This window comes from Castanea sativa, chromosome 11 (genome assembly GCF_040712315.1).
Source record: "Castanea sativa cultivar Marrone di Chiusa Pesio chromosome 11, ASM4071231v1".
In the NCBI taxonomy this organism is placed as follows: Eukaryota; Viridiplantae; Streptophyta; class Magnoliopsida; order Fagales; family Fagaceae; genus Castanea; species Castanea sativa.
In genome coordinates, this window is record NC_134023.1 from 41,480,500 (window position 1) to 41,623,324 (window position 142,825).

A 142,825-nucleotide genomic window follows, 5' to 3' on the forward strand; every position below is an offset into this window, starting at 1 on the left:
GTTTTGATAAGTCGAGATGCTTCACTCTCATTGCCTTCACCTCGCTGGCCACATAAGGAATCAATTTCCTCAATGAAAATAATGGAAGGAGCATTATCACGAGCCATTTGGAAAAGATTTGAGACTAGCTTGTCGCTTTCACCCATCCATTTTGAAATAAGGTCTGATGACGAAACACTGTGTATTGACAGCATCTAGCACTCATCATGTGTTGGCAACATTCCATTAATATAAAACCATAAAGTATTTGAAATGGTCAAGAATGGTCCTTAGTTCTAAAATCTGCTATTGTAGTCCAATAACTTGCCATCTATAGTTGTTTTATCTGTTATTGTAGTCTAGTTACTTGCTATATATTGGTCAAATTTTTACCTAAAGAAAGTTGAATCTGCTTCTGTTGCCACTGCCTTTGCTAAATAGGACTTCCCCGTTCCAGGTGGACCATATAATAGAAAAGCCCTCCACGGTTTTCTCTTCCCTGAAAAAGAGATCAAATGATTCTTTTATTATCAAGATGTACCATATATGACAAGATATTTATATTAGTGGCTCCAGAAGGAAACACTGCAGAAAATGGCCTGGAAGTATGTCGCCAGTTCATGAATCTTTTGGATTTAAGCATTATATGATAATGTCTCTTTGACTCTTCTTAATGTAAACAGTTCAAATCTCACCATTTATTAGGAATGGAAAATCAAGTTCTTGATGCAAATTATGTTTAGAAAGTCTTCAGCATCCATACATAGGCACATATGACAAATAGCAAATGTGCCAAATAGCATTTTGCTTTTTATTAATACCAAATAGAATGTTTATCTTCCATTGCCATAAATTCTACTGTCAAGCAGACAGATATAATCATTTTTTAATTCACAGCCAGGTGCAAGGGATGGTCTGAGTCTGAGCACATGGCTAAGTAGTGTGCCTCACATATTGAAGCAATGTAAACCCCGCAAACTTTAGAATGAAACTTGATATGCAAAACTCAATAAAATATTTGAAATCCCACTTCCCCCGTTATCAAGAATGTGTTGGGTATATATCAATAATTTATTTTTGTGATAAGCAAAAGGAACACAACACAGATCTAAGGAAAAACAATAATACAAATAAATGTACAAGGCAAAAGTAGCAAACAAACACTGAATATATATATAAAGAGAAATCTACAAACAATTATAAACTCACAGACCAGATGCGTGAATAATGAACAAATCAGATCAAGTCTTGTGTTTGACACAATCTCCTTAAAGCAAATTTCGCCCCTCACACAATCACTGTGGTGCTTTGAGACTCACGGACGTCTGCCTCCCTGTATAAAATGATCTATAGCACGAAAACGAAGCACTCAAAGTCGTGCTCTGTAAACTACTCAATGTCTCTTGCTCTCTCTTTGACATGGAATGAATGCACAAAAATTCTCACTAGAGAGTTTTTTCTGAAAAGTAGTTTTTTATGATTGAGGGACTATGCAAAAAAATATATATATACGTTACTGAACAAATACTCTGTTTCAATAATAACTGCTGTGCACAAACTAACTGACTCAACAAATTAAAATAACAAAAATTATTATTTGGACAAGTAGGCCCAGTCCACATATACCAAAAGCCCAACCCAATGTCCAACCCATGAGCCTATAAACTCATATATTATCTATTTCCTTTTCTATGAGAGCATCAGGATTTTTACCACTTTTAATAGCATCTTCAAGTGAACATAGAAATATCAATTTCTTATTTACTCCATGCCATTTTTCCAACAATCTTCCACATGAATAGAAATTGATAAACACAATGCAAATGATGATGCAGACACAGAGAGAGTAGAAGAAAAGTTACTGTGTCGGGAGAAGTAGCGTGTGGCTTTGAACTTTCCTTTGTAAAAGACTATCGGATATACTAGCTAGCTAGTGAACATAATGTCTTGAACTGTTCAGCCGTTTGTGTATACCAAGACAATAGAATTCACACAGTTCCTTTTCAGACATTTTTCGATTCTTATAGTTGTGTTCATTTCGGCCTGGAACGTATCTTGGTAAATTCATGAAGTGCTTTAGAGAATTCAGCCTCGAAACTCTTATGGAAGCAGCCCACTTCACACTCATATAGGTGATTCTTATTAAGAGTATCTTGCTATACCCCACTCGGAATTCCAAGATATAAGAATCATTAAAAGCAAAACTTACCATGAACATCGCTTATAGGCATCACTATTTCATTATAGGAATGGGAGGGAGATGTTATCTCCATAGTGATAAAACTAGTCTCCACGATTCGGTTGTCCCTTTGAACCTAGATCTTGGGATCTCCAGTTAGCTAGGTTGAGTTTCAATCACAAAGACTTTTAAGTAATAGGCTTTAACCTCATTTCCCTCGATGAGCAGTTTTAACTTGCTCTCTACTCAAACCTTTGGTTAATGGATCCGCTATATTCTCTTTCAACTTTATGAAGTCAATGGAAATAATTATATTAGAGAGCAACTGCCTCACGGTATTATGTCTTCGACGTATATGTCAAGACTTACCGTTATACATATGACTATGTGCCTTACCAATAGTTGATTTGCTATCACAATATATACAAATAGAGGGCACAGGTTTCATTCACATTGGCATATCTTCCAGGAAATGTTGAAGTCACTCTGCTTCTTCTCCTACTTTGTCTAATTCGATAAATTTTGATTCCATTGTGGATCTAGCAATGCATGTTTGTTTAGAAAACTTCCAAGATACCGTAGCACCACCAAGTGTAAAGACATATCCACTCGTGGATTTGGTATCTTTTGTGTCAGATATCCAATTAGCATCACTATACCCTTCTAGTACAGCTAGATACCGAGTGTAGTGCAACCCATAGTTTAGGGTGTATGTCAAATACCTCAAAACCCTAACTAATGCCTTCTAGTGGTCTTCCACTAGATTACTAGTGTATCTACTCAACTTGCTGACAGCATATGCTATGTCCGGTCTAGTGCACTTCATTATGTACATAAGACTGCCTATGATTCTCGAATACTTCAATTGTGATATGCCTTGCCCTTTATTCTTAGTTAGATGTAAATTTACATCTATAAGCGTTCTCACTGGACTGTCATCATATTTCTTGAATTTCTCAAGAACTTTCTCAGCATAATGAGATTGAGACAAGACAAGTCCATCAAATTTTCTAGAAATTTTCATTCCTAGTATCACATCTACAACACCTAAATCTTTCATGTCGAACTCTCTAGTCAACATTCTCTTGGTAGCTTTAATGATATCATTATTGCTACCTATAATGAGCATATCATCAACATAAAGACACACAATGACATAGTCATTTGCAGTATCTTTAATATACACACATTTGTCACACTCATTGATTCTAAACCCATTTGACATCATTGCATTGTCAAATTTCTCATGCCATTACTTTGGAGCTTGTTTTAATCCATAAAGAGATTTAACAAACTTGCACACTTTCTTTTCTTGACCAGGAACAATAAACTCCTCTGGTTGTTCCATATAAATTTCCTCATTTAATTCACCATTCAAGAATACTGTTTTTACATCCATTTGATGTATCTCTAGGTTATGCAATGCTGCAATAGCTATCAACATCTGAATGGATGTTAATCTTGTAACAGGTGAATATGTGTCAAAATAATCCACACCTTCCTTTTGTTTGTAACCGTTTATAACAAGTCTTGCCTTATACTTGTCAATAGATCCATTAGCCTTTAATTTCCTCTTGAATATCCATTTATATCTTAGAGGTTTACAACCTGGTGGAAGATCCACTAGTTCCCATGTATGATTTTGAAAGATGGATCCAATCTCACTATTCACAGCTTCTTTCCAGAAAGGCGCCTCAGGTGTTAAAATGGCTTCCTTGAAGCTTTGAGGTTCATCTTCTAACATAAAAGTTAGAAAATCGGGACCAAACGATTTTGACGTTTTAGCCCTATTACTACGTCTAGGCTCAACCTCATTCCTCTCTTGCATCAACTCTTGATCATAAGAGGTACTAGACGTAGACTTGAAGTTTCTCTCAAGAGAACTTGACACATATGTGGATTTGTAAGGAAATATTTCTTCAAAAAATACTGCATTCCTTGATTCAATAATGGTATTCACATTCATGTCAGGAATGTCAGATTTATGAATTAGAAACCAATATGCACTGCTATTATGAGTATAACCAATGAAAACACAATCCACTGATTTTGATCCTATCTTTATCCTTTTAGGGATAGGGACAACCACATTTACCAAACACCCCCACACTTTTAAGAATTGATAGGATAGCTTTTTACCTTTCCATAACTCATATGGCGTTTCTTTGGTTTTCTTTCTAGAAAATTTATTAAGAATATAATTGGCGGAAAGAATAGCTTCCCCCCACAAGTTCTGTGGTAAATCGGAACTTTTCAACATTGCATTCATCATATCTTTTAAGGTTCTATTTTTCCTTTCAACAACTCCATTTTGCTGAGGTGAATAAGGTGCGGTGGTTTAATGAACAATACCATGTTGTAAACAGAACTCACCAAAAGGTGATTCATATTCCCTACCTCTATCACTCCTTAGAACCTTAATCTTTTTGTTGAGTTGATTCTCAACCTCATTTTTATATTGCACGAATACCTCAATTGCCTCATCCTTACTCCTTAGCAAGTACACATAACAGTATCTAGTGCAATCATCTATGAAAGTGATGAAATATTTCTTACCACCTCTAGTTTGTATAGATTTCTTGTCACATAAATCACTATGTATCAAATCTAGAGGTTCAGTGCTTCTTTCAATTGATTTAAAAGATGCTTTAACCATCTTAGTTTTCACACAAGTTTCACATTTATGATCAAAATCAATTTCAAATTTAGGTAATAAATTTAAATTGATTAGTTTATGTAAAGTATGATAATTAACATAACCCACTCTACCATGTCATACATTAGAAGACTCAAGCATGTAAACAGAAGATTCACCTTTATTATTATCAATAACAGTCATAACAGTCATTACATTCATCTTAAACAGGCCATTGCTCAAATATCATTTTCCCACATACAATCCACTCTTAAAGAGTGAAAATTTCTCAAACTCAAAAACCAACTTAAAACTATTTTTGCTCAACAATGAGCCAGATACAAGGTTCTTTTGAATTTCTGGGACATGCAGTACATCTTTCAAAGTAAGAAACTTGCCCGTAGTCATTTTGAGCACAACCTTTCCAATTCCTTCAATCTTGGAGATTGAGGAATTTCCCATGAAAATTTTTCTTCTATCACCCATTGGATTATATGTAGAAAACATTTCTTTTCTGAACATACATAGCGCGTAGCCCCAGTGTCCACCCACCATTCCTTAGTATTTCCTCTTACCAAGTTCACTTCAAAAATTACAGCAAAAAAGTTCATGTTGGTTTGAGTCACAACTCAATTCACAACAATTTTATTTGACATCTATATTCAACAAAATTCAAACAAATTGAATCTTCGAGACCAGCTAAATTTAAGAAATAAATAAAACTGTATACTTCTAAAAGTTACTGTGCAAAAAGATAGTCAAACCAATAATATAATTATTATTATAACTACACCGAATTGCAGGAAAAGCAGCACAGTAAACGCAAACTAACAACAGAAACTCAAAGCCCAGCCCAGCATTAAATCCAAAGAGACAAAATAACTCCAATATAATATAATATGTTATAAGCCAACAAAGTCTCAAAAACAAACACTGCAGACACATAAAAAATATGAATCAAAGCAGTCAACCAAAGATTCAAGAGGCAAAATATCCTAATAAAATAATATAAAAAGGAAGAAAGGAAGATCAACTAATAACGCAACAATTTAGTCAAAGACGTAACCGACTTTATCAAGATATCCAAGAACACGAAAAACACAAACCAGTTTTTCTAATTTTCACGCAGTTACCGATTCATAGTTTTACTGCAACACAAATTCCTTTCAACATTAAATCACAAAAATAAATTAAAAATATATTTTAAATCTACTTTAAGACTGTTGAGTATATATCAATACTTAACACGTTAAATCACAAAAATAAATTAAAAATATATTTTAAATCTACTTTAAGACCGTTGGGTATATATCAATACCTAACACGTTAAATCACAAAAATAAATTAAAAATGTATTTTAAATCTAAGAAACACAACACAGATCTAAGGAAAAACAATAGTAAAAGTAGATATACAAGACAAAAGTAACAAGCAAACACTGAATATATATATATAAAAAGAGAAATTTACAAATAATAAAAAACTCACAGACCAGATGCGTGAATGATAAATAAATCAGATTAAGTCTTGTGTTCGACACAATCTCTTTAAAGCAGATTTTGCCCCTTACACAATCACTGTGGTGCTTTGAGACTCACGAACGTCTACCTCCCAGGATAAAATGATCTACAACACGAAAACGAAGTACTCAAGGTCGTGCTCTGCGAACTATTCAATGTCTCTTGCTCTCTCTTTGACACAGAATGAATGCACAAAAATTCTCACTAGAGAGTTTTTTTTTTTTTTTTTTTTTTTGAAAAGTAGTTTTTTATAATTGAGGGACTATGCAAAAAATAAATATACGTTACTGAACAGATACTCTGTTTTAGTAATAACTGCTGTGCACAGACTAACCGACTCAACAAATTAAAATAATAAAATATTATTATTTGGACATGTAGGCCTAGTCTACATATACCAAAAGCCCAACCCAATGTCCAACCCATGAGCCTATAAACTCATATATTATCTATTTCCTTTTCTACGTGAACATCAGGATTTTTACCACATTTAATAGCATCTTCAAGTGAACAAAAAAATATCAATTTCTTATTTACTCCATGCTATTTTTCCAACTCCTTATCTCCTCAGCCCTCTTTAAATATTCCATACCTTTCTGAGTAATCGCGTCCTTAATCTTCGGATTCTTATACTTCAAATGGGTCCTAAAGTACTCTAATGCATTCATATACAACGGAAATGCTTTGCTATAATTTCCGGCATCATCCTCCTGAACTGCCTGCTTCACATACTCTATCGCGTGCTCCTTAAAATTGCAATACATCTTTTACTTACAATAAATGCATAGAAATCAAAGCCACAAAAAAGAATACTCAAACTAATTTCATACCACCACTCCTCCTTCCCCCTAGAACCCAAAATCCAATACAGAGTTCGACACTTCAATGATTTCTTTTTGGTAATGATATTATACAGTCAAACTACTCTCTTATCACAATTACAAAACTTGAATTCTCAGATAAGCAACTTATCCACACCCTTAGAACTTGCAACCAAAAACCCAATACTTAGCAACACCTTAGATTTTCTATTAATATTTCTGATACTTCAAGATATAACCAAACCTGAAAGTAAAATAAAATAAACAATTCAACTTCAAATCAATCAAAAATAAAATAAAATAAAATAGCCCAGTACTCAAATATCATTGCTTCATATATTTATGATAAGCCATTTACAATTCCAGATTTTTTTTTTCCAAAGCAAATTTGCAATCAAACCCTGAAATCAGGTTCAATAAGTACAAAAATGAAAAACCCAATTCTCAGAATTTGTTTCTATGATGGTGGTGATGTTTTTCAAAAAGCCATAACAGGTAAGCTTTACAGGTCGGAACAGAAGACTCCGATAAACAGAAAATTACGGTTACAGACCTGAGATTCAAGCTTTACTTTCTCTCTGGTGCTTTGCGTTTTGATAATGAAAATGAAATTTCTGAAACAGAGAGAACCAACCAATAGGTGCAATGCAAGTCAGGACTTCTTTCACGTTGAGACAAGGAGCGTTTAATCGTGGAAATTACACAACTTAGATCATAATTACGCTGTAGAAATGGAATAGCCGCCTCGGCTCTCAAGTCTTTTCACATTTTAATTACAAATGATTGGAAAACTTTTAAGTATTCTGGACTTTAAAAAAAAGTTTTAACTAATTTTAGTTACTAGATTCTTATAAATAAAACCAAAAACCATTTTAGTTACTTATGCCAAAGAAGAAAAATACAAGTTCCTCAAAAACAAAAACAAACAAACAAAAAAATGAAGAAAAAACCAATTTTAGTTAAGTAGTAGTTTGATTTTTTTTTTTAAATCTTTATTTTTTAGTTTAGAGCAGTATTTTTTATATATATAAAATACTTCTATATCTTAAAGTAAAATATATTAATCATTTTAATATTTACTCAACCAAAAAAATTGTAATATTTATATTTATTATAAATATTTAGGTGAGAATAAATAAATTACTGATTATTATATAATTTCACACTTATCATGTAGTGTACTATAGTTCTTTTAATTGCACATCAAATGTGTGTGTGTGTGTGGATTTTAAGCTTTTAGCCACAATTCATGCAATTTTTGTTTACTTTTAGTTAGTTGTGGAACCTAAGGGCTGTGAATAAAAATGATTAGAAAAGTTCATGGCATTAATTAAACTTTTTAAAAATTGAAGATTTATTTTTTAAAATTTAAAACAATAAAATGTATTTATAAAGAATCAAAGTCTACAATGGAGAGGATAAAAGAAGGAATTTACCTCAAGCCAAATTGTCTCCCTAGCATATGTAACTAAACCAAGGTGTGTCAATGTTCAACTCAACCCACGAACACGATACAAACCCGACACTAGTTTTTGCAAGTTAGGATTGGGCCTTAGCAGGTTTTGGTCATAAACGGGTCAACTCGAAAGCAACATAATAAGAATTAAGAAATGTGTCATAAGCGAGTCAATCTGCGTAACCCGCAATAGACACGTTTAACATACCAATTTATTTGTGTTAACCCAAAATGACTCATTTAACACAACCTATTTAACTAGTGTAACAAATAAATATTCATTTTATTTTAGAATTGTCAAATACTTTTTATATCCAACCTATATTTTAAATTTAAAAAGAAAATTGAGTAATTACAAAAACTTACAAGGGATATAATTGAAAATTGAAATTTTACAAATCCTAAGGATATTATATTTTTGTTGAACTATGTTATTTTATTTTTGTTGAACTATGTTATTTTGAATTTGGATTGAAGTGTATGCATTTCTTTTAGGGTGTAAAGAACTTATTTCTAGATAGATATTATATTTTTGTTGAACTATATTATTTTGAATGTGGGTTGAAGACTTGAAGTGTATGCATTACTTTTGGAATGTAAAATATTTATATATATATATATATATATATATATATATTTCTAGATGGATGTTATATTTAATATTATACAGGTTGAAATAGGTCGTGTTATATTCGTGTCAACTCAACACAACCTATTTATTAAGCTTGTCAAGTGGGTTGGACCGGGTCAACCTGCCTTATTAACAGGTCGAGTTAAGGTTGAAAGATCATGATACGATTATTAAATGGGTCGGGTTTGGGTTGAACCATTTTGTTGAATATCCCTACTTTGACACGACACGAACCCAACACGCTAACCCGAATAGACACCCCTAACTAAAGCTAAAGCTATCTTAGAATAATTTATAAAAAAAAAAAATGGTAGAATGAAAAATGCGTTTGTTCAAAGGATCAACATTACGAGTAAAGAAAATTATATAATTTATTAAAGTCTTTAATAAAGGATAGCTAATTGGAGCAAGGGAAGAATAGAAGAAATTATTAGGTCTACCAAGAGGACTGTTGATGTAGTCCTCCCAACCAATAAGATAATGTCATTTATGCAAATGTGTGAGTGCACTTCTTAATCAACACAAGGAATAAAAAATAAAAATTACTAGGTGATGTCTCATTTACATAAATAAGAGTATTTTATTGCTTGAGAGGTCAAGGTGGACCACGACAACGGTCCTCCTGGTGGACCTAATTATTTCTTGGAGAATAGCCACTTGACACCATCATGATCTATTTCAATTTTTAGTTTACTTCCTAATCGCCTTCAATCATATTTCATAATAATGTAATAACTTATATTACCGCGCTCAAAATCTTTGCCTGGTATGTTTCTTACTCACATGATTAACTGTATAATCCTACTATATATGCTATTTAGCATAAACGACATGCCGTTCTATGCATTACTAAACTATGTACTACTAAACTACAAGTAGCTTAAGCAAAGAATAAAGCTTGAACTTCTTCCTTCTTTCTCTTCTTCTAAAACATATATCAAAACACATGTTGCTAAGGCCGCAAAACGAAGGTGCGGTTTGTCCCAGAAAATCTATAGCCGACAAATGTCATACATTTGGTCCCGTTGTCCAGTCTTGTTAAGTTTCAGGTACATATACAAAAGTTTAATGATATTTTGACATAGAAACAAAACCTGACTATGTCCTTTTTGTCCCTAAATAATAGTTTAAAACTTTAGGTTCTTTCTTCAGTTTTCACCCCTAAAATATATTTTTTATTTAGAGACATTGACGAAAGTGGAATTTCAAGTATGAGAATAGAAATATATATGTATATATAAATTTGTAGATAAAATTATTTTATTCCTAAAATATTTTATTTTTATGCTTGTTTATGTGATTTTTATTCCTGAAATATTTTAGTGCTCAAGTTAGTCTCTCTTTTTTTTTTTTTTGTCCTTTTCCCTTATATTACTTGCTTAGATCCTGCAAAATCATCTCTTTCTCTTAACCTAAGACTAAGAGAGAGAAAGAGTGATTGTTTTTGGAGATCAAAATTTCCTCTAATTATTTGTTTTCTCAACCAATTATTAATTGCCTTTTTAATTTTAATTTTTTACGTTTATGTTTTATTGCAAATATATAGAAGATTATTGTGGCTTATGGTTTTCATCGTGTTCATGTTTATTTTTTCCCTGTTTTATTGTCTTTTTTAAAGAGTCTTTCTTGTGGGATCCAAGTGTAACACATGAAAATTGTTTGGCCGCATTTGGCCCAACCGTTTATGGTCAAAACCAAGTAAAAAAGAGGTTATATCACCACTCTGTTAGCCATATGATAATGGGAAGGGAACCAAAAGATAAATTAGGTATGTCATTTTCTTTTTGTCAATAAAAAAGGCATGTCTCTTATATATATATTTTAAGAGGATTATAAGAAAAATAAAAATAAGTTTCTTGGATTAAAATAGAATCTGAACCAAAATTTAAGCAACACATGCATATTTTTGCACATAAAAAAAGAAAAAGAAAAAGGCATATAGGCCCTCCATTTGTCATATAAGCAATCCATATAAAGGAATAGGTGAGTAAAATGGTATATATTTTAAATTATTTTTGAGGTCTAAAATAGACTATGAATCTATCATGAGATTTTGGATTTGAAATCTCTTTACAGTATATTGGGACTAAGAGAATAGTTAAATACTCAAAAAAATCTGGACACCCTCGTTTGGAATCAAAATTGTAAGAACTCAAAAGTTGATGGCTCAAGCCCACTAAGAATAGTGAGGCCCATACCTTCAAATTAAGCCCAAAAAGATAGAGTTTGTAGAGAAAAAGGGGAAAATGATTCTAGTGTTGGTTTAATTAAGTTTAGGTCTAAGACCGAAGATTCAAGTAAGAAGGGAAGAGATTGATTTGAAAAGTAATTGATATTAATGCATTCCTCGGGTCAGTCCGAGGATGAGTTCTTATATAAAGATCTACACAAGTCTTAAGTTATATCCCCCACACTTTAGCCCTTTTAGACATCTGACCCCTATCCCCCAAGTTAGGATTTGAAGCCACGGACATGACCCTTGAGGAGGAGCCAACGTCGCCCTTGGGCGTGGTAAAAATGACATTAATTGTACCCATGGCTGGACGAGGAGCTCCATCTCTTTGATACCCAACCCCGGATTGTTCGGGCTATCTTGTAGGTTGGTGCAAGAACTACTTCAACTTCTCTGCCTTCACCAATTGACCTAGATGATCACGCAAAGTTCTACAATCCTCTATTGTATGTCCTCTCTCTTGATGGTAGTGGCAATAAAGGCTTTGGTTTCTTTTGGACGGATTTCCACATATCTTATTGGGCCATTTAAAGTACGGCTCACTCTTTATCTTTTCTAAGATTTGATAAACTGGCTCCTTAAACATCGAGTTGACCATCTGAGCGTCTGTTCCTGATGTCTGATTAGAAAAATCCCTCCTAGGTCGATTATTATAATATCCTCCTACCCGAGGATCCCTCCTTTTAGGGAAGGCTTTGGCTTTGGCTTTTCCTTGGGTTTGACCATCTTTTACCGTTTATGCTCACCAATGCGATCCATAAGTTGATGCATATTACGCGCAAGCTTCATCGTCAATGACTTTCTCAAATCATGCTCCATTGGAAGCCCGACCTTAAAAGTCCTTATAACTACATCTTTGAAATCCCCTTCTATCTCATTTAATGTTTCCTAATACCTATCTGAGTAGGTCTTAAGAGTTTCTCCCTCCCTCATCGCCATAGGCAGTAAAGAATCTAGGGGTTTAGGAACTCTACACGTTACAAATCTAGCCCCAAACACTCGTGTTAACTCCTCAAAGGACCTTATTGACTCTTCCTCCAACTCGTCGAACCATCGTATAGCCATGCGCCCGAGGCTGGAAGGGAACACTTTGCACATAAGAGCCTCATTCCTAGAATGAACAGCCATCCTCTGGTTGAAATGGCTCGCAGGCTCTACAGGACCAGTCCGTCAATTGTAAATGGTGAATGTAGGCTGCGTAAAGCGGTGGGGAAGCTTAGCTCTATTAATTCTCCCTACAAAAGGAGACTTTGAAATTTGGCGAAGTGCCTTACTCATTGCATCATTCCCAATGCTATGATGAGATGAGCCTTCTCCACGCTTGTTCCTATGCCTCTCTAGTTTATCCAAGTGAGAGGAGGCAGAAAAAGATTCACTAAGAGGAGTCCTGGATTTATGGCTATAAGATTGATCCCTACTCTACCCGGATCCTTCACTTGATGGAGGTGGGGAGTTTCTTTTGTCACGTTCCTTCCGATGCAACTTTTTACACGGATGTGGGTGTTTTCGTGTTTCCTGCTTGTGCAAAACATGACTCTCAGTCCTTGAATGACTCCTTTCAGTGCGCTCTATATGTTGTGTCTCTACCATAACACTGGGTGTGTTATTATACTCTCTATCTCTCCTTTGCTCCAAATTAACAAAGTGATTCTCCCTCTAAGAACCAATAGATTCCTCCTTGTTCTGCTCTAGGCTAGACATGACTTAATAAAACTACAAGCAAAATCTTCCCACAGATGGCACCAATTGTAAGAACTCAAAAGTTGATGGCCCAAGCCCATTGAGAATAGTGAGTCCCGTACCTTCAAATTACGCCCAAAAAGATAGAGTTTGTATAGAGAAAAGGGAAAATGATTCTAGTGTTGGTTTAATTAAGTTTAGGTCTTCGGCCAAAGATTCAAGTAAGAAGGGAAGAGATTGATTTGAAAAGTAATTGATATTAATGCATTTCTTGGGTCATTTTGAGGATGAGTTCTTATACAAAGATCTACACAAGTCTTAAGTTATATCCCCCACCACTATTCCTGTTCTTATCTTTTTATCTTGATCTCTTAGAAAAATTACCATATATCCCTTTAGCTTGAGAGTTCTCTTCCCTTATATTCTCATTTTCCTTTGCATCCTAGCCCTCTACTTGTATACTTAAAATTTTTCTAAGGACACTTGTCCCCTCAAAGTTCTCCTAAAGCTGGTAGAAGGGGCTGCTTAACTGTGAATCTATTGTTTAGGTGTCATTTCCTCATTAATGTAGCTGATAAGGTTGTTGCTATTCATTCAATGCGGAGGTAGTAGGTAAGCCTTTACAGAAAACTTCTTCTAGCTGCCTTTCACCCAGAGGGCTACTTCGCCCAATTGTAAGAACTCAAAAGTTGATGGCCCAAGCCCACTGAGAATAGTGAGGCTCGTACCTTCAAATTAAGCCAAAAAAGATAGAGTTTCTATAGAGAAAGGGGAAAATGATTCTAGTGTTGGTTTAATTAAGTTTAGGTCTAAGGTTGAAGATTCAAGTAAGAAGGGAAGAGATTGATTTGAAAAGTAATTAATATTAATGCATTCCTTAGGTCAGTCCGAGGATGATTTCTTGTACAAAGATCTACACAAGTCTTAATTTATATCCCCCACCACTATTCTTGTTCTTATCTTTTTATCTTGATGTCTCGGAAAAATTACCATCCCTTTAGCTGGGGAGTTCCCCTCCCTTATATACTCCTTATCATTTGCATCCTAACCCTCCACTTGCATGCTTCAAGGTTTTTCTAAGGACACTTTCCCCTCAAAGTCTTGCTGAAGGTGGTAGAAGTGGCTGCTTAGCTGTGAATCTACTATTCGGGTGTCGTTTCCTCATTAATGCAGTTGATAAGGTTGTTGCTATTCATTCAATGTGGAGGTAGTAGGTAAGCCTTTACAGGAAACTTCTTCCAGCTGCCTTGGCCTTCACCCAAAGGGCTACTTCGCCCATTCGAGCGCTTACATGGCATTGTGCACCTTCCTTATCCTCTACTCAGGTAAACCAACTTCTCGGGTCAAAATTGCTCTTCCAATGAATTGATGAAAGACACATCGCTCCTTATCCTCCTTAGTTCTCGGACCCTCACAAAAATCTTCTATTTCACTTTTCTTGTACCACTTTATGTTCCACAAACTTGCCACTTGTTTTTTTTATTTAATTGAATTATCTCATTATGCCTTTTCTTAATTAATTACTGAAAATAAATTAAGAACCCAAACACACCACCACCACCACCAACCTTGGCCAGCGTCGGCCATCTCTACCCTGAAAGTCACCTGCCATGGTAGCCACAATCGCCCGATCTACACCACCATTGGAGATCCAAGCCAATCCCACCAACCACCATCACTCCACCACCAAAAAAACCAACATATCTGACTTTATTTCTCATCTTTCATCATTATTTATTAAGAAACAAAATCAACAATAAAAGATGGAGAGTAAAATATAAACAAATCAAACGTAAATGCTATTCAATCTAAATCAAAAGAATCCATGTATTACATCGTGAACCTAACAATCAAAACCAAAAGGATCTCTAGAAGAAAAATCTAGTGGTTTGAGTTGAGGTATTCATGTGATGGGCATCAAATCCTTGGCTGAGCTGACGGTTGGATGGCTGTAAATGGCTACTTTGATGGTGTTGACTTTGAAGAAGGTTGGTGGAGGTGGTGGTGGGAATATGTTGGGATTTTCTTTGTTCCATTCGTCCAAATATTGTGTTAGATCCATTGCTCTCCCCTTCTTGATCTGCTCAAAACCTTGGTGGTGGTAGATGGTCGTGGAAGGTGGCGTTGTTGTCGTCGCTAACCTCTGCTACTATTGCTGGTGGTGGGGGTAGTGGGATGTGCTGGCTATATATTTATTTTAGGTAATTAATATAAGAAAAAGCATAGATTTTCGATTTGCTTAAATAAGTGGACACAGGTCAGGTTTTTATTTGTGGAACACAAAGTTCTATAGAAAGTGTGGGATAGAAGATGTTGATTCCCTCGTTTGTCAAAAAAAAAAAAAATTTTACTTTCTTCAATTTTTATACACAAAATAAATTGTTGAATGTCGCCATAACTTTGAATTCAGACATGAATTAATATAGTATAGAATAATTTGTCCTTTATATTCTCAATTAGTTTTTTTTTATTATCTAGTGATAGATACTGATACTTTTGTATCTTAATTTTACTACCTTTGCTTCAAACGGTAAAGATCTACATTTGAATTATCATGGATGAGACTTAACGGATTTGGAATTATACTATCCTTGCTCAAAATAAATAACTAAATTAGAAATTGAATTGATAATATAAAGAATGAAAATATATAATGGAGTTATGATTTATTTGATTTAAGATAAAAAAGGTCTAAAATGAAAAAAATATAAATAAAAACACACAATATCCATCACAAGAGGAAAGTTCATTAGTTCTCTTTCGAAACAAAGTAAAAATAATAATTTCTAACATCACCCTACACCACAAATAACTTACGACCCATACGTCGCTTTCTTGTCTAAGATCCTTGATGCATATGTTGAAATGACCATGTCAATAAGAAGGTGAAATTGCATCCATGCGAATAGGGTAACTGGAACAATAGCAAGACAAATGATAGGAATGACCACCCGTGATTTTCCTGGTAGAATAATGAAAAGAGAAGCACAAAAAGTTATCATCATGGTTGCTATGGAGAGGATAAGGGTGGAAAGGCCTACTATCATCTTTTTGGGTAAGGATTTAAGGAAATCTTCCTCTGCATAACGTGATGTGAGGATGCCAAGAAACATCAACAATGAAGTTGAGGCAGAAAGCAGAGACAGAGCATCAGATATTATAAAGACCATAAAAACCTTCTCATTTAAGAAGGTTGGCAAGCCTGAATCTTGTATGTTGCCACCTGGAACAGTAATTGCTGCTGCAAACATAATGGTAACAATCAGAGCAGCTACCACTGTACAAGAAGATGCTGTCTCCTTCATCCATTTTTCTCCTTCTTTCATCAACTCTTTATGGCTTTCTGTAAATAATTCTCGAGGTCTTTGACCATTTTTGTTTGTATATTCTAACATGAAAGGATGGACAATGCTCTCCACCTCCTGCGTTTATTAAGAAATAAAAAAATATTATATACCTTGTAACTTTGCGTCTTTTTCCTTTTTTTTAGGAATGATTCTATCTATTATAAATGAAAAGTTTATAGGATTAAAAAGTGAGAAAGATTGAATGCTTGAAAGTTAGCATGTTAAGTTTTGTGTATAGTATAAGGGTTACTTTTATATGGCTTTTGATTTTCACACATGCGCTATTTTACATCAATTATGGATATATCCATAAAATAGTGGATGTGAATGAGTGTGAAAGAATACTTTTCTCTTTTATACAAAAATACCTAGATATGCAAGTATATACAAGTAGAACATTGTAATGTAAGGATAATAAAGTGTAGTGATACTTCGAATCATGACAGTTACGACTTGGCCTTGGGCTCCTAGGCCTATTTGGCCTAGTGTCTAGGAATTTTTATTTCTTATTTTAACTATTTGGAGAGAGAGGCCTAGTAAATAGGATAAACTATAATATTATGGTACTCTATAGGTTTTATCTACTGTAATTCATAGGTGAAATTACATAAAAAGGACTAGAGTTTACACACTTTTTTAGATCAGGTCCCAAGTTTTTAATTTTGTTAATTAAAGTCATAAACTTGTGAAATTATTTAAATTTGAAGCCTGTATTCATATACTTTATTCATATATGTTATTTTGGACACTAATAGAGTATAGAAAAAATGGAAGCCATTTATAAAATTTGTATTTTACTAAGGAATCAATTTTGATGTTTTGACTCATTTTCTCTCTCTCTCTCTCTCTCTCTCTCTCTCTCTCTCTCCATGGTTTTCTCTCCAAGCTTTCTATTGATCAATAATTGCAAAATTGACTTATGAACAAATCTTAAGTGAAATGTAAAGTTTAATCACTTGTTTTATGTGTTAATTTGTTATGTTGCTATCCAAGATAATAGAGACGGACAAAAACCTTAAATTGAAACAATTTTATAAATTTAAGACCTAATAATATGAAATATGGTATAAATTGTACACCTTTTCATATAACTGCATTTAATTTATATTAGTTGATTCTATTAAATAGATTGTATATTTTAAACTTAATGGAGTGGAACTCTTGTTAATTACTTGTTACGCACTTTAATAAATTTTTTAAAATAATTTTTATGATAAATTCACAATTGAATTAATGAAAACACATAATATCTCCTTGCTTGCAAAATATCAAATTGATAAAAAATTAATAACTATCTTATATATAAAATGTTCAAAAATTTTAAAATTATATAGAAAACAAGAGTTAATATATCAAATCAATGAAAACATTGCTATAGATAGTTTAAATATTATAAAAGATAACCACTTATTATATTCTGTACATTAAATTATACTGTTATTTTAATTTAACAATTTAATGACTTTTTTTTTTTTTTTATAGGAATTAGAATATGAAACCACCCAACCTTTTACTCTATTTCATTTCACTTCCATTTCGTATTTGTCAATTTATGATTTTCCCCCTTTTTTAATTATCTTATTTCCGTTCATTTTCTTTATCTTATTGGTGGGATATTGAAGTCGTAGTTATCCTCGCACATTCTGACTTTTACGTGGATCCTTAGTCTCCTATTCACTCACGCATTCTCACATTGTAGTTCAGAATAGAGTTTCCAAAGAGTGTCAGATAATTAATCACAAGAGAACTGAAAACAACTCATCATTGAAATTATATTAAAAATATATAAATAAATAAAGTGAGGGATATATGTATTATACCTTATACCATTGTACTTCTCTTTGCATAAGAAAAGCTGCTCCTGGAACCGTATTACGTCTAGCAGAAGGTTCGAACATCGCTGATATATGTAATATGGTATTTCTATCGCTATCAACCAAAGCAAATAATGCGTTCTTTGCAGGAGATTTGCATAGGAAGCGAAATACTTCATGCTGACGATGAAGAACGGCCAACTTAAATAAGTTTCGATCAATAAGGTCAGGACATGTTTTCAGTATTTCGGTAACAAACTCAACTCTCCCTTGCTTGACAGCTTTCATCATGGCTTCAATAACCTTACCTTTTCTTAGTTGGTGAATATTCAAACCTGGTAATACTTCGCACATGCGAAGTAAAAGTTTTTTGGATTGGTGGTGAAGAAGCTTCAAATCATATATTTGATCGATTTCTAAGTCAATAATCAAAACAATGTTTAGTCAACTAAATGAGAGAAAAAAAAAAATTGAAGAAAAAGATATGAAATTAATTGACTAAATGTATCATACCCAGGAATTTAAGGAGATTCCAAACAGACCCTTGAGCTGCAAAGTGGAAATAGAAAAAACAAAATCAAATACGCATACTTAAAAAGAATAGAGAACAGTTAGTTAGGGTTGCAGTTAGTAGGTTACGCATTGCTACCAAGATTTGTTTTGCTAATGTAGATTTGTAATGTTTTTATTCGAGTAGTTAGAAGTTTGTTAGATCCTAGAGGAAGCTATCGACGTGCTTTACAGTATACATAGAACTGTAAAATCCATGCAGAGTAGAGAATCAAATCTCCATTGCCTTGAAAGAACCAGAAATTGTTTCCATTTCTTCAACTGATCACCAGCCGACCCTAGACCTCGGCAACTTAGGCGAATATGTTGCCCCCAAATGCCGGGGTGAATAAGTACTTTTTTATTTTTAAAAAAAATGTGAGTTTTTCAATTTTGTTGGGTTAAAAATATATTAACCCCAGTTAATTAATTCAATTATCTAAATTAATTAATTATCTAAATTACATGCAATATCGTGAAGGCACGAACAAATCACCAATATAAACTAGAGTGTAGTGGAAAATAAATTGACATAATGATTTGTTGATAAATGGGAAACTTTTGCAGGCAAAAACTCCACTGGGTGAATTTCAGGTCATCATTCTTGAAAAATCCACTAATTAAGAATAACTAGTTACAAGTATAAGGAATCTTACCATTACCCAATGGTTCCAACCTATCCCAAAATACCAATTTACAGTTGAACTTTTATTCTAGTCTCCAATTATACTTAATCTTGTAGAAACTTCTCCTTTGCACGAATCTCAATCAATAACTAACTACACAACAACTTGATTGTTGTTGTTTGATGCAAAGTTCTTCAATTCATGCTTGTAGATCTAAAAGAAGCTTGGTACATAACCCAAAGACGTACAAGAGCAGCTTCACAAATGCGTGTATCTCAATAGTGGTCTTTGTGTCTATGATGATAGCTATAAAAAAAAAAATTGCTTTTATATCCTCTAGAGACCTAGAACATGAAACCCTAGAAAAGCCTTGTCATCATGGGCCAAAAAATAGATTTGCAAATTCAGAATTTGCATACATCGATAGATTGAGAGGTATCGAGGTATGTATTACAATTCATTAAAGCTTGATAGAGTGGAGGTGTCAAGCTAGGTATTAAGACAACCTATTTCAGCTTTTCTTGTATTGTTTCTTGAGTAATCTTCATATTTTCAATAATACCACTTGTTATACTTCTTTAAAATACTTCATATTGTTCTTAAAACCACTTAAAACTACATAATTACAAGTAAAGTGCATTTTGTCATATAATATGCCAATTCATAAAATATGACTCGAACAATTTTTGTATTTTTTTTTCTCTTAAGAATGCCAAAAAAAAATTGATTAATGTTGAAAATACAAATGGGTCTTAAAAATTATTGTACTACCAATTATAAGAACTAATTTATATGTTCATTGGGACTTAGTCGCAACTTTCTTTGGGGTTCGTTAGAAAGCAAGAAGAGGCTTCATTTGGTGAGTTGGAAGAAAATTGCAAAGCCTAAGAAAGATGGAGGTTTGGGTATCCAAGCTGCCAAAGCTAAGAATATTGCCAATCTAGCCAAGTTAAATTGGCGACTTCATATTGAGCCTTCCTCTCTTTGGGCTAGAGTGCTTTCCCACAAGTATTGCACCCCGAGGAGGTCATCCAATTCTCGTTCATTCAAGTCTTGTTCAGCTACTTGGTCTGCTATTCGAAAGGGTGAATCGGTCTTTAAAAAGGAGCGAAATGGGTTGTTGGCAAGGACAGCAAGTTATCTCTCTGGTTCGATAAATGGTTGGACAGAGGACTACTTCGGAGTTTAATTTTAAGACCCCTTAACAAGGGGGGAAGAACATATTGCCTTAAAAGATGTGACTGGGCTCTTGGGCTGGACTTGGCGTGGATGCTCTTTCTCCTTCCCTGACAGATTGATCTCAGAAATTAAGGCTACCCCCATTTCCTTCTATGCACGAAATACGGATCGCATCACTTGGTCTTCTTCCCCGAGTGGCAATTTTGAATTGAAAGAAGCTTATAAACTTGCAAGTATGGAAGAGGAAGGGCACTACACAGGCTGCTTGGATGGGGACTGGATTTGGAAGGCCTTCACTATCCCAAAAATCAAGTGTTTTGTGTGGCAGTGCTTACACAAGGGTATTCTGGTCAATACTGTTCTTGCAGCAAGGGGAATGGAAGTTTCACCTATGTGTAAGCTGTATAGGGTAGGTTCGGAGTCCATTTTGCATGTTCTTAGAGATTGCCATATTGCTCGTAACCTTTGAAACTCGTTATCTCCTCCAATGCCTACTTCTATTTTCTTTGGTTTAAACACTTATGAATGGCTTAGTCAGAATTGTTGCAACTCTAAAACCGCTCCTAATTTGGAAATCAGATGGGGTATCATCTTTTCTTTTGGCATATGGACTTTATGGCTGAATAGGAATGGTGTGGTGTTTCGACATGAGAATCGGCAGCGAAATCTAATGTCAAAAGTCCTCGAAAAAGCAACGAAATTTGCTTACATTGGTATCAATGCAAAACAAACCTCCAACCAAAGATTGCAGTTAGTTAGCTCTTTCCTCCTCTTACCTGGTTCAAACTTAACTCGGATGGCTCTTCACTTGGCAATCCGGGGAAAGCGGGTGGTGGAGGACTAATCCGAAATGATAAGGGAGAATGGCTTAAAGGTTATGCTAGAATGTGGGTTTTTTCGACTAGCGTGGCTGCAAAACTATGGGCATTACGTGATAGACTCAGATCATGCATAGCTCTTAAGCTTCCTGTTGTGATCATTGAATTGGACTCCAATCTTATTGTTGATCTTCTGCAAAAACCAGATGACCATCAGAATTGTATTGATGCTTTAATGAGTGATTGTGAGACCGAATTAGGCAATATTCCTAGAGTCCAAATTAAACATTGTTATCGTGAGGCAAACAAGTGCACTGATGCACTTGCTTGAAGGGGAGCTTTGCTCTCCCAAGACTTTGTAATTTTCTTAGACCCCCTGACGGAAGTTTCCTTGCTTTTAAGTCTTGATTCTGCTGGGGTGGCCTATGACCGTGTTGTTCCTGTGTTTTATGAAATTACCCCCTTTCTATCAGGAAAAAAAATTATATTTTCATTTATTATTTTGTTGAAGTGCTACCAATTACATTCTTTTCCACGTCATTTTGTAATATTTTTGTAATAAAGGTTGTAGTAGTTTTAGCATTTTCTCACCAAAAAAAAAAGAAAAGAAAAGAAAAAAGATTAATAGAAATCCAACGAATCACCATTAAGTAAATGAAAAATGCTAAAACTGCTACAAATTTTACTAAAAAATACTTACAAAATGATGTGGCTAAAATAGACTGGTAGTTTGGAACCACTTAAACAACTTAATAAATGACTGGTTGAAACAATTTTTTTATTTATTGGTGACGCTTTAGTCTGTAATGCCTATGTGACAAAATTTGTTATATCCCTAACAGTGTTTAAGTGAATTAGTTATATGAAATAGTAAGAATAATGCATTTAAATGAAAAAAAAATATTTATAATGCATAACATTAATTAAATTAAGGGTTAATAAATTTTATTGAACTGATATTTAAATACACAATCGCCTCAAATTGTATATTTAAATATCACTTCAATAAAATTTATTAACCATTGATTTAGTTAATGTTATGCATTATAACATTAACTCAATTAACTAAAGCTTTCGTCTAAGGTCTCAAATTGTATTCAATCGGCCTTGCTAATCAGCTACAAATAACTTCAATACCACAAGTTCTCAACCACAATTACAAACACCAAATTTATTTCTATCCCACATTTCAAATCTTATTTATATCAAGCTTGATAGCTCTAACTCTGTGCTTTGGAAGTATCAAATAATACTTTCCATTCTTTTGATCATACTCCTTGCTCAATTTTATTGATGGTACATAGCTAAATCCTGAAAAGTATTTCTTAGATAAGAGTGGAACAACTCTAAAAGGTGAGAATCCACTCTATCAACAAAGGAAGACAAGAGATCAAGCACTTCAAACTCTAATCAATGTTACTCTTTCACCCTTAGCATTGTCTATGGTAGTGGAACCCTAGTTTTGAAACTCGGACCGTTTAATGAACCGAAAAATAGAGAAGTTCAAGGTTTTTAAGGTCGGGCCGAGGTTCAACTGAGGTCAAATCAAAATGTATCATTTAATTTTTTAATATATTTGATACTTAAATTGGTTTATATTTATTAATTTTTCATTCCTAACCAACAAGATGTGCATGACCCAATAGTTTGCATGCCGGACATGTTATTTCACTTGCTAAGAGTAGGTTCAAGTCCTGCCACCAGCATATTTTCATCAATTTTTACCAAAATAATGACATGGATGAACCGAGTTCTTATAAAACCAGTCCAAGGACCAGTTCCTAGTTAACTCAATTGGATCAGCCAGTCAGGTCCGGGTTTAAAAACAATGAGTGGAACAGGACATTACGCAAAGAGTTGGAAGGTTCTTGAATGATGATAGTGTTTATACCATAAAAATAATTTTAAGACGAAGATATGGTTTTTAATTTAATCTATAATTATTTGTTGGCATAAAGCCACATATATTAGTAGAGAGAATGACATATGTGACTTGGTAGGCATAACATGTGGAAGTTTTGTAACCATGGCATATGTCTTGGGAACAAATGTAATGTGTAAGACACTTGTCAAGAAAATAATAAACAAGAAGACATTTGTCACATTGTATGGAAGATGGAGAAGTTAAATCCTACACATAACCACCTCCTCCCTTACTTTGTGGGATAGTTACAAGCTGAAAATAATTTTGATATACATATCGTTTAAGTAGAACTAAAACAAAGTACATGAAATATAACTTTAGTAAAAGTAGAAACAAAACGAAGGGACGGTAAGAAGTAACAAAAAAAAAAACATGTCAATTAATAAAGTAATGGAGAGCATGATTTTAGATAGAATAGACTGGAAGAATAGAATTAATGTGGCTGACCCAATTTAATCTGTTGATGATCTATAGTTGACACCAAATTTTAAGATAAATGCTTCGTTGTTGTTGTATCTATATTTTTAATATAAAATAAGGCTATTACTATTTATTAGGTGAGAAAAATTAATTATTTCCAAAAAATTATTTTTATTGTGAGAGACCAAAATTCCTATTGAACAAAAGAAGAAGAAGAAGAATATTGACAACAATTTACCTAATCCAATATTTCTTACTTGACCGCATTTTTCCATCTCTGATTTTTGGATGCTTATAGGAATTTGGTTGGTGTCATGAGCCAGTGGAATGCATATACCTTGCAGCAGAAGTGACCAATTAATCTCATGTAAAAAGAAAAATAAAAAACAATGATGAAGAAAAATAAAATTGGAATACTTTATTTTTTTAATTTTCTAATATCTATACTACTATTTAATAGACTTCCTCTATTTAGGATCTTCACTTTTTTTGTTCAAAAATGCCCATATACCTCTATGTTTAAGTAAAGACAAAATTAAAAAACAATCCAGTAAAAATACAACTCTAACTCCCACTAAAACATTGCCTAAAAAATAGGCCCCTCTCCTATTGATTTTCAAATTGCTTTATCCACTTATAAATTAGATTCTCAAAAAAAAAAAAAAAAAAATATATATATATATATATATATATATATATATATATCTATACTACTATTTAAGGGGCTTCCCCTGTTTGGATTCCACATTTTGAATGCCTAAAGTACTCTCATCATATCCACTTACAAGTTTTCAACTAACGAGGATAAATATGTAAATTAAAACTCCTACACTTTAAAACCCACAAACTCACGTACGTTTTGCAGTTTCTATCTCACTTTCTATCTCTCATTCTTCTTCAAATTAAAGACATTTATTGTCAGAGGCTTCAACAAATTTCCAGGTTCTATCTTTTGCAAGTTCCTATTTGTTTTCTTTTCTTTGGTTTATGATTGACTTTCTTTGAGCTCTACTTTTTTTTTATATGTATCACGTTAACTCTCTTTTTTTTTTCTTTTTTTTTTTAAATGCAATTTTGAAATGAATGGTTCCTTCGTATAATCTACCACTATACTTCTTAATGAATTGTCATTTCATGTTGTAGGTATTGTGATCCAAAGACAGGGTTGCCTTATGCTACAAAAGAAGCATTCAACCAACAAATTTTCAGGTTCTATCTTTTGCAAGTTCCTCTTTGTTTTCTTTTCTTTAGTTTATGAATAACTTTCTTTGAGTTCTACTTTTTTATTTTTTTTAATGTATCACGTTAACTCTTTTTTTTTTTTTAAATGTAATTTTGAAAATTTGATTAATGATCAAAATATAAATGATCAATTACTATTTCCTTCTATTTCCTCTTTTTTTTTTTTTCCTTCTTCGTATTTTTTTTTCTTTTTAAGAAATTTTTTTACCATCATTGTATATGTTTTTGGCGATAAATTTTTTTTAATTTAGTTATTTATTTAAATAGTTGATGATGTGGTGATTAGATTTTAAAGAGTCCATGATAAAGTTAAATTCTAAAAAAATCTTTATCTTCTATTTCCTCTTTTTTTTTTTTTTTTCCTTCTTCGTACTTTTTTTTCTACCATCATTGTATATGTTTTTGGCGTTAAATTTTATTTTTTTATTTAGTTATTTATTTAAATAGATGATGATGTGGTGATTAGATTTTAAAGAGTCCATGATAGAATTGAATTCTAAAAATCTTTATCTTCTATTTCCTCACTTTTTTTTTTTCCTTCTGCGTATTTTTTTTTCTTTTTAAGAAATTTTTTTTACCATCATTGTATATGTTTTTGGCGTTAAAGTTTTTTAGTTTTTTTTTTTTACCATCATTGTATATGTTTTAGGCATTAAATTTTATTTTTTTATTTAGTTATTTATTTAAATAGTTGATGATGTGGTGATTAGATTTTAAAGAGTCCATGATAGAGTTAAATTCTAACTTTGGTTTGTTGATTAAATTTTTTTTTTAAATACTTGGTTTAACGCTAATTCTTTTATCTCTCCCAGGTTCACGTACGCACAAATTTTTTGGATTGCATTGAGGAGTCATTGGAATGGAATATTAGGTAAGTTCAGGTGAGAGACTTTACAAGAATTATTATCAACTAACAGGATAAATATGTAAAAACAAAAAAAAAAAAGAAAAACAGCCAGTTGAATTCCACTTTCCATGTTTTACTCCTAAAAAAGTGCTTTTAGTTTTAATATGCCAATAACATTTCCCACTTTTTCAATTACCAAATTCTTTTTTTTTTTCCTTCACAACCGATTATATTTAAATTTCACTTCCCATGTTTTACTCCTAAAAAAATGCTTTTAATTCGTTCAGTTTTTTCATGTGAGCCTTTTACCTCAACAAAAATAAATAAAACTATTAAACTTTTAGAAAAAAAAACTATTTATAATTATCCTCATCCACGATTTCACCCATGTACAAACCCAGTACAAATTTAAAGATTAAACTCCCCATTATCATCAACCAGTTAGCACTTAGCAATCTTGCAGTTACAATTTTATCTTAAGGTAGGCCATCCTTATCCTCACGTCCAATCTTTAATGCTAATTCAAAACAAAAAAAAACAAAAAAAAACCAACCTTGCTATGTTAAGAGCTAGAGAGGACTATCATCAAAGCAAAAAATTAGAAAAAAGGCAGAGACGAAGTGCAAAAAAAAAACAAATGACACCGCTCAAAATAGAATTTAAAAGGTAGGTACTCTAATCTCTCTCTATATTTTGTTATTGACATTTGAGTTTTTGTAGGTGGGAATTTGGTGCTGTGTAGGTGGGAATTTATTGACAAAGATCTGATACAGTATTTTAACTATATGTTAAGCATTCCTATCTCTTTTTCATGTTCTTTTTAAGTTTTTTGCTTTTTGTTTACTGGCTTCTGTTTGCCAAAATATTCGAAGACCATGATAGCATTTCTTCTACATGCCTAGAACTTTATTACGCCCAAATCTTTTAATTTTATTTTTTCTTTTTCTTTTTAGATTTTAGAATTTCTTATATAATTCTATCAGCAAATTATAGCATATTAATTTTGTCGGTTGGTTTTCTTTATACTCAATTAAGTGAGGAGAATGGATGTTCATGACCATGTCTAACTTATTCTTTGAAATTCGTTTTTTTTTCCTTTACTTTTTAGATTTTAGAATTTCTTATACAATTTCTTTAGCAAATTATGGCTCCAAAAAACCGTGAATGGGAATATGTCTAATATCTTACAAATCAAAGTGGATTTCAAATTCATGTATAGTACGAGTGGTATTTTAAAAGTTATGCTCTGATCTCCCACTCACAAAAAAAAAAAAAAAAAAAACACTTATTGATGTTGAAATCATTAATGAAAAATTTTACAAAAATAAAAAAGTCTCTACATGCATGCATTCAAAACTTTTAAAAATATCATAGCTTTGCAAGATATACAAATCATTTACCTTCCAAGGCCTTTTCCTCCATTTTTTTCTCATTTGAATTTGGATTCTATAAAAATTGCAAAGTTCTACGTAATGATTTTTATTCACTCCTCCAAGAATGTAAAAAAAAAATTAAAATAAAATTTTAAGAATATTTTAGTTTAAGTTTTTTTTTGTTGGATAAATATTTTAGTTGAAGTTGAGTCTTAATTTTGTATCATATTAATCATGACACTAATACGAAGTATTGTTACTTGAATAGCAAATGCTTTGTTGACTTTAAAGTGGTCAAAAAATTATGAATATTTTAATAGTCAATTCTAGATGTTTACATAATTCTTTTAAGATGTTGGAATTAATTATACACTAATTTTTGGTAATTTTTTCTTTATAAATCAAGTAAAGGTAGGAAGAGATGAATCCATTGACAAAAGTTTGTTCTTTTTGTATCTTATCATTATAATTACAATTTGTATATTAATGGAAAAAAATTAAGATAAAGAAAGTATTGACGTTTAAAATATAGAAAAGTTTCTAAACATGCATAAAAGGCTATTATGTACATTGTAGCACATTTATGTTATTGGCCAATAAGCATTAGTTTGAGGAGCATTCAAATTGGGTAATGTTTCTAAAACTAATTTTCTAATGATATAAACAATTTGACAATCACATTAGAAGAAACTAGCATTTTTGCACGTTCTTGAAGACTCTTCTTTTTATTTTTACTTTTCTCTAAGGGACTACTTTTCATCTATACTAGTCTCTGAGCACGCACGCGCGTGCTCAGAGGCTCTTCTATTTTTTCGGTAAGGGTTAATTTAGAGTATTTATTATAATTTGGGATTACTACATTTTCCAATTACAAAAAAAAAAAAAAAAAACCTTAAGGGTGTGATGAATATTATGCGTTAGCAGGTGAAATAATTTTTCATTACACCCCTAGGTTTTTTTTTTTTATTGGAAAATGTAGTAATCCCAAATTATAATAAATACTCTAAATTAACCCTTACCCAAAAAATAGAAGAACCTCTGTGGGCGCGTGCTCAGAGGCTAGTATATATATAAAATACAAACACAAGTTTTTTTTTTTTTTTTTGCTACAAAATAAACATGTAATATTTGTTCATTTTTTGAAGTTAGCCTTGTGACACTCCTGGTTGTATTCGTAGTTCTAAATGCGTAAGTAAACCTCAAATTGAAATTAATGAAAAAAAAAAAAAAAGGCCTCATCGAACACGCGAAGTGCTTGTGATGAGGCTAGTTATTAAATAAGTTTTTAGAAGCTCACGTTCATTTATGTTAAAAATATAATATTTGTTTTTATTAGGTTTTAAATTTTAAACAAGTGCTAAATTGTTATATGTTAGTTGAAAACAACCAAAACTCATTGTTTCACTAGATTTAGACAAATGAATATTAAATAAATTTTGAATAAATTATGCTAATCAAACTTTAAACAAACTAATTAACTTTCATATGATTTTTTTTATACACATATTCTTTGAAATTTCATTAGTTAATACTTATTATTTACACACATTTTCTTTGAAATCACTTATTATGTTTCTTATTTTTTTCATGCAATGCACAAGTTAACAACTAGTTTTTATTATTTATAATAGGGAAATACTGACGAATGCCCTTAGGGAAATGATTAATAATCCATTTAAGGAAAGCTTTTATGGGAAATGGAAAAAAAAAAAAAAACAATTAATGTTTTGATAGCTTTTTCCATTTCCCATAAAAGTTGTGTCACAACTTTCCTAAAATAAATTGTTAACCATTGTCCTAAGGGCACCTATTAGCATGACCCTTTATAAAAATATGATAAAACTTTTTTCTTTTTGAGGAAAAAAAGAAGAAGTTCAATAGATGATTAAGTTTTCCACTCTAAATATTCATAAATAAAAATTTAATTAACTTAATCTCCCTTAGTGCCGGGGCCGGGTGATCTCTCTAGGGGAAGGGTCCGAGCGTTGGGTCTCTTTTAAATACAAACGCTTGCCTAATTTCTGCTATTGGTATGAGTGCTTAAACCACAATGATAAAGACTATGATCTTTGGATAGAGAGTAATGGAACTCTTTCCTTGGGGAACTAGGAGTATGGGCCATAAATCTGAGCACCTTCAAACCCCCTGTCCAGGAAAAATGTGGTAATAGTACTTGGTTACTATGAAGCTAGGAAGAAGGAGAAAAAAGATAAGTCGAGTGCAAGGTCTCAAGGTGGCACAAGTTGCCCACCTCCTCCCAATGGCGGCACTTCCAGTGCTCACGCTGGTGCGTTAAGCTTTGACTTTTTCCAGGTTACAAATATGGTAATAGCGGTGGAAAAGGGCGATATCCTGCATATTCCCATACAGAGAATATTTTCCAACCTAAAGATATTTCAAATATCCCTAAGTCTATGACTTCCCCCCCCCCCCCCCTTGGTGAAGGACACTTTTGAAATTCAAATAGAGGAGATTGATTCGGGCTTATAGAAATTTGAATCCCCACTACTTTCCTTACTTGGTGAGTTATTTTCGGGATCTATTCCCCATTTGGCTGATTCTTTTGATGGAGAAAATTCTAGTAGCATTAATGAGGTTAACCTAGAGAATCCTAATCGTAGTATTCCTTCTGAGTCCTACACACATACTCTCTTGGATGGGAATTTAGTTCCACGCAAATGGAAAAAAATGGCTCAAAAAAATAACTCAGATGATTTTACTATGCATGCTACTGTGTTAGGGAAACGTGTGAGAGACAAAATGGATGAAGATCATCCTAAGTTGCCTAGTAAAAAAAATACAGGTTTCTAAGGAGGATGGCAGGACCTTTTTTGAATTGGCGGAAGCCAACAATCAAAAGAATTGCCTAGTTTGGAACTGTCGTAAGCTTGGGAACCTACGAATAGAGAAAAAAGCTTGGTGAATTAGACTAGAAAAAAGATCCTTCCGTTGTGTTCATTGCCGAGACATGGATGGATGAAGCAAGGCTAAAAAAATAAAGAAAATTTTGGATTTTGAAAATATGTTTTTTTTTTCCAAGAAATAACAGGGGTGGTGGGCTGTAGTGAATAAAGGGAGCAATGATGCATGGAGATTTATTGGTTTTTATGGGGAACGATGATAGGTGAATCTTGGAATTTATTACATGATTTAAATAATCGTATGTCTCACCTTTGGTTGTGCTCTGGTGATTTCATTGGGTTGGTCGGTCATTCAGAGAAATTTGGTGGGGCAAACAAAAACTAAAACCAAATGCAGCTCTCATGGGATACAATTGATGAATGTGGTTTCTTACATCTTGGTTGTTGCGTCGAAATTCACTTGGTAGGAACTCTTTGTTGATGGACACTCAATTTGGGAACGACTAGACCAAGGGCTTGCTAATAATGATTGGCTTATGAATTTCGGTGGGACTAGGGTACATCACTTGCACTCTAACACTTCGAATCATAGCCCTCTCAGGATAGTGCTGTCTAGTATGGAACCTCCCAGATTCCAAAAATTATTTCGTTTCAAGGAGATGTGGCTTTCTAACATGGGGTGTATAGACACTATGGAAGCAGTTTGGTCTTCACAGGTATCTTCAGGCCCATTTATTCTAACAATGCATAAGGTAGACAAGTGGGGGAAAAAATTGAAGTGATGGAGTTAAAAAGAATTTTTGCAATGTCGAGGATGAATTGAGAGTGAAGAGAGATTTACTCAAAGAAGCCTAGAGGGAGGCTATGATTACTGGTTTGAACTTTTGAGTTTTATCAATAAAAGATGAAATTAAAGACCTTATGGATAAAGAGACGCGTGTGGTTTCAAAGATCAAAAGCTCAATGGGCAACACATGGGGATAAAAGTTCTAAATATTTCCACAGTAGAGCCACTCAATAAAGTTGAAAGAATTTCATTACCTTGATATGAAACTGTGATGGCGTTTGGTTCTTGTCTCAGGAAGAGGTGGCGGCTTCAATAGTTGATTATTACCATGCTCTCTTTTCATCATCAAACCGTGTTCAAACAGGGAGCACTATTGATTCCATTCCAAGCATAATAAGTGATGACATGAACGCTCAAATATTTGCTGATTACATGACTTGGGAGGTAGGGGCGGTGATCAAACAAATGGCTCCCCTAAAGGCTCCAGGTCTCGATGGTATGCCTCCTCTTTTCTACCAAAATTATTGGCAGCTAGTTGGTAATGATATAATTCAATACATTCTCAATTTTTTTAAATACTGCAACACTTCCATCTCATCTGAATCATACATATGTGACCCTTACCCCAAAAGTAAAAGAAGCCCCGAACTTATCTCTAAATATAGACTTTTAGTCTTTGCAATATTTTGTATAAAATCTTTTCTAAGGTTTTAGCTAATAGGCTAAAAAATATTCTACCAAATATTATAATGGAACATCAGAGTGTTTTTAATAAAAGCAAACTTATTTATGATAATATTTTGGTTGCTTTTGGGACTTACATAGCATGCAGAAACATAAAGAGAATGATGATTATTTGGCTATTAAATTGCATATTAATAAGGCCTATGATAAGGTGGAGTGGAGTGGTCTTATCTTGAAGTTGTGATGAAAAAATGGGTTTTGGGGAGCAGTGGATTAAGTTAATGATGGTTTTTTGTTAAGACTGTAACCTATTCCATCCTGGTTAATGGGAAGCCAAAAGGCTTGATCAATTCAACTCGAGGCATCCGTTAGGGAGATCCCTTCTCTCCCTTTCTTTTTTTAATATGCACAGAAGGGCTTCATGGTTTGATATCCCAGGAGGCTACGTTGGGTAACCTGAAGGGTTTTTCTCTTTTTAGAATAGACCCAGATGAACTCATCTTTTATTTGTAGACGATAGTCTTCTTTTTTGCAAAGCTAATTAACAGGAGTGTCAAAAAGCTCTTGAAGTTCTGGATACCTATGGTAATTGTTCTAGGCAACAGATAAACAAAAGTAAGACGACTATCTTCTTTAGTAAATCTACTTTAGATAGTATTAGACAACTTATCAAGACAGCATTGGGAGTTCTAGAGATTAGACAGTTTGAGAAGTATCAGGCTTGCCATCGTTGATAGGGAGAAAGAAAAAAGCTAGTTTTGAATTCATAAAAGAGCGAGTCTAGCGCAAACTTCAAGGCTAGGAAGAAAAGCTCTTATATCAAGTAGGAAGAAAAGCACTTGTGTCAAAGGAAGATAGTTTTAATTAAAGTTGCGGTCCAAGCTATTCGAACTTACACTATAAGCTGCTTTAAATTACCACTAGGTCTCTGTAATGAAATTGAATGTTTGATCAGAAAGTTTTGGTGGGGACAGTGAGGAGATCATTGCAAGATTCATTGGGTGAAATGGGATACTCTTTGAAAACTGAAATTAGATGGAGGTATAGGATTTAAAGACCTCAGCCTATTTAATAATGCCCTCCTAGCTAAACAAGTTTGGCGACTCCTCCACAATAAACGGTCTCTTTGTTATCACATCTTCAAAACTCGATTTTTTTCCCAAATTGTTCTATTATGGAAGTGGCTAAGTCAAATTTTGGATCCTATGCATGGAATAGCATTTTAAAGGACAGGGATGTTCTATTGAGGGGTGCACGGTGGAGGATAGGGAATGGGGCCAAGGTTAGTATATGGAAGGATGCATGGCTCCCATCTTTGGAGAATCCTAAAATCCAATCTCATGTAGTGGATTTATTTTCTGAAGCTTTAGTAAACTCTCTATCTTCACCTACTCATAATACTTGGAATGTGGACCTATTGCATCAATTGTTTTCAAATCAAGAGGTTGAATTGATAAAGAAAATCCCACTCGGGCAAGGACTTTCAGAGGACAAGCTTGTCTGACCCTACGTTTCTTCGGGTGTTTATACAGTAAAGTCAGGATACAACTTTCTTTCAAAACATAGAGCATTTGAGTCACAAACTTCTTCCAATCCGAGCCAGTATCAAGAGGTTTGGAAACATGTCTGGAGTTGCAAAGTTCTGAATAAAATTAAGAGTTCTGTCTAGAGGGCCTGTAAAAATCCTCTTCCTGTCAAAATCAACCTGGTTCGTCAGAATGTTCTAGCTGAAGACACATGTGAGCAGCGTAAACAATTACCTGAGGACATGATTCATGCAATTTGGCTTTGTTTTGAAATTTTTGGTGTGTAGGAGCCTGACCTGACTTGGAATTTTCACCGACCAAAACACTTTCCTAAGTTTTTGGATCTAGTCCAGTAAATTATTAATGAGAATAAAGATTTAGATCAATTTGCTATGTTTATCAGGACACTGTGGTTTCGCAGATATGGACTTCGGGTTGAAGATAAACCCTTCCCTCTCACAGATATTATCCTAATGGCCAGACAGATCCAGACAGATTTCCTGCGAGTCAACCTAGGGACATCTCTTACTTCCTCAGTTGTTCAAAAAGATTGTGTTTGTTGGTCCCCTCCAATTTCTACTATGGTTAAAGTCAATTTCGATGGTGCTGTTTTTAAAGATTTAGGGGAGGTAGGTATTGGGTTTGTGGTTCATGACTCTCAAGGGCTGGTTTTAGCGTCAATGTCAGAAAAGGTTCTACTTCCACAGTCCGTTACTGATGTAGAAGCCAAGGTTGCTGTGAGAGCTATCAATTTTGCTTAGGAACTCAGCCTTCCTTTGGTTAATATAGAAGGTGATTCAGAGATTATCATCAAAGCTCTTTGTAGCGAAGATGAATCATTCTCTTCCTATGGTCACCTTATCGTTGAGGCAAACCTTTCTATGGTTTCCTTTTATTCCTTTTGTGTTTCTCATATTCACGGAGAAGGTAATTCAGTTGCTCATAGCCTCGCTAAACATGATAGACATGTTAGTTGTCTAATGGTGTGGATGGAAGATGTTCCACCACACATCAATTTTGTTCTCCTAGCCAACTTTGGCTAGTCTTGCTTCTGTTTTTCAATAATGTGTGCTAACTTCTTTTAAAAAAACTCTAGTATTAATAAATTAAAATTTTTAATTAATCCAATTATTGCAATTTTTCCCAAATTAGATTTCAAATTCACCTGAATTTTGTAGTATTAAGTGTCCATACAATTTAACACTAGTGTTAGGGTTTTAGACCCCAGTTATCACCAAATTAATCCACTTTGATTAAAATAATTAAAACATCAAACAAACATAGACCACATAACCTAGGAAGCTTATGAAATTGGGGTTTCATAGATGGGGAAGATTTAACCTAAATAATCCTCAAGGCAATATTTTACTAATAGAATTGAAGTTTGTATAATAAACTTAACCCTAAATCTACTGCTACGTACTTACCGGTTATGACCACAAGTAACTCTGAATCCACAGACTCTTCTACTGTGAAATTGTTGCACACAAATTGGAGAGTTTGTGACTTTGAGATCTCCATTCAAAGATTTAGATCAAAAACTGTGGCTGATTGGATGCAACAACTTTGCTTTATGACTAGATTTGTTGTTTGCATAAGGTCTCTAGCTGTAGCTCTAAAAGAGTATGGAAAATCTCCAAATTTGTGTAGAGAAAATACCCCCTTGAATGTGCAAAAATTTGCTCTAGGGTTTGTATTTATATATAATTAAGATTCATCATAAATAGCTAAGTAGAAAACCAGATCCGCAATTTGCACGAATCTCAATCAATCGAGATAAGTGGGTCTTGATTAGTCAAGCCTGCAATTGAAAAGCAGTCTTCAATAGTCCACTTTTCTGATTACTTGAGTCTTCATTTGTTCTAAACTACATTTGTCTTGTTCCAAAGATAATTTCAACATTAATCAACTAGACAAACTAAGTACTAAAATATTACATTTTTTCCTGGTTGCCAACCTAAAAATATAAAATTTACAACTAGTTCAAGTCCATTTTGAACTATCTCAAGCACACAATTTATTTCAGACCTTCAAGAACCTTATAACTCAACTGGTTGGCACTTCTTCGTATTTTCAATAAAGACATTTAGGATTTAAATCCTTTCACTCCAAACTATTGATTCTAATATATATATATATATATATATATATAATGTTTAGAAAAAAAAAAACTAATGGTTTTTTTTAATAAATATTTTTGTGATTGAGCAAAATTGTATAACAAACTAATATGAATTAAATTAAGAAGTAAAAGCAAACTACCTTATTATTTCTTACTATAATAGGGTAATCAAGAATTACCAACTAACATATTCCATAGTATAATATCCTTACATGATTTTCTAAGGACCAACAAAAATTTAAAAACAAATGTTGGTAGTATTAGATTTAGAGAGAGAGTTTCATATATATCTGATTGTGATTATTCTTAAATGCATTTATGTGTATGTAATTTTTACAAGCTTGATATTCAATTAAAGTAGAAGCTCAAAAAAAAAAATGCTAATCCACTCTTTTATGTTAGATACCCCAAATTATATTTACAATCTACTCTAACTTTTTGCAATTTCTATTATATTTAAAAATATTTTCATCCCATTCAAAACTACTTCCGACTAATTTGAATCCAGTTCAAGTCTATACAAAACTACTTCAAATTAATTTGAAACTAATATAATTACTTCAAATTAATTTGAAACTAATACAGATTCTCTTACCAAAACTTACTACTAACTCAAGTATAAACATCAATGAGAAGTTTACCATATTCTAAAGTACCATAACTATGATTTTCAACATATGTTCATACTAACTAAATTTTTATGTTTATTTATAAATATTGAATATTAAAAAAATTGATTATATCACCATTAAAAAAATTTCAAGAATTAAAAAGTAAGTATGTAAATAGGTAAACAAATCACCTTTGTATTTCTTTAAAAATGGAGCAATTTATGCATGAGATTACAAATCACATTTTTAGATTACAAATTAGTTACTAATAGCATATATATATATATATATATATATATATATATATATATATATATATATATATCTCAATTATATTTTGTAAGGCTGCAAACAACATATTTGTGATGTACTTTGTTTATGTTTATATATAAAATAATGAGCTCCTTAATAGTTTGTTTGAATGGAGGGAGAGGAGAGAAGAGTAGAGTGAATGAGAGGGATATAGTTTAACAAACCTTACTTGGATGTTTTTAAGAGGGGGACCGGGGAGAGGTTTATAGGGATTTGGAGAGGTATCTTACCCTCCTAACCCCACATTTTATTTTCCCCAAATTAGAGAGATTTGGCAAAAGAAGGGAGTACATAAGGGGTTAAAAAAAATTGAAATGCCAGTTTGCTTTTAAGTTCTCCTCCACTCTCCTCTTCCTATTTCATTTTTAAAACATTCACATAAAGGGGAGGGATTTAAAACAACCAAACAATGTGAAAGGGTAATCATTCCCTTCTACTTTCATTTACTCTCCTCTCCTTCCCCTTCTTACCCTCTACTCTCCTCTCCTCTCCCTCCAAACTTCCAAACATAGTATAAAGGTCAAATTGATTCATTAAAGTACTTTTGATAACTCTAATATGGCTTTTCGTTCTACGAATCATATAGACTCTTACACTTTGTTTGGAAGTTTGGAGGGAAAGGGGAGTAGAGAGTAAGGAGTGGGAGGAGTAAATGAGAGAAGAGGGGAATGATTACCTCTTCACCTTGTTTGGATGTTTTAAAAATTAAGTAGGGAGAGATAAGAGAGGAGAATTTCATATAAATTGACAATAATGACCTTATTTTATTAATTTTTAAAGAAATAAATATAAATTGACATCTTAAAGGAAATATTTTTTTAATCCCCTCCACTCCACTCTCCCTCCAAATCTCTCCATTTTGGGAGAATTAAAAAAGAGGGGTTAGGAGGGATAAATTACCCTTCCAAATCCCTTAAAACCCCTCCCCTTCCCCTCTTAAAAAACATTTAAGCAAGGTTCATTAAATCATACCCCTCCCATTTACTCTTCTCTCCTCCCCCTCCATCCAAGCAATCCATTAAGGATGCAAATCTATAAAAATGTAAATACTTGCAAGTTTGAATGTTAACAAGTGTGTTAGGGTCATATTTTTATGTAATTAACATATCCTATGACAAAATGCATTTTACTTGTAATTGGGTAGATCTAAGTGGTTTCAAGATCATCATGAAGTACTTTGAAGAAGTATAACAAGCGGTGGTATTGAAGACAAGAAGAATACTCAAGAAACTACTCAAGAAAATCTGAATCTACGAGTCCTAATGCCTAGCTTGACACCGTTGATCTATCAAGACTTAATGAAGTTCGATACCTATCTCGATACCTCTCAATCTATAGAGATACTAGATTTCAGAATATAGCTTGTAACATTTTATTCTAATTGGCTATTTGTTTATGGGTTTATGTAAATCTAATTGGAATAAGAGATCCCATTTAAAAGGCACATGAAGCTCCTATTTAAATAAGGTGGTAGAGAAAGAAAACCCTAACCCTAATGCTTCATAAGGGTTTTTTTATTTATTTAAACCCTAGCCTTCATCTCTGGAACATGTGAGTTTTAGAAAATGGAAGAAAGAGATCTTGTTGCGACTCTTGTGCGCCTTTGGGTTCTGTATCAAGCAAAGCCTTTGGCACCACTAATTGAAGATTTTATTGGTGTTTTTATGTGAAGCTTTTGCATATCAACTACAACAATAAAAAAAAGGTTGTTGTAGAGTTAGTCACGTAAAGGGATTCGTGAATAGAAGTCAGTCACATATTGGGATTCGTGCATAGGAGAAGACTTCTACAAGATCAAGTCCAATTGGGGATTGGAGTAACAGTTCAACTATAGGTTGGTATTTTGGGATAGGCTGGGTAGTGGTAAAATTCCTTATACTGGTAACCACTTGATCTTGATTAGTAGATTATTCGAGAGTGGTGACTTGAAATTCACCCAGTGGAGTTTTTGTCTTGTGAAGGTTTTCCTCATTCATAAACAAATCACAATGTTAAATTTAATTTTAGCTTAACTCTAGTTTAGATTGATGATTTGTTTGTGCTTCCACAATATTGTATGTAATTTAATCTAATTAATCAATTTGGGTAATTGAATTGATTAACCTTGGAGATGATGATGAAGCTTTTGCCACTTCTTTTAATTTATGTTCTCTTATTGTACCACATATGCTTTTCTTTTCTTATCTCTTGCACTTGGATTGCATTTATATAACTTGTCTTACATTTCACACATGATGCCTTAATGTATCTTGTTTAGTATTTCAGTTAATGACAGGTTACAAAGTCATATTCATACATTGATCTCTCTTTTTGCAAAGTTTTTCAAGAGTTCAGGTATTATAGTAGACTTATTTTCTGTGTGCTTATTAGTATAATGTATTCTAGAACATTCATTGTACTCTTGGGGGTTTTGTCACGGATTGCTAAAAGGGGAGATCGTTAGGGATATCTTTATTTAATTTGCATATCCTCTGAAAAATGCACTTTACTTGTAATTGTGTGGTTCTAAGTGGTTTCAAGATTATCACGAAGTACTTTGAAGAAGTATAACAAGTGCAAATATTGAAGATATGAAAAATACTTGAGAAACTGCTCAAGAAAAGCTTAATCTACAAGTCCCGATACCAAGCTCAACACCTTTGATCTATCAAGACTTAAGGAAGTTCGATACCTCTCAATCTATTGAGATACGGGATTTCAGAATTCAGCCTACAACATTTTATTCTAATTGGCTATTTTTTTATGGGTATGTGTAAACCTAATAGGAATAAGAGAGCCCATTTAAAAGACCTATTAAGCTCCTATTTAAATAAGGTGATAGAGAAAGAAAACCCTAACCCTACTGATTCATAAAGTTTTCTTCTTGAAACTCTAACCTCTACCTTTTGAACCTATGAGTTTAGAAAACAGAAGAAAGGGATCTTGTTGCCACACTTGTTCGCCTTTGGGTTCTGTGCCAAGCAAAGTCTCTGGCACTAACAATTGAAGATCTTATTGGTGTTTTTATGTGAAGTTACTGCAAATCGACTACAACAATCAAAAGGGTTGCTATGGAGTCAGTCACATATTGGGATTCATGCAAAGAAGTCAGTCATGTAGTGGAATTCATGCAAAGAAGTAAATCATGTAGTGGGATTTGTGCAAAGAAGTCAATCACGTATTGGGATTCATGCAAAAGAGAAGGCTTTTTCATATCAAATCCAATTGGAGATTAAAGTAAAGGTTCAATTGTATGTCAGTATATAGTTGCAAGATTCTGCTAGTATATAGTTTAAAGTATATACTTGCAACCACTTGTCCTTGATTAGTGAATTCTTCGGGAGTGATAACCTAAAATTCCCTCAGCGGGGTTTTTTCCTTGTGAAGGTTTTCTCCATTCGTAATCAAATCATCGTGTCAAATTTAATTTCCGCTGCACTCTATTTTAGATTGTTGATTTGTTTGTGCCTCTATAATATTGCATGTAATTTTATCTAATTAATCAACTTGAATAATTGAATTAATTATTATCAGGGGTCAATTGATTCGACTTTGGATGTGTATTTGAAGATCTTTCCAAACTCCAAACACTAAAGAAGTTGAAATTCCAACAGTCGGATAAAAAATTATGACCTTGAGAAGTGTACTAACGCGCTCCGCCCGGTTTTCAAGATATCTCAACCATTTTAACTTCGATTTTGACCCATGAATAGTAGTTGGAAAGAGAATTTTATAATATTTGCAATGATGCTGACCCCAATTCATTCTAATGGATGGATCAAAATTAGAGTTTTTGGTGCCTTTCGGAGTCAACCTCAAGTCAAACTTTGTCAAAGTTGACAAAAATCTCCAAGTAGCTCGGGTTTGATGTAGAAACATAAAAAATGTTGTTTTTGGGATAATTTTGACCAACTTTGACTTTTGGTTAACCCAAGGTTGACTCGGGGCATTTTGGTCAATTGGACCTAAAGCAGCATTTTGAGTGCTCCGATGCCTAAACGGGTTGCGTCACGTCAATCTAGGTGTTTTTGTGACCCCACGGAGAAAAGTTAATATTTGTAGAATTTTTGGAGTCCTGCACGCAAATTGAGGGTAGGCAAAATACGATATCTACACACGGTATGATCTATGCTGCCAGTAACTTGAATTGTAGGCCACCTACTGTGGGAATGTCCATTTGCAAGGAACATTTGGCTTTGTGTAAGGAAAAGATTCAAAAATGTTTCAATGCTATCCAAGATTTCTTCGCTTTATTTAGGTTGATGGTGGACAGACTTCCTCAATTTGATGTGGAATGTTGTTGGTGATGTCTTGGCAATTTAGAGTGCTCGGAATAAGTTTTATTTCAAGAAATTTCAAGCCCTCCCCAGATCCATTTTAGATGGAGCCCTTGGTTTCTTGGATGAGTATCAGTCATCTGAGGCTCACGGCTGCACACCGAAGCTCTTGATTTTGTTTGTGACTTTCGTCTTCTCAGGTTTTACTTGTACTATGTTTCCTCCATGTTTTTTTTTTTTTTTGGTAGTTTCTTCCTACTGCTATAGCCATTGTCTTTCCCCTATTTGGCTTTATGCAGAGTTTTTACTTTGTATACTTTCAGTTATCAATATAATTTATGTCTTTCACCTAAAACAAGATTTGGGTGAAAGTATAATTGTATATTTTTTTATTAAAAAAAAAAACGAGGTTTTGAAATAACTATATAAAACCAACATTCTTTAATTAACTCTCCAAGGTGTGAGCAAAATAACATATAATTTAATAGACTAATCAAGAAAAGAGAGTGATACTCACTGTTGTAGATCCACTGTTTCCAATATACGAGCCGATTTCCACTCTGATATGCAAAAGACATGCCAGCCAATACTTCCACAGGAGACCGCCCGTAGTAATCTGGAGCGATAGCCAACTCAGGGTAATGTTCGAGTAAATCCAAAGCCATATCTATTGAGTTGCAAACATAAGCAATTAATTGAAAGAGAATCATGCCTAGTGTTTCAAAGCATAGAAATGAATACGAAAATATGGTTGAATCTGAAGTTCTTACCAATAGCTTTGGAATTAATAGCCCGGGTAATAAACGAAGCACCGTTGATGCCATTTCTTGGTATTAGATCTTCTAGAGGAGTTTCAGGATAGAGATAGCGTGCCATTTCTATTTGGTTTTTTGTAACAGCTAGCACGACTGGAATGAGGTCATCGCTTTCATTTCCAATGCTAAGTAAGGTCCGGCTCTTCCCAATTATACATTTTGCCATCTGGATGTTTCCAACAATAGCACAATAACCTAGAACAGTATAATCATTTGTATCTTTTATTTTTAATTCTTCTTCCGACATTTTGTTTACCAACTTCTCCACAATATTCATATGTCCTTCAAAGATAGCAATGTGTAGAGCCGTACTTCCAGTAATTGAAATTTTGGCAGTCGCTACCTCCGGATTGGAGCTAATGACCTGATTAGCAGCATCCCAATCACCTTTGCGGATATGTTTTTCGAGGGATACATACTGACTGAAGCGACCGTTCTCATCGTTCTCCATCCCTGCCGAGTTTATAGTACTTTTACTATAGTATTCAAAATATTTGGAGTATCTAATAGCAATTCCAAGATGATTATTCTATTAATTTAGATTTCAACATTGACTAAACGAATAATATTATTTCCATAGGGGTTGTGTCTGAATTCGGCCAGAATATATACACGCACACAGTGCGATTAAAGAAGATATAGTACCAATTAGAACATAAAAAGTGAGACAAGAACTTATCACTTTCTATATTTATTATTTTTATTTTTATTATGATTGGTTGAGTATAAAGTAAAACACAAAGAATAGGATAAAGAATTTGTAGCACATATCCATGAATTTGCATTAATGTTTATAATACTTTCTTTCTCCGATTTAATTTATGGGTACAAATAATGGGTGCCCTTGGAACTTTTGTTAATGGACAATGTTAGGAAAATTTTAGTACCACTTTTATAAAAATATAAAAAAGTTTATAAAAAATCCAATAATTTTTTCTTTTTCCATAAAAAGTTATTAAAAGTATTTTCTTTTTTGACTTTAAAAGTATTTTCTAAACCGATGCCTTTAGAGCATCCATTATTTTTCCCTTAATTTATTTAAAAGTACAAGCACACCATTCTCCTCTATGATTGTGTGTATTCACTTACCTTCTCGTGATGCAATTGCATCTTCTTTTTTCTCTTTTCTTTTCTACTTTTTTTTCCTTTTTTTTGGTGATTAAAGGAGTGAGAAACTAAGAGTGCCAGGACCTCATATTTCACTTCTCTTTGTTCTCCACACCATTAAAATTTTCTTTTAAAAAATCATTTTTATATTAAAATCAATAAATTTTATTTTAATTAGTAAAAAATTACTAAAAAACCAAAAATATAAACAAACATGATCACTAGATTTCCCCAAAGAACCTAAAACAATTATATTTAATACAAAACCAACTAGTTCTTTCCAACTAGATTAGCTCGAAGCATTGGTATATATGAGGTCCATCAAGTTTCATTACTAAAATTTACAAATTCATGAGACCAACTTTAAAATCACATTTTTACTTTCCAATAACTACCTACCACATCAATAGTTTGTAAAAAAGGTAAAATAATTTGTGACTTTAGCATTTTACTTTATTTTTACACTCATACTTGACAATAAACCCTACCTTTCATTTTTTACTTTACCTCTCATCCATTATACCACAAGTGGCCAAACGGCCCAAACCCAGCCAACAATACACCCAGTGACAACCACCACTGACTATGGCCAAACCAAGCCACGAAAACCCAAAGCCAAACCTACCAATAACAGCAGCAACCACCCTGTACAGCCACGATGTCCACCACAACCAAATCCAAAACTCTCAGATCAACCACCACGCATGCCACAGATGACCGCCGTCTCATCTACGGAGACAACCCACTGAGTTGGTGATTGGAGAGAGAGTGTGAAGGAAGTCTAAGTTTTTTAAAGGAGAGAGAGAGAAAGAGAGAGAGAGAGAGAGAGAGAGAGAGAGAGAGAGAGGTGAATAAAATAATTGAATGCCACTACATTGGGAATTTGTTTTTAGATCTTAGAGCATCTCCAATAGGCTCTCTAAAGCTATCTTTGGAGAGCAAATACAAAATAAAAAATTAAAAAAAAAACCCTCCAATAGCCTCTCTAAACTCTAAATTTTTTTAGAGTTGCTATAGTAGATCTATTGAAGAAGAAAGCACTATAGCAATTACTATATTAACTCCAAAAAATTTTCTTCCTTAAAATAATCCCCCGGTTGAATAAACTCTCTCTCTCTCTCTCTCTCTCTCTCTCTCTCTCTCTCTCTCTCTCTCTCTCTCTCTCTCTCTCTCTCTCTCTCTCTCTCTCTCTCTCTCTCTCAGAGAAAGCAAAGGGGAATTAGCTCTTTGTCAGAAGATTGGCATAGCTCTCTCTCACAAAACGATTCACTCACATCTGAAGAGGCAAATAGCCAAAATTTGAATAGGGATAGAGCTTCAGATGTGAGGTCGTGTTTTATTGTTTTAGTGAACAGTAGGTGCCAAAATAGATAAAAATGATGACAAAAATACTATTTTAGTTCCTACATTTTGGGGTCACCGTCAATTTGGTCCCCACATTTTTGTAGCAGTTAATTCAACCCCCGCTATTTTCAAGTTTCAGTCAATTTAATCCTTACCAATAACTCCTTAACGGAAAATACTTACGTGGTAAATGAATGACAAGTTGGCACTCTTGAAGCTTACATGGTGAGTAAAATAATACTAAATTTTTTTAATTAATATTAAAATAATTGCCACAAATTATCAGTAAGAACAAAGATTATTTCACCAGTAACACCCAATCTCCATTGGAGCAAGATAATATGCAAACCAGAAAATTTCACCCACTCTTCAAATTCTCAGTATGACCTAGAGAAAATTAAAACACAAACTCATGTACCCACATATTTTGACCAACAAAGAGATAAAAGGCCATAAAAAGCCAAATGAAACTCAAAATTTTATAAGAAAATTTCGTCTTGGACAAGCACAGAAAAGCAAAAACCACCCCTTTGTTCTAGTTTTAGTTAACCCAAGGACAAGAACAAAGAAAAAGGTTCCAAGACTCAAGTTTCATGTAGTGATTCATGGCTAAGAGAAGAAAGATAAAATTTTAAGTATCTAGAGCCTGTTTAGTTGGAGAGGTGAAAAAGTGGAAGGATGGAAATGGAGAAGAGATAGAAAAGTGGAAAACTCATTTATTTGGTTGAGAAGAAAAATGAGAAGATGAAAAATGATGTAGGTATAAATTGAATGATATGTCCTTATTTAAAAATAAAAAAAATTGTGCTCAATTAAAAAAAAAAACATCAACCAAAAAAAATGATTCCACCAAGTTTGTTAAAACAAAAATAATGCCCAATTAAAAAAATAAAAACCAAAGAAAAAAAAACCCTACCATACCCAGTTATAAAATTAAAAAAAGAAAAGAAAAAAAGAATGAAAATAGCATACACATGCAATTGATCAAAAAAGGCATGCACACGGCCATTTAGCAAAAGTAAAATGAGAGGCAGCTAAAGACAAACAAATGAAGAAAACTGCAAAAATAGATAAAAGTAAGAGAAAGTTTGAAATGTTGCAAAGGAGAAAATTTTTGGGTCCTACCAAAATGTTACCTCCCCAATTTGGGAAGAAAATAGAGAGGGGAAGAGGAGTTATAGTCAAATGACTAAACTACCATTCATCTCACGTTTTGGTTGTTTCCTTTTTTTCTTTTTATGGACGTGATATACTGCTTCACTTCTTTCTTTTTCATTTTTTTGTCTTTTTTTTTGGTGTTTGGTTCCTTTTAGGGTGTTTCACTCTTCTTCAACTATAAGGTTTATAAAAAAAAAAAATTTAAAAAAAACTTTTTTGTATTCAACGTTATTTTTCTTTTTTAATAAACTTAGGTGATTGTATTTTTTTTAATTGGGCATTATTTTTTTAATAAGGGCATATGAGTAAATTTATATAGATTTTATTTTTTGTCTTCTCATTTTTCTTCTCAATAAAAATAAAAAAAAAAAAAAAAAAAAAAAAAAAAGTTCTTTATCCCTCCACATTTCCACCCGCTAACGAAACACAAATGAAGAAAATTAAAATCTCTTCTATCATTTCACTTTTCTATCCTCTTATTTTTTCACACCCTAGCCTTTTTTTTTTTTTTTTTTTTTGTGGTTAAAATCAGTTTGGTCCCCTCTCATTTTTTTCATCTCCCAACCAAATGGACCAAGTGTTTGTTTAGAAAGAAATTGATTTTTGTTTTCCATTCAGATGCTGTGACAATTTTTTTAATGTTAATTGAATTTTTTTTTTATTGCCACGTAAATTTCAAATGTGCCAATTTGTCATTTGTTTGTCACGTCAAAAATAAGTTTTCAGTAGAGACTAAATTAATTGCAAGTTGAAAATAGCAAAGACCAAATTAATTATTACTAAAATGTAGTGACAAAACTGACTATAACGCTAGAATGTATGAACTAAAATGATAATTTCACAAAAAAATAAATACGGAACCCAGGATAGAAATGCTCTGATTTGTACCAGCAACACTTGGATAATCATCTCTTTACGAAACTCTCCTTATCGATCAAGAAAGTAGGGAGCTGGTTATATATTAAAGAAATCAAACTCATAATTTACAATTATATAGAATTTAGACATACACAGAACTTCCTTATCATCCATATCTCACAGGTATCTCATTCATCTAGCACGCCCCCCCTAAATTCTTAATAACCCAATAATCAGAACTGTCCTCACTGCTCGTACCATACCCATTTCTCTCCCTCTCTCTCTCTCTCTCTCTCTCTCTCTCTCTCTCTCTGTGAGCGCGCCCTTGTTAAAGTTGAAAAGAGAAAATAAGAAAAGAAGCTGAAGAAAACTGCAGCGTTTTGTGAAGAAATAATAGAAGAACCCAAAGATGGAAACGGTGTCATTAGGATTAAAGAAAAGAAACAAAGAAACGATGCCGTATCATTAAACAAGAACAAACGAAAATTCACAAAGCGATGTCGTATAGTTAGCACACGCGTCATAATCTTATTAGTTTCTTTTGTAACCGTTGCGTTAGTTAGATTTGTTATTTCTGTTTTCTTTTTCCCGCTCTTTTTCTGGGCTCGTGTACATGCTCTGTTATGTAGTATAAATAGCAGAGGAGCTTTGTATTTTATTTTTATGTTCTCCATTCCTTTTCTTCAATAATAAGAATCTTATTAAGGGAGAGTTTCTTTCTTGGTTTCATTCAGAAAGTTTATTTCTTTACAACCCTATCAACGACCAAAATGGGCAAAGACTCACCGAAACCACCACCACAACCACACCGAATATAGCGAAGAAACAACGGCAACCACTCCAGTGTTATTATTTTAGCTATTATTTTATCATAGATTTGTAAACTTTAAGCTATTATTTTAGAATGTTAGAGCATGTGTATTTTCAGGAGAGAGATAGCTACCTGAGTCTGGGTAAGCACTAGACTTGCTCTCCTCTGCAAAGGTATCCCAAGTGTCTTTAGCCTTACTAATATTCTCTACCAAATCAAATCCATCCGACCCATAGGATTCCCTGATAAAATATAAAGCCAAAGCATTCTTCTTGCTCCAAGCAGGTGTAGTTGGTTCGGTGGTTGTTTCAACAATGTTCCAGAGATCATGATTCATTAAAAATGTTTTCGTCCGATTGCTCCAATCCACATAACTTTCTACCTTCTCCTCTGGAATTGAAACACCAGCAACAATTTAATATATAATTCTCACATATAAAATTGTGACTCAGTGAAGATTCTATTAAACTCTTTTAGATATCCAAAATACCGTAGTGGGGTATTAGGTATATTACATTTCAACCATTCTTGCTTTACGTGTTTTCCTGATCTTAGCTTCTCCTCATACTTCCAATGTACACACTCTGCATTCCAGACAATTGTTTACAAAGAGTGGACATCATGCATGCACATTTTTTGAAAGGGGAAGCAGTGACTTTTTCTAAGACTTTTTCTTATGACACTCACCTCCCCTTAATTTGGAATAAGATAGTCACTTCCTTTAAAATAATAAACTATTTACACATGTCCTCCTCTGAATGATTAAAATACATTAAAATTCTTTGGGGAATTTTTTTTTTTTTCAAATTTCCTATTTGAGGAGTGTGAATTGCAATTTAAGTGAAGGGTAAAATACAAAATTTAAGTTTTCTAGAGCCTATTTTTGTTTATTTAGAAGAGGTTAGTGTAAATAGTTTGTATTTTAATTCCAAATTAGTGGGGAAAACATTGGAATTTACTCATTTTCAAAGTGATGTCCTGTGTGTATAGAGTGTGAATATTGGGAGTATGAGACAATAATTTTCCATTTGATAATGAAAATATATTATGATTTAATTTAATAGCAAGAGATTAAAATCCTAAAAAAAAATAGCAGCGAGCAACTTTATGGCATTTTCCTCACCTAATTATATTTAACCTGTAACTTGGAAGATCTAAATGAAAGAAAAATTACAAAATGGATAGAAGGAAAGCTCACTAACACCTTACCAGTACCAGCCACCCAAACAAGAATATAACTAGTAGTAGCCAATAAAAAAAGTAAAATTCCAATAATTGATAGCAGATCTGGGAGAACAAAATAAAGTTGGACACATGAGGGGAAATTTTAACTAATGGAGAAAACAGAACATAATTACATTTTTTTTGGATAAAGTAAAAAAAGTGAAATTTACTGGAACTTTGATCAAATCTGATGAAGAAGTTTGTAGCAAATGATTCTATTATATACGACCTGCAGTTCAGACATCTAAATAGAGAAACCTACAGGTAGCTAAGTTATGTATTTATCCCATCACAGTGACAGTACACGTGTTATGTTGTCATTAGTACCTAGAGTTGGTGGACCTTTCTATTATGTTAGTTATAAGCTATTAATCAGTCAAAGTTTCAGTTTTTCTGATTTTTCCAGTTTTGTCTCTGCTTCTTGTATATATAAGTAGAGATTGAGTTATTCATTCAATGAGAAATCAGAGAAGATTATGACATTCTTGATCTCCAATCACAAATTTAGACCCTAACATTTCAGTGTCGTGTCAATTTAGTCTATGCTGTTATTTATTGGATGGAAATTGCTGACATAACTAACGGCTAAAATAAAAAATTAGTTTATTGCCACAGACATCAGCAATTTCCATGTAAGAGATAACAACATACACTAAATTGACACAATACTGAAAGATTAAGAACCAAATTAAAATATAATGTAAAGGATAGAGACCAAATGCATAATTTACCCTAAATTTAAATACTAGCCTTCCTAGATTCTTATTAAAAATATGAAATGCATTTAAATAGTTGACTAATGTATTGTTTATTGCCTCTGATTACTCTTATGTCATATATAGCTCATTAAATTAAAGTATATTTAATGTATACTATATATAATTTAATTATTTTTTATTTTTATCAAATTGACTTGTATATTTTTTGACATATCAAGACTTATTTATTTATTTTTTGGAAAAAATGTAAAGACTTAATGTAAATATTTTTGTTTAAGTATGAAAATATCATATGTTAAAATAAAAATTATAAACATTCTTCATGTGTGTGTGTCTATATATATATATCTAGCTTGGTCACCCTTGAAATTTTTTTTGGTACCGCCACTACTTCAGTTGTAGCTTCTTCAATGTTTGCTAAAACACGTTCTCCAACCAGGCTTCAACTAGAGAATATGCTTGAAACCCTTAATATTTGCACAGTGGAGGATAATCCCGGCACTATTCTTGTGACTTAACTTTTTATGGACGATACAATCACAACACCTGAAAGTAGATCTTTTCTAATGGTAGTGACTGCCAAAAATAGGATTTGTTATGTTGATGGAACAATATTGCAACCCTTGGATTCCTTAAGCCCAATGTTTAATGCATGGAGAGACTATAACACCATGCTGCTATCATGGATCTTCAATTCCTTCTCGAAGGAAATTACGTTTCACAAGAAGACATGAATTGAATAAACTTGAAAGTAAAGAATTGAATTAAACGAAAGTGGTGTTTAAAAGCTAAACTGAATTGAATTTGAGACAAAATTACAAGACGTAATTTGTAATTTAACCCAAAACTTATTAGATAATTAAGTAGTATGAGATTTGACCACAAAAGAGCCTAACTTTATTTTTTGAAAGAAAAAATAGAGCCTAACTTTATGATTATAGCATAAAAGCATATTATAAGACCACAAATTATAATTTATTTTAACTTTATGATAATAGTTTTTTGAATGCTTCAATCATGGATTTGGCACCCATCACATGTCCTCCGGCCTAAGGCCATTCCCGCTGTTCAAATGTTGCCTTTGCTTCTGTTAATACTGCTGGTGTATTATTAAGGTTGTAATGGTGGTGGCAAACAGAAGAGACAGAGGGGAGGAGGAAAAGCATGACGATTCTGTATTTCATTTCATTTATTTCTTTTAAGTTTTTTTATTTTAATTTTTTGGGTAAGTTTATTATCATATCTTCTAGACCTTAGGCCTATTTGAGATATAAAACGTTTGAGCACGTGCAGTATAGAGAGAGACATACCAAAATAATCACTTTTGGGGATGCTACATATTGATTCCAAAGTTTCCCAAGCAATTTTGGCGGAAGTAATTAGACTAATCACATGACATATCCGTTGCGGGCATGAAATTTGGATCACGTGTAAAGCCATGGCATTCTTCTTGCTCCAAGCCTTGGAAACGGCTTCATCATCTTCTTGTTTAGGATATTCGTCGGTTGCTTCAACAATGTCCCAAAGATCTTGAGCAATCAAATAGGTCCTCACTTGGACACTCCAAACCAAATAATTGTTTACATTAAGAACTTCACTTACAGCTGCACTTGAGGCTGTCCTCGTTTCCATCTTTATATAATCTGTCAATATACCTACATGGTGTTAGGATCGGGGTACACTTTGGCAATCAAATCCGGTTAGAATATAATCCAATTAGGTACAGGTTTAGAATCGGCGCAACTAAAATTGTTGTATTTTTCTGTTAAAAAATTATTTTTTAGTCTTTTATGGATCGGATCAATTCAGGATGATACCACTTATGTCACAATGTGTTCACATGTTATATATAAAACATTAAAATTCTACCTTGCACTATATATACGGGTGTGTGTGAAAATTCTACCATTTTATTAAAAAGATGAATATTAAATCTCTCATAAACACAACTAAATACATAAAATTTAAGGATAGAATATAACATACTGGATTAAGAGAAAATAAATTAATAAATAATTGGAAAAAAACCTATAGAAAATTTATATTTAAAAAAAAAAAACTACTCAATATTAGTAATAAATCTAAAATTAATAATATTTATATTTCAAAATTGCGCATCAAGTTATTTTTCAGTTTGGCACCCCCTCTATAGAATTAGACCTCTCTCATTATTTCTCCCAAAAACATTCAAAGTGACCATAAACTTGTATTTACATAATAACCAGCCAAATAACTCAATAAATCGTTATTCTTATATCTTCTTCTTTAGGCGGATTTATGGTACTGCCCAAGTTTACAGAAATAACCGAAGTCTAATTAAGAGCATCTAATATATTGCGCAGGGATGGAACCTTTAGGGGGTCCAGGCCATGCCCTGACCCCAAAATAATAATAATAATAATAATAGTAGTAGTAGTAGTAGTAGGTAAATTTTTATTAAAAATTATGTTTGGGGCCTTTGGGCCCCACTCCCCTCCAAGAACAATTAATCCCAAGCCCCAGCCCAACAAGGAAATCATGCGTTTAACCTAATTTCAACCAAAACAAAGAAACCAAAAAAAACAAAAAAAAAAAATGAAAAGAAAAGAGAAGGAAACCAAACGTTACAGAGAGACTGAGAGATAGAGAAATAGAGAGACAATGCTTTTTTTGTATTAGACTTATTCGTAGTTAATTTATATCAAGGCTGATTTACCCAAAAAAATAGAGAGATCGAGAGATGAATCATGCATTTAACCTAGATATTATTATTGTGCAAGAGGGTTTGTGACTTTGGGTTTGGGGTGGGCTTAGTTTAGGATTTATTAAAATAATTTTAAAAAAAACTTGGTCCATATTCTTTACCCTATATATAACCACACAAAAAAAAAATCAAGACCATTAATAATAGCTAGTTTGTTTATCACCTGCATAAATCTACTATTAATTTTTCAGCATTTACACCGTCACATGATAAATTGTGACCAAAAAGTTGGAATACTGCTACAGCCACAAACTATTTTACAATATTTTTACAACTTATTGATGTGACAAATTCATACTAGTTTTTACCTTTTATTTAGATTTACTACTAACATTATTTTTTCACTTACCAATAATCACTCACCATATTATCAATTTGTAAAAAAATTTATAAAATAATTTGTATACGTAGCATTACTCAAAACTTGTGAAATAAGCTGCGGTAATAAAATTTTAAGAGCATCTAATATATTGAGGGTAATTATTGGATACTCCCAAAGTACTATAAATGTGTGCTCTCTCTTTTACATAACTGTGAGTCTCACTAATTAAATTTATGGTAAGACCCACAATTTACGTAAGAGAAAAAAGTACGCAATAATGATACTCTTGGAATATTCAATTATTTTCCAACCTTTTAGGGGGCAGGCTATGCTCTGACCCTAAGAAAAATAATAAAAATAATAATAATAATAATAATAATAATAATAATAAAAATTGGTCCATATTCTTTACCCTATATATAACAAACAAACAAAAAAAAATCAAGACCAATAATAATAGCTAGTTTGTTTATCACGAATCTACTATTTTTTCTTCACCATTTACACTCTGTCACATGATAAATTGTAACCAAAAAGTTAGAATACTACTATAGTCACAAACTATTTTACAATATTTTTACAACTTATTGATGTGAAAAATTCATACTAGTTTTTACTTTTTATCTAGATCTATCACTAACATCATTTTTTCAGTTACCAATAATCACTCACCATATTATCAATTCGTAAAAAAAATTATAAAATAATTTGTATACATAGCATTACTCAAAACTTCTGAAATAAGTTGCAGTAATAAAATTTTAAGAGCATCTAATATATTGCATAGAGATGGAGAGTAATTATTGGATACTCTCATAGTACCATAAATGTGTGTTCTCCCCTTTCACATAACTATAAGTCCCACTAATTAAATTGATAGTAAGACCCACAATTCATATGAGAAAAGAGAGTACGCATTTATAGTACTCCTGAAGTATTCAATAATTTTTCAACCTTTTAGGGGCAGGCCATGCTCTAACTCCAAGAAAATAATAATAATAATAATAATAATGGATAATTTTTTATTAAAAATTATGTTTGAGGCCTTTGGGCCCTTCCCCTCCAAGAATAATTCATCCCTAGCCCCAGCCCAACAAGGAAATCATGCGCTTAACCTAATTTCAGCCAAAAAAAAAAAAAAAACGAAACAAAAAAACATAGAAAAGAAAAGAGAAGAGAAGAGAAATGAAACCTTATGGCATGTTTGGATGTTTAAAAAAGGAGGGGAGTAGAGTAGAAGGAAGGAGAGTAATTCAATTACCTTGTTTGGGAGTTTTTTAAGGAATGAGGAGGAGGGGTTTGAAGGGGTTTCAACTACCTCCAACCCCCTCATTTTTAATTCCCCCAAATTGGAGAGATTTGGAGGGAGAGTAGAGCACATAAAATTATTGATTAAGTAAATTACCTAATTTACCCTTATTATATTTATAAAATTACAATGTTAAAAACAAAGGGAAGGGTTAATTACTCCCTTCCCCCTTACTAATTATAAAAACATCCAAACAAGGTGGAGGGTAATTATTCTCCTCTACTCTCCTCCCCTCTACTCTCATCTACTCTCCTCCCTCTCTAAACTCCCAAACAGGCCATTACAGAGAGACTGAGAAATAGAGAGACTGAGCTTTTTTGTAATAGATTTATCTGTAGTTAATTTATATCAGCGGTAGTTTATCGAAAAAGGGGAAAAAAAAATAGAGAGACCGAGAGATGAATCATGCGTTTAACCTATATATTATTATCGTGCAAGAGGGTCTATGACTTTGGGTTTGGGGTGGGACTTAGTTTAGGATTTCTTAAAATAAATATAAAAAATAAAATAAAAATAAAAAACTTAGGTCATATTCTTTAAACTATATTAAAAAAAAAATCAAGACCATTAATGGTAGGTAGTTTGTCTATCTTGAGCATAAATTTATTATTTTTTCTTAATCATTCTCTCTTTGCCACGTAATAAATTGTGACAAAAATATTAAAAAATTATTTTATAATATTTTTATAAGTTATTGATGCAGTAATTTCATGCTAATTTTTACTTTTATCTGTCTTATCATTATCATTTTCTTTTATCTATAATCACTGGCCATATTATCAATTTTTTAAAAAATTTATAAAATAGTTTGTATGAGGGTCATTCCTCAAAAATTGTGAAATAAGCTGCGATAATAAGGAGGTGTTTGGTAAAGTAATTTAAGTAATGTTGTTTGAGTATTTTTGATATAAGTGTGGATGCAAAAGTGTGTTGAAATATGTGTAAGTGTGTTTAAAATGCGTTGTTTTGTGTTTGAGGATGCTTACCAAACAGGCCCTACAATTTTAAAACAACCGGCAGAGGAAGAGGTAGATTAAACAAGGGTCAGGACTCTCTCTGTAGACCATTAGTGGTGGTTCCGGACCAGATCTGACCGAATCGGGTTAGATCCGAGCTCTGGCACCGCCGGCCTACGATTTGCAACTCCTTCACTGACGACTCTTGCGAGGTTTCTCCGAGTAAGCCCCCCTGACTTCCTAGTGGTTGTGGTTTTTCTCTGTACAATGTTGTTTCTCCCCTGAGATTTTACCGATGCTTTTTATTTTATTTATTTTAATTTTCTTTAAAAAAAAAACAATAAATTCTAGGAACCATGAAAAAGAAAGTTGCTTCAAAAAAGCTTTGCAAATGATTAAAAGCTCTTAATAAAAAGTTAGCAAGCACACGAACCTGAACGGCTGAGCTGAGTTCCTGCTCCAAGAAGATTGGATTGATTCTGGTCTACAAAAGATACTAAGATACTAATATAGGAAAAACTTATTATAGTGGTCACCTGAAGAAATAATGCAGAAAATGGAATGAAAATAAGTTGCTGGGTCTGTTTCACTCTTTAAGATTCGATGAGATGATGTCCTTTTATTCCTTTTACTTTAGGGTGGGTTTGGATAATGATATTTGCGTTTTTCACATTTCAAACTTTTTTTTTATTTTTATTACTTGCACACGGATTTTAATAAAGGAACAAGAGGTTTACGCCCATTGTTTATACACTGTTTTGGTCACTTTTTTATTAAAAATAAAATTTGAAGTACTATTTATACATTTAAAAATTATTTTACTATAATGTTTTTAATTGTATCTAAACGGACCCTTAGCCTTCATTTGGGAAGCGCATTTTGCTTCATAGCAGTGACTTTTTTTTGTTTTTTGAGCACTGTTTATGAGTCCTATAAATTACCTTTTTTAAAAATTAATTTTAAAATTTGGTCCTATGGTACTATTTACACAAACCCTTCGAGTATATTTGAATTTGGTAAATGTTAGTCATTATTAGCATTAATATAGGGCTATTTTTATAAATATTTTATTGAGAGAATGGTAAAATAGCAAATATTGTTAACAATTTATTATATTTCTCGTAAAAGTGATTTTTAAACTTTATTATTAGAACAAAACTTATGTATAGTAACTTAGGTGTTATTATTTAGGTTTCCCTCTTAAAATTTAGTCATGAGCTATTTAATTAAAAAAATACACTTCCATCTCATAAAAAAAATACCTAAGTCTTACCCTTCTTATTATAGTTTATTAACAATTATTCTTAAAACATTAATTAACATAACCCTTTAAATTGACAAAAGAGTTGTTCACTTGTCTAAGAGTGCATAAAAAAAATAACAATATTTTCATTATAACTGAAGTATTTGTCAACCAGATCAAACTAAAAATAAAATAAAATAATTAAATATTATACCAAAATTTACCGTTGTTACCTTTTTTTGTCCTAACTAAAACTACAACTTTATTAGAACTTGTTGACTGCCATTCATTTTTAAAGTGAAAAAGTTGTAGAAAAGAATAGAAAAGTAGAGAACATAAAAATTATAAATTAATATTCTTTCTTATTTAGTGGCATAAAAAAATTGAAAGATAAGAAAAAAAAAAAGGAAGAAAGAAAAAGTCGCTTTGGCTCAAAAGTCCACAGGGAAGAATTAAAAAAGGACTAAAAGAGGGGCAAAAGGTATTCTATTGGTGGAGGGGATTAGGTATTATCTCTTGTCAGATTTGAATGATTGTTTTAACTTGAATTCACAACAGGGGCTACCTAGACTCTTCCAACTTCTGAATCTCCTGCTTCATATCTTTCTATGAACAAGTTTTTTATAGGACTTAAAAATATAAACTGGAAAATATTACACAAGGTTTTTTTTCTTGCTAACTCTCTCTAAGTCTCTTTTTCTCTCTTCTAGTTTGCCGAACTAAGAACCCAAGAGACCTATTTATAGGCAATAATTTACACAAAAATATTGTACATTCAGAAGATAATCTTTAAGTTGTAAGGGCCGACTTGTTCTTGACATTTGTCCAAAAAAGTGGGGGTCCTGGAACTGGAGTGACAATTGTCTTCTGGATGTAAGGATGCCAGTGCAGTAGATATTCGCTTCCGGATATATTGCTGACAATAGATAATTATGTTGTGAAAAAGGACGAGAACATCATGGAATAGTAGTAGTTGTGGTCTTAAAGGAAGAGGTACGGCAATAGAGAAAGGAAGAAAATCCAAAATAGGAGCTTTGTTGAAAAGTCAACAAAAGTGGCTCCTGACACTTTTTTTTTTTTTGAATATATATATATATATATATATATATATATATATATATATATCTTTTATATATCTATTTTTAGTCGTCCCACCCATCTCTACCTTGAAACTATTCTTCATCAACATTTGCATCTGGATCATGGTTATGGTAGTAAGGGTCATCATAGCCAAATAAAGGATCAGGCATTTCTCAATGGTCTTCATGTGGCCATTACTATTTGCAAACATCTGGGTCGGCTGGTACTATGTCTGGGAAGATTCCCTGATTGAGAGATTCTGTCATTGTGAGAGAATAGTGACAAGATATCCAAGACACGTCCACGTATGTGTGAAGAGTACCATCAGCATTAGTTACCCAATGTATATCTGGAGGGTGGAGGATTCCTTATGCTTGAACATTATTTTTGGAATTTAGTTTAGCTACTATACATGCAGAAGTAATTTTGCAACCAAAACGGGGGTGATCTATTTTGGGATACTTGAACCATTGGTCATCATGAATATTATTTTTCAAAATTTCAGCCCAGAATTTGTGAAAATATTTATTTTCACGAGGGAAAATGTATGAGTAGAATTCTGGTTCGAAGTAGAGGCACAAATAATACTCATTGGGTAAGTACCACATGTAGAGATAGTGTACAACAGTCCAGTTTGTTAGCCAAAATGCAAATGAAATTTTCCATAGTTGTTCAATGTCTGGGAAAATGGCAAGGAAATAACGTTGATGTTCTTTGAGGTAATCATGGAGGACTCTAATAATTCTTTTGGATCTGGCTTGAAGGGTCAAGGTCTTTTTTTGGTCTTTTATTTCTAGGGGAAGTGTTTATATCATATTAAGGATATCATTAAGAGCTGCAGTAGAGGGCCTGAGGATGAGGATGGATCTGTTATTGGATATACACATAAAGGTGGAGGAATTATTGTGGTATGAAGGACTAGAGGCTTTCTAGAAAGGTAATCAGTGATAAGGTTATCTGTATTTTTGATGTGTTTGACTTAGAAAGACCATTGTGAAAACCAATTTGACCATCTGAGTAACTGAGGATGTGGGAGCATTTTTCTTTTGAATTGGAGCATTTTAGGAAAAGAGGGCATGTCCATATCTACAAGAAAATTGTGGCCAAGGAGGTGAAACTAGAACTTTTCAATACCATGTTTGACTGCCAGGATTTTTTTGAAAATAGAATGGTAATGAAGCTTTGAAAGCTTGAATGCACCACTTTATATCCACAAATATTTCTTTTGCCATCAATTTCTTCAAAGAGAGCTGCTGCCCAATACTCATCACTTGCTTCTGTTTGTAAAAGTCGTTTGCTTGTTCCGGAATCTGCAAAAGGGGAAGTTTTTCTGCTAATTTTTTCAATTGTCGGACTGCTTCTGTATGAACTGGATTCCATTCTGGGGGAGATTTTTTCAACAATTTAGACAAACAATCCCTGTGTCGGGAGATTTTTGGGATGAAATCTGACATGTAGTTAACAATTCCAAGAAACTGCTGGATCTATTTGGTGCTAGTGAGTGTATCTAGAAATTCACTAAGAGGAACTGCTATGTGAGGTTGCAAAGTGTACTTTCCATCTGAAATGTTTATGTCCAAGAAGTCAATAGAAGATACTCCTATGACCATTTTCTTTTCTGAAAGCATTATCCCTTGAGCTTTTACTAAATTGTAGAATTCAGTAAGCAATTGTTCATGAGATGCTCTATCTTTTGAAAATCGGAGAATATCATCTACATAGATCAATGCATTTGACAAAAGCGGTTGGAACAACGTTACCATTGCTTTTTGGAATTGAGATGGAACATTTTTAAGATCAAAAGGCATTACGAAGATGGGACTGTGAGAGGGACACCGCAAATTATTTCTCTTCGGTAACGTCCATTATCATTATGACTAATCAACAAAGTGCAAGATTTTTGTCTCATTCAATAATAGATCAAAGCAAATATATATATATATATATATATATATATATATATATATATATATATATATATAGGACTGTGAGAGGGACACCGCAAATTATTTCTCTTCGGTAACGTCCATTATCATTATGACTAATCAACAAAGTGCAAGATTTTTGTCTCATTCAATAATAGATCAAAGCAAATATATATATATATATATATATATATATATATATATATATATATATATATATATATATAGGATTGTGAGAGGGACACCGCAAATTATTTCTCTTCGGTAACGTCCATTATCATTATGACTAATCAATAAAGTGCAAGATTTTTGTCTCATTCAATAATAGATCAAAGCAAATATATATATATATATAGGACTGTGAGAGGGACACCGCGAATTATTTCTCTTCGGTAACGTCCATTATCATTATGACTAATCAATAAAGTGCAAGATTTTTGTCTCATTCAATAATAGATCAAAGCAAATATATATATATATATAGGACTTTGAGAGGGACACCGCAAATTATTTCTCTTTGGTAACGTCCATTATCGTTATGACTAATCAACAAAGTGCAAGATTTTTGTCTCATTCAATAATAGATCAAAGCAAAAAAAAAAAAAAAAAAAAAAAAAAAAATATATATATATATATATATATATATATATATATATATATATATAGGACTGTGAGAGGGACACCGCAAATTATTTCTCTTCGGTAACGTCCATTATCATTATGACTAATCAACAAAGTGCAAGATTTTTGTCTCATTCAATAATAGATCAAAGCAAATATATATAGGACTGTGAGAGGAACACCGCAAATTATTTCTCCTCGGTAACGTCCATTATCATTATGACTAATCAACAAAGTGCAAGATTTTTGTCTCATTCAATAATAGATCAAAGCAAATATATATAGGACTGTGAGAGGAACACTGCAAATTATTTCTCTTCGGTAACGTCCATTATCATTATGACTAATCAACAAAGTGCAAGATTTTTGTCTCATTCAATAATAGATCAAAGCAAATATATATATAACTCAAATTAGAATTTCAAATTAGAGTTCCAATTTAACATTGTGTATCATAAATTATTTATTTCTTAATTTTAGAATAATATGTGAGACCACATTATAAATATTCATCTAAGTGAGTTATTAAGTACAAAAACTAAAGAGTTTAGAATAAATTAATTGTTTTAAAAAAATGCTTCACAATAATTTTTTTTTCTTAAAATATAACTGATAGGGTGCTGATTCAGCCTATCTCCAAGTCGTCCATAAAGGTCGTCCATAACCTAGCTACCATCGTAAACACCCTCAGGAACTTACCCAGAATTACCTCGTCGAAGGAAGAAGAGTTCTGGACGAGGTAAGCATCACCAGAATGATGCACTCGTCCAGATTGCTAATAACCTCGTCCTGAAAGAATTCGTCTGTTAGACGAAACAGCCTCTGCGCATACCAGTACACATTCAAGGAGTCCCAGGACGAGGGTACCATACTTAGGAAAATCTCCGAGCATGGCGTGACAATCCCTTATCCCACGCATAACCGCCAGGTATCCGTTGTGGAACAGAAGCATAACTCCCAAACGGTTATGCAAGTTACACTTGATTCCTACCTCTACCTCTCCTCGAATCTAGGAGAGGTTCCAATCTTGATAACCGCCTGTAAGAACACTATAAAAGGGCTGTTTTGGACAAGGCCAAGGTACGTGGATTTCTACGCCATAAAAGTTGGAACTCAGATAATATAGAGAGAAAAACTAACTTTGCCATCGGAGGATTTTTGGCCAGCAGCCCCGGTCGCCTTTGATTCGCTTTTCTTTCTTTTTCAGGCCGCAGAGAGAACCAGTAGTCCTTTGAAGTCCGGAGCATCCAGCCTACTAATCTTCTTTGCATCATCAATAACAATTTACATTTTATGCTTAATAATATCTTTACAAATTTTTTTAAAGAGTTAACAAAATATAAAAATAACTATCAATAATATTTAAATTATATATATATAAGAATTATATTATGCATCTTATTGTATATCTTTTAGTATATATATGCATATGCATGGGATTACAAGCTAGTTCAAGTATAAAAAGAGCCTCGACTTTTTTTTTTTTCATATCTAATTCTTTAGTAAATTTAATAAACCCTAAAACAAGTCATTTTTCAAATATTGAATCGCATAAAGATCAGCCTGTTGAATGGTTGAAGAATGTGATGGGGGACCTTGATGGAGTACTTGGAGATCAAAGACTGAACTTTGTATTGTAGGGCTGAGTAGACCCAAACCCTCGCGATCGCTTTCTCCGAGCTTGGAGTGGATTTCCTAACCTTGTTCACAGCCATTATTGGCAACCCTAGAAACTATTATAGCTTCTTCTTCTTCTTCTTCTTCTTCTTCTTTTTTGTAGGTTTTTAATTTGAGTTAAAAGTTATAATTCTTTTATGAAAAAAATAAAATCTCATAACACCTTTAGTAAACGGGGCAGGTTCAGGTTGTAGAGGCGGGTCAAGTTTGGGTTTAAAGAAAGCTGCCCCAAAACCCATGCCATTCCTAATTTAAATGACATAAAAGTAAAGTGTTGAAATATTGTAAAGGTTGATTAAAAATATTTTATGTCTCTCTTAAATAAATAATAATCTCTTTCAAGCCTTATGGGTGCTTCATCATAAAAAAATGGGAGTTCTAAACCATCAACCATTCTTATGAGACATACCCATATTGTACTTAAACAGAGGTTTAAAAACCATTTAAGAGAGAGGAAATAGAAAATATTTTTTATTTTATTTAGGTGTCTATACATACATACATACATACATATACATATACATATACATACATATATACATGCAATAAAGTAATGGAGAAGGGGGATTACTTGGAAAATTAAATGGATGACATAAATATAAAGTAAGGAAAATAAAAACCCTAGATGCCTGGGTGGGATGGGACTTCTTCCCTTGAAGGGTACTTCCCATACAAATCCTAGGAGATAGTCCAATAAAAGGCAAGGGGTGGCTAGCTTAGGTGTAACATGTTACACCTAGCTAGCCTCCCATTTTTGCCACCTTATTGGGCCTATATTGTCTTTTTCTTAGTTTATGGTCCAATTTTCACACAGAAGCTTGGAGGCCTTTCTTAGCTCCATTTTCTTCAAACTTTATGTGCTTGGGAAGCACTAGATGTCTAGTTTCCAATAGTTCTAACCTTGACAGATTTGGAGCTACAATTGTTGAGATATCGCACTCAGAAGGAAGGTGATGTAGTGCCAAAAAAAATTTGTGATGTTTTTCCTTAAAAAATTTGTATCTTCCAATCCGAGGAAGATTTCATTGAGCCTTTTTTATGAGAAGTGGCCACTTGCAAAGAGGTGAAACTATCACTAAAGCCTGGATCACTCTTCATCTTGGGTGGGGGAGGGTCTAGTCCTTGAGGGCCTCCCATTGTAGGAAATTCCTTACCCTTTCAAAATAAGTAAATTGGGAGCCCAGCCCATTACTGTTCCTTTTACATTGGGTTTGAGTACCACAGTTGTAGTTAAAAATTCATGACTCATTCACTTGAATTCTTGAATACGCTGAGCTTACATCGTTCCTATCATTTTCTTTGGTACTAATGTAATTTATTTGTCATCTTTTTTGCACGAAATTTTTTTTTTTTTGAGAAAATGGTAGATGACAACAAGGTGCTACTCTTCCAACTTCCTCTTTTTTATTTTGTGTTGTAGCTTGATTATTTATAATAGCTAGTTCACATGATATCACTGGTGGCTCCACGCAAAGTGCAGGGTGGTCACAGGACCACCCTGACTTGGAAAAAAAATTATAAATTTTAAAACATTTAAAAAATTTTATCCATAAAAAATATTTGGGACCACCCTAAATTTTTTTAGGCTCAACATAATTATATTTTGGACAAAATATAGCTACAAACTTGGTTATAGATTAAGACTACAACTCCACTCAATTTTTTTTTATTGGATGTGAATTTTGGCAAATCCACCATTGGGTTACATTTTTTTCTTAAATCCTCCATACTTGAAAATTTTCAAAAAGATCAAATATAAATAGTTATGTCATCACTCAAATCTTTAAATTTCAAATTTTTGTTGTCCAAAATTTTACATAAAAAAATAAGTTTATAGACTAAATAGTAAATAAATTCTGATTGACATTAAATTTGACATATGTTTTAAGAACATAAAGAACATACAATTTAACATTTAAATTTTCAAAATATGTAACCATGTTATCGTCACATACCCTTGGTGCGATGGTCACTCTACAAGTATAAGTGCTTGTGGCGTGTGGGGTGTGGGGGATAAGGGTCGGGATTCAAGTCTCCAGGAAGAAATTTTACACACATATACACTTAGATTAGACTAGAGTAGAAATTTTATCTTGTATAAAAAAATAAAATGTAACCATGTTAATTTGTTTAGTGGTAGTTGTAGCAAAAACCCAAGAAAATTTTTATGAAACTAAAATTTTGAAAAATATATAATGTGCAGCATTGATAATGAGACTATCATACAAAGATTTCAAAATAAGAAAATTCAAAAATGAAATTATAAGACTTCTTTCTTTGTGTGTGTATGTTTTTTTTTTTTTTTTTTTTTTATGGTCAATATATGAAGTTCTATTTTTATTAAATTTTATATAATTTAAGTTTCTTAATGACTAACTTGGAAAATATTTCTGGAGCCGCCACTGCATGCTATCTATATATTAATATCCTACTCACATGTACTTGTAATTATGTTTGTATGCCCTTCGACATGCTACCTATGTATATATCTCACTTTTTTTTTTTTTGTAAATATTCATTGGAGTTAATATTCACATGTTAATTATATAGTGAATAATTACTCACATGTATATATATATATGTGTGTGTGTGTGTGTGTGTGTACATATTGTTTGAAGACCTTTTCAAAAATAAAAAATGCCAAGTATTCCAGTTCTTCGTTAAAAAGATAACATTGGAAATAAATTAAAATGAAGTAGATAGGCGTTGTGGGGTGCTTAATACCTTCCTTACACAACCAAACTTCCGAGTCCAAGATTTTTGGTTTGAGATTTTTTGGTTTGCCTTAATCAAGGAACCCCTAAAATTTGGTTTAGTTAATTAGGCAACTTAAAATGAATTAGACCCATAGGTGACCAATTGCATTTAATACAAAATCAATAGTTGGTGGTGACTCCAAAAATAAAAATAAGAAAAAGTGACTCACACACGCACACCCCACCCGAGAGACAAATGCACATAAGAGTCACGTCGCCAAGAACCCAATGTGTGATTACCCAAAAAGAAAAGGGGAACCATCATCATTATTTTTTTCCCTTTTTGAGGGGCATCCACACTTTTTTCAATTTTTTGAATTTTTGGTCTTTGTTTTGACGCGTGAATTGGAGTCAGACAAAATACAATATCGAGAATGGGGAATTTACATTAAAATCTTATGTTTGTATCTTGTATATACGTATTTCAAGATAGATAATCTAATATTCTTTTTTTTTTTAATAAAACTAATATTCTAATTTAACATTAAAAAAAAAGTAATTATAGAAGGGATGGATCTCATTCTGACTGATCATAAATCTTTTATATTATAAGAGTCTTCTAAAATATAAGATAAGAATTTTGGAATTCACTACGAAGGAAACAAAATAACCATAAACCCCAAAAACCATATATCATATAACAAAGATTGGATCTTATGAAGGAAACAAAATAACCATAAACCCCAAAAACCATATATCATATAACAAAGATTGGATCTTATACAAAGGCAGAGTCAGGGATGGTTGAGCAAGGGCAATTGCCCCCCTAAAGTACTCATTTAACAAAAATTAGCAACTCTAAAACCACAACTTTGCCACGTGACGAGTTATAAGTAGTGGAGTTGTGGACCAACATGAACCAACCACTTTTACTTTATCATGCACAACTTGCTACGTGGGCAAATTGTAAGGGTGCACTCAGGACCTTACCATAGCCGACCCAATCATTTGGCACCGTAAATACCATACCACCGTAGGGGCCAATTGATTGAACCAAGGCCTATGAGCAGAGGGCAAAGCCTATTCCAATGCCAATGCAATGCAACCACTAGAGCTGAAGTCTAAAACCGAAGAAAGGTTTTATTAGGTTTTATTTTTACTATGTATGGATTAATATGGCTTTGTTTTAATAGGTTCTTATTTTTACTTGGATTATTAAAAAAAAGCATCAAAACGACGTTGTTTTGTGCTAGATTTTTTTTAAATTTTATTTCTACCCTTAATATAAATTCATTCTTTTCTCACCCCAACCCTAACTCTCTCTCTCTCAAAGTCCAAGTTCACTTCAAGTTCACAGCGTTACTTGTATAAGGGAGCTTTAAGTAGTGAATAGTGAGTCAATCTACACTCTACAGTCTTTATTTTTTCAGCATTTTGATTTTTGAGGGAGATTGAGACTAAGAGAGCTCTCACTCTTCAATCCTTTATTGAGAGGTAATCACTCACTATTTACCATTTTGATTTTAATATTCAGTAACCACTATTTTAAGATTTTTTGTTATATAATTAGCTTTTGTATTTATATTGAGAATAATATAATGAATTCCTTTTTATTTTTTGTTATTATCTTTATATGTAAAAGAAAGTTGTACATGGAAATCTGTGGGGAGTAGAAGGACCCAAGCGGGCATTTGGGCCCTTGGGCTCTAGCAAGGAGGGCCGATCTGTTATTGGGCTAAGAATTTGTTAGTACTGCGGATCGGCCCATACGCCGAGGGTCCGAGGACACATCCGAGGATGAGTTTCTCCTTGGACAGACCCAAGAAAACTCGCAGATTCAGTATGAAGGTCAAGGCAGAACTCTGGAAAGACTGTTGGTTAAGAGGGGGAAACCCTGAACCTTCTAGATACACCGATGTTAGAAAAGTATCATGAGCCAAGGCTGCCACCTCCACATTAAAGACTCTGCACCTACCTCCCTGGCCGCATTAATGGGGAAGTGACCCCTGAACAGTAGAGCTGAAGCTTTTGGTCACTATTCAAAGGCACTGAGGGAAGAAATATCTAGGGGGGAGGGGGATTGAGCAACACGTGGATAAAGTGTCAGGAAAGGAAGTATTTAAAGAGGGCCAGTCTGTAACTAAAAAGAGGAGGATGAAAAAATTGTAATCTTTAGGAAAGAAAGAGAAATAATATAACAGTAATCCTCGGCTCACGTCCGAGGAGGTCCATCGACAATTATCATTCATTATTTACAAGTGTTTGCACACCAAAGCCTGTTATCAAGTTCTCAGTACCTTTAATCTAAATTTCAAGCCCACGCTCTACAAATTTCATTGTTTAAGGCTCATTGGGCCTGAGCCCATAATTTTCTTTGGGTCCAGGTGCAATTGTGCACTTACAAAATCAATATAATTTTTTTATATCAATGTTTCTTTTACAATTTAACTCTGCTTTTTTTTTTAATATTTATTTTATTTAATTATTGAATTTGGGATGTTACATTAGTTGGTTGGTTGTGAAAAAAAAAATTGAGTAATAAGTAATGAGTAATGACTGTTATTGTTGCCTGTTGGACTTGATTGACTAATGATTGCTATTGTTGGATCTAGTTGTGACATTGATTAAGTAATGACTAATGAGTAATTTGAACTTGTGATTGAGTTAAGAAATGATGACATTTACTATGTATGAACAGGTTTGAAATGTTTTATACATGAAGACTTGAACAAGTTTTCACCCGTTTATGTATGAACATATTATGTATGAACAGGTTTACGTATAATGTATGGACAACTGGACATTGATGCTAAATAACTAGAGTTTGAAGTTGTCCATATACTTTGACAGCTTGCTAAATAAATAAAAGTTTCTATTTGTTTTAAGTCTTGAACAGGTTAATGTATGGATATTGGGCTTGAAAGCCTAATTTAATTTTAAAAAAATTAATATTTTAAACCAATCACGAAAAACTACACCGATGTAGGTTAGAAAATTGACTTTAGGTGGTGTGCATCGGTTTGAGTTATGGGAAAAGTTTTTTTTTTTTAGAGATAATTACAACATGCTGTTAACCCCGTAGCTCGAACATTTTCTCCCTTAAACCTCCAAGCACTTTGTGTATGGGAGGTGCCAATTCAGCTACAAGGCCTTCGGCAAGTTATAGGAAAAGTGATTCTTATCGGTTCGGTGAAAAATTCAAGAAAAAAACTACACCGACTAAACTGCACACACCTCTAGTAAGTCGTGACAGAGTTTATTATCCTAGCATTTGATATTAGTTTTTACTATCTAGGAACCAAGTGCAACCGAAAAACAGAGTAAAAGGCTTCCTTGGCAACCGAAAATCAAGGGGGAAAAGGCTTCCCTGGCTGACTGTATTCATGGAAAAAGGCCGCATCGAATCAAAGACTTTTTGTGTCTTTATTTTTTCCAAGTTTTTTTAGCTTTACACTATGCAAGAATAGAAATCACGGCACTTTTTGTGTTTTAGTGTTTATTCCAATATGGGTCCTATATTTTACTCTAAATAATTATTTAAAAGAAAAAAAAAAAAAAAACTACTATCTCCCCCCCCCCCCCTCCACCATATCTTGACTTTTCGGTTCAAATTTTGGGGTTTTAAGAACAAAAAAAGAAATATTGAGTCTTATATATTTTTCAAACCAATCAAGTAGTGAGATGTGGATACAACTTTATAGGTACTGATGAACCACTATATTCGTATCATCTAAAGGTGTTATTGGACGACCAAAGCACCATAAACAAGCATTTGATGTATGAGCCATTGAAAACGGACTCATGCGTATACATGATCATTGGCAAGATAATCAATCACCTTATTAAGACATCATAGATGTTACAAGCAAGGTTTTAAAAACCGGACCGGACTGGCCGGTCCGATCGGTTCAGTCGGAAACTGGTCTTTAATCCGCTCCGGTTATGGATAAAAACTGAAAATAGCTTAAAAATTAGAAAAAATAGAAAATCGACCGATTCAACCAAAGAAAAACCGGCATGGTTGAACCGGTTAATGACCGGTTGGAGTATTTTGAATTTTCCTAGCCTAAAACTATATCGTTTTGGTCCTAAACACTCTCACAGACTCACACACACTTCTCACAGTCTCACGCAGCTAGTCTTGCCTCAGCCTCCTTGCCTCACTCTCATCTCACTCTCTGCCTCACTGTGACTCTCTCACTCATCTCACTCAACTCAACTCAAGCTCATGCACGCATGCACCTCTCTTTGCCAAACTACCTCACACACGCAAGCACCTCACTCACACATGCAGCACGCCTCTCAGTCTGAACTCTGAAGTTCTGGGTTTTTTTTTTTTTTTTTTTTCTTTTTTCCTTCTCAGTCTAAGCTCTGCTCTATAAAACTGCTCTCTCCTTCAAGCCGAGAGAAATATATATATATATATATATATATATATATATATATTAAAACCTAGCTGAGGAGTGAGGATGAACTTCTGAATTAGGCATGAAGGAGAGAGCAATTTGAATCTACCACTACTACTTCTTCAGAGAGAGAGAGAGCTCTAAAGCAATTTTCTAACTTTTTCTAGATCTACTTTTGTTTAAGCCTTGAGAAATGTTAGGGACATACATTTTTGTACAATTTTTGTACAACTCGCCATGTGGCGAGTTGTGGCCAAAGTCGTGCAAAGTGTGTCCCTAGCATTTCCTTAAGCCTTTAAGGAGGTCAGAGGAGAAGACTTTATGTTTGTTTAGAGGTTTAGCATCAACGTGTTGTGACTCCCATATTCTTATTTGCACTTCGTAGATAACAACAACAATGGCTTGTTGCATTTTGCAAGACAAGCATAAAATATTTACATAATAAATACTAATATTTTTGGGAGAAATATTTAGGTGTGAAATTATGTTAACACTTAACATTGGTAAATATTTTTCTAAATAAATAATGGTTTTGTTAAAAGTTAAAAGTAAAAGAAAATTATATATGAATATAAAACCTTAAACCCGTTTTCATAAAACTTGAAAACCATAACCTTTTTTATTTGATAGTTTGTTTAGGGTAATTTCTTTTAATTTGAGTTAAATTTGACATTAAGATATTTCTAAAATGTTATATATATTTTTTTAGTAAATATCGATAGCTATAAAATTATTATATATTTAAATTTATTTTTTATAAATCAAATTTATAAGAAATCAAATTAAATATCTAAAATTTATGTATTGAGATTAATTTATGAAATGATATCTTTGTTTCTTTATTAAAAACTACAGTAACAACTAAAAACTACAGTAACAACTAACAACTACAGTCTTTTGTATATCTACAAGTCTAGGACAAACGTCAACATTTGCGACAAACTTTTACAACCGCACACAGAAGAGAAAGACTACTGATTTTAGCAATCCTATGAATAAAGATCTTAACTGCACCATGTGAGTCTGGTAGTCTAATGAAATTCTGAATGAACGACTACAACATTATCAAAAAAAACATTGTTAATTCCCTTAACTATAACCACTTGTGATATTTAGTCAAAACCTATCATCTAGCATGATGTGACGCTAGCCATGCACTTCTCGTGAGGTTTAAGTACCATTTGTGTTCGAAGATGTAGGTAGGTCAGTTTCGGTGCAGCTGGAGGTGTTTCCGAGAGATTGTCACATTAGTATTTTACTTAAAATTTAATACATCTTACTACATTTAATAATATTTTAAAAAGTTCTCAATTTGATTGAATTTATATATAAGTATTAAAATTAATTGAGTGTGATTGTGCTTATTATTAAATATGTAATAAATTTTTTTTTAAAATTTAATATGAATAAGATGATTTGACATATTAAGATTGAACGAATAAAATATAAATTTTATAACACCTCTTTACCGAATTTAATTCCATTTAAATTTGCGTTAAAACTTAAAATACAGGGTCAGAACTTTAACGTTGAGGGCCAACTAAGGAATAAATTGTACCTTTTATTTTTATATATTATATTCATGTTATGTACATAATTAGTGTAAAATATTACTATAAACACAATTTAATATACAATACAAGTTATTTGCTCATAGATTTATATTTTGAAATTAATAATAACTTATTACGTATAATAATTAAGATAAAAAATTAATAATAGGTTAAAGATTATTTAAAAATTAGACAAACAATCAAACATTACATTATTTAATATATGCGATAGATTTATGGTTTTACAAAATTAATAATCGTTGATTATATTTATATGTTATGTAAAATTTATATTAATTTAAAATTAAATTAAGGAATACGAGAAGAAGAGTTCTTGATAGTAGAGAAAAAAAAAAGTAGTAGTTAATAACTTAATATTAATGAACGTTGCAAAGAGTATGAGCATCTCCAATAAGCGCTCTAAAGCCATTTATGGAGAGTAAAAACAAAAAAAAAAAACAAAAAAAAAGCCCTCCAACAACCTCTCTCTATCTCCAAATTTTTTTTTAGATTTGCTACAGTAGCTCTCAGGCTTGGAGAGCACTGTAGCAATTATTGTAACTCCTCCAAACAATTTATTTCCTTAAAATATTACCCGGTTGAATAAAAAAAAAATACTTTTTTCTCTTTCCTCCCAATCTCTTTCTCTCTTCTTCGTCTCAACGGCTACAAAACACAAAATACAATCCAAACACGAAAATAATTTTTCTCAAAAACCAAATGAAATCAGAAAAATAAAAGGAAAAAAAATAAGAAAAAAGAGAAAAGAGGGAGACCTGTTCATGAGCAAAATAATTAATTTAGTCTCAATAATCACAACCGATTAAAACATTAATCAAACTCAAAAACACAATCTTAAAATTAATCAAATCATAACAATAAAAGCAACAAAAAAACAAAAAAGAAGAAGAAGAAGAGAGAAGCCATCTGACCCACGGTGGAGCAAGCAAGCAATCCACGGTGGAGCAAAAAAGAGACAACACCTCTGTGTCCTTCGATCAACAGTGGAGCAAGCAATTAAAGAAAAAAAAAAAGGAGAAGAAGAATAGAGAGAGCTGGAGAGAGCGAAAGAGGAATCCGGAAATGAGAGAGGGAGAAGGGGAGAAATGTTCCAGAGAGTGGAGAGAACTAGAAAACAAAATGTCAAATAAAGAGTGAAGATAGATATAGGAGGTGGGTGAACATGTCTGGAGGAGAAAAAACAAGAAAAAAAAAACTAAAGAAAGAAAGGAAAAATAATATAAGGAATAAGAAATCAAAATTACATCATTATGATATTTTTACAATAAATTTTAAGTGATAAGTTGTTATTAATTAATATAAATGAGTAAAAAAATAATTTAAATGATGGGTTCAAATTAGAACCAGTAACAACTTACTATATAAGATTTTGTTGTGAAAGTATTGCGAAAAAATGTTATAAACGCAATATTTCTCATTAAAAAAATATAATTGTTAATGTTGTTTGGAATTTGAAAAATATTTATTGTGATGTGTTCAAATTAAAATCAATAATAACTTACCACATATGATTTATTGTGAAAATATTGTAAAATATTGAGAACGTAGCACTTCTCATTAAAATCAGATGAATAAAAGAAGATTGAAAAAGAAATATTAAAGAAAGAATGAATAAATAATATTTAAATAGAATGGAGAAAATGATAGAAAGTCTATTGAAAAGTGTATATAAAAAAGTAAGTAGGCAAGAAGTAAAATAAACTATCCACTCTACAAACAATACAAAAATTTAGAGAAAGTGCTGGAGACGCTCTAAGCCTTTTAGCCATACCCATGTTCTTGGAATTGATGCAAGGAGTAAAATAATTTTCAACTTGCAATATGAATTCTGTAAAGCACTAACCTTCAGAGACAACTAAAGTAAAGAAGAAAAATAGAAAAGCAAATCCAATAGAGAAAATCTGAGAAGATATGGAAGAGAGAGAGAGGTGCTAATTAGAAAAGAGTCAATGACTCACTCATGGGCACCGTGTGGATTACCTATAAGTTCAGTATGAACTGTTCAAATGCAGTTTTATTGGTGTGTAACTCGTTGAGGATGAAGAAGAACAGAATACTTCTTCATCATCAATGGCAAAGTAAGTAAGAGAAGGTTTATTTTAAAAGTTTTTTTAAAATAAAAAAAATAACTAGGAAAGAGCAAAATGTTGAACTTTTTTCTAAGATTTTTTTTTTCAAATTAAACTTTTAAGATAATTGTTAAAATAATTATATGATTATAATAGGTGGATGAATATCCAATTAATTTGCCACTAGTAGAATTGTAAACCTATTATAATCAGAGGATACAAAAGGATATTTACTTGAATTTTTTTTATCAAAGAATTTAGGATAATTTATAGAGGAGTCTATATATATCAACTTAAAATATATATATATATATATATATATATATATATATATATTGGGGGTTCATAACGTGGCTCTGCCACTAATTCTTATGTGATTACAATAAAATATCATAATATATTTATAATAAATTTAAAATTTCTTAAGATGTAGTATTAATTTTCTTAAGAATTTAAAAGCATCATTGACTTGATTAATGAAGAATAAACAATTTCTATCTTTTCTAAGAGCTATTAAATTCAATACTATTTGAATTTAATATATAACACCTAAGTAATTGTATCTAATTTTGATATTTGATTTTAATTTATGATGTGGTTTAGTCCTTAATTCTTCAGTGTCACAAATGATCTTAGATATTTCTAGAAAATGTGATTTTTTTAATTATTAGGAAAAGAAGTAGTTTTTGAAAAGTATATTTTTTCGATTATATATATATATGACCTCTCAATAATTTTCCACATCAGTATTTTTTATTTATATTTTTTAATTTGATCTTTCGATTTTATAGCACCAAATTGTAGAAAATTTATTAAAATTTTTTTTAAATTAAGTTTAATTGTTTGGTGCCATACAATCACTATTCTTAAAGGAGACTTAAATTATCACCTAATCAGGAAATTTTTAAATAATCCTAACAAACTATATAATAACTCCATTAATATAAATCTATCCCAAAAAATGGAATATATTACCATTAATTTGATAATTTTTATGTTGATGACATTTTTCTTAAATCTATCATATTTCCTTATATCTATCAATCACATTTTCTTTCTCTTCTTTTTTTCATTTTTTTTTATATTAACGTTGATTAGAAATTATAATTTCAATAGGATTGAAACTCTATAATTATATCAAATGAGACTCAACAAATATATATCATTTTTAATTTCAATAGGATTTAAATTTTATATCAAATGGACTCTACCAACATATTCATCTTTAAAAAAAAATTATATAACCAAATTTGATTAGGAATCCATAACCCTAATCAAATTTGCTTAGGAATCCATAACCCTATATTATATTATAAATAGTTTTTTTTTAGTAATTATTTGTTACAATTTCAACTCAGCTTTTCATTCCTATATTATATTTTCAATAGTTTTTTTTTTCCGATTATTCTTCCAATACCACTCTGCTGTACAATCTCTTGCATTGATTTTGGTTCTTGGAGCGCCTTCAAAACAAAGGTATGTAAAGTTTTCTTATCAGTTTTAATGTTGACATACATGAGAGATATTTTGGTCAATTAGAAGAAGTTTGATGAAACATAAAAAGAAAAAGAACTAAAGAACGCACAATTTGAAAATAAATAAATAAATAAATAGTGATTATATTAGGCAAAGGCTTTTGGAGATTGTTGTTTTTATTTTTGGAATTCTTAATGTTCATGTATATGTATGTACTGGGTTTAATTGAATTGGAATTATCTTTGAAACTTTGATTTTAATTGAATAATGAAAATGGCAGAAGAAATATGTTCTAATATTTGGAGTCTTCTGTATATGTGTTGTTGTAGTTTAAATTTCGTATTTGAATTGTTAAATTGTTAATTCATAGTTTCATTGTTCATCTATTAATCATGAACAATAATATTGCTATTTGCAACCATCACGATATGGTATCAATGATGTGATCATTCCGATTGCTTTCCTTTAGAGTTTAGATAGAGTCTATTTTATGATTAAAAAAAATTACAATTAAAAGACTTTTGAAATTACCTTTTTTTTTTTAAATTATTGGATACATTGGATCTTAAATGACTTCTATTAAACTCCATCTTTTATGGCATCGTTAAAAAAAAAAATTAAAAAAAAAACTCATATAGATAGGCATTAGGATATTATTTGTAACTATCTTAATAGACTAACGTATTACACATGGTATGGATCTAATTGTAATATCCTATGCTATAAAATAAAAATTTGGGCCTATGGTTATCTTCTCTTTGCAAAAAATGCTTAAATTCTCATTAATTGTGATAGTTCACTTTGAGGTTAAATAGAAACTCTATTGACTAAGTTTTAAGAAATTTAAAATTCTATTTCAAAAAATTTACAGAAGATTAGATTTTATTTTAATTACTTTAATAATTTTATATTGTAAAATAATAAAATTTATATATTACATACAATCATTACTTCAGTTACCTTCTAAATGATGGAGGATATGAGAATGCAATTTGTAGATCTATCATTAAGATAACATAGATTAGATTGATGGTGGATGGTAGATTTAATTGCAGTTGAATATTATGTAAAGTCATCATCATAGAATAGCTCATGCTGGGATGTGTTATATAAAACCAATAATATGAAAGATTGAACAAAAAATTACTTATTTTCATTCATATTCAAGTTTTACATCTTTTTAAGTCAAGTCATAGACCTTAAAGCAAAATAAATACTTTTAATTTTTATTTAATTATCTCATGCATCGCATGGATTAGCGACTAGTTATAAATATATGACAACACGTTTCTCCTTCTCTCTCTTTCTCACACATAGACATAATTTGGATATTGTTGATACCCATTTTTTAACAGTATGGGCCAACAAAAACAAGCCCATAGACCCAGCAACAAAACCCCAAGAAGATGCACGGAGAGGCCTGGCCTAGCAATCAGGGGAGGCAATTTGCTGCAGAATGCCCAATGTTGTGAAAGTCATCAAGGGGCCTGATCACCCACTAGTCACAGGGAAAGAAAAGAAGATGATCTTGGGCCCCAAACCCACGAAAAATGAAAAGAAGTAGGGCCCAGAGAATGTCAAGAAAAAAGGAAGAACCCCGCAGGATGGCCCATGAATTTTGTCCAAGTCCGAAGGATCCCAGACCAGATGTTGCGTATAAGAACAAAGTCACCTAGGGAAAAAGAGGAACTATACAAAACACGGAAGAGAGCAAAAGCATTAAATGCAATCCTTGAGTTTGAGGCACCAATTACTCCTTCTTTCCCAGAGTACACTGCTTCTTGAGCCTTTACTACAGCCAAGATTGACTCTAGTTCCAAACTTCATAGTTTTGTATTGATACCAAGCAGGAAGACTACGACTATGAGAGTTGGGGGCTGAACTCTAACTTTTTTTTTTTTTAATAAACAGTAATACTTATTAGAACACACATGAAAATAATAATACTTACTATAATTTTATGTTTATTGCATATTGATTTTATGTTGGGCTGTTTTGTGTTATCTCTTTTGGAGTGTTTTGTTTTGCCATAGACCGGTTCACTTTAAGTCATTCTGCAAGGTGTCCTGGGTCTGAATCCAGAAAGGCCCATTATGCAGAAAGGACCAGGCCCAATCCCTCGACCCATCGGCCTTTGTCCAAGCATTATCAAGCAATGGTTTGACACGTGCACTTTGACAAAAAAAGGCCCATCAGATATCAATTTTACCTCACTGAGAAAGTGCCTACATTTTAACAGGTGAGACCCGGGGCCCGCGTTATGTGCTGGTGAGGGTCACTTGAGAAAAAAAAAAGACTTGACCACCCTAAAGAAATCCTTGAACACCCTAAATAAAACTTTGGGCCCAATAAAATAAAATTTGACCTTTCCAAAACTTTAGTCCGTTGAAGGTTAAATGTAGTAATTTGCATTGAAACAACAATTTTAAATCAATAGCTCAATTGTCAAATCACAATTTTTTTTAAATGTTTAATTGTGATTTCTAAAATTGTGTTTTCAAAAAATCGCTGGTTTTTAAAAACTTTTTTTTTTTCAAACAGCTAGGCTGTCAGTGCTTTCTTAGTCTTTTAGCTGAATTTGTTGGATTTAAGTGATACATTTTGTATATATAAATATGCAATGTCTTAATGCTTTATTGAATGTGATTAATGTAGTAGTTGAATGCCTAAGTTGAATATTTTGAATAAACTTATAGTTTATCTTTTATTCTTTTGCTAGCACTTATAAGAAAATCATTTGTATTGCAAGATTCATCTTCTAAGATATTTGTATTGACTTAAACAATCTTCTTTCAGAACTTAGGATAAGAGAAAATATCTCATGTTTTCATCATAATGATCTAGATGAAATAAGAAGAGCATATTTACAAAGAGGTTCTTGTCAACCTCTTAGCCATGATTTCCCTATAAAAAAATTAAAAAAAAAATTTAGTGAAGCATTGCATCGATTTTATCCTAGTTGGTTTAAAGAAACCAAAAATTGTTTGGATCAAATTATAAAAAAAGGATATTATATTTTGTTTATATTGTTACTTATTTAGACAAGATTTTGGTAATTGAATTGAAGATCAATAAATAAATGATTGCTTGATTGTACATTGAAAAATCTTATAATGACTTCATTCATCAACAAAAAAAAAAAAGATTCATAAAAAAAATCTTATAATGATTTCAATATATGAAAACTCATAGATGGAAAATTTTGAACTTTATGTATTTGTATGTGTGTTTTTATTTTTTGGTGATATCAATATATTCAAGTTTTATTTATTTTTTTAATTTAAACTTCTTAATGACCACCTGAAGAAAATTCATAAAGCCGCCACTAAAGCCCAACACCTAAGATTTTTAACATTTTAAATGGAATATAGAGCAAAAACAAGTATCAAATTTAAAGTTTTCTTCTCTGATACGATGTTATAAATTATTGATTATTTCAAAAACTTGATATCATGTTAAATTACTTATTTTTTTCAAAAGCTTTAATTGTTGCGAAATGATAAATTTAATTATTTAACAGCACAATTTTAACATAGACATCTATGTGGACTTTGGTCTCCACAATCGCCAATTTTCTACATATATATGTCAAATATTCCAAAATTATTTTATGCTTCTGCTACCATATAGCACAGAAACAATTCAAATTACATTGAAGATAACTACCATTACCGAGCAATACTTGGGAAAACTAGAGCTTATATAACATCACCCGACCACCATTGACGGATTTGGTTTGGGAAAACTGGCCTTGGATGCCGAACCCATGGTTGCCTGTTTCGGGTTGCAGCTGATCTGACTATGACCACCTTCAATCTCTTCTTCAATTGTTTCCAACCTCTTTCCAAAAGCTGGCCTCTTCTCTATCCGAATGAGTTGGGGTGGTGCTGCCTCAGTAGCCTGCCTAGTTGTGCTCACTGTCCTTGACATATGCCCAAGTCTTTAGAGCTTTCTCCTAATGCCTTTTCAATTTATGTATAATAAGGTGACATCCTTTGTGTACACATTTATAGGGAATAACTAAGCCGACCCTATTGGATGTTCTTTAGAGCCAATTGTTGCCTGCTTTTGTATATGTTCTCTAATTAATGGAGAATCCACGCTAGTTTATTCCTCCGTTATTTCCTTATTTGTGGAGATGAATGGTCCAAGATTTTCATGAACAAATTGTTACTACTTTATAAAGAACCCAATATTATTCTGCATGCGGATTCAACCTATAAATTATAACGTGAAAATTGAAATTGAAACACCATCTTTGGTTTGAAAGTTGAAACCCTCTCCACCAAGAAGAAAAAAAGAGAGATAGATTCAGGGTTCTATAGGAATCTATATATGCCATTTCTCTTGTAAGACAAGTTGTCCTATACTGAAAATTCCATTATTCAGCAATTTCAGCTATATGTTTTGCTAAAAAAAAGGTTCTTATCTGGCAAAATAGCAAAATTGCCTTGAAAAAATCCCACAATTCTTGTATTAATTTTTTTCAGGAAATTTATTAAACAAATCAAACCAAACATTTAGAACCATTCTGATCAAGAAAATTTAGGAAGAGGAAAAGACTTACAAAGAGTGTTATAGGTTCAACTTGTTCATGCCGAAAGTTGTGTTTCTTTGGATGCCTTTTAGTTCTTACATCATATATTGGTCAGCAGGAATACATAAGGTTGGCCATACAACTTGTGGGAGATGAAGCATATATTCTCCACGGCAAGGAGAAATTAAGAACCTGACATATTTTAATACATCATATATACATCCACTAAAAGAGAACAAATAATATTCTCACCCTAAATATGCGATCTTTGCCTTCTTCAGCATAACAGGATAACAAGGAATCTATTCTCGTTTTTTGTTTTTGCTTTTGTTTTTTGTTTTTTTAAATATATATCATGGGACTTTAGCATCAAAGAAGAGGAAGCTCAACATTATTATCCACTAGCCTGAAGTAATTAATTTAGTGTAATCTTAACTTAAGGAGATTTACATGAAATATTTTAGAAATATATTTTTTTTTTCAAACAAATAAAAAAGACTAGCTCTTTTTTTGAGGGTGGGAATTTAGTGTCATAATTTTTCATTCATCCCAATATAAGGTTTACACATTTGTCCACTAATATTTATGCATTTAGAATTACTAATATGACCAAGAGTGCCATGAGGCTTGCTCCAAAAAATAAACACCGATATAGCATTGAAATCATATGTTCTTACATAGATTTATGGAACAAATTCTTACTAAGAAAAACTAAAATTTATGGAACAACTGTTTCACTCTACTACTGAAAAAATATGTACAGCATGACTCATAACTCTTCAGTCATAACTCTTCAGTCATAACTTCTTTGGGCTTGAGATTTCCGTTCCAATAGACAAACATAGAACCATTGAAAGACTTAACACCTTCCAATACAAACAATCGGTTAGCAAAAACAAACATATTAAAAACAAAAAAGAAAAAAAAAAATCATTTGAACATAAATTTTTATTCACCTTTACATGAGACTGTAACTTTATGTGCCATTTTTTAAAGGCATGTACTAATGTACCCAAGGCTAGAAACTAAATTTGTTATAGGAATATCTTAGCACGAATGAATTTCTCTTTTGTTGAAATAGTATCATAATTTCTGACATTTTTCATTAAGAGCGGGTCATTTCTATTCAATTTGAAAAAGCTACATGGAAAAGAACCAATAATACGTAATAGTTAAATCAAGTTCTGCATTATACTAACCTTGTATGCATTTCTCCATCTATTCCAATTGCATGTTTTCAAAGTTTTAGTTTTCATTTAGAAATTTAGTTGAATTGATGAAAGTAACTTGGGAAAAATCTCTTTCAAAAAAAAAAACTTGGGAAAAATCCAAACAATGAGAAATGTGAAATTCAAGGGATCTTAGGAATTACTCACTTTCATCATGGGCTTGGGTTGAAAAGGCAAGAGATGGAATAGAAAATTCTTTAAAATTGTTTGATCAAGGGATAGACTTGTGAGTCACCGGCCCTACAATTCATTCTAATTTTTCTCTAGAGCAATGGAGTAACATGTGCAAAGTGAAAACTGAATTTAAAATAGGAGTAGAACGAATTTATTTGGAATTGAAAAATGAGTAGAAGAGCAAGTAAAAGTGGGCGAGATAGAGATGTAAAAGTAGTTACTGAACTTAGGAGATTTTGATTTAGTAGGAAGTTAGTGCATAGTGGGATGGTTGTGTATAGTGTTTGAAAAGTCGGAGTCAGTTATATTCAAGGGTAAATTTTGTATATAACCTTGTTTCAAGTTTGAAAAGTGAAATATCCAATCGAATATTGTGGGGGTATTTTTGGTATTTGATTATCAATTATTGTCACAATTACTTTTATACTCTGATTTGTTTATATGAAAGAATAACATATTAGGAGTATTTTAAGAAGTAAAAAGACGATAACTAACTTTTCGAATTCTCTAAATATATAGAGATCAAGAAAAATGCCAAGTTATATTTATGACCAAACAATCTCATTCTCTCACATTGATGAGATATATGAAGTTGTCTTTGGCATTTCCATGGCTTCCTAAAGAAACACATCGGCCCAAGAAAGGGAAAAAAAAAAAAGGCATGGCCCTTTTGGGTAGCAAATGTTGGGTCTAGGAAACACCAAGTCCAATATCAACAACATTGGGCTGCACCTCGTAATGCTCTTATGCTTTAGGTCCTTCGGCTCATGTAAAGATGTTGCAAAGCCAGGCACTGCAATCGTTGGCAACCCGCCTACGATAATTTCAAACACATTATAACGAAAACAAAACACACAATTGCGTTTCATACAAAAAAAAAAAAAAACACGCGCGCGCACACATGGATATTTCCATTGCAATATTGCATAGAACCTAAAGTGTGCACTGCACTTGTTCTTCTTCTTCTTCTTCTTCTTCTTCAATACTTCCTATGCGTACATATCTAAGCTTAGACTCCATCCTCACCATTTTATATATATATATATATATCAATGAGAAAGTGCAACAACGACCACAGTTCTTGTCATGACCATCTCAGCCACATTTTCCAAGGCCTTGGAACTCAAGCAAGCTCTCTTTCAAAGCTTCAACTCCATCAAACACCTTAAGCACATTCACGCCCACATACTCCGCTTCGATCTCCACCAAGACACCTACCTCCTCAACATTCTCATACGTCAAGCCTTACATTTCGGTGACACACATTACACCCGCCTTGTCTTCCACCAAACCACACAACCCAACATTTTTCTCTACAACACTTTGATCCGAGGCTTGGTTTCCAACGATTGTTATCACGAAACAATTCAGTACTATGGTTTAATGCGTAGCGAGGGGTTCTTGCCCAATAGTTTTACTTTCCCTTTTGTTCTTAAGGCTTGCGCGAGGCTTTTGGATGTTCAGCTTGGGGTGAAGATTCATACCCTTGTGGTGAAATCCGGTTTTGACTACGATGTTTATGTTAAAACCAGTTTGCTTTGCTTGTATGCGAGTTGCGGATATTTGGGTCAGGCCCATAAGGTGTTTGATGATATTCCTGAGAAGAATGTTGTTTCTTGGACTGCAATCATTAGTGGGTATATTAGTGTTGGTCAATATAGAGAAGCGATTGATATGTTTGGGATGTTGGTGGAGATGGGTTTGAGACCTGATAGTTTTACTATTGTTCGGGTGTTGTTTGCGTGTACTCAGCTCGGGGACTTGAGAAGTGGGGAGTGGATAGATGATTACATGACAGAGATTGGGATGGGGAGGAATGTGTTTGTGGCTACTTCATTGGTGGACATGTATGCTAAGTGCGGAAACATAGAGAAAGCACGTTGTGTCTTCGATGGGATTAGTGAGAAGGATATTGTTACTTGGAGTACCATGATTCAAACTTATGCTTTGAATGGGTTCCCTAAAGAAGCTCTGGACCTTTTCTTTCAGATGCAAGGGGAAAATTTGAAACCTGATTGTTATGCAATGGTTGGAGTTCTTTCTGCTTGCGCTAGGTTAGGAGCATTAGACATAGGGGATTGGGCTAGTGGGTTGATGGATAGAAGTGAGTTTTTGTCTAACCCTGTTCTTGGTACAGCATTGATTGATATGTATGCAAAATGTGGGAGCATGGCACAAGCCTGGGAAGTCTTCAGAGGGATGAAGGAAAAAGATCGAGTTGTATGGAATGCCATCATATCTGGGCTAGCAATGAATGGACATGTCAAATCTGCGTTTGGGCTTTTTGGCCAGATTGAAAAAACTGGCATTCAACCTGATGGGAACACTTTCATGGGCCTTCTTTGCGGGTGTACCCATGCTGGTCTAGTTGATGATGGTCATCAATATTTCAATAGCATGAACCGCATCTTTTCCCTGACTCCTACAATTGAACATTATGGATGTATGGTGGATCTTCTTGGTCGTGCAGGTTTATTAGATGAAGCTCATCAGTTGATAAAAAGTATGCCAGTGGAGGCCAATTCTATTGTTTGGGGAGCTTTGTTAAATGGATGTAGGCTACATCGAGACACTGTATTGGCAGAATACGTATTGAAGAAGCTCATTGAGTTAGAACCATGGAACTCAGGAAATTATGTTCTCTTATCAAATATTTATTCGACAAGCCATAGATGGGATGAAGCGGCAAAGCTTAGGTCAATTTTGAATGAGAAACGAATGAAAAAGATACCAGGGTGTAGTTGGATTGAAGTAGATGGGGTTGTTCACGAATTTCTTGTGGGAGATAAGTCTCACCCCTTATCAGAAAAGATATATGCAAAACTTGACGAATTTGCTAATGAATTGAAAGCAGCAGGGTATGTTCCAAGTACAGATTTCGTTCTGTTTGACATCGAAGAGGAGGAAAAGGAACATTTCCTTGGTTGTCATAGTGAGAAGCTGGCTATTGCATATGGCCTAATCAGTACTTCTCCGAAAGATGTGATTCGAGTTGTTAAAAACCTTCGTGTCTGTGGTGATTGTCATGAGGCCATAAAGCTGATTTCAAAGATTACAGGAAGAGAGATAATTGTTCGGGATAATAATCGATTTCATAGTTTCATTGATGGTTCATGTTCATGTAGAGATTATTGGTGAGACCAGATATAAAACCAAGGCTAGGGTGAGTACTAAAGTAACCTGACCTCTTTGAAATTTCTCAAAGATTTGTATTTTTTTTTTTTTGGTTACATTCACTAACGAGAGGGGAAAACTTCTCATTATTTTGATTTGTCAAAAGAAAGTCACATAGATTATACAATTTTGAATGTTATATCCTGGCGGCAGAGTCTGTTACTCTAATTCTTGTATAGGATGTTTTCAACTTCCCAATGACACATTGGTATGCCATCATCTAAGCACATTGGCAGATGTAAACCAGGATAGAAAATGTATAATGGTAGGAGGTTTCAGTAGGCAAAATAATAACAAGACAACAACCAATTGTTTGACCATGAACATAAGAGAGGTTTTATGGACTGCAGCAGAGAAGGGGTGCACCAAAGATTGTACGTATTGCACAGACCAAGTAGTATCTCTCGGATTAAAAGCTGATAATTGTTTTGCAGGTTGCGTGGACAATTTCTAATAGATTGCATGGGGTGTGTGATTTAACTTTGTAGATAAATGAATTACCAGTCAAGTGGAAAAGCTAGCTGCCACTGCCCAGAAGATGATTCTACATCTTTGCTGGGATTGTGACACTTTAAAAAAGATTTTTCTGTGCTATGTGTGTTTGTTTATATGCTTGGTGTATATCTTTTAGTTCTCTTTTGTATTCTATTATGTTAATGGTCGTAATCCTGTATAAACTTTGTTTTGGTTCTTGATCTACTAAAAAAAGCAAAAAAGCAAAAAGCAAAAGGAAAAAAAAAGGGGCGACGAATACAAGAAGTGGGCCACAAACATCAACTTGGAACCTCCCTGCATAACAGAGCTGAAAGTTAGGCTGTTTTCCAGAATATGAAAAAATAAAAAAGGGGAGTCTCCTTTTAATTATTTAAATTTCTTAGGAATTGGTTAGTAATCTTTTGTGCTTTTAGATTTCCCCCAAAATTATCCTGGGTCCATTTGGCTAGAGTGAAATAGGGAGGATAGAAAATAAAGGAGAGAAAATTGATTTTGTAAGTATTTAGTTGGAGAGTAGGGGGATGGAAAATTGGTAGGGTTCAGGTGTTTTTTCCCCTAACCCACCTAAATTCTATCTCCCCAATATGGGGAGAAAATAGAGGGGGAGGAATAGTTGTCGTCAATGATTGAACTACCTCCTCCTCATACATTGTGGCATAACATGCCAGGCAAACCATGATTCCTGGTAATTAGTGTCAAGGAAGAACGCTTTTGCAGAGACCAAGAGTGCCTGATATACATACTGACACCCCGTCTTTGCCTTTGCTCTTGTAGTTCTTCCTATAGGTGAGTGAGACACCTTAACAATGACTTTAGATTCGAAGTTGAGCTCGCCATCTAAGCTTGGCCTAGCTGGAATCTAGCCAGAAACAATGACATAACAAAACAAACTCAAATTTTAAAGCACACAACAAATCCTAAATTCTGCTAAAATTACCTCAATTTACCAACGGCTAGTGTCAATTCTCCAATTTCTAATATAAAGCAATAATATCACAACTGCCCTTGGACTTTCAATTAGCAACGTACTTGCTAACAGATCAGTACATTATTATTCTTTATGCTATGATTGACATTTGTGGTTAGACCGTAAATAAACCAAGATGTTTATAAACAGTGGGCAATTTAAACTTGGTTGGAAAGCAGATGTTAATTTATTTAACATATGAGCCAAGCAAAAACATAAGTTTATACTTAACTATTAAATAAGCGGAAGCCAAACAATGTATATATTATGATATGTATGTATCTCAATTAATGTATATATTATTATATGTTTATATGTATAAATGTTTAAAATATGCTTCCGAAGACTTAAGATTGGATTATATATAATTTTGTAAATAAGTTCATAAGATATCAAATTATAACTTGTAATTTATCAATGATATATATAGTCTATTTTGTAGTAAAATTATATACAATTTTTAATAATATAAGGTTTGTGATTTGAATCTAATAAATTAAATAATATAATTTTAGTTATAGTTTAGTTATTAGTTAATAGCATAAATTAATCAAGTAGTTTGTAAACAAACTCAATTTTGTAAAAAAATAAAATAAAATAAAATAACTAAATTTGAACAAGTAAAAATAAGTGAATAATCATGAATACTCAATTTGTTTTGGACTTATTTACGATCCTATTTAGGGCAGGTTAAGGGTTTGAGGTGTGCTCCCCAATAGTAAACGCTCGGTTCGAATATATGGAGGAGAAATTATTCCCCGTAATAGAGTGTATTTTTTCCACTATTGAAATTTGAAACCAACAAAATATTTTTTAATAGAACAATAAAATAATTCTTAACCCACCGTATGTCATATCCTAGGTTGGTGTAAAAGAGAATGATAATATAAAATAAAAGGCCTAGTGACCTTGAACTGTTCTATCGCTTGAAAGGAAATGTTGGTGCGATCGTATAGTCCAAAGACTGAATCTTAACTGTAAGTTTGGATAGAAACATTGGAGTAAGTGGAGCTTTTAGCATATTTAATTTTAATATAACTTCACTATGCCTTTTTGTTTTTTCTTATAAGTTATAACACGTAGATGAAAATAAAAATAAAAATAAAAATAAAAATAAAAATGAAAATAAAATAATAATAATAATAATAATAATAAAAGGCCTAGTGACTAAGTTAATTGTGCCTCCACTTTATTCTAATGTTTGAATCCAAACCATACCAAACGAGAAAAAGATCTAGTTTGGACTATCCGATGGCACCAACATTACCTTCCAATCAATAAAAACAAATCAAGGATTTAAAAATAAAAAGTAAAAAATGGCTCCACAAGTCTGATGTCCACCTAACTTGCCCCATCCTTTCTTAAAAGTTATCATAGCTTTTGAGTAAAGTTGTGGTGTGCCTTTGTATTAGAACATCTTTCTCTCTCCCTCGTGTGTGTGTGTGTGTTTGTTTCTCAAAAAAAAAAAAAAGTTTGATGTCCACCCAGCCAATTGAAGAAGACAAATATGAATATAATAACACAAAGGAACCAAACCAAATGTAATTGGACAAAACTCTATTATATACCAAATATCTTTTGTTTTATATTTTCTAAGCAAGCAATGAATAAGAAATAAGATAAGGTTCCATCCAAGTCACCTTACATGAGATCAAATGCCAGCTTGGCCAAACCCAGCTTTAACCCTTCTCAAGTCAAGACCATTTAGCTTTGATGAACAAGAAAATATCATCTGCAAAAAATAAATGGGATATGCTGGCATTTTCTTTTCCTCAACCTAATGAAATTACTAGGAATGTCCTTTCTCTTCCTCCGTTCAAGGCTCCTGGGCCGGATGGATACCATGTCATTTTCTTTCAAAAGAATTGGCACATTGTTGGACCCAGTGTGATTTAGGGCATTCAAGAGATTTTCGAGAATCAAGTCATCCCGCCAGATTGGGGCATTACCAACCTTGTTCTAATACCAAAAATGGCTTATCCAGAGATGATCACTTAGTTTTAACCGATTAGTCTATGCAATACTCTCTATAAAGTAGTCTCTTGTATTATTTTGCAACGTCTCAAACCCTTTATTGCAACGGTTATCAATCCGTGCTAAGCAGGATTTGTGTCGAGTCGCCAAACCAGTAATAATATTATTCTAGCTCAGGAAATTATATATACACTGGTGTGTAAAAGAGGACAAGTTGGGTACGTAGCACTCAAAGTAGACCTTGAGAAAACCTATGATAAATTAGAGTGGTCTTTTATCCAGGAATCTCTAGAATTTTTTCAAGTTCCACCGGGTCTTATTAAATTAATTATGAACATGATAATATCAATGAGATATCGTATTTAGCGGAATGAAGTGCCACTGCCAAAAGTGAGACCAAGTAAGGGAGTGCGTCAGGGGGATTTTCTATTCCCATAAATCGTTATTCTATGTTTGGAACGCCTTTTCAGGATTTTGGAAGAGGCGGTTCGAGATAGGAAAATCCACCTTATAAAATTCCGATGGCAAATTCGCATATCCCATTTATTTTTTGCAAATAATATTTTCTTATTCACCAAAGCTAAATTAAATGATTGTCAAAACCTTCGTAGTGTGTTACGGAAATTCCGCATTGCATCGGGCCAAATTATTAGTACCCACAAATCTCGTATCTAGTTTTCACCTACTACTCCTCGAAGAACGAAAACTCTTATTGCAGGCCTCTTTGATATACCAACTACAACACAAATCGGAACTTATCTAGGGACCCCTATCTTTACCACACGACGTATAGCCACTGCGTATCAATTTTTAGTAGATAAAATCCAAAAGAGAATTGCAGGCTGGCAGGCAAAATATCTTACTATGGCTAGACGAGCCACATTAATCAAATCTTTGGTGGCTTCTATACCCCTTTTATGCCATGCAAACAACCTTGCTGCCCCAAAAAGCGAGCCGGACACTAGACATATATAGCTGCAGGTTCTTATGGGGAGATATGAATCAACAATGAAAATGCCACACGGAAAGCTGGAAAACTATTATGACACCTAAAGAATTAGGGGGACTGGATCTACTAACAACTCGCCATATGAAGGTGGCAATTCTTATGAACCAAGCGTGGCATCTTCATCAGAATCCCAATATGTTATGGGCTCAAATCTTAAAAGCCAAATATTTTCCAACCATGAACCTCTTTGATAGCATCTACAATCCCCGAAGCTCCCATATTTGGAATGCCCTACATGAAGGCATGCAATGGTTTCAGTGTGGTATGAAATGGATCTTAGGTGATGGCCAAAACATTCGCGTATGGCAGGATAACTGGATTCCTCAGGGTACCTTCCGAAGTCGTATTGTCGGGCCACTATTGCCAAGTAAAGAACAACGTCTAGTTAGTTCACTGTGTAATAACCATAACTGGACGTTCGATTGCCTCCAAGTGCCTCCCTTTAAACATATAGAGCAAATTATTAAAGGTATACCTGTAGCATAGGTTACTAAGATTCCTAAATCCTTTGTGTGGCCTTATAATAATGGTATTTTTTCGGTCAAGGCAACTTCGAAATATCTTTTCCAAACAAAAAATGTGCCCACTGAAAAACCTTTGTGGAACTGGATATGGAAGCTTCTATGCCCAAAAAAGATTCAATTCTTCATTTGGAAAGCCATGTGCAATCGGGATCCTACAAGGCAGTATTTAGCTTTTTCTAGACCATACATAAGTGACCAATGTCCTCGATGCAATAATCTTGAAACAATGATCCACATTTTAAGAGACTACCCGTGGGCCAAGAAGGTTTGGTGTCATTCACCGAGTGTCCTGCCACACATTTTTTCAATTACCGTTACAATCATGGCTGCAGACCAATGCAACTAGGGATGCTGTTATCTTGAACCTGCAACTTCCTTGGAAAATATACTTCCCATTTTTATGTTGGCATCTATGGCTAGCTAGAAATGAGCATATATTCCACAATCAATCAAGTTCCTAGAATAGACTTATTTATAAAATAGTCCAGGCCACTATTGAATTTTTTTACTTAGTAGGTCCTGATAAACCAGTCCAACGTAAGGTATATCAACTAGTTACATGGACTGCTCTAGCTGAACCATTTATAAAGCTCAACATGGATGGCAGTTCAATAGGCAATATAGGAATGACAAGGGCAAGAGGCCTTTTGAGAGATAGCTCTAGGAGATGGATATTGGGTTTTTCTTTGAATCTAGGCATTACATCCAATAATGTGGAAGAATTGGGAGCAGTTCATCAGGGGTTTCAGTTGGCTTGGGACTTGGGATTTAAATTTATCCACCTTAAAATTGATTCTATGATAGTCTTAGCCTGGTTAACTAATGAGAATTCTAATTTCCCTCCTAGTGTATTTCCTTTATTATGTGATTGTAGGAGCCTTATGGCACAAGCATAGGAGGTTTGGGCGCACCACATATACCGTGAAGCATATGAGTGCACCGATGGTCTCGCAAAACGGGGAAACCACCAACAGCAAGTTTTGACTATATATGAAACCTGCCCTAATTTTGTAAATTCGTGTTATGTAAGGGATATGATTGGCCTAGGGAGTAATAGACTATGTACCCAAAGGCCGGCTATAACTGTTGATGTACGAACTTTGTTTATAATTAAATAAGACCTCTGTTTTTACCCAAAAAAAAAAAACTTAAATAGATCAGCACTGTGATGCTATTTGGAATATTTCATCGATTCAACAGATTAATAAGGGTAAAAATTATAATTATCATAATATAAAAAAAAATTTATATAAATTTAACAATCAAGAGCAATTTGGAACAAAATTGGATCATTTGAAATATTTTTATGGTCATTTGACTACAAATTTGGAGCAAATTTTTTTTAGGAGTAAATTGATTTGAAATTGTAGTAGACTAGTAATAATACTTATTTTTTTAACTATATATATTATGTGTTGTTCTTTAAGTTCCCCTCTTAAAATCCAGTCATGTGGTTGCTTAACAAAAACATACACTTCTATGTCATGAGAAAAAATTCATATGGTAGAATTTTAAAAAGGAAACCTAAGGAATAGCACCTAAATACTGTACCTAAGTGACTCTCTCTCTCTCTCTCTCTCTCTCTCTATATATATATATATATGGGTAAAAATCAAATAATATTGAAAACTAACAGTTAGAATCCTCAAACCGATAAATAATACAAAATTCCAGATTGGTATGAAAAGAATCCAGAATTTGCCGCTAAAATCGTGAAAAAACGATGTTTGAACACTCACAAGGTACAAGCAGACAACAAAATTTGAATTGGTCAAGTATATACGTAATTTAGTGTTCTTTTTTTTTTTCCCAAATCGATATGCATACGTTATTTTAGTGTCTAGACAGCATATAAAGGTTTTTTTTTTTTTTTTTTGGTTTTAAAAAAAGATATATATATATATATATATATATATATATATATATATATATATATATATATATATTTGAGTGTGATACTTCACAGTTTCTCCAACGTAGGTAACCCAAAAGTGCTATTATACAACAAAAATGAATATTTGTAGAATGATAAAACAATATGCTCTATATATACATGAACGAGATAGTTTTTTTAAATGATTTTTTTTTTTTTTTTTGAGAAACTTTTTAAATGAAACTTGATAAAAGAACTTTTGATTTAGTTTGTATGAAAACTTTATAATATCTTAGTAACTAATAAAATCCCTCAACAAAAAAATATATATATAATAAAAAAAAAGAATATTTTCTTAATTTTAAACTCTACCACTTTTCTGAGCAAAATAAAAATCAGCCAAATGAATTACAAAATATAATGTAAAATGAGTATCTGTTTGATATTAACAAAAAGTGGAAATACTATTGTAAAGTTAAGGACCCACCCACCATTTTGATTGGTAAGAGATAATCTTAGAATGTGTCGTTGCAGTGTCGTTGCACCTTCTCCGCAATTGATTCGCCAAAAAAGATTGGCCAATAATGTGTTTACCAAACGTACGTGCATCTTAATACATCCGGTTGATTTATTGTTGTCAATTCAATTGTGATCGGTTATAATGCTGAAGGATGGTTCACCTAACGTACCTCTTTCTTTTATTTTATTTTTTCTTATTTTTATTTTTAAGAGACCTAACATATACTTTGAACGGGACCATCTAGAGTTTATATATATATATATACACACACAAACGTTTCTGCCTAATTAGTAAAAGATTGTACAAATTCATAGTATTGTAAAAATAATAATTTCAAATTGAGTTTTTTTTTTTTTTTTATAAATATTTTCTAAGCTTTGACTCAAAATTAAAGTATAATTAAAAATTTGGAAAGATACGTAACATGAAATTAGAGTTTAATTATGTAATTAGAATATATTTGACACTAAATTGAAGTATAGTTAAAATCTAATTTGGATTTTTGATTGAGTTTTCACTTTAATATATAATATATAATTGGGTAACTCATCTTTTTTCTTTTTTTTTTTATAATAAAAAGTCATCAAAGTTTAATCTACTCAAGCTCATATAAATCTATCTTCTTCTCTCTTTTTATTTTTTATTTTTTTTATTTTATTATAAATTGGGAAAGGCGTAATTGACTTGTTGTAAACTTACGCCTATATTAAATAGACAGCCGATAAGATCAAGCATATTTTTTATTTAAGAGAGATATCAATTTTTGAATATTTTCTCCCGCATATCATAATACTAAGAATCAATTTTTAATCAAATAAACACGATTCTTCTTTCTTCCCATAAATACTTGTGAACTCTTTTATTTTTTTATTTTCTCAAGAAACTCATAAGTGATAACAATGAATGAAATACCTGAGTTAATAATTACATTAATATTACATAATCACAATTTACGCTCTGTTTGTTTTAATAATGATATTTTCTAGAAAATGAGTCATTTTCTATAAAGTATTTTCTATAAAACTATCTCATTTTTCAATGTTTAGTAGCAACTTTGAATAAGTTGAAAAACAACCTCTTAATTTCCCTTATTTAACTTGCTGTAAGATAAAGTTGTTTTCCAAAAAAATTTAATGAAAAATGTACGATCTCTAAAAATGAGCTATACTTTTTATATTAATCAAAGATAGTTTTTCTTTGACTCATTTTTTTTTTATGCTACCAAACATTAAAAAATAAAGAAAACTATCTTTACACATGGTTTTCCATTGAAACAAACGGAACTTTAATTATGTAACAAGTGAGGTTGCATGAATGTTATACTAAACTTGAAGATTATATATGCCTTCATAAAGAACAATAAAATCTTCAAGGAGTACACATTGCGAATTTTAATTTTCCTATATATGGGTTTCTTGCAAATTGCTCTTCAAAATTTTATTTTACTGTTCCAGATAGATGTGAAAAATTTAAATTGTACAACATGTTGTAGTACAATCTTATCATCATTCATCAATGCTATGTGATATATTGCTATGAATCCCCGAAAGTTATATTATTTTTAGTGAATATTATTCATCCAGGTGCACAATCCTCTGAAGGGATTCATCCAAGGTCATATATTTAGACAATTTCATTGATGGCCATCTTTAGTTTTTAGTTTTTTTTATTTTTTATTTTTTATATTTTTTATTTATTTTTTATTTATCTGGTCTGTATTAAAAGCAGGTACGTGTATACAAGGATAACTCAAATGCTCAACCATTTCTGGATTCCTCATCAATCATCCTAGAAAAATGGTGATTTGGACCATTATCTTTATATTTTATTTCGATTATAAAGAAATGAAGATTTGAACCATACGTGTCTCTATTGAATATATCAAAAGACGTCAGTAAACGACAAGGTTTTTGACGACTCTGGACCAATATCTTGGTTGTGGAGATATTCTAGGAACAAAGAACAATATCAAAGCATGAGTGCCTTACAAAACTTACATGTTGATTAGAAAATGGCACTACCATCTCTTTTGCCATGTTGGTACAGAACTCTGATCTATGGGACCATGGAAGGGATTCGAACGTGCATGTACTACACACTAAGACTAAGTACTGCAATCACTTTTTATGTACTACCAGAAGAAAACGAGTTTGTACTGCTGAATTTATCGAACAGTACCAAATCCCCAGGTCAACTAATCCATCTCTTTAATCAAAATTCAAACCTAAACACACTCTGGCATTGGCTAATTGCAACATATCTTGTCCATGGCAAAGTTTTTCTCCTATGCAGAACTGTTTTAGTAGGTATAGCTACCCAATCCCATTGCGACATGTTGGCATTGAACAGGTACGAGCACTCACTACAACAGTCAACTCTACAAGTTTTAGGGCTTCTAAGAATGAGGTTCTGTTTTTTTATCAGAATGTTCTAAGAATGAGGTTGATGAGCTAATTTTGAGCAATATTATGTACACAAATTTTCATAACTTAAAATAATAGGTCATTTTTTTCAACAATAATAATAGATCATGATTAGAATATTATCACTTTTATATAGACTCATTATTAATATTATTTTTATTATACATTAATTATTGCAAGTCATGTCAATGGTATGTAGTAAAATATTTTGTATCTCTATATTTATTAGTTAATTTTGGTTAATATAATTAGGATTTTTTTTTTTTTTTAACTTTTCTATTGGTTGGGCTACAATTGAGGGTGGTAATCTCTTCTTATTTATATTTTAAATTTTAAATTCCTCAATCGTCCCTAATTTGAGCAAGATATGATCATAGCTTTTTTATATAGCACCAAGGAATTTACCAACAAATTTAGTCAGTACTAACATTGTATAGTACGTATATAACAGACTAGCAAAGCATTAACCTTTTTTTTTTTGTAAGAAAAAGCCTAAGCATTAACCTTGATCTGCACATTTAAACATATTTACATTGTTTTCTTAAAAAAAAAAAAAAAACATAGTTTCATCCCATTTGGGATGTATTTTAGTCAATATAACCACAACTATATTCTTGCACTCTTGCTTTATATATTCATGACAATCTTGAATGTGTATAATCAATGAACCTCAACTTTCGTTGAAATGGAATAACCGCTCACAAAAGTATGTTAATAAGCTTGAAAAAACCTGTCATTAATCTACTTTTTTTATATAAAAAAATTTATTGAAAAATTATTCATGCATGTAATTGATTTTTAATTAATTATATATTTTTAAATTATTTTCTACATTGAGAGCAAGAAGTATCACGTAAATCTATTTTGTATAAAACAATCTACCTATTCTTTGTTTATAAAAAATAAATAACCTATTCTTTAAAATTATTGAAAAAAAAATGATGCTTATTAATAATACCGTCTAATTTTTACTTTCATGATGAAAAACCTAAGGTTAAATCTAGATTAAGGAGGAGGAAAAAAAAAAAACAAAACCCAAGAGTAATGCATTGGGTCTATACTATATACTATTTAGCATAAAAACAAAAACAAAAAATATTTAGGACAAATAGGTTGATAATTATTCATGTGTAATAATTATTTATTACATGGTAACATTTTTATTACATGAAATAATTATTGCTTCTTACTAACTATTCCTTAGTAATAATTAAGGAATAGTTATTTATTTCTATTTCTCAAAAAACAAGTTATTTTATTTCTTTTTTTTAGAGAGTTTTAACATATTAGAAAATTATTTTATTTCTAAAACTGTCATAATGGCTATCCCTTAATATATGTAACAATTTTTAAAATTAATATATTTTAAAAAAATATAAACTTTCTATAAGTAAAATTTTTTACAAAATCTCTATAGGTAACCACCGTACTAATGAATAATAATAATTATTCCACTACATCTTTTATATCCTATTATAAAAGTTACTAATCTTAATGTAGCTCCATTAATTGTCGCAGGCTAATTCTAAAAATAAATAAATAAACAAATAAAAATATTAACGAATGTTTTAAAAATATTTGTTAATGAACCATTTGAAAAAAGTTCTTATGAGAATAAATTAAAAAACAATTAACATATTTTTCTACTTTTTCATAAAAATAGTTTCAAAATTTTTCTAAAATAATTTGTCAAAAATTACCCTAACCACACCCGAGAGGACCCATAAAAAAAATTGTACACCCTTTTTTATTTTTTTGAAGAACCTTTTTTATATAAAATCTAGAATAACACCCCCAATTAATTTATTGCTTTCCAAAGAAGAAAAGTGGACAATTAATTAGCACAAAATAAAGTAAATTACTACACAAAAGTAATCTGAAATCACTAAAAAACGTGTCCTTTTTACGTTACGTCAAGGGTGATGATTTTTTTTTATAATGCAGTCAACCTCTCCCGACGCACCAAACGATACAAACGTGTCGCTCTCTCTCCTTCCTCTCTCTCTCTCTCTCTCTCAAACACTCGTCTATATAAATTTACCCAAAGAGCCCAAGTCTTTCATTGTAAAAGCCCATACCAAAAAAAAAAAAATCAACAACCAAATTCAAATCTCTCTTCTTCTTTTTTTTCTCTCCAAATCTATAGCCATGTCTCAGGTACTCCTCACCAGATCCCTCTTTCTATTTTCTTCTATTTCAAATCTGATTATTGTTTCATGTGTTTATTTTTCTGGGTATTTTTGCTTTTTCTTCATGTTTGATATCACATGTGTGATGGGTCTTTGTGCATTAACATGTTCTGTTTCTCTCTCGGTCCCTTATAGTTTTAGAGATTTGGTATTAATGTTAAAGTTTGGGCTGATGTAGCTTGTGTTTGAACAACATTATGGTACTTTGAATTGTATTCTTTGATGGGTTGACTTTGTTTTAAGGACTCAACCAACCCAAAAAAAGAAAAAAGGAAGTTTGACCTGTTCCACAGTTTGCCTACTATTTTTGGAGATTATGAGTATTGGGATTGAATGAATCCTTAATTTGGTTGGAAAAAAAAAAAGGGATAATGTAGGTAGGACACAAATCAGCTTAAATTTGTGGGATTTGCTTTTGTTGTTGTTGTTATTGATTTATTTTTTAGCAACTAATGTGTAAAGAGATTACTATTATGGGATTTGCCAATGAGCTCTAGCTCAAATGGCGCGTCCCCCGCTTGTAAGTGTTAGGTGGAGGGTGAGGTCGTGGGTTCAAGATCCACTACTTGGATTTTCTGTGTATAGAGGATTGTTTTAGAAACCCATTGGGCTTGTTAAGGTCTTTTGTTTCGTTCTGTGACTGAACTTTTTTTGGGATGTGTAAAGTTTGACAGAAAAAACATAACTTTTTATGTGAAATTTGAGGAAGATATGTCTGATTTTTATTAGATGACTAGGTTGGGACTGCTGCTAGTATTTAGTTGAGTTTTTCTTTGCAAGAAGAAACTTTTGTTCAATTGTGCAATCTTAAGGGTGTTTAAATGTTGTATTCATTTTGTACACTAGTTTTGCTTTTGGGCATTGTTATAGATTTATATCTGTTTGCATTGTGAAAATTGAGAGAGGAAGTAACTTGCTTTAGATCGAGATTTATAGACTTAAAATAAAGGTACAGAAAAAGGAGGAAGGAGAAGGCATAGAGGGTGAATTTAAATGATTAAGATGCAGATTTGAATGCTTGTAGTCACCACTTTCCAATGTAATGAACATGCCATATATGTAAAAGAAACCTTCTTTCATGTATGCTTAACAACTTATTGAAGATCTAAACAATCAGAATTACTTTCTGAAAGTTGGGCAGTTATGTGAATTAATCAAGTGCGTTCTGTTGTCTCCAAGTGAGCATACCACTTGAAGAAAAAGGGCAATACCATATCAGGGGTTATTAATAATTTGTAGTCTGTAATTTTCACTAAGCTTCTGAAATAAAAAATAAAAAAAATGATAGATCATAGTGGACTGACACTTCAGGGTCTTAAGGCTTGAGCACCTCAATTGTGCTCAAATTTTGAGGTTTACACCTCAGAGCTTGATGCATTTCTTCTATCTTAATAATTAGCTTTACACTTAATACTATTGCATCTATCTCTCTCAAATATTTATATTAATGTCATTTTGGCATCATACTAATCTTCCTATGGTGGAGTAAAGTTTAATGCTGTTCTTTGTGAATGTTTTCCTTGACCTTTTCTTTCATTGTTTTTAACCTGAAACTCTATCTGGTCTTGGTGCAGACTGTTGTCCTCAAGGTTGGTATGTCCTGTGAAGGCTGTGTTGGGGCTGTGAAAAGGGTTCTGGGCAAAATGGAAGGTTTGTTGCTGCCCTGACAGTTTAAATTATTTCTGTTGTTTTACTTGCACACCTCTAATGGCACTTATCTATCAGAATTATAGTGTCTCCTCTCTCTCTCTCTCTAAATTTTCTTTCAAGTATCTGTTATTCATTTATAAAAATATGCAACTATAATTTTTCCAATGGCCAAATGGTTGTTAGGAGCTTTGCTAATTTGTTAATATTCTGCCTCTGAGTGCAAATAGTCTAGGTCTTATCCCAAAAATTGAGTTTCTGTATTTTCTTCTTTCTATGTGCGCTTGTCTTGGTTTGATAGCGCGGCTTCCTATTCTGCAAAGTCTAAATTATGTTGTTGTGGTATTTTGACATTGAATTTCTGGAATCTTGCATCACTAACAATGAAATCAAGTAAATTAATTTAAGGTTATTATATCTTGACAGCTCTGTTGTAGTTGACCAGAGTGAAAATTTAAATCTATACTAACAGCTCTTTTGTCCAATTTGTAATAATAATTTGTGCTTTCAACTGATGAAGTTTGAAAGTTTATCAGTTTCTCCTACAAAGTGGTTTGGGACATGTATAGCAGTTAAAACAAGTCTTTCTGTCCAGCACTTGGTTTAATGTAATTGATATATTCAAATAGAGAATTATCTTTGGTCAAAAACTCAAAAAAAAACTCTTTTCATATGGCTGGAAATGTGCACAACTATACTGATTAGAAATTTAGGTGAGAGATTTAGGCTTAAAAAGCATGGTAGTTATAATTGGTGTCCATTCTTGTCAACTTCAGGTGTAGAATCATATGATATTGATTTGAAGGAGCAGAAGGTTACAGTGAAAGGCAATGTGCAGCCTGAGTCAGTTCTGCAGACTGTCTCAAAAACTGGGAAAAAGACTACCTTCTGGGAAGCCGAAGCATCAGAAGGGAAGCCTGCAGAAGCAGTTGCTGCTGCTTAAAGACTTTACTCCATTTGCTTTGTGGAAGAAGTCGATTATAGTTGTTGAACTTAATATAATATATAGCGAAATTATGTTAAATGTGGACACATATAGTGTACTTTTACATGCTTTGGATGTAATCATGTAAGCAATAATGATTTCTTGGGTGCTTGACTTGTTATCTTATGTACAAGAAATTAATTAGAGAATGTGTTTCTTGTGTTATTCCTTCTCTATCATTCCCAGATTTAATGATCCATTTGAGTGTTCGTGGAGACCAAAGAAAGTATGCAAGTATGACTATTTTTAATTTTCCTATTCTAAAAAATGAGGCTGATGATTGTTAAAAGTCTAGGCCAATGGTTCAGATCGATTCACTAACATAAATATTGCTAAACCTGCACATCAATTACCCTTTTAAATTATATATTTGTGCATCGATGGGAAATTTGGAATCATTGGCCTCGTTGTAAACAATCATCAAGATGTGAGAGTTGGAAATTTCAAAGTTGTCAACGTCATTATTTTCGTTTTTATTGATTTTTCTTATCATTTAACTAGTTCAATTCGTAAACATTTAGGGTTATTTTATAAGAGTATTTGTATAAAATAATTTGTATTTTATTATTTAACCTTTGTATACTTGGTGAAATTTATGTAGATGATAAATTCTATATAAAAATAATTTGATAATATTAGTTATGACTTGTGTGCGTGCGCACATGCATGTGTTTTGGGTTTATCTTGACTAGTTTATCGATACCATAATTTAGTTATTGTGTATATGCGCATGTGTATGCATGTGCGCTTTGAGTTAATCTTGACTAGTTTATCAATATTGATAATTATTCATTCTCCTCTTATATAATAAGAAGGTAGAACAAACAAATAGGTTATTATTCCAAAACTGGCGCTGTGAAGGTAATAATTCCAATTTTAATAATAAAAAAATGCATTTTAATCAAAACTAAATTAGGAATGATTAATTATTCACTCTCCTCTTATATAATAGTAAATTACACTAATTAAATTTATGGTGGAATTCACAATTTAAGTGAGATAATAGAGAATTACATTATTATATTTCTTGAGCATCTGATAATTTTCCCTTGTGATTAGAACAATTAACCACAACATAACACGCCATAAGGGGTGAGCTTGGGTTCAACATTTTGAGCATCTGTGGCAATATCCCAGCAATAGAGTCGGGAAAACAAAACCATTGCTGCATCTTGAAACCTGGGTTTGACTAAAATGTGGGTTTTCTTTTTTTTTTTTGATGAACTGAAAAATTTTATTCCAACAGCAGCAAAGAAAATCAAACAAGAACAACAGAGCCAGCCTCTTCTCTGATAACATTAACAGGAAGGACAATTACAGAGATCAAAATAGCCAATAACTTTAGATCTTAAACACCATTTTGCTAAAGAGTGAGCTGCCCTATTAGCATCTCTAGGGGACCAACAGAAGGATGTGGTTGTAGGGAGTGCTCTTATAGACATGTATGAGCCTGGAAAACTAAGTGAAGCTCAGAATGTTTTTGATTATCTATCTACCAAAAAAAAAAATGGTTTCCTGGAATACCATGCTTGTGGGATATGCCCAACATAGTTTTGGGAGGGAAGCTTTAGAGATCTACAACATAATGCATGGTAATGGGATCAAACCTAATGGTATTACTTTTCTTAGAATATTATCTGCTTGTGGGCGTGTGTGACTTGTAGAGGAGGGATGGCACCACTTTAATTCCATGATCAAAGACCATGGCATTGCCCCTAGGACTGATCATTTAGCTTTCTTTGGTCAGCCTCTTTCCCCGTAAGATACAGACAAAAAGAGCTTTTGAACTCATTAGGAGTATTCCAATGGAACCTAACAAGGTGGTGTGGCGGTGTCTCTTGTCCCGTTCTCCAGCTGCAAAATTCACAAGGATGTAGCTCTGGGAAGATACGCTGCTGAGAAAATTTTGAGCATTGATCCAGAAGATACTTCAGCTCAGATCATGCTTTCAAATATATATGCTGAGGATAAGATGTGTAATGAAGCTACACAAAGTGCAAAAAATAATGGAATAGGAATTAAAGAAAGATACAGGACATAGCTGGGCTGAATTGAAAGAACAATATATATTTACTTTTCTGCATCTCATTACACACAATTCCAATAAACAAAATCTCCATGAGGTTTTGGATGCGTTGACATCCCAGTTTGTTTGACCCAGGATACATACATGATGCCATGTTTGTATTGCAGAGTGGGGAATAACGTATTTGCCTATTTGGTCATACATTACAGTCCTTCACATGTGAGAAAATAAGGGAAATGAATCCATGATGGTCTGATATGATATTGAAAGAGGACTAAACAGTATAGAAAGAATAGAGAAAAGTCAAAATGATGCTGACTCGTTATTGTAACTTGTAAGAAAGTAAATCTAAGGTCACATTTCCCACATAATGTGGTAGTTGAACTAAGAAGGGAGGGAAGATCAGAGACTGATGGCGTGGGAGGGTCCCTTGGCGAGAGGATGACAAATTCAAGGGCTTGAATTCTTAGTTTCAGAGGGTAATCCGCGACACACCCAATTCTGGGGCTGCTCCTGCCGACCATTTCAACGACAATTGATGTCCTAATTGATATGGAACTTACTTCCTTTTTCAGAAGACTTGTTCTGCCGCTCTGGAGATTATTGGACTATGTTCTCTTATAATTGTGTTCGTGTGCTTTTTGTTTGAGCAAAGATACACGATTCAGAGGGTCTGCTGTTAACCTCATTCCACTAGGAGCTTGGTGGGGTGGTTCAGAATTTATCTTTTTCTTGAACTGATTGCTGATATTGTAGCTCTCATGATCTTCCAAGGGGGAACATACCTGGCAGAAAAAGTTCATAGATGTCAATTTGTGACCCATAATATACTAATTTCATGTCCCCAAATGTTCTATCAACTGCGATTATGTCAATGTATAATTAGCATCATATAAGTTGCATACCTGAACTTTCATCAAGGTTGACCACATTCTCATTGAGGAAGGCTAGGAAGCTGCCAAGGTTCTCAGCAGTTGGACGGTAATGTCCACTGTATGCCGATACAGACGGGAAGTTGTAAGGACATACTCAGAATTCAGATGCAAGAGACAGAGACTTTTCAAGTTTATATACAAAGTACATCTAAGAGTTTGTAGATATTCCCAACAAAGACATCCCGGGTTCAAAACTCCCCACCTCCATTATATCTATCGTATTATCAGAAAGTTTATATACAAAGTGCGTTGATAAACTATATCCTTCATTAAAATAAAATTAAAAAATAATAATAAATTCCATGCAAGTTTATGTTTTATTATCTTACCCAAAACGAAAGGCATTTTATTATCTCTGCAATTAGAAGCTTTTCTTGGCCTTACCAGAATTATTTGTAGAAACGCACATAGATTGTACTTCTCCGCAAAATTGTCTTTGTGTAATAAACATTATTCTTCCTAATACCAATTAAATGAATTTAACATGTTAAACTACGAGTAGAATTGAAATGTCAGAGCTCAAGAATCTACATAATGGGACTTTGCACTTTGAAAACTGTCTTGATTTGACATCCAGCAATCTACAAGAATATATAAATATGAATTGTCTTTTATTAAGGGCTTGGAATTCTTGAGGACTAGCATTTGGTGTTGCAAAAAAAAAAAAAAAAACTACAACTCACACTACACTTGGGGATGCAAAATAGTTTTTTTTTTTTTTTTTTGCATCCTCAAAACACTACTTTAGCCCTTTTACCAATTCATTTTACAACTTACTCTATATTTCAGTTTTTATTTTTACATACAACTCAATAAAATAATATAAACTACCTAACAAAATAATAAAATGTATTCTTCTTTCTCTTTTTCCTTTCATTATCTTTTTCTCTTCACACACAACTACAAGATTAAATATATGCAACCTTACTATTCATAGGTTGCAAATTTTTTTAAGTATACAAACCCGGATGAAGTGAGTTTTTGCTGTCTTGGGTTGTAAAATAGCAATTGGGAGTGTTTACACCCCCAATGCTAGTGGTCCAAGTAATTGCATAATTTATTTTAAAAAAAGATGGCCCTGTAAACGAAGTTTTTTATAAAATATAACAAATTTTCAAAAATTTTAAATTTTACATCTAAATCATGATATTGGATTTTCAATATATTAATATTGGTTCAATTACTATTAATTTTATCCATTTATGTGTTAAAGTCTTTGTCTAGCTAGATAGGTTGACAATGTTAAGTGATTATAGTGACTTTGATAAACTAATTTCTCTCGTTTTACTCTTTTATGTGAATTACTCATCGATTCAGTGCATTCGATTAATTTCAGTCTATTCAATCCAATTCATTCTACTTCGGTATATTTCAGTCTAGTTTAGTCCATTATGCTCTCTCTCTCTCTCTCTCTCTCTCTCTCTCTCTCTCTCTCTCTCTCTCTCTCTCTCTCTCTCTCTCTCATTTTTTCCTATGTGAATATAATACAGGTCATATCATGACCTAACATCATATAAGATTGGGTTAGAGTCATAGTTTTGATAACCTATTTAGAGCAACCAATTTTGACCCATTTTAATCTGATCCAAACCCAAATAAGTCAAACTTAAACCTAATTGTCTGGACATATTTATCTCAAGTTTTCATGAAACCTTTCTATCATAAGAGCACCCACAACAGTTGAGCTTTTTTTTTAGCTATTTTGCACCATAAAAAGCTACTTTATCTATTTTACCTACTCATTTTACAAAACATCAAGCAGCAGTGGATCTATTTTAGTTTTCAACACAATAGAATAATATAAATATCATAATAAAATAAAATATCTTTCACAATAAAATAATACATCCCACCACCACCACCATGCCCACAGTCTACTCCTACCGCCACCACAACCACCAGAATCAGCTCACAACTACCCAAGAAAATCAACCCACGACCACAAAAATAAAACCTACAGAGCTTCGATCACAAACCCTACAATCCAAAACCAGAAAAATTCCCGCAGAAAGGAGTGAACAGAGAACGAAAGGAGCTTCGGCAAAGAGTGGATCGGCCAGTGAGGAGTGAACGGAGCTGGGTCAGCAAGTGGGTCGCCAGTGAGAGTTTTTGCTTTGTGGAGATGGGTTAGCTGCGAAGCTTTAGAGAAACGGCAGAAAGGAGAAAATGTAGAAAAATGAGGGAAAGGCCAACAAGAGTTTGAGCTTGAGAGCTGATCTGAGGAGAGAGGAAGAGAATGAGAGCGACAGGCAAAAAGAGAAAAAAAAAAAAAAAAAAGTAAATAAGTATTATTTTAATATGTGTAAGAATTAAAAATATATATATATTTTAAAGTTTTATCTTTACCTTCCATACAAAGCCAAAAGGAGCTTCACATAGAAGCTTGAAGCTAAAAATATTTAGCTTTACATATATTATACTTTATGTTTTGGTAAAACTAAAATAGTTATTTAGCTATTTAGCTTCACTGTTATAAATGCTCTAACACGTGTCAATAACACATATTCTAGTCGCCTATTTCGTGAACTTTTAGTTAGAAAGTTACTTCAAAAAAACAAAAAAACGTTTACCTTTCAAAATAATTTTTCAAAAAAAAATTCTCTGTTTCATATAAATATTTTGTCTTTTCATTCCATTTTCCAAGTTTCCAACGATAATATTTTGGTCCAACGGTCCTATTTTTCTCAAATATAAAAATAGCATCACTCTCTCTCTAATTTTTTTTTTTTTTTTTTTGAAATGTCTCTAAAATTCTCATTTATTAGCACTCCATATTTTGTTTTCTCTGTAAACTTTACAGAGTTTAATAATAAATCTTTATGTCTGAAGATAATCCACCCAAAATGCTTCCTTTTCACTCTGACTCTGACGACTCTTCTAGTGATGAAAAGGTGGACATAATTGTAGGCTTTATGGCAGTTGCTGGCCTTGCTATTCCTATGGAAGAAGACGAAGAAGAAGAACGATTGAAGAAGCTGGAGAGAAGAAGAAGAAGAAGAAGATCAAAACCACGTCGAGGTTGTGGAAAAGGCAAGGCTCGTGATTCTTCCTCTTCAGACACAAGTTTAACCAGCGAGATCTCAACTGCAAGGTCAAGGAGAGCAACAAGGACAAGGGCCACTGCAAATACTACTGCTGCTACTGCCTCAACCAGCTCCAAAGGCAACCCCAAGTTGTTGAAAAAACAAGAAGACAATATTAACAATAACAATATTGTAAAGGGTCTCAATGACTCTTTGGTTGATTGCGATTGTGAGTCTGGGGCTTCTAGAAATTGAAGCCTGAAAGTGTTGGGATGGCTGAGCTTCAAGACAAAACTCAGCTCAATGTAGTCTGTACTGACTCTGACTCTAGCTTCTTGTAATTACTGTAGAAAGACATTGTGATCGTCCGTTTTGGTGGAAAAAGTGGCAAGCTCTAATTCAGAACATTTATATGATGAAATGGCAAACGCGACGTCGTTTTGTAGGCTTTTTTATTTTTGTCCCAACATTTGACAGATTAGATTTTGATAATAAAACCAAACTTGTAGGCTTTTAACTGAGTTATCATTTTAGTCTAATTTTTTTTTTTAATAGTCAAAACATATATATTATATAAACAATTGGCAAAGAACAAACCTAAATATTTTATTCAACGATAATAAACTTTACCATATGAGCTAAATGTAAACCTTGTTATTTTAGTACCATAACTTTGACAACGTTGTTCTATCTATTGCTATTTAAAAATTGCGCGTTAACTCTTCCTTAAAAAAAAAATTGAGAAACAATGTTAATGGAATTTTTCTAATGGCAACGGATGAAAGAACTAAAATGACAATAATGTCAAAGTTAATGGACTAAAATGATAAAATCTAAACTTAATAGACTATAATGATAATTCACAAAAAAAAAAGTATAGGACTAAAATGATAATTGTACAATAACCAGTGTGAGCTCATACTTCTTATGAGCACAACTCAATTTTACCCAAAAAATAAAAAGCCAACTCAAACTCTTAGCATAACTTTATTTTTTTTTGTACATGGACTTGAATTTGTGAATATTTTAATGATAAAAAGTCGTTAATTGATAAAGTTGGTGAAAAAAATACTAAGCCAACCATATCTTTCTGCTAGATCAATTGCTCAGACAAAATCTTATTATCATTGTTGAAGCTTGAATCCTTGTTTTTTATTTTTTATTTTTTATCTCCTTTGGAAGTTGAGGAACTTGATGCCATAGGCAAAGACAAAGAAGAAAACGAGGACAAAGCCAATATGGGCTGCAACAACAGCTCCAAGGAAGTTATATTCGAAGCCCAAGTGAGACTTCAGGTAATGTTTCACAGGCATAAAGCCTTGTCCAGGCACCTCAATTGGAGTGGTCTTGTCACCCACTTGAGAGGTCACAAGGCCATAGAGTGTCCAAGACACAGGAGAGCCCCAGTAATACCACCTCCACCATATTGGAATTTGCTGCACATGTCAACCATTAGAATTTTGAAATTCAATTTTCTTTTAATGCAATGGACTGAAAATTGTATCATAATCTTGAATGGTGCATTCCATATCGAGATTCCCTCTAATTTGTAGTTAGATTTGTGACATGTGTTTCTTATTTGATTTTGAATAATTTACATGAGGATTCAAGACATTTGATTTTTAAATGCCACGTCTTTCATCTAACTAAAAACTGAAGAAAAGTAAAGGATTTAAATGGGAGTGGATCATTTCCTATAAGTATCACAATCACACAAATATTGTTAAACTATAGTTTTTCCTACCATTGGAATGTATGCATTTGACATGGTTTCCCATTGTTTTTTTAATAAGCTGCTTTATTTGTATATATGCTCAATGCTAAAAAGGACTCATTAAGTCCTCCCAATTTGAAAATACTTCAATGTATACTTTATTTTACTCAAGAATGTATAGTAGAACTAGAAGCTATTGGAATAGAAGAAAAATGTGTTCATTTGACTCCCACAAGGTTTCCCAACTCCCCATCTAGATGTTCAAATTATGTCTTGGCTTTTATTAAATTACCGATTGTCCAAAAAGTTTAAACTATTAGGAAATAGTGAATTTAATCACTTAACCATAAGTCTAACACTCTCCCTCACTTATGGGCCTAAACTTTTCCTCTATAAGTAGAGGCCCAACAAGTGAAAATTTATTTATTTTAAATGGGAGATAGAATAAAGCCAGGGATCGAACTTAGGATCTCCTACTCTGATATCATGTTAAATTACCGATTATCTCAAAAGTTTAAACTATTAGAAAATAGTAAATTTAATCACTTAATCATAAATCTAATGGCTCTCAATAATAACAGTTCATTGAGGAGGTCATCTACACTATTAATTGTGACAATGCTAAAAATTTATATCCGACACGCCAATTCACATTTGATAGAAGTAAAATCACTTCAAAAAAAAGCTTTTGTGTACTATACTCATTACGTGGATATATCATACTATATTTTGTGTAGTTGTTTAGGTATTACTTACCGGCCTCGCGATAAGAAAACCAGAGAACAGGTTCCAGATTCTTAGAAAGAAGGACATAACAATGACGGCAATTTGGTAGCTAGGAGTCAGAGCTACTACCATCATCCCATACAATGTGAAGTACATAAAGCTCATCAAGATAAAGAAGTAAAACCACAAGAACTTTTCAAGTCGCCAATGGAATCCAATCATTGAGTAAAGGATAAGAGTGTAGACAAAAGTTTGGATAGCAACATAAATTATCTCCACTGCCACCTGCAGGGCATCAGATATAAATGGAATTATTTCTGATGCAAATCAGAGTATTAATTCATTTTTCTTTTGTTAATTAATATGTTTAGGATCCAAAGCTGACCCCAAAATTTTGGAACTAAAAATTTATTTGTTGTTGTTCTTGTTCTTTCATTAATTAGTTGGAGTATAAAATTAAGAATAATTCCTCTGAGGTGATAAAGTGGTTTTAATCTTCCTTTACCTGAGAAAAAGCATAAGGCAAGGCTGAATACATTCCTGCTGCTCTTTCGCGGTAGAAGACTGTTCTTTCAATTGCCACAACAGGCTGCACTGCAGCTGTGTTGGTGCTTCCAAGAAAAAAAACAGCAGAAAACATAGCCCCCAGTAGATTCAGCAGGTCTTGTTCCTTGCGCCTGTTGACATGATAGTTTCATCATTAAACAAGCACAGAATGACAGAAATAGTATACTTAATTTGGACCATTCATTTTAAGACTCTAAAAGGTCAATGGTATGATTTTTATGTCTGTTAACATGATACTTTGCAATTAGCTTCAGATATATTCATCAATGAAGTAGCACAAAAATGGTGCACTAAATTGTAGAGTTCATCCATTGTATGACTAAGAGGTTAATTGTCCCTTTTTTATGCTTCTGTAACCATGCAGAATTCTACAAAATGACTAGTGAAGATCAAGTTAATAACTTCCTTGGATCATAATCTTTTTCAGTGCATGCTTAAAATCAGATAATATAAGTAATTCTTGTTTAAAATCAATCATACCCTATGGGTTAATTACCATACCCTGGTAGTTCTTTGATATTAGTCCAATTTAAGATATGAAAATAAGAATTTTAAGACTTACGTCTTATCTCCTTTGTTCCAGAAAATTAGCCCAAATAGAACACCGATGACTATCGTTATGAATAACCGGAGGGCATTGTATTGTGGGTTCCTCCAATAAGACCAATATTGCTTCCAAAAGCAAGCTTTACATTGAGTTACAAAGGATTGGGAATATTTGGTGGGGAAGTAAAGGTCCTTCGATCCTGGTGATGGCGTGCTTAGCTCTTTGATGAGTTCTTGATTCCTCCTGTACAAGAAATCAATATAGAAAATTGAAAATTGTAAGAGGAAAAAAGAAGCAGGAATTTCAAGAATGTCTAATGTTCTTCTTACCTGTACAGTTCAGAATTGGCATAAATTTCTGCAAAATCCACATCGAGTTGAGCCTCAACTGCAGGAGAACTGATTTCTAGCATCCATGTTGCAGGATTATATCCATCTTTGATCTTAGGAACATATGGGATAGCCTGAAATTGTCATATATTAGTTTGTGAGTAAAATTCCTAAGAGTTGCTGCATCGATAGCCCCTGCAGTGGCTATAGATAATAGCTTGTGATAAAAACTTCAAAAAGTTACTGCTATAAAATGTTGGTTCTCTAAGCATTGAGAATAGTGCTATTCACCTCAAAGTAATCTACAAGCTTTTGAGAATGGTGACCGAGGGATCCAGCATAAATGACTTGTCCACCCCTCTTCATCAACAGTAGCTGTGGGCAATTTGATATTTAATTTAGAAAGTGTTATGTGATTATAAGACAGTCAGGCACACAGATCTCAAACATAGAATGTTTATATTGATATATCCCATATACCTCATCGAAAGCTTCAAAAATGTCTATGCTTGGCTGGTGAATTGTGCAGACTACAGTTCTCCCTGTATCCACTGTGTTTCTCACTGTACGCATTACAACTGCTGCAGCTCTAGCATCAAGGCCTGATGTTGGCTCATCCATGAAGATGATGGAGGGATTAGCAACCAGTTCTACAGCTATCGTGAGTCTCTTTCTCTGTTCAGTTGACAGACCGTCTACTCCTGGAACACCAACTAAGGAATTCCTCAATGGATTTAGCTCAACCAACTCCATGATTTCCTCAACAAACATCTATTGCACAAAAAATGAAAGCTGTGGTAAGCAACACCATTTGTAAAACTTTTAGTTTCTAGACATGTTTGGTAATTGGACAATTGGAAGCTACACATTATGAGTTACATATTACCATTAATAGAAAATCATTCATATCAAGAAACAAAGTTTGGAAAGGTTAAAGAAACTCCAACTTTGTTCTTGTCTTAAGACTCCAAAATATTGAAAGCTGAAATTAGAATAAAGAAATTGACCTATACCTAAATGGAAGAAAATGAATCATGTAAATGGCTCCAAGTTGCATGAATAAAAAAGATTTTGTGAAGTTTTTGTCTACCCACGTGACCTGTAGATATATGGGCACAGCCCAAAATATGATGTTATCTAATTATTTGGGCTAATTAACTTATGAAACTAGAATATTGTGGACTGAGGCACAAGTTAGTTTTTTTTTTTTCATAGCAAGTAAAAACACCTATTAAATTGAGAGTTGAAATAGAATAAGCTCATACAGTCATAGAAATGACATGTTTGGAGATAAAATGATTAGATTTTGGACAAAGAAACATGCCTTTTGAGTTTCCTGCTTAACTTCCTTGGCAAGACGCAGCCAGGCAGAGTACACAAGAGCTTCATAGACAGTAACATTGGGTGAATGGATATCATTCTGTTCACAATAACCGCTAACCCGAGCAAAAGTTTCTTGGTTCTTGGGGTAACCAGATATGCTGATACTTCCTTCAATGTACCCACCAGTTTTTCTTCCTGCTAGCACATCCATCAATGTGGTTTTTCCAGCACCACTTACTCCAACGAATGCTGTTAGAATACCAGGCCTGAAAGCACCACTAACATCACGTAACAGTTGGAGACGACTTTCTTCAATCCCTTGGCCCTTCATTTCCTGATGAAACTAGTGTTCAGAATCTAGATTTCAAAAACTAAATGGTTTAAACTTTTGAATTTTTCCAAATATTAAGATGTTAGCTTGATGTGACACATAATATTATGAGCCTAATTAGGAAAACACTCAATACAGAGTTGTTCAATTTTCTGTAGTATTCAAAATATCTTGACATCTTATTTTAACGAGCATCTTCTAGATATTCAGGATATCATTATCATAAAATTAATGGTCCCTCAGTCATGAGAAACAGAAAGTTGGAAATCTAGCAGTCCACTTATGATGCACTCTAGGAAAAATGATTAAAAGTTGTAAGTGATTGCCAAGAACTTTGTAACTCAACTGGCATCTCCCGGTATTTCCATTCGAGATATGCAAGGTTCAAATCTCTCACCCATCATAACTATCAACTTATCAAAAAAAAAAGGCTCTAAATGATCAGTCTATTGGGTAAATATACCTTTTATTCAACTATTTTATTGAATCAGCTTTTATTTTTTTCACTTTTTCTTGCCCTACCATAAGGCAATTCTCCAAGACGGAAAGAGAGAAATGACAAAAGATACTTACAGCTGGCATATCGACGTGGTAATTTACATGATTAAATGCAAGTGACAAGGGCTGGAATGGCAGAACCATTCCTCTTCTAGCAGGTACATTCTCTGCACCACTACTAATTGAGTTGTCTGGAGTGTTCTCCATTGCCATATCAATACCTGTACTCATTCCCATGTTACAATCATTAACAGCAGGAACCACTCCTTAAAGCAACTATGTAGATGATCTCTTAAAGAAATAGAACTGCAAGTTATGGAACCTTGAAATGACGGAGCGGTTGAAGATGTACTCATTTCTATGCCTCTCATCTGAAGCTGTCCATTAGAGGACTGCTTTCCACTTTTTTTATTGTCATCCTCCTCAACAATAACGGATTTAGAATCACCTAAAGCTGCATTTGATTTTCAAAGTAATGTCAGCTCTAAAATCTTATTGCAGTAACTGAACTGGAGATTAGTGTGGTAAATGATTGCTTACGATTTAGAAATGTGAGTGCAATGATAAAACAGATGTTAAAAAGAACAGAAAACCCAAGGAGTGCCCCAACACAAATCCAATACCAATAGTCTTCCTTAAACATGCCCCTGGTCTTGAGAAGAGCCTTTCCGACGGTGGGTTCAGGAATATATGGGTCCAGATTGGGCTGTAACAAAGAAAAAGTGAAGATAATTAATTGAAGATAATTTTAAAGGAACAGAATGATTGTTTACAAGTTTTCTTGGAGATCTTACTGCACTCCATCTTTTGTCAAGAAATTCATTGATGGCTATGGCATTCTGTCCATACATCATAGGAGAAATGTAGTAGCCCCATATCATCCATGGTTGAATGTCATCTAAACAAGGAGAAGGAGATTTTCACTATTTCAATTATTATAGCATTGCATGAAGAGATGAGCATCTCTCAACATATGTACAGAATCATTTTAGTTGAGACTTGAACGCTAAAGATTTATTGAAAACTCATCAACATAAACTGCTAACCTTTGGCAACAATGAACCCACCAAGAACAAAAACCAAAAACAATGTAAAGGTAGCAAGCGTATTTGCCACAACTTGAACTCTTCCCAGTACTGCAATAAACCGGAAGAGAGATAGGGCCATCTGATGGATGCTGAAAAATGCCAATAATTGGCGGAAAAGCCTAATAGAATTTTCAAGATGTGTTAACAAAACATAAATTATATATTCACATAGCTCATGGATGGAAAATAATTGACATAACAAGAAATTATATACGCGTGAAGTTTATTCATTTATCTGGAAGAATATATGTGCAAGCACATACCTACTAGCAGCAGGAGCAAACCCAATAGTGTAATATGTTAGGCAGATCCATATTCCTGATTCCATCAATGAGAGAGGAATCCTGAGGAGCCAAATTGGTAAGCTAAAAGCCCATGCTGGATGGAACAAGAAATCCCGCTGCTTAAAAAATACAGGAAGCCTAAAAACAGTCAATGCAAGTTCTGACACTCCATTGAACATGATATTAATGAGACTGAAGAACAGTGCACCATAATATTTCCCTCCATCTTCTAATTGACCGTGCTTCATTTCAGTTCTAAAGAACACTGTCATGGCAATAAGTGACATTATGGTAATCTGGGTTGTCTTGAATACATATATGAAAGAGTTGCGCTTCATCAATAGCCACTCTCTTGCAAAGCATGCCTTCAAGAGTTCCCAATTAGAAATTCCATACTTCTCTTTTACTAATGCAGCAGGATGAGCTTTAGACCTATCATATGGAATTCCAAGCTCATCATAAAGTTGCTGGCCAATGTGAAAATTATGAAAGTGATCTACAAACTCAGGAACACTGGTATATCGGTAAGGTTCATTCTTTTTGCACCAGTACTGCTCCTGGTCCTTTTTGGAAGTAACCTCTTGCAAAAAGTCTGCAACTCCTTTCCTCTCTGGGCACTTGAAGCCCACATCTTCAAAAAATTCAAGTACGTTCTCACACGGACCTTGATAGACAATCTGGCCTTCTGAAAGTAAAATAATGTCATCAAAAAGATCAAAGGTTTCAGGCGCAGGTTGCAGAAGAGAAATTATCATTGTCACATCCATTATATGAACCATCTGCCTCATGAACTTGACTATCTGGAAAGTGGTTGAACTGTCTAGACCATTTGTTATTTCATCCATAAAAAGAGCCTTTGCTGGTCCAACCAGCATTTCTCCTGCACTCAGTATAATCATTCCAATTCGACATTTTGTTAAATCCAAAAACGTTTTTGAAAAAAAAAAAAATACACTAACACTTCAATTTTATATGTAGTCCTTTTTCTCTTTGTTTTACATACATACCTGTAGTAACACGCTTCTTTTGTCCACCAGATATGCCTCTTCTCATTTCATCACCCACAATAATGTCAGCACATATGTCCAATCCAAGAATCTGTTGTACATACTTTGAAATGTTAGAAAAGAAAATTGTCTGAGAATTAAAAGGGTGGTTACCAACATACCTTGAGAACATAATCTGTAACAAGACTTGTTTCTTGGCCTGCCATTGCTGTGGCTTTCATGAATGCATCTATCTCAGGATCTGGTTTTATTCCTACTTCTTTTTCTCGTCTTGACAATTCTGTCAGCAGGTCATACCTTGTTCCAACTCCCAAACAACGTCCTGAAAAATCCAATGTCTCTCTGACTGTCATTTCCCCTTGATGAAGATCATGTTGGCTAATGTATGCGCATGTTCTCTGAGGAACAAATTCTGATAACTCATGACCACAGTAACTGACTCTCCCTGATATCTGTTCGTGGAAGTTGTTAATGATGAAGTTAGGACTTCATAATATAAGAGTAATCATTACTAGAAGTACTCAGAATTCAACAATTACTTTTGGAATTTATTGTGAACTAGCTTGCAAAACTAAAATTTTTCATAAATTAAGAAACATTTTGAGGAATGTGTCTAAGAAAACTGACGTAACGAATTAGCAAACCAGACTTCATGAACTTTCTATATACTAAAATTTCCAGCATTACCTGCTCATTGCTCTATCCAAATAGGAAACCAGAAAAAAAAAATTAAAAAGATTATATTATAGTTTGAATAATGCAAGATCTTAAAATGTTTGGCAGACATTGTCCTGGTTATAGGGAGGAGAAAATGACACACCCTGAGATCCTTGTCCATATTCCCAGCAAGTGCCTGCAGCAATGTTGTTTTCCCTGATCCTGGAGGTCCCAGAAGCAGTGTCATTCTGGAGAAAAACCACCAAATTAATCAACAAAGTACATGCAAGAAATTCAAAAGCTCAATAAAATCGCCTTGACACTGCACATGAGAAGAAAAACCATATGGTTAATTCTAATTCATTAAAAAGTTTTTCTACAACATATTGTTTCAAGTTTCAACAATAAGTCAGGGGACACAAACTACATAGTAAGTCTTCTAATAATTCAATACCTTGATGGCTTCACTATTCCACTCACGTCACGTAGAATCTTGACAACCCTTTTCTTCGATGGCAAAAGCTTGATTAACCCAAGAACCGCCTATTTATCACAACAAATTAAAAACCAAACCATTGTCAGTACATATACCAAGCTGTAAAATAAATGGAAGCAACATTTCTTCTATGATGCATTGACGGCAACAGTTGAACACGTATTGACATGGACGAAACCAGGATTCAAACTTAGGGGGGCAAAGTTCTTTGTTCAAGAATTTTAGAAAGTTAGAATATTAATACTAGAGGTTGGCAACGATGCATTATTAGCATTAATTTTTTTTTTTGTATTTTTTTTAAATCAATAATAGATATTTATAATCAAAAGTTCTGTAAGTCAATTGGTATGTTTTAATATTTATAATCAAGAGTTCTATTCACATTATAATTTTTTTTTTAAATCTATTTATTCTTTTCACATAATTCTACACCTAATAACTTCATAATGCTGTATATAAAAGATTCATAAAAAAAAAATCCAAAAACTATAGTTAAAAGTTCAAATCCATGTCTAGTATTACATTAATAAAACAACTAAAATAATGGTTAATCAACATCATGCACTAATATTCAACGAAAAAAGGGTGAGACAATTATCGGTGTGTTGGTTAAGGAATTTTTTATTTATAATTACTCGGTTAAGGTTGAGGTAGTATAAAGATGTGAGATCTTTTCCTTTAAAAAATTTCCATTTTGAAAAAGTAGTAAAAAAAATAAAGGAAAAAGAGATCTATTAAACAATCACATGATAATGAACAGTAACTTTGAGTCTTCAACTATGTAAATAATAAAGTTTTTCCCATCACTACAATAATTTAGCAAAAACACAAAGTTTATTACCAATAAACTAATCACACACATGCTCTAGTGGCAGTTTAGGTAAGGCACAAAACAGTAGATTGTTGTTTCACATGTGTATTACATTTATGCATGCATGCTAAGTGTGTCCCAAAGTTAATAAAACATTAAAAATTAATAAAATTCTATCATTCAAAAAAAAATTAAAAATTTTCCATGGGTTGTGTTAAAGAGCTAAAAATAAAATTTTTTCATGGGTTGAGTTAAAGACATCAACTAATCCAAGTTTCTGGTGACACTAATTGGTCTGTGGATAGAGTGATTAGCAGCATAGGAGTTATCTCTGTGACTATGGGGTGAAGTTATTTGAGAGGGACAAAGAGCTCTCAAATTAAAGATAAAAATTGGGTAAAGATTATTGGGTTTTTGTGATTTGTTTTGCTAGATTTATAATTGATTTGTTATAATTTTTTTTACTTAGACTGTGTCCAAAGATTTTTTTTATTATCTGAATATGTAAATTGTTTTGTAAATTTTCCTTGTTGTCCAAATTTGTAAATTGTCCAAATGTTTAGCTAAATGTTTTTCTTGATATTCTTAGGACAACCAAGCAATGGATGATTTGATAATTTTTTTCATTTTTGATTTCATGGGTCAGCTTGTAAATTGTTTGGGAGAGGGGGCTAAGTATATTAATTTTAGAACCAAAAGTTAATTTTTTATGCTAATATATATACTAGAAATTTTTTTTTTCAAAGGCTGGGAGGGGCCATGACCCCCCTCAGCCCCTTGGTAGTTCCGTCCCTAATTAACAACAACAATTAAATACCTTCTCTTTGATGCATTGACAACTGAACTGAATTTATTACAGATATTGTTTGTTTCGTATTGTTTTTACATGAAAATTTCAAAAAGAAAATCAACTTGAATTTTCATTCAGACATACTCAAAATTTGAAAAAGAAAAAACAGATATATGTTTTGTCATTTTGGATATGAAATCAGTCTTAGAAATTAATTCCCATGTAAAAGTAAGAGTGAGAGAGAGAGAGAGAGAGAGAGAGAGAGAGAGAGAGAGAGAGAAAAGTAGTATTTCTTCTCAAATTTCAAGAAATATATACTAGAGCCTTTAAAACTTTGACTACCCTACAACATTCCATAATCTTCCAAGATAAAAATTATATAGAGACGAGAGAAGAAGCAAAATTGGATCATGGAAAATATAAAACTTCGTTGTGTAATCCCCGTTTGACTATAAAAATACCAAACTATAGGAGACAAAAACACCTCAATTGAATTCAAGGATGAGTTCAGCAGAGTTGGGAGTGCCCTGGCTCCAATATATGCATCTCCTTCGATTGATAAATGCTCAAACCTGACTTCAATCTTTGGAATGTCAATTCCCACCCTAAAAGCAAATGATTAAAGATCATTAGAAGCTTAAAATCAAAATTAATAATAGAACTTCGATTCAACAAATTAAAAGAAGAAGGAGAAAAGGCACATACTAAAACATTATGTAACCAAAACTATACCCTACTCTTAGAAAAGGGTCTACCTATCAGTCCTGGCCCTTAGTCTACGAAGCAGCTTCTCATTATCTTCTTCAACAACCTTAAGTATACTCTCGATGAGATGCTTCTTGTCCTGCACTCCAAGATTGGTAACATCAACCTCTTGATAACCAACTCTCCCATTATCCAAAACATGCTTCAGCATTCCTTTCCTCAACCTATCATACGTTGGAAGCCGCTCTAATGCCGCCCACATCAGCTCCTCTTCATCATCTTCCCTCCCACTCTTCCGAAACACATCAGTTTGTCCTGTCCAAGCATCACGCAAGCTCGATGAGGCCCAGCTTCTCTTGCTGCTGGATGACCGGAAACTCATCCTCTTGCTGCTCATGGACCTTACAAGTTCATCTCCAGCCAAAGCAGCTGCCATAATGTAATACAATACTCTCTTTTTTAACTTTTCGACCACCTGACTATTCCCTAGTGTATGTGTAATACTATACTTAGCACTTCCTTACTTTAATGCACTACAAAACTTATGTTGCCATAGAAATTCAAAAGAGTACTTAAAAATAGTGTGTGAAGAAGTTTTGAGCTCATGAACATGTGAATCTTGAATAACCACTCAGATAGTTTTGAGCTAAATTTGGAGATGATGGGTGTGAAAGAATGTGTGGCTTGGTGGTAGTTTGGACACGGTATATGTAGGAGAAGATGGTGAGGAGTAAGAGCATGTCACTGACTGAAATGGGTATTAAAGAGTTTGGACAAAGTTGATAGAGTATGCATGGAATTAATTCAGAGGCGGCGCGGTGCCACATATAGGTCAGGGTGGCGGCGCCACATATAGGTCAGGGTGGTCCCAGTACCACCCTGACCTGAAAAAAAAAAATGAAAAAATATATATAATAATTTTTTTTTTAATTTACCTACCCTTAAAAAAAATTACGTACACCCTTACAAAATTTAAGAGCACCCTCAAAAACATTTTATGTCTATCAAATTAAAGAGAGATATTACGTCCACAATATTTTTACAATATTTTTACAACAAATCACAGGTGGTTAGTTGTTATTAATTCAAACTAGTAAATTATCCGTGCGATGCACGGATAATGTTATAATGTTTTATGTAAGATGATTTTGAAGAATGTTATACATGTATTATAGCATAATTGTTATAGAACTTTATTAATAATGAGTTTATAATAAAAAGCAACAATTATAAATTGTATACATATATTTGTTATAATTATTGAATTGAAATAATGAGAAATAAAAAATAAATATAAAATATAAAAAAACACTCCTATTTCAACGTCAATGTTTAATCAAATCCTATTAAAGTTCAAAATTAAAACTAAAATTCTAGTGAGTGCAGTTAGTGCCAAATTTGCCAAGTTTAGATTTGAAAACACTCTGTTATTTTTTGTAAGTATCCCAAGCTAATATCAACATGACCAATTGCAATATGCAGTAATTTGAAAGTCACAAACCACAATGGTTAAAAAGTAATTATAACATATAAATTTGGATGATCCCTTAAAGCTTTCAAATCTTCAAATCTTCAAATCTTCATCATATATAGAAAACTTCATTAATTTTGCATGCCTTGAAATTATAAATTATTATTAATTAAAAAAGAAAAATTCCTTCTAGTTGAAAACATTAAAAATAACATCCTAAAGGAAACAACGGGGTAAAATAAAACTGGTCTTAAAGGAATACTCCAATTCTGATGATACATTTGTGATTTTGGCAAATGTGCAAACTGTGGAGAGAGAGCCATTGGATATGATTGGATCATTTGCAGACCGGCAACAACATGACGTGGGTGACAATGGTGGAGATTTGGGCTATCTGGTGGCGGTGGTAGGTGGTTTAGGATTTCAATTTGGCTAAATGGTGGGTTTTGGGTTTTTAGTTTCTGCTATGAAATTTTTTCAATTTGGCTCAAGGGATGATGGTGAAGTTGTAGATTTGTTTGGCGATGTTGATGAAGATATGGTGGTGATGTTGCAAAGTGAAGAGGAGAGGCAAGAGAGATGAAAAAATTATAGAAATTGTTAAGATTTTTGTTAAAACTCAGGGTTGGAAGTATGGTAAAGCTTAAAATGTAACTTGGATAATTGCAAGGGGTAGGCAAATGAAGGGTTAGACGCAGGGCTGAATTAATGGTATACTTGAAAGTTTAAACATTAGAGGAGTGATGAGTAATAACAAATGAGGTGTAAAAACTTATAAAAAAAAAAAAAAAAACCAAAAAAACCAAAAAAACCAAAAAAAAATGGATGGATTAAATAAAAGAGCTATAGAAAGCGCCACTTGGCAGAACCTTATGTTCTCTCGCATGAGACCTCTGCTTTTATATATATATTGATTTGAACCTAATACTAAGATTACTTTTTTGCGACGACAATAACAACCAGTAACAACTTACTACTTAGGATTTGTTGTAAAAATGTTGTGGACATATCATTTTTCGAAATTAAATTTTGGTGGATTATTTGCTACATTTTGACCGGTACCAGTTTTTAGAAGAAAAAAAGAAAAATCCATAAACTGACAAACTTGTTAATACAGCATGTTATTACCTGCGTCAAATGCCTAAAAAACAAATCTAGTCATCGCAAAGGTCGACCCTTCTTCTTCTTCTTCCTTTTCTTCTTCTTTGCTTCGTCTCAAAGGCTCTGCTAGTCTACCTCTTCTTTCTTTTTTTACTCTAGTTTTTGCTTTGCCAAATTTTTTCTTTAATTTTCCTTTTAGACTTTTAGCTTGCCTTTTAGACTTTTAGCTTGCTAACCCCACCCACCTGAAAAAACTTTGGAACTGACAAAAGAGTTTAATTTCAAACTTATTTATTGAGTCTTGCCTCTTCCCAATATGATATACATATATACATTCGTATTGTACTGTTTTTGTTGTTGTTTTTCATTATTTAATTACATATTTATGTTTTAATATTCTAAAACAGTAATTGTTATGTAATAACTAAATGATTTGAGTGTCAAAAAAGAAAAACTAAATGATTTGTTTTATTTGAGGTTTACTTATTTGGATCAATAATTTTTTGTATAAGAAAATATTACTATATATTATTTTTAATTTTTTTTAGAAACCCCGAAACACCTTGAAACGGTACGTAGAAATAGATCGGTACTAAAATATTCTGTTCCACTAAACAAACCGAAACAGTGTCCAAAATGGTATTCATAACATTGCTTTCAAGCAAAAAGAAAAAGATTTAAAAAAATTGAACTAAAATCTTTAAAAAAAAATTGTAATAAAGAATCTAAAAAAAATATTATAATAAAATAAGTCCACTCAAGAACACCCTGAAAAATATTCCTACAGCCACATGAAAAAATTCATTTCAAGAGAAGCGAGACAAGAATCACAATATTTTCCATTTGAATAGTCGTTTCCTAGGAATCTAAGCCGGCTTAAATAGTACATGCATATAGAGACACACGTGAATCCTAATTTAGTGTTGGCCGCTGGTGTTGTTCTAGAAAACTAAGAAGAGGCATTTTTCAAGTTACTATTTGACTATGGTATATATATTTAGAGGGTGTTTGGTAGAGTAGTTTAAGATGAAATTTTTGTAATTTTTTAAAATATGTATGGGTAAAAAAATATATGAAAATGTGTTTAATATTTTAAATGTGAAAATGTAAGTTTGAGAGTGGAGACCAAACAAGCCCTTACTATTCAGGCCATTATGTACTTTTTTTAATGCTTATTTTTGGATTAGCTTTTTGTTTTGAAAACTGATTATATTGGCTATATTTACTTATTTGTTTAAAATTGACAAAAAATATAATTGTGCATAAACAAAAATTGAGACTTTAAACTGTTGTGCATAAACAAATATAAATGCACTATGAGCCTAAATTGTTGAGTCTATGGTTGTGTTTGCCATTAGCTTAAAAAGTCAACTTTTTTTATTATTTAGCTTATTTTTACAACTATTCAACTTATTTTTGATACTATTCATGGATCTCATTGCACTTTTTGGTACTATTTATAGGTCACATTGTACTATTTTAGCTACGTTTTAGCTTTATCTACAGTACTCTCGGCAGAAAGTTTTCAGTTTCAACTAAATAAGTTATTTCTAAACGGACTCTATGTATGTGAATTCTAAAACTTCTAGTTGTACCTTTAAGATGTCCTGCACATCAATCTCACAGGACATCTACTAGGTTAAATAAATCAATTCATTCAAACATTTGCTTAAATGAAAAGTTAAATGAATATTAGTATATATTTCTCTTTTTTTTTTTAAGTGACACATGACAATAGTTAAAGGATTAAATGAAATTTTTTTAAAGAATGTATAATATGACAAACCTCATACTCTAACACATGTGTCCTACCGTTAACATGCATAACATGTGTGTTTAGTTTATTTCGCCGTTTATTTAGCTTGAAAAATACTATTATAAACTAGAAAATAAACCTTTTTTTTAATAGGATCTAGAAAATAAACTTAACCATACATGTTTACTAGTTTGTGCTTTGGTGGTAATTGTTTTTTTTTTTTTTTAATAAAATCAATTACATCGGGTCGGAATTTTCCAATACTTTTAACAAATCATTAGAAAATGTTACATGCTGATCAACTAGAAACATAGAGGATTTATTTGATTATCCTTCTCAAAAATAAATAAATAAATAAATAAAAACCAAAAAATAAACAAAGGAAAATACATACAAACGAAAGAGACTATACTGCGAAACGTTAGAAGCTAGCTGCCAAAGTAGCTGATTGTCTTGACTCTTGAGTCCAAACTACGACCAGACACTTTCAAAATCTAATAAATATATTTCACTTTAATTAAATCGATAAAACCCCCAAATTCTATTCCATAAACTATTTTATTACTAAGAAAATGAGTAAATATTGAGACTACATTTTGATCTTCTGGGTGTATAGTATATACAGTGTTCGTCCAAAAGTAACAACAATTTTACAAACGAATATAAGTCAAAAAAAATTAATGTTCCTCACCCTTCACTATTTTATTAGTGCTCTCTGTGAAAATTTTAAGAAAACAAAATTTAATTCTCTACTAAAAATTTAAAATTTTGCAAATCACTCTCTTTTACTTATAGACTTTTGTAGCAATAGTTTTTAATTTCTTTCTTCCTAGTATACATTTAACCTGATATTGACAAAACTAAAGCTAAAGTACACTTTTGGCCCTCAAAATTTAGATCCTTCTTGTTTGATTTTGTTTTCATATTAGCTTTGTCATCCATTTCTGTTAATGATCAAACCATTAAAGGCCCTTGATATTTAACAATTTCATGAAATACTAACTCTAAAGTGTAGTAGAATGCAAGGTTTTTTTTACTATTATTATAGGCAGAAAAACATATATGGATGGTCAAATTACTAACAGAAATAGATTGCAAGGCCAATATGTTACAAAATCAAACATGAAAGGTCAAAATAAAAATTTTAAAATGTAGAGGATCAAAATGAAACAATCTCAAACTTACGTGTACTTTAGTCTAAAATTAATAGTGTAAGGGGAATACTATTTAGGTCCATAAATAAGGCATGTGATCATACCAACCAAAGTATGCACACTTTGAGTTCCCCTAAAATTGATACATTATCTCTCTCTTTATATATGTAGTTTTTCCTTTTTAGTTGTGTTGGGGTCAATTTGAGATAACGAAGAAATGTGCTTTTGTACCTACAACCTAGTTTCAAAAGAAAGGGGAGTTGAGCCCACTACTCATTCTAATGTTTTGAACAATGGAGGTTAGGATGCATTGTTAAAAAAGTTCTCACTCACAGAAAAAGCATGATAATGATCAGATAATGATGATAAACTAGGATTACAATACAAATGAGAGAGAGAGAGAGAGAGAGAGAGAGAGAGAGAGAGAGCAAAGCTTATGCTACTACACACATTAGAACTTTTTAAAATTTGGTGCTTCCTATAATCAGAAGCTTAGGCATAACTGCATAAGTTAAAACATAATTGTGGTTGGTGATGTAGACAAAACTTGATTAATGCTTGGCTTGGGACAAGCCTTCATAGTAGATCAGAGATATGTCTAATATGCATTTTTAGGTACTGATTGAAGCTTTTGGCTGATGGATTTTTGAAAGAATGGCAACCTTAAGCAATGTGCGTTTTTGAGTATTTCAACAATTTGGTTTGCTACCGATTTTGAATAATCTGGTTAGGTAAACTAGTTTTGCTTTGCTCTTTGAGGGGGAAACAACCCCTTTAAGAACTTGCTAAATTTGAATGATCCCATCAGTTAGCATTAATAGGGTCCAAATATTATTTATGCCTTGAGGTATGGGAACATACAACAAATTACTTAGGTGCTCTTTTTTGTATTGCACATGGGCTCATGGATTTCACCTAGTGTTTGAAGCTCACTTGGCAAAATTCATGTCTTGGACACATGAATAAGCTGAAATAAGCCCACTCTGACCTCAAATTACACTCCAAATTTAATATATATAAAAAAAAAAGGAATTAGGCCAAGTGAAATTGAAGAGAATAATAGACCCAACCATAATTGGACTTGCGTTGTATTGGGCTTTGTAAAAAGGGGGGGTGACAATTAACAGGTTTCTAATTGTTGATTCTAATTTGCATTTCAACACTACAAAATTAACAATATGGGAGCTTCTACCATATTTGTAAGCATTATGTCGAATATGGACTCGCAATTGCTCTATTATGCGAATGGGGTGAGGATGAAAATCTATTACTTTTATCAATTCTTAATCAACTACAAAAAAAACAAAAACAAAAACAAAACAAAACAAAAAAATTAATAAACTGATTATGGTAAGAGTTAAGTAAAAATTTTCCAAATAGAACTCAACAACAAAAAAATACATATTTATAAAAAATAAATAAAAAATAAAAACGTTGCCACCACTATGATTATTATAGAACTTTTTGATCAATTATGCTTAAATGCAAAATACATTATGTTTAACTGATGAAAATTTATACAAACGACCAAAAAAGAATCAAATCAAATTGCATATATGTATTAGTTAACAAACATATTATATACTATATCCCTTTACAAAAATAATTACATTATAGATTATACATATGTACACCTAAGCTACGCAGGTTCAATAGGCTCCAGTTAGCTCTAGTAAACTGATTGGTGTCTAGGTCTGATGATAAAGAGTTATCATCATGAGCAGAAGCCATAGGTTAAAACTCTCTAAAAAAAACAAGCTACGCAGTCCACAATTAGTATATATAGAATAGATCCTTTGATTTTTATTTTTTTTGGCTTTTTATATGTTGACACTTAAAGTTCTTCACATATTTTCACATTCTTTTGTTAGAATAAAGAAACCCAACTCAAAACAAACTCTAGTTAAATTACGTTAAATATTTTCTAAACAAATTCTAATTAATTGTATTGCATATTTTCTACAAATTTTCATTTTTTTTATTTCTTAATAAATATTTAATAGATATTATCGATAAATATTTTTCAATAAATCTTTTGAGCATCATATTATTATAAAATGATTGAGCATCATATTTATCATAAAATGAAAAAAAAAATTACTAATATGAATTATTTCTAATGTTGTCACATAAGAATTTAAAAGCCTACATTTTTTTTAAAATCATTTCTACAAATTTGGTTTTTAGAGTCAAATAATAGTATTAAACTATATTGGTATAAATTAATTATAATTCAAACCTTTTATAATAAAGTAAGCCAACACCATAGAAATTCGAATCAAATCACATTTTATTTTCTTAAAAAATTCTAATTATATTAGGTAGCTTAATTTCTAAGAATTCTCTAATTAGACTCTTTATTTTTTAATTTTTATATTATTTTATAGTTCTTATTTTTTAAATATATGTCATATATAAATATGTTTTGTTGAGCATTTTGTGCATTATACAGGTTAGGGACTAGTAATTCTTCTATTTTGACTTCTTTAACGTTGACATGTAAATTATTGAAAGGTATTTTTTTTTTAATTTAGTTTTTAGAGTTACAAAAAGAGCTAATTTGACTTCTTATTTTAATACTTATTAATTAATTATGTATCATATATATAATAAAAAAATATACATTATCAACCTTTCTCATACACTGAACAAAGATGACACTAATAGTAATATATATGAAACAAATTTATTTTTTATTTAAAAAAAATTATTTACAAAAGGTCTATTGAAGACCGAGCACTTAAATAATTATTTTTTAAATTATTTACAAAGGGCCAGTTGGTGCGCACAGAAGCTGGAAAAGGCTATTGTTTTCACAAGTGAGGCCGAGGAGCATGGGTCCACAATCAGCAAATCAAAGGAACTATAAACCGAGCAAGGAGCGGTCACATCCTGAGCGTTCATGAATCATGGCCTTCTCGTGATCACCCAATCAGTGCACTGTACCAATTACCAAATATGTCATTATTGTTTTTCAAGCCTATGTATCAAAAGGGTTTTGCTGTCAAAATAAGAGGGATTTGATCCATATTTTGCAAGACTGGACAGCCACTCCAGTTGCAGATAGCAGCCAGGAGAGTAATACATAAAATTTTTAGTTTCAGTCCCAAAAATAAAATGCAATTTTGACAGATTTCACCAAATGAACGTTTCTTAGGACCATCCTTTTATTCTATCCAGTTTCCAACTTCAATTAGCAACATAATCAGAAACCCAAAATGCAGTTTTGGTTAAAAGAATTGGTTTAGATACCAAACAGAAACAACTGCAACCAATATGAACAGAAGATGCACTGTACCTCCAAAGAGAAGCTAAAAAATAAAACACGCATATTCTTGAAGACCATCTCTAAGCATCAGCATAACCGAGGGCTTAAATTTTGTCATGTATTTCTTCTTTTTTTTTACTTTTTCCTTTTTCCCTTAAGGAAATCAACTAAACCTCCTTGTACACGATTGGTGTGAACTTATAATAATACAGAATGTACAGTCAATCAAAATCTATACAAAATTACAATCTTTCCAGGGTAGTCTTTCTGACGACTTCCAAAAACAGCCGCAGGGCTGTACTGCAATCTTTCATGTAATAAAATTTTAAAAAAAATCGCCATGCCCATCCCTCGGGAAAACCTACACCCATCAGTCAAGAAAGCGACTTGCAGCATCCGGTGATTCAGCAACTCGTGCTGCTTCGGCAATTCGAATTGCCATCATGGCTCTGTAAGTTGCTAAATCTGCATTCTCCATAAGAAATTGAGCCCTTTTACGTTTGAGAATGGCAAATTCCACAGATCTGTTTGCTGAGGCATTAGCTTCTTGAACTTTAAGCATGGCATTCTTTTCTTCCAAAGCATCTTGTTCAGCTGCCATTGCTGTACATCAATAGAAGACAGAATGCAGTTGTTAGGACAAAACATGTAATACAAGTACAGTGCAGATGCTCACAAAAAGACATGCACAGTAAAACTCAGTTTTCACTTTTTAAGTTTTAATATGGTTATTTCAACACTACCAATTACAATATCGCATCCAGGAGAGGACTGAAGATTTTGCAAACCAGTTTGCATGAGTTAGATCCATATATGTTGACTAGGTTTTAGATTAATTCAAAAGCTTAAAATTTAGCATAATAAAAGTCCAAAATACAAATTAAGAGAAAAGGCCAAAAAACTATATCAATCAGAACCAAACAAAACCCAAGAACATGGAAATGAAGCCTTGCTATTGGTTTCCCACCAAAAACAGAACAGTTCTGCGAAGTCACAAATCACAATAAAGTGTTTCGGGCAATTTGATCAAGGTTCACAACTCTAATTACATTAGCCAAAACAATCAATACACTTTCAGTGAGACCATTTTTGAATAACAATTAATTAACCGCCACAAGATTGAGAAATTTTATTAACCAGAATATTTTATATCCTATTTTCTCAAATTTTAACATAATTAAAATTAGAATAATTTTTTTTAAAGCATCACTAACAATATAACATACAACTGCACTCATAAAAAATTCTAAACAGCAGATATGTCTAATACTTTCCAAATAACACCATAGACAGTTAATTTAAAGGACAAGAAAAGTAATCCTAGTTCAACACCCTAATTTTGTCTTGTCACCTCAATATTGAATCCCAAATTTAACCAGGTATCAGGTACAGGAATGTTAAAACTTAAAATTGTATCAATTACCTTGCAAGATATACGGCTGTTTGCCTCTTCCAACTTGGCTTGGCTGTCGTTTTAATGATCTTCTCTTTCGTAAAATTGGCTTAGGGATCACTGGGGCCCTCTTGGGTTGATGACCCTGTATAGAAAAATCATTTACACTGATCAAATAACCTGTTCAACAGCAATTTATAAGCCAAAATTGGCATATGTACACCACAGAGAAGGGATGAAGAAGAGAGCTGGAAGGTAAGGGGGGAGGCAAGCAAAGGGCAGATCATCTCTCATGAATTACAGTATTAAATGAATATAAGAATTTCAAATATCCCTGGTTGATACACATAGGCTCCTTCAAGTGCAAAGCACTCTAGTGGCATATGCAACATCCATTTGCTATATTAGTGGACCAAGTTCATGGGACCACAGGAGAGCAGGAATTGTGGAAGTTCAATACTCATTTTTTTTTCCAAGAACACATTTCAAATGAAAGATGGTACACAAGATTGAAACATCTCAAATGTCCCTATTCAACTATCATGCAATATTTGTTTGCAAAAACATCAAATGGGGAAGAGATGGTTAATAATTATCTGAACAAAATGATAATTTACACCTTTTCAAACATATCTCCATTTTATGATCCTCTTATAACATTCTACAAAAATGAATAAAATAAAATTAAAAATAAAATTTTATTACATTCTGCTATCAGAAGCTCAACTTCAATCCAAGCCAGAACTGGACCCTTTTTTTATTAGAATTACAACATAAGCTGACTAAATTGAATCACACATCAACCCACAAAGAGAGAGAGAGAGAGAGAGAGAGAGAGAGAGAGTTAGAGATTTAATCATTAAAGAAAAACTTATAACATTATACTATGATAAAATGGTACAAACAGAAACACTGGTTCTACAAATCTAACCAACAAATAATATAACCCATGCCCAAAGCACAAATAAATCTTTTGCGTAAGTAACACATTGCCAATATGAAATGAGATATCTTAAACATAATGGTGCTTTTACCTGAAAACACCTAACCAGCGCTGAGCGCTTTTGCTTCCGTTTCCTCATCCAGTAATTATACACAGCTACAACTACTTCACTCCTAGCCAGATCTAGACAAAGATTAGCGGCTGCTTTCTCATCGGGGAAATCTTCTGGACTACAATAATTAGCCTTCTCAAATGCATCAACCATTAACTCAAAATTATTCTCAGAAACATGCTGATGAAGCTCATTCTGTGTAAAAGATTCATTATTGAATTTCTCTAGCCAAATCTCATCTTCAGAATCCATGTCATAATTTGCCGTCCTCCTTGCTAAAGCTCTAGACACTTCATCATATTCTGTAGAGATATATGAATTTGGTCGGCAAAAGGGAATATCATTTCTATTCCCATAGTCTAAGACTTCCAAAACCCCAGGCACGGGAATGTTTTTAACAGTTGGAGCCATACCATTACGGTCTGAACATTCCTTGTAAAGATCCTTGAAAATACACCAGTCCTGTCGAATGGGAAACTCTAGCTTCCAACCATTATCCAAATTCCATATTACTGCATTGGTGAAACGATTGCAAGAAGAAGAGGGCTTCATAATTTTTTCAGCCTTTTGGGTATATCTTGTCAATCCATCTTTCTTGACTACAAAAACCCACTCCCTTGAAGAGGAGACTTCTAACATGACATTCACCCCTTCTTCCCGGTAACACCTGTCTGACTCAATCACCAATATATTTGCGGAGCAGGAAGATGACTCTATCTCACGTGTGGATCCCAATGTGGTAGAATTCATGTCTTTATCTTGTCGTGCAGAGGCAATCCGAACTGAACTCCTACACTTACCATTAGTCACCACAGAAGAGAAAGGTGAGCCATTTCTCCTACTATTGATTACATCGGAAGCTAGGGCTCCACCAGATTTGTGCATACCCACCATTAAAGGATTTCTAGCACTCCTCCTCCTCCTCGTTGAGCTTCTCCTCTTCCGAATACCACGAGAATTTAAACCATTTCTGTATTGTGCGGTTCGACCAGCTAATTTTGAAGCTCGAACAGACGGATGTAAGATCGACCTGCTCTCAGTGTTACGAACTTCATGCACAATGTTTTTGTTTTCCAAAGAATCTCTCGCAGGGGGGACACCTTCAGACACATCTCTGTCAGAAGTGATGATCAAATGGTGTTGTTCTTCGCTCTCATCTTCTTCACTGTCGGTCATTGTGTCGGAATCCGTGTCCATATTAATCAACTTATATACAATGACATAATTCCGACACTCAAACCTCAGAAACATCCCATAATACATGTACATGAAACAACGAGGAACTGCAGAAAAATCCACAGAAAACATGGGTATATGCTCCAAGGTCCCAAAAAACTTGCATATTCCAGAGACACTAGAGGTAGGAGGATCCTGAAAGAACACACCAAAAAAAAAAAAAAAACACAGAACAAATAAGCCTAAAGCACATATTCAAATCAAATTCTCAACTTTATAAAAGTAAATGACAAAAGCATAATAACATTATTCAAATCAGATTCCCCCATCAACTTAACCTACTATTACCGTAATTTATTTTTTTTGGAACAGTAGTACTATTACCATGATAATGAATACAAAATTGAATAGTTCACAACTATTATCAACTATAAACAAGAATGCAGTTCAGTTCATTTTTCTTCACGAAAAGTTGAAACTTGAAACTACCCATGTCGTGTTACAATTGAAAAGGAACAAAAAATAAACCGACATTAATTCAAGTTTTACCTATTGGAATCAGAATCAAAGCAACTACTTACCGTCGAGAATCGGATTCCCCGCGAAGCATAGACGCCTGTAATCGGCTCTGTGCACAGGAATTTCAAAAGCTGAGACAATGTCAGCCTTGTCCTCCTCATGTACTTCAAAACCGTACACAAAAACCTTGCTAAAAACCCATCATCATCATCATCGTCATTGTCATCGCGCCCACTACCCACAACAGTAACAGAAAGCTTGGGACGCGGAATGACCCACTCCTCGCTACCATCGTCAGCCTTCCTCCGCTGCCTTCGAGCGAATTGAATTCCATACATCTTATCATTGTCCGAATTTCTCCTCCTCTTTCTGCTGTACACAACCCCAAACATCTTATCCACACTCTCCTCAACCTTCACCGCCTTCCTGCTCCTCTTCTTCGGCTTTTCGATTTCGCAATCAACGGCGGCGCCTGCTGCTGCCGCCGCGTCTGTGGCGACATTTGGGGCGGCGACTACTCTCTTGACGTCGCCGCCGTGGGACCAGGAGGAGGTCTGCTTGAAGGGGAGGGCGGCGGCGGCGGTGCTGTTGTTTGGGGAGCTCTTGATGATTTTGAACCACTCGTCGCCGCCGTCTCCGCCGCCGCCGCTGCCGCCTCTCCTGACCTTGGAGGAGTCGCTGGATTCGGGCCAAAGGCGTCGGCCTGACCGGAGAACCCTGCCGCCGTCTTTCACCACATTCACGACGTTAAACACCCTCGTAGTCCGCCGCATCCCTACCGACGGCATTGCCGTTCGGTTCCCTATCGAATCGGCACGAGTCGTGGCTCAATTACAAAATCCGGATTCTCTCGACTCGCTGAGTCTCCCCTCCGAGTTGACTCAGCACAAACAAACACACAAAGACTCGACTCGGACTGGGACTCGGACTCTTTTGAGCCTCGACTCTTTCAGCGCATACTGAGCAATTTTGCCAAAAGCGAAAGAAAACGTGTACGGAATTATCGGAGAGAGAGAAAAGGCTAGAGACTCGCCGATTCCATGAACGAAAACCACCACACAGAGATTTCTCAGACTCGGACTCACCAACTCGGTTTCGGATCGGAGTCGGATCCGGACCCAAATAGTTCAAAAATATTAAAAAAAGAAGATAACCAACAAACAAACACTAAATAGAAAGAAGAAAAACACACTACCATACAAAGAACCGTTTCACGAATCGGGTTCCGATCAACTCAGATTTTACAAAAAAGATACATCTAATTCTATAATAACAAGACATGAAGATTACAAAAATTACACAAATAATTTATATTTTTTGAGAAAAAAAATTAAAGAAATATCTAAAAGCCTAAGATCTGAGAAAAGATAAAGAGAGAGAGAGAGATCGAAGATCGGAGAGTTATGGCGGTTCACGAAGTTTATGTGAGAGAGAGGGAGAGACTGAGAGAGTATCGGCTAGGGTTTATGATAAAAACCACAAAGGAGGGAAGAGAGATTGGGTAACAACTAACAACTACGCCGACTAATATGGACCGTTGGATTGGGAGAAAGGACGGTCCTGATCTTTTTTGAATTATATATATTAAAAGAAGTGTGAAATTTGGTTCGATGGCTCCAAAGACCCACCAAGAGAGAGAGAGCTTTGAGAGAGAGAGAGTTTGTGTGTGTGTGAGAAATTGTGGATATTTTTATGGATTTATTAACGTGAGTGAAAAGACAAAAATGGACGTGATGTGATGGCGTGGCAGGTTGGGACCCACAAAAGAGTGTAGAGTAGACGAAAAAAGAGAGGGAATTTTTGGATTTGAGGATGGGGTTTTTGGTCTTTTTGAGATGTGGAAAAAAGGCTATTAATATTTTTTAAATAAATGTGGGGGGTGAAAACTTAAAAGCGGCGAGTATAGCTGCAGTAAAATCGGGGTGGTAAAATCGGGGTTAGTAGACACTATGACTTATATACAGTTGTAAAAATTTGAAGGGGTAAAAGTCTTGAAAGGGTAAAAAAAGGGTTGAAATAATTTAAGGCTGCTTGCTATACCAAATAAACACATGACCTATATCTTTCAAAAAAAAAAAAAAAAAAAAAACACATGGCCAATAGGAGAATAGCCGTATCGTAGTATATAACCGTTACAGCCTTTACAGCCTAGCTTACACCAACACATACCAAAAAAAATTAACTATCCAAGATTTTTTTTTCCTTTTTTAAAAAATTGATATTTAATAGTGGGTAAAAAATTTGGAGGCAATAGCCGCAATACCATCCAAATAACAAAGAGAAAAATAGACCAAGCTTGAATGGCAATTTGGCACCTACTCTATACTCTACTTTCTGTGTTGCAGGTTGAACCAGTCTCTGTCCTTGTCTCCCTGAAAAAGAATAGACAAAGAAAGAAAAAAAAAATACAAGCAGAGGAAAGGAATGGACTGGGGATCCAGCTGTGCATTTATGTGGTGCCCATCTACATTCATAAATAGCTATCACATTTACATTTAATGATACTATGTGAATTTTTTTAAAAAAAATACTATATATTTTTAACATAAAAAAGAAAAAAAAAAAAAAGATAAAGTTATAAAAAAATTTTGATAGTAGGATATATTTAAAAGGGTCTAAATCTTTGGGTATATTCAAAAGGATATAACTCTTGGTTACATAATACAGGCTTTTAAATTTTTTTAACTCACACTCATTTTTCAATATGGGATTAATCCATTGTTTTTTCTTTTGAGAACACTAAATATTTTTAACACACACAAAAAAGGGAAAAACATCTTTAAAAAATTGATAATACTGTATATTCAAAAGAATCTAACTTTTGAATACACAGTACACTATGTGGATATAGTTACACAAAATTTGACATTTGTTAACATGCCAAAATGTTAGTGATAAGATTAAAAAAAGTGATATATAAAATAGATTTAGATAAGAATTACTACAAGTTTGCAAACTGACGGATAAATGAGTTACTTTTCAGCTAAAATATAATTTTAGGTTTGATGCAAAATAGCAAAAGAAACAGATTTTTGTTTTTTTTTTTAATTATTGCGAATAAAAATTGTGTTTTACATGGAGGAATAAAGTTACTGAGGAAATACTTATTAGTTACAATTAGTAAAAGTTAAAAAATATATAAAAATGTGTAATATTATTTAAAAATTAAAAATTATTATTTAACCAAATACCCCTAAATTGTTCAAGAGAGACAGAGAACTTTAGGAAAAGAAAATACGTTGCGCTTTCATGAAAGTCAAAAGTGTCTAGACCTAACAACTTTTATCGTTGGTAGCACTTTAAAGCGGGAAAACGGGCTCTATATTAATATTCTGCCACTTTCAAGGAAAGTTTTGTACACCAGCCAATGTCACATCACAAGGAAAAAGAAAATTACACTCTTCTTTGCTAACATAAAAGAAACCTTCAAATTTATCATATATCCTTTTTTTTTTTTTTTAGGGGTAAATTTTAAAAATTTAACCGTTGAATTTCATGTTCCTTATGTTCCTAACATGCATATCAAATTTTGTTCAAATCGGATTTTATTTACTATTTGATCAATGAACTTATTTTTCATACACAATTTTAGATTACAAAAACTTGAAATTTTAACATTTTTTTGATGACATAGCAATTGAATTTTTATTTTCTTGAAATTTTGCAAGCATGAATAATATAATAAGAACATGCAATCTAACGGTTAGATTTTCAAATTTCACACTCAATATAAAAATATTTGATAAATTTAAAGGGTTTATCTCCAAACTAGTTTGGAGAGAAATTTTTTCCCTTCTTCACATACATTTTTTCCACACCCAGTAGGCCATAAATAAAGGGTCAAGATTTAGCCAAAAAAGAAAATAATAATAATAATAATAATAAAGAGTCAAAGAGTCGTAACATAACACATAACCAACCTTCCCCCCAAAAAGAGACCATACTTAATGCAGTCATGCAAATTCTCTATGTAGGTTTACTAAATGCTTAGGCTATGTTTGTTTTAGCTATAAAAGAAATTGGGAAAACATTTTACACCATGCTTACCGTCTAGAATGGTCAGAAAATTCGATCAAACGAACAATTATTTGCTTTGACTGTAAAATAGGGGGGTGCCTAAAGTGTAACATACTTTACACTTCAATTTTACCTTCAAGCTAATTCTATAGGCCTACCCACACTGAGAGAGAGAGAGAGAGAGAGAGAGAGAGAGAGAGAGAGAGAGAGAGAGAGAGAGAGAGAGAGAGAGAGAGAGAGAGAGAGAGAGAGAGAGAGAGAGAGAGAGAGAGATCGCCCACTTGAACTCGAGCTCAGGTCCATCATCGTTTGTGATCGTGCCTATCACCGTCGATCAAGGTAAACTCCGAAGCCCTCTTCCTACTTCATTCTCCCCCTTCCTCCCTCCCCATCCTTCTGTCTCCCTCTTCCTCCCATACCGATCTAACCTCCTCTCTCTACCCTTTTGTCCTCCCTTCCTCCCTCCCCAATCTGCCCTCTTCGGCTTTTTGGTTTGGATTTTTTTTTTTTTTTTGGTTTGATTATGAATAATATTTGTTCTTGGGTTACGGAGGATTGGTGGTTGAGGGCATTTGTGAGTTTCAGTGGTGGTGGGTTGTGGTAAATGGGTTCTGTTCTGATTTTGATTATGAGATTCATGGGTTTTGATTTTGATTATGATTGTTTCTAGTTAATTGGTTATGTGATGGTTGATGATGGCTAGTAGTAGCTGGGTTTATGGTAGTGACTGTGGTGGCTAGGTTTATAGAAATTGGTTTCACATGCAAAACCAAACATAGGAAATAATTTTCCGGCATATTTTCCACAACACAAACAAACAACTGAAAGTATTTTCCCTTACATAAATATTTTCACTTGAAAACATTTTACACTTAGAAAATATTTTACATAGAGTCAAACACAGCCTTAGTAGTTACATTTAAATTCATAAAATAACTACTTTTATAATAATTCAATAGTTAAATGGGGTGGAAGGATTTGAATCCTAGATATCTCTGCCAAAAATATCAAGAAACGTCAGCTGAGCACTTGAGCTACCAAACTATCAACGGGTTTGGAACATGAATACTTAAGAATATTTCAAATGTTTCAAGATAGGTAGGGTAGAATACTCGATGTTAATTACATGTTTTCCGAAGATTTTATGATATGCAATATATCGTGGACAGTGCTGAGTGCTGATCTCTAAGACATTCATCATTTGTGACCTCTAAGACTGTCATCATCACTTTTCTTTCCTCCTTTTGGTAAATCTAAAAAACAATATTATTGAACTCACTTTTTCAATTAAGTATGGATTCCTGGGTAATCTTAAGAATCAATCAAATCTGTGAAGGATCATGAACTTTTTATAAAAATTAAAGCTTACAAAAAGGGGAAAAAGAAAGGTAGTTAATTCATCATGTCGACCAATAATCAATTGGTCCAGAGACTAACAAGAAACAGGGAACCTAAGTAATCAAAATTTTTAGCAACGAGTTTCGTTCTGATAAACCACCGAGGAAAATACAATCATCTATAGTCTAGGCTAGGCATTTCGTGTCCACCAACTGTTTTCTCTGCGGTTCTTCCAGAAGACAAGTATTTATTCAAGAACACATTTCACGGCAGAGTTTTATTTTTCTTGATATAACAAGTAATATATTTAGTGTCAATGGAGCCCAAAGGAAACACATAAAAGACAAACTGTCTGAAATCTGAGTGCAGCAACCTTCCTTAAGTACAATAATAACTAATAATGTTTGCATGAAAAGGCTGGGACCAGTAATCTAAGAGGCCACGCTTAAAAAGATTTCAAGGGCAAACTGAAGAACTTAGCTTTATTTTTACTATGGTACTTTGAGAAATCAAAGAGTCTAATATCTACGATAGTGTATTTAGAGTGAGAGAAATGCTAGATGCTTTGAGGAATGTGAACGGTCCTTTGCTAGAGATTAAGTCATTTTTCTTATATGCTCTCCTTGTTTGGAGTGTGGCTTTGTCACATTTTTCTTCTATTTTCTGTTATGTTTTACATGATCATTGTAATCTTGGTTCTTGATTATTGCCCCCACAATACATCCCCAATACACTCGGGTTGACTATTTTTTATTAATAAAAGTTTTCGTTATCTATCAAAAAATAAAAAATAAAAACCTACAATTTATAGTTTTTTTTTTGAAAAGAAATATCCTACAATTTGTTTGTCTTTGCATCACCTGAAGCTATGAGTTGTCCAAATCCCACCCCACCCCACCAATTTGCAACCTGAGTCAAGACCTAAAACTATGTACACAAATGTATGCAAGTGTGAGTTTGTGTGTGATGAGCTCATGCACTAAATGCACACATAAGCCAAATTATAGAAGACCACCCCAATTGAGGTGTAATGTGAGACTCAGAGTCCCCTTTCTCTGGTGAATGCAATTACCACATCAGAGAGAGCCGCAACCCATAGTAGACAAGTGGGGAAGAAATGAAAGCAATTTTAGCTTTTAAAAAGGTTCCATGGTTCATGTTTCATGTTCTACTGGCATACAGGAAATTGGAGTGGAAGTCATATATTTACTGATCTGTGGATTTCAAACATTCTCCTAGCTTAATGTAAGAACAAAAATGAGTTGCTTTCATTGAAAAAGAAAAGAAAAAAAAACTTTCCATTGACTAACAGGAGTGGAGCCATTTCATTCATGACATGCCATGTAATGAATGATATTTAGTGGATTCATAGGCAACCTCCTCAATGAATAATTAATTTAGTGTAAGAGCAAGTTTAGTTGCTTCCGTTGGAAGTGAGATTGATCAGAATTAAAGTTAAATTTGTCATTGACTTACAGCATTTAAGCAGCCCCTGATGAAGTGCCATTGAACAAATTGAGTACTTCCAATTTCTTATCCTCCTTTCTTTAGCACTGGAAGTACAGCAAAGCCTTTTCTTTTCTTTTTTTTCTTTTTTTTTTTTTTTTTTTTTGCTTTTCTCCCTCATCTTCCTCACTGCACCATGCATTTCAACAAGGATTCTAATATTAATGATTTGGAAAATTGATTGTGGTTAATTACAGAAGTGCTAAGGAGTATGGTTATTATATCACCAACTAAATTAAGTGATCATATACTTCTTTTCCTCCAAATTTATTTATTTATTTATTAATAAGTGAAGATACTTTATTCAATGAGGAAACTCAAATTCAAAATATCTAAATCTTCTAGACAAGATGAGAAAAGAAAAGCAGTCATTCAGTAATAAAAAATAATTGCTTTATTACATGCAAAGAGCAATCAACTGCAACACCTTGTCAATAAGCTCGAGTTTAATCGACAAGAAATTGAATCAAGCTTGAAAATGAAATCTAATTTGATGATAAGCTCAATTTCAGCTCGTGTTCAAAATAAATTTAAATTAAGTCCTAAAATTTTAATAATTGACTCGACTCATTTATAGCCTTAGTTAAGAAGTTAACTTTATAGATGAAAACAAGGAAAGGGGCTTTCCCCCCTCATTGTAATGTGATTCCATCATTTTCTGGTGACCTCAATTCATTCATGAGGGAAAAGTCCATGGATAATGTAGACAGAATGTAATTGCTTAAGTCAAGATCTAAGGGAATACTCCAAAAGGAAGAGGCCACAGCTACAATATACATGAATGTTTTTGGCCAAATAGGAAGTAAATCAAAATATTCATTTACAAGTTTGTTTGGGCTTTGCAAAATGTCTACTCCAACAATTGAAGGAGGAAATAAACTCAAAGGGTTGAAAGGATTGCCTCCCAGCCCATTGCTCCAAACTTTCTAATATTTACAAGGTGCTTGTACTACTAGTTCATTAACACAAACCATTAGCAAGAGAGAGTTAGTGATGGTTGAGGTTAATAATAGTCAAAAAATGGGATTGTAAAAATTTGACAGTATTGTCATGGGTATAAAATGTGGTGCAGCTCCGGCTAGTGAGCTCCTTCCTCCTCCCATAATAATGGGTAGAGAGTAAAATTGTAGGTTCAAAATCAAATTGGTGTATGTGTAACTTACCAATAAGAAAAATGTGGTGCACCTTGACGCCACCAACGAGTATGAACAAACTCAAAGAAAATGGTTGAGAGAGAGAGGGGAACTACAACACACTCAAATTCCTTCTAGCAAAAACTTAATGGGGTGATCCGCCTTTTTTTTTTTTTTTTTTTTATCTTCCTTTTAACCAAAATCACAATTCTTTTCAGTATTTACAACCTTCAATATCTATCACTCCAGACCTCTTGATTCTTTGTTTAATCAAGTGAATACACAACTCACACACATGGAATTTAACCCATCACCTAACCCTCCACTCCCTACTAGGGGAGATGACATTTGATCCAAAATTAGGTTAACCTTTTAAACAAATCTAACCTCTCTCTGTTTTTTTAAATAAGAAAAAAAATAATAATAATAACTAACTTTCAATATCATTTCATTAGATCATAAATAACCTTTAAAATTTTAAATCAAAAATAACTTGAGGAAATATGTTTGTAAAGTCGCACAAAAGCTAACAAAAAGACTCAATAATGCAAACTATGACACTCTAATGTGACACAAACAATGTCCTGCTATATAACATAAATATACATGTTTACAGCACAAAGATTTAAACACAATAAATTCAAATGATATATAGTTCAAACAAATGCAATTAAGGAAATAAATGACTGATCCTAAACTCATGTATACAAATCCTAAAATAGGTCCATTTCGTGTCGACTCTATGTCTGCTGGACAATATGGCCCAAAATATAGGCTTCAATATCAGTTTTTTCAGCCATATATGATGATTTTGGAGTAAGACTAGAGAAAACACCAAATATGCCCGTTGACCCATTGATGTTGATTGATTCCATTGGACATGAATCACGATTAATTACAAATAATGTTGATTGATGCAGATGGATGCCAAGAATTTATTTTATTTTATTTTTATGTAATTGGTAACGATTTATTTCTTTTCCTTACTTGGTCATGAAGTTATTCCTTTCCTTTCTTGATGTAACTTGTGAATCCTATTTGAAGGCCTTAGAATTCGCTATTGTAGACAACTTGCTCATGGACTAATAAAATTTTTATTGGGAATTTCATTTGAATGCATGATGCTAACTCCAAGGTGCTATATGGTTCTTATCTCTATTTCTTTGCTTGGTTTTGACTCCAGGTAACACTAAGGGCTAACTCCCATGTTTACAATTTTTTTTCCATACTTGATACTGACTCCAAGCAACACTAAATGCTGAGTCCTAAGTTCTATCTTTCCTTTTTCACCGCTTACTGTTGAATCTACGAAACCCTAATTGTTGATTCTAAAATTCTTCCACTAAAACCCCAGAAGTCAAGAGAAGGTCTCTTAACTTCACAATGTAATTTTGATACCTCTGCCTAAATTATATGGTCATCAACAATGTCCAAAATTATCTCCTTAAAGTACTAGTAACTATCAAAAGTGCTTATTTCGAGAATAACTATCAAGATCACCATGACATGACGTGTGATCCTCATTATTGAGTATATTTTAATCAAATAATAATGGAAGGTTACAGCTGCAGGGAGTAGCCACCCCATACCCAAATCTCTCCCCTCATATAAGTAGAACTTAAGACCTCCTTAATGAAGGGGGAGGTATCAATCAGCTAGAAGGACTAATAGTAGTATTGAGCAACTTTAGAGCCCTTATCTTTCAACAAGTCAATGAAAATTCCCTTGATGATTATCTCCTTCACAATCTGGTATGGCCTGGTATGGCCAATGCTCTTCAATTTTTACTTTTTACATGTCCTCAAAATCAAGTTTCTCAAAGTTTCAAATATCAATGAAAAAAAACAACCTTACAAAAAAACACACATTATTTCCAGTAATATTATGAAGTCTCTATAATCTAACTAGAATGTCCTATAAAGTTATTCAAATTAGCAACACTTGTTGCAGTCATAGGCCAAGCTACCAAATCATGAGGCTTCTTTTCTTTTAATAAGTGAGTCTTGGCCCCAAGGGAAGATTCAAACTAGTGACCTCCACTTCATGAGGTGTGATCCCCATAAGATTCTATACCTATGTAAACCAAAACAATGAGAAAATACTATATTTTGTAGGTTTATTTCTTGATACAAAAATGTACAACTCATGCACCCACATATGATTGAACCATTGAACCCATCCTTCACACCCTGGGACCATCTCAATGATAAGAAAAACCCCTAATCAATGAACTCTGCCCATATGCCAACTATTGAAGAAAAAAAAAATCATTACTTGATTTTTTTTTTTCCACTTTTTGGTCCACCTAAAGGATCAAAACCCAAATTCCAATACAAACCCAACAAATAGTCATATACTCTTATAGCTATGCTATAATCCTATACTACTAGTGGGAAAACAACAATAAGCAACGCTCAAATGTTTAGTGCATTGTCCAAAATTGGTTTTACGAACAATATTCAATGTGTTTAACACTAACAAGAAACAAAGCCATAGAACAAAGACCAAGACTTAGAAAAGAGGTCTTACCATGATCTCACATCATCCAATAGACACAATTATCTGCTTCAACAATTAAAAATGTCAAACCCCATTATTCAAAAAACAACTATTTACACAAAATTCAGGTTGAAATGGAACAAGCACTTGCCTATGTTACTTACTTAGTCTGAGCCTTGAAAATCTGTTGCACAATCTGATACTCAGAGAGTCCAATCTTTGAGATTGAGAAAAGGAGAAGTTTTGGTATTGCATAGAGAGATAAGGATTGATATGAAGGAGGGGGTGAGGGGCACAAGACAAGACAAGAGATGAAGAAGAAGAATTATGGGTTGTCATAAAAAGGGGTTGAAGGGCTGAGAGAGAGAGACAAAGGCAGATGTTGCAAAGGTCGTCCCTGGGTTCTCCGCGTCATAGATAGAACAAGAATAAGGTAAGGTAGTTTTGTAATGTGGAAATGTACAGAGTACTAGTGCTTGGACCTGATCATGGATGTTTTTTTCGATTATATAGTGCCCAAAAGATTCAGATTCACCGTCAATGACTCATTTTATATAGGCTAGAAATGTGTTTACACACTTTTTTTCACGTTCTTAACACTCGAACAAAATGAGTTGCGCAACAATGTATAAAACAATTCAACAAAGTGTGTAAAATATAGATCCTATGAGGCTGAGAGCATTTACAGCAGTGGAGTTAAAAATTTAGCAATTTAATTCCACCAAAAGTTACTTTATTTATTTTACCTACGCACATGCTGCAGCAGTGGATCTATTTTAGCTTTCAACACAATAAAATAATATATCTACCATAATAAAATAATACATCTCACTATAATAAAAACACCACAACAAAAAGGTAACATGAACACAAAATAAAAAATTAATTTTTTTTAGCTCTCATGAACAGTGCACATCTATCTATAGATGTGCACTGTAGCAATGAGCTAAAAAAATATAGATTTAGCTCCACTACTGCATGCTTCTTTTTGGTATTTTGGTGGAGCTAAAATAGCTATATAGCTATTTAGCTCCACTACTACAAGTGCTCTGAGTGTCGTAAAATAAAAGGGTAAAATAGATAAACTTACTTTTATAAGTGCCAACTAAATAGCCAAATTTTTGCCTCCACCAATATGGCTAAAAGGTGCAACCGATATTTTTTAGTGTTTTCAACGAGAGATGTCTAAGGTTCAAGTCTTTTGTACCCCATTTTGCAAAACAACCGAGTGATTAGTTCAATGGGAAATTGAAAGATTTGCTATAAGTATTGGTCCATGAGGATTTTTGGGTATCTTGACAAGTGAAATATTTTGGTTGTGACACTACTTCCTTCTATATATATACTATATAGGGGTAATTACACTTCCCTTCCTTAAGGTTTATAAGGAAGAAAATATTTTCCCCCTTACATCTATTTGACTAAACTCTGTTAAATTGACATTAAAAATATTTTGTACTAAACTACCCTCAAGTCTCCAAGATTTTCCCCCTTATTTTTTTCTTTTTTTCATTGAGTTGTGGAAAGATTTTCAATTGTAAATCTTTTGGCTCTTGATAAACTTTTCATTATTATTTTAAATTTATCAATTATGTTTTTACTTATCATGGTTAAACTTTAGTAAAGAGAATTTTGAATAATTATAAAATATTTTGTTACTAATATATATATATATATATATATATATATATATATATATCTAAAAGCTGAAGCATAGCATTTATTATTGTTACACTCCAGTTGAGCCACATCATCGACCATGTCACCTTCTTTTTTCCTTTCATTTTTTAAACAGTGCAACTTTACACATTCTCTAACTCATTAAATGTAACTCACTATGAATAACCTTACACATTCCTTAACTCATTAAATCCAACTCACCATTAATTCAGCCCTCTTCCAATTCTCAACTCTTCATTTTCCCCTTCAAAACCCTTTGGCTCTTTTGAAATTCAAACCCTTCAATTGTCAATCCTGCAATTAGCTATGTTAGTTTTAACACTATAAATTTCCAATTGCTCTCTCTCTCTCTCTCTCTCTCTACAAAAGTTGCCAAAGTGACATTAGATTTGGAAAATCCCTCTGAGGTGTATTCTTTCCCTTCTTATATTTTCTTTTTCCCCAACTTCGGTTTTCCATTGGATTTCTAAATTTTGCGGATGATATGATTTTTTGTGGGCTGCAAACAATGTGATCACTTTGGGGCTATAGGTGGCTAGGATTGGTTTGTTGATTATGTTTTCAAGGACTAGAAATCTCTACAATAACCTCTTACTTCATATTCATGTTGTAAAATTTTTATTTTATATTTGTGTTTTACACTTTTACCCATTCAATTTGTTTATCTTTGACATTTTAGTTTTCTTACATTTGACATTTGTTTAACTCTATCTAAAAAAAAAAAAAAAAGCCAAAGTTTAATGTATTTACCTCTGATAGTTTTGGAACAATAATAGAGTTTACGCAATAATTTTACTCCAATTACTACTTTCATATTTGTTAACTCAACGTTTCTTTTTTGTTGTGAGACCTTTCTCAATTTCTTTTTGGCTTTGACAAATGCTATGTTTAGCACACTGCTTCTTATTACGTGCAACACATAATAATTTGATCTTGCAGTCCAATAAACAATAAAAAAAATCTACCTCAAAAGTTTGGTCTTGCAGTCCATAATGCTAAATTTGATCTTGCAGTCCAATAATTTGATAATGCTAAATGTGAAAATTGGTTCTTGCAGGGTTTATGATCAATGACCCAAATACATAAGAGTTTTACAATGAAGGTTTCTTAAGTGGCTAGAGACATTTCCAAGGAACTTTAAGAGAAGAAAGAAAGTTATTTCAAAACTTTCATTATTATATATAGCATAAATATGTGTATACATTGTTTTTGGTTTTTGATTCTTCATAGATTTCATTATTTAGTTATAAACAGTAGATAAATATATAAAGACAAAATTATACGTAATGTTAAAACGCCCAAGATAACTGTGTAAAGTCAATAATCAAAACTCATTTCTTAAGGAATACTATCTTTTACTCAACTACTATTTTTTTTTTTAAACTCAATCGTTCTTTTTTTTATGTGGGATCTTTCTCAATTTCTGTTTTGCTTCGACAAATACTATGTTTAGCACACTGTTTCTTATTATGTGCAACATATAATAATTTGATCTTGCAATCCAATAGACGACAATAAATCTGCCTCAAAAGTTTAATGGTCACAAGGAAGTAGAAAATCTCAAAACATTATTTGGGGTTTAATTTTTATCTAATTTTGATAATGCTAAATGTGGAATTTGGTTCTTGTAGGGTTTAGGAACATTGATCCAGATAATAGAGAGTTTGATAATGAGGGTTTCTTAAGTGGCCAAAGACATTTCTAAGGAACTTTAAAAGAAGAAAGACATCTTTTTCATCATTTTGAGCTAGGCTAATTTGGACAAGATGGAAAAGTTGATCATTTGAGGCATGATATGTGTGTTCTAATGGTGGCATTAGGAAGGCTCAGAGAGCAGCAGTAAACTACAAGAGCATACCTTCAATAAATGGAAGAAAGGCTAAAAGGGACTGAAAAAAAGAAGCAATAAATGATTTCCTTAGCAAGAGCAATGCAAAACACAGCAAATGAGTCCAATACATTATTGTTTGTGGTGTTTGAAACAATAAGATACACAAACTAAGTTCACCATCATTATTTTGATACTGGTTCATTTACAAGGGATTCAAATATTTGATATAACTTATTCTTCCTCGATAATTCATAATTAGCTCAAAACAAATGTTACAACCAGAGATGCTATTCCCAAAATAGGGTAAATAGCAATCATCACTTCATCGATTCAAACAACCCAGTTCTATACAAAAAAGATTGAAAACATAAATGCTATCTAATTTTTTTTTTCAATAGCAATAACAGGTAGGAAGGATTTGAACCTTGAATGTCATGGGCACAACAAGAGATTACAACCATTTGAGTTGCTACACTCTTGGCTAAATGTTATCCAACTAGATAACATTAGATTGATACAATTTAATTATAATTAAAAAAAAATTGACTCCCAACTGCTGCATGAATAAAAAAACCTCAACCGGCAACTATTTAGACCATGCAAATTGAAACTTGCCAAATAATCACTTCACAATCACCAATCACTTCAATTAGATTTTAGAATCAGGTCTTAATGATTATAAAATTTTATTCATTTTTCTTGACTACTCCACCATAAATCCTACTCTTTCTTTGAATTCGGAAGTGGCAAATTGTTGCTCACAATACCACTTCGCAAAGAGAAGTTCTGAACCACTTTAGGCTTGCACGGTGGGTTAATTTCACTTCACATTCTCATGCACCTTTATTTATTTATAAATAAATAAATAAAAAGCAATAATCCTATACTCCTATTTGTTTGATTTCTAAGAAAATGAAGTAAATTTTAAATAAATAAAACAAGTCTTGAGTAATTGTTCAATTTCTAAGAAAAAGGTGATGATTCTCTCTCCCTCTCCCTCCCCACTTAAGATTGATGAATTTTTGTGTTTTTTGTATCTCTACTTACTATTGAGGTGGTGTATTTTTTGAGTTTCCCATCACATGCACTCTCTCTCTTCCTCTTATAGTTTTAGTTTGAATTAATTCTTAAATATTGTAGAAGTAAGAATTTGAGTTTATATCAAAAGACAATCTACGTGGATTTGAATATGTTTCATGATGCAAAAAATCGACAATTAAATTCCTCGTCAATATATATGGACGAAGTCATGTTAGCAGTTGCGGAATCTTGCAAAAAGAATTAAGTAGGCTTGAAATACACTGGTATGGTGTATGCCAAGGAGCCTCTAACGAGCTAGTATAAACAAAAGGGGAGACTTTTTTCTCTTGAGGTTTGGGATGGAGTGTCATTCTTCCAAACCTCAAAAGAGAGGAATGCAATTACCCCTAGTGTATATTTTAACAAAGAGAAATCAAATCAAATCCCCTCATACTCAACTATTAATTATTAAAAAAAATCATTAAGTTTACAGTTTTCAAAGTGATTTAAGTATTTTTGAGTTGTGATTACTCCCAAATTTTTGTGAACTTTTTAATTATCATTAGTTGACATATGTTAAACTCATCATTGGGGCCGGAGATTAAAGGTTATTAACGGGTACAAAATGAGGTGTCTACATCCTTGCACACATATTTAGCCCAATATTAGCTTCAATACATATTAGCCCATTAATCACCGTAATTAAAAATGATAAAAGAGTCTCTCTCATTTTCAATGTGAGATTAAACATATTACTAACTCCTTA

At 32.8% G+C, this 142,825-nt stretch overlaps 5 protein-coding genes and 1 long non-coding RNA gene across 7 annotated transcripts; 2 read left to right on the forward strand and 4 right to left on the reverse strand.

The window, feature by feature from the left end:
- Nucleotides 1-15,800: 15,800 nt before the first annotated feature.
- LOC142615207 (uncharacterized) lies at nucleotides 15,801-54,450 on the reverse strand. 2 transcript variants are annotated; one of them, XM_075787918.1, is made up of 10 exons: nucleotides 54,232-54,450; nucleotides 53,829-54,079; nucleotides 49,779-50,123; nucleotides 46,658-46,915; nucleotides 41,203-41,700; nucleotides 40,950-41,099; nucleotides 24,050-24,148; nucleotides 18,809-18,844; nucleotides 18,302-18,711; nucleotides 15,801-16,556 (listed from the first exon to the last, which is right to left on the reverse strand). In XM_075787918.1, exons 3-10 carry the CDS (start codon nucleotides 50,098-50,100, stop codon nucleotides 15,948-15,950), a joined length of 2,382 nt encoding a protein of 793 aa, XP_075644033.1. In that variant the 5' UTR covers nucleotides 50,101-50,123; nucleotides 53,829-54,079; nucleotides 54,232-54,450; the 3' UTR covers nucleotides 15,801-15,947. The 2 variants fall into 2 exon arrangements, with proteins under 2 accessions (XP_075644033.1, XP_075644032.1); XM_075787917.1 differs by having other exon boundaries at nucleotides 49,779-50,111; nucleotides 54,232-54,448.
- Nucleotides 54,451-79,454: 25,004 nt separating this feature from the next.
- Nucleotides 79,455-81,817, forward strand: LOC142615761 (putative pentatricopeptide repeat-containing protein At3g08820). The gene has a single exon (XM_075788589.1). The coding sequence runs from the start codon at nucleotides 79,592-79,594 to the stop codon at nucleotides 81,641-81,643; it is 2,052 nt and encodes a 683-aa protein (XP_075644704.1). The 5' UTR covers nucleotides 79,455-79,591; the 3' UTR covers nucleotides 81,644-81,817.
- Nucleotides 81,818-93,429: 11,612 nt separating this feature from the next.
- Nucleotides 93,430-96,450, forward strand: LOC142615762 (copper transport protein ATX1). The gene is made up of 3 exons (XM_075788590.1): nucleotides 93,430-93,621; nucleotides 95,228-95,303; nucleotides 96,077-96,450. The coding sequence occupies exons 1-3, from the start codon at nucleotides 93,613-93,615 to the stop codon at nucleotides 96,241-96,243; spliced, it is 252 nt and encodes an 83-aa protein (XP_075644705.1). The 5' UTR covers nucleotides 93,430-93,612; the 3' UTR covers nucleotides 96,244-96,450.
- A 6,778-nt stretch (nucleotides 96,451-103,228) lies between these two features.
- On the reverse strand, nucleotides 103,229-114,792 carry LOC142614451 (pleiotropic drug resistance protein 2-like). The gene is made up of 20 exons (XM_075786971.1): nucleotides 114,193-114,792; nucleotides 113,922-114,042; nucleotides 111,795-111,883; nucleotides 111,504-111,588; nucleotides 110,845-111,135; nucleotides 110,684-110,774; nucleotides 109,656-110,556; nucleotides 109,351-109,511; nucleotides 109,099-109,202; nucleotides 108,845-109,010; nucleotides 108,627-108,758; nucleotides 108,380-108,525; nucleotides 107,477-107,809; nucleotides 106,633-106,923; nucleotides 106,444-106,527; nucleotides 106,153-106,286; nucleotides 105,839-106,066; nucleotides 105,215-105,386; nucleotides 104,740-104,994; nucleotides 103,229-103,705 (listed from the first exon to the last, which is right to left on the reverse strand). Exons 1-20 carry the CDS (start codon nucleotides 114,576-114,578, stop codon nucleotides 103,436-103,438), a joined length of 4,440 nt encoding a protein of 1,479 aa, XP_075643086.1. The 5' UTR covers nucleotides 114,579-114,792; the 3' UTR covers nucleotides 103,229-103,435.
- An 8,164-nt stretch (nucleotides 114,793-122,956) lies between these two features.
- Nucleotides 122,957-128,702, reverse strand: LOC142615438 (uncharacterized). Its single transcript, XM_075788181.1, has 4 exons — nucleotides 127,098-128,702; nucleotides 125,320-126,711; nucleotides 124,316-124,430; nucleotides 122,957-123,495 (listed from the first exon to the last, which is right to left on the reverse strand). Exons 1-4 carry the CDS (start codon nucleotides 127,821-127,823, stop codon nucleotides 123,263-123,265), a joined length of 2,466 nt encoding a protein of 821 aa, XP_075644296.1. The 5' UTR covers nucleotides 127,824-128,702; the 3' UTR covers nucleotides 122,957-123,262.
- A 5,053-nt stretch (nucleotides 128,703-133,755) lies between these two features.
- LOC142615439 (uncharacterized) lies at nucleotides 133,756-138,006 on the reverse strand. The gene is made up of 3 exons (XR_012840757.1): nucleotides 137,693-138,006; nucleotides 137,559-137,591; nucleotides 133,756-134,025 (listed from the first exon to the last, which is right to left on the reverse strand). It is a non-coding gene; the product is annotated as an uncharacterized LOC142615439 (long non-coding RNA).
- Between the last annotated feature and the right edge of the window lie 4,819 nt (nucleotides 138,007-142,825).

Coding starts and splice junctions, on each gene's coding strand:
- LOC142615207 (XM_075787918.1), bottom strand. CDS start 50,100: ATGGAAACGAGGACAGCCTCAAGTGCAGCTGTAAGTGAAGTTCTTAAT. Junction 24,149..40,949: donor GAAACAGTGGATCTACAACA/GTGAGTATCACT, acceptor TTCTGCTGCAAG/GTATATGCATTCCACTGGCT. Junction 18,712..18,808: donor GAATCTCCTTAAATTCCTGG/GTATGATACATT, acceptor TTATTGACTTAG/AAATCGATCAAATATATGAT.
- LOC142615761 (XM_075788589.1), top strand. CDS start 79,592: ATGACCATCTCAGCCACATTTTCCAAGGCCTTGGAACTCAAGCAAGCT.
- LOC142615762 (XM_075788590.1), top strand. Junction 95,304..96,076: donor GGTTCTGGGCAAAATGGAAG/GTTTGTTGCTGC, acceptor TGTCAACTTCAG/GTGTAGAATCATATGATATT.
- LOC142614451 (XM_075786971.1), bottom strand. CDS start 114,578: ATGGCAGCTGCTTTGGCTGGAGATGAACTTGTAAGGTCCATGAGCAGC. Junction 111,589..111,794: donor GGAATAGTGAAGCCATCAAG/GTATTGAATTAT, acceptor GTTTTTCTCCAG/AATGACACTGCTTCTGGGAC. Junction 107,810..108,379: donor ACCACGTCGATATGCCAGCT/GTAAGTATCTTT, acceptor TAGTTTCATCAG/GAAATGAAGGGCCAAGGGAT.
- LOC142615438 (XM_075788181.1), bottom strand. CDS start 127,823: ATGCCGTCGGTAGGGATGCGGCGGACTACGAGGGTGTTTAACGTCGTG. Junction 126,712..127,097: donor GGGGAATCCGATTCTCGACG/GTAAGTAGTTGC, acceptor GTGTTCTTTCAG/GATCCTCCTACCTCTAGTGT. Junction 123,496..124,315: donor ACAGCCGTATATCTTGCAAG/GTAATTGATACA, acceptor ATTGATGTACAG/CAATGGCAGCTGAACAAGAT.